The following is a 112646-nucleotide window of genomic DNA, read 5'->3' on the forward strand; positions in this document are numbered from 1 at the left end:
AAGATCTGATATTGAGAACTCATTCTTTTTTTCGTTCCATTCTAGTAAAGTATGTCACCTTTCCACAATTTATCTGTTCTTGTTGGCTTAATAAATAGAAGAAGGCAGGATAGTTCGCAGTCTCACCTTTTATCTTCAAAGCCTGAGTTCTGACTTTGTGTAGTATCTGGTGATGAGCTGCTTCACTTTCCATTTTAACTGAGAACATCTACTGAATTCCCAGTCTGAACTTCGATTGATGTGCCTACACAATCTCTACTTTCACTTTCCATTTGCTAACTGGCTCCTTATCATCCGTTCATTTGATATTTTCACGTTTGACATCTAGCCTGTAACCATTTTCCACCTAGCAATCTCAAGCCAATATATCCTCAAATAAGCTGTAATATAATTATAAAAGAGAATAGTTTTATTAAAAAATTCAAGGGTTGGGTGAAGCAATGTCAGGAAAAATGTTAACTGTAGTATTGAATAATTTATTCAAACGTTTGTCATAGGTGGCTCTTGTGAAATATTTTCTTATATGTTTTTGATATGATATTTATGCATTTTCGATAAATTCAAGCTAATTATAAGTGTATCAAAAGATAAGAAGTGTTTGAGTGGGGAAGGGGTTGGGTTGGATGGGAGAATGCAGAAGTCCCTATGCAGATCAGATCCCAGTACTTCAACTATTAAATTTGACGAAACCAATCCTTTTATATTTGAGAACAATCTTTCATGAATAGAAACATATGTTATGTTTATAACACGTCTACATTTTCCACCAAAAACTGTTTGACAAAATGTCATAATCATCATAGTAGAAACCTTTCAACCAATGGCAAAACTTCTTATTCCATCTCTGTTTCATATTCATGCTCCCCATCTCGAATTAAATGGGTCAAAAGTTCATTTTCTGTTCATCGTTGAAGTTTGAGAAGAAGATTGAATTTGGTTAGTTGCTTCATAAATCAGCCTGTTGACAAGGATATGGATAGTTATAGTCTTAAGTTTAAAAAGGGTAATTTTAAGTATTCATAGATTTAGCTTGGTGGTAAGAGCATAATCTTAAGTTCTACTCACCCAGTTTTCACTAATGGAAAAATTATTAGTTTTCATTTAATATTTTAATTAGTTAAAACATTATTATTAATTAACAAATCTTTAATTGAATTGATTAGTTAGATTAGTTTTTTATTAACTAAAATGATAAATAATAACTTAATATTTAAAAATTATTAATTATTTAAAAACGTAAATATAAATATTAAAGAAAAAATTGAAAACAAAAAGTCGTTTATTTTAGAAAAATAAAATATATATAAGAAAATTGATTTTTTTTGTGTTGAAAATTTACTAAAAAGTCGATTATTACCTTTTTTAAAAAAAAATTTGATGAACTTTTACATAATTTTATTTATTAATTATAAATTTAATAAACTAATTACAAATTTTAATTTTTTATTAATATATCTTCCCTTTAATTAATTTGAAATATGAAATTAACTTTATCAAATAATACTTTTAATTATTTAATGTTTATGTTAAATTTATGTGAAATGGACTTTATTTTCTAAAAGATTTTTAATTTGATAAAAATAATTATTATTTATAAGAATGAATATTTATATTTAGTTTAAAATAATAAAAATAATGAAGTAAATAATGAAGTGAATAATTCAATGTGAATTTATTATTAATTTATTTAAAATAGAAGAATTCAATTGAATTTTATTATTTTAAAATATATTCTAAATAAATGATTTTTTTAATAATAAAAATGAATTGAATTTTATTAATAGAATTTAATTTTTTTTATAAAAATTACATTTTAAATAAAATGAAAAAGAATTTAATTTAATTAAATTTTTTAATTATAAATGAATGGTAAATGAGTAGAAACAAAATCAGCAAGGTCACTGTCTGGAGATGTCGATGGACACGAGACACCCGCATTGTCGTTGAAATGACAACGTGGAGGGTTATGCGGCTGCAATTGCTAGAGATGTCACCCCAACCCTCGCACTTGCATTGGTTTTAGTCGGTGTAGTTACAATAGATGAAAGTTACAATAGATGAAAATTTTAATGGAAAAAAGTTCAAATCAGCACTTCAACTTTTGATTAAAGTTCAAAAACTCCCGACCGCCGCACTTGGTTTGATTTAGGCGGTACAGTCCACAGTCACAATTCATGAAAATTTTAATGTCGATGGCTATCTATAAGGAAGAAAGAAGATGTCATCCCATTTTTAGGGTTTTTTATTTGTAAAAAATAATTTATGTATAAAAATATTTTTTCAAAAAATAATTTTTTTATTTTTTAATTATAATTTAAAATTTTAAATATTAATAAATTTATATATACTAATATTAATAAAATTATTAACATTCAAAAAATAATTAGATAATGTGTTGAAATTTATAAAATAATAATTACAAAATAATAAAGAAAAATTTTAATATATATATCAAAATCAATAAATTTAGTAATATTATTAAATAATCATATAATTAATTTTTTATATAGTTAAAAAAGTTATAAACAAATAGTTTATATCAGTATAAATTATTTTTAATATATTGAATTAAATTTTAAGATAATTAAAATAATTTATTTATTATTATTACTATTTTATGTACATCTCTTTATTTTTAAAATTTTTAATATAATATTTAATTTATAAATATTAATTATTTTCAACATAGTTTCATTTTGTTTATAGATGATGACATTATTAATATAAAAAATAATAATAATCGACACAAATTATTTTTATCGATAATATATAATTTCGACTAAAAAAATAAAACTATTAAATTTTATTATCGGTTCGATTAAATAATTTAAAAATAAATTCAACCAATTAAAAATTAATATTAGCTAATTTTAAATAAATATTATATTTTGTATTTTATATTTATTTCATTATTACAAATTTTATAACAATTTATTTTTTATAAAAAGTGAAATTATTATATTTAAATGGATACATTTAAATATTTATTTGAAAAAAAACAATCATACTGTTTATTTTTAATATTTAAAGAAAGTTTGAATTAATTAAAATTTTATATTATTTTATATTAATACTTATATTTTATTATTATTTATAATAGCAATAATTATTTAAAAATTATTTTATATAAAAATATAAATACATAAAAAAATAATGAATAACTAATACTAATATATATAAATATAATATTAATCTATATAAATATATGAAGGGGAGAGGCAATAATGAGATTTTAATATTTCTTTTTATTTTTATATTAATAAAAAATTATTTAAATTAATTTATTTTAAATTTATTATGTAAATTAATTTTAAAATGATTAAAAATTTTCTCTGTTATGTAAAATAGAAAAAGGAAAAAAAAACTAGAATTTATACTCACGATGTAGATAACAATAAGAATAAAAAAATTATTATTATTTAAAATAAATTTCAAAATTTATTTAAATTTAAAACAAATTAATTCAAATTCATTCCTATTTGATCATGAAATTGTTATTTAAATCAAAACCTTTATTTTTCATCGGTAAAAGATCAAGGCTCAGCAAACAAGGGAAAAATTAATTAAAGAAAGAAGAAGAAGAAGAAGAAGAACTAGAATTTCAACTTATGTGAAAGCAAAGGTGAAAACTAAGAGATGATTAAAGTTGCAGATATAATTCAGAGAAAGCGGAAAAATTAAGCGGAAGCAGACTCCCTCTCCACAGCTTTCTTCAAGAGACTATCTTCTTCCAACACCATCTGAATAGGCAAAAAGCCCATCCCATTAGCCATAGCCAGCATCATCTGCTTCGTCTCTTCCTTAAACTCCTCCAAATCTACTCCACCATTCAAATCATGATCAAACTGCTCAAACAGAGAGCTATAAACTCGAGCCAGTTCTTCTGGGTCTCTCTTCACATCTATTCCAAAGTGGGTCTCGAAAACCCTCAAACTCCGCAGCTCCTTCAACATTTCTGCGTAGGAAAGCAGACCATCTTGGTCGGTATCAAGATGAGCAAAACGATCACGTATTGATACAGTGAATGCTTCTTCGTCCTCCACGAAGTTCACAATGGTGGCACCGTCCAAAACTTCTACGCTCATTTTGATGGTATATGCTTGAGTTGAGATAAAAAAAAAAAGTGGAAGATCAAAGATTTAAAGAGGAAGGATTTGATTGTAATGATGAATCAGAAGCTGGGTTTGTGTTCATATATATAGTTGCAGGGAAGAACATGCCAAAAAAAAAAAATTATGCTGTAGCTTTTGGGTCCATCTTCTTTATTTTTCATCTCTATAATTGCCATTTGACTAGGTGTAAGGCTGGTTTCAAATTCGTCAAATTCTGGGTGACAGGTAAATAACTTTTTTTTTAAAAAAAAAAATAAAATATAAATTTTTATGTAGTTTGAATTATTTTTGTTTTGACAAAAAAAAAACGTTGAGGCGTGTGGTTCCCTTGTGAAAATTTCAATGGGCTAACAATGGCTAAACCATCAATTCTGAACCTTTTCTTTCTAAAACAACGAGACCCACAGACTAACCGAGAGGCGACTTCTTCCTCAGAATAACAATGGCTTCCTGTCTTTTGCTGCGCTTTCGGTGAAAAGTCGTCTCGTAGAATACTCTTGACCATATGAACAATTTGTTTTCTTTCTTATAAGAATTATAGCCCTTTTTATCAATGTGCTTGCAGATCAGCCGAACTAAATGATGTATTCAACGAACTTTACTTATAAAGTAAAGAAAGGAAAAAAAAAAAAATTATCATTCAATACAGTGTCGAACAAAAAAAATAAATCCCATAATAGAGTTGGGTGCATTATTTATAATAATTCAGTTTAATTTATTTTAAATAAATTTAAAAAAAATATTTAAATTTTAAATCTTATAGAGTTACACGGCCTTGTAACTGTAAACAGTGGATAGTGGCAGCAACTATTTAATATTTGAAAAAAAAAATTACAGAAAACTATCAAAAGAAATTCTTGGCTCTATTACTATCAAAACTTTATCTAAAATCAAAACAGTTTTTTTGATAATAAAAATTTATTTTTTCTATTTATTTTTTTGAGCTATTTTTGTTAGGTGTTAGCATTATTTTCTATGCAACTAGACAATATTACAAAAATAGATCTAAAATAGTAATAGTAAATTATTATTTTATATATTTTAATTATACCTAATAAAAATTTAAAAATCAATATATTTATTTACTCGATTAAATATATGACAATAATTTAATTATTTTTTAAAATGTATTTAAAATTATAATTTTATTGAATAAAAAATAAATTTTTATTAATTATTATATATTAATAAAAAAAGTGAATTTTTTTTAACCGATAAAAGGACGTTTGATCATAAAATCTGTGGATATATAAATATTTAAATTCAAATACACTGCAATTTTAAGTAACTCTTAAATTATAAAATATATGTATAGTTCATTAAATATACGTGATTACACATGAATAATCTAATATATGGTAAATTTTGATGTTTTATTTATATATTTTGATTCTGAAAAATTTATAAATTTTTTTATATTGGTATCAAAGTCAGGATCACCTTCGTAAATACTAATGCAATACATCCTAGTATAACGGCCATAATCTTTTATTTCCGTTTTTTTTTTTTAAATTATTAAATGTTTTTTTTATTTAAATTTATTTTCAATAGACATTTTTTTCTTACTTATAACTTACTCTATATTTTTCTGTAAAATGTGAAATTAATATCATCGATAAACTATTGAAATAAGATTTTTAACAATATATTATATATAATTTGTTGATATATATCGGCTGAAATATAAATTATCAAAATTGATACATTTTTAAATATAATCTGTTTGTTTTAAAATACTTTTAGAAACTGTTTCAATCACGGTAGAAGCTAGGTGAACTCCAAACTCTATGATAGATTAGTTTTTGACAAAATCTATCACCATAAAATGATTCGGAGCGCTTGAAAACCCCCTTACCAGAGAAGAAATGAGAAGCTTTAACGGCCTAGAGACCCACGTGCAGCTCTTGTGCATTGAGCGCGAGTCCAGACCTAATAGCCTGGACTCAGCAAGCCACAGGCACACTCACATTGGGCCTTTTAGAGCCCAAGCACGCATGCTGGGCTAGCTGGCTGAGGCATTCGCGCGTAGAGCCTGTAGAGCCCAAGAGCGCTCGTGCTGGGCCTGCGAATCCTAGGAGTATGCGCTGGTGCCCAGGCGTGCGGCCTGAATCTTTAGTAGGACTAGGCTTATTTTTTTTTTTTAAATAAAATGGAACTTCTGATCCAAAATTTATTTAAAAAAATTATTTGATGAGTGATATTTATAAAAAAAAAAAAATTGGATATGTTTTATATAATTATTTTTAAATAATTTTTAATTATTATTAAATAATTTTTTTAGCAAGTTTTTTTAGAAAATATTCAAAGTTTTTCTATTAATGTTGTCATGTCATTTTATTTTTATTTATTTATTTTTTTACCTTAATTTTTTTTTATATGTACAAGTTATTTGTGGTTGAGTAGGAGCGCTTCAACTCAGTGAAAAACTCAGGTAGATAGATGATTAGATAGATTATCTCTAAAATGGATTCTATAAATATTTAAGATGAGATAAACCGTCTGTAATTTATCATACATGTGAATGATAAGGTGCAATTGATTATTTAAAAAAAATATTTTTTACAAGACAGATATGTATTCTTTAATGATTGTATTGTCTAATTTCACTCTAAAAAGTATTTTTTAGATTTTATTTGGAAGAGGGTCACTGACTTTGTAATGGAATTTATTAATGAATATATCAAAGTGGATTGCAAATGGGACGATATCTCATTCGATGTGATTATAAGACTTATTAGTATAAATTAATTTTTTTAAAGTAAAACTACTTAAAGTTAATTGTAATCTGAAACAATTAGAAAATGGTCTATCTAGTTTACTAGAAAATTCGAATCTTGTGAATCATATTGTTTTAAATTGATTGGAGTTTTAAATATTCTAATTTTTTATATTTTTTTTTACGATGAACATTAATATAATATTTAATTTTTTATAATATTAAATAATATATTATTTTATTTTATAAATAGTTATTATTTATTTTTTTATATATATCATAATATTATTTTTGAGTTAGTGTTTCTAGATATCAATCATGAAATATAAAATTAAATAAATTATAAATAATTTAGTGAATTTTTTACTCTAAATCTAATGTAAAATAATTATTAATATAATTAATTATTATTAAGGTTAATATACGTATAAACTACGACATTATTCATGTGCCTAAATATCTCTAAATTAGATTTAGAATAATATCTTCTTCTAAATCTTTTTAGTGGATCTTAATAAGTGAAAAGTTAAATAAGAATAATTATAAAATCTAAAGAAAAGTTAAATAAGAATAATTATAAAATCTAAAGTATGAAAAATCAGTATGTGCTCGAGAAACTAAAAACTCTCGAGTCTTTTAATTTAGTTTTAGAAATATTACAACAGAGCAACACAATCCAATATAGACTAGATTATGAAGCATATGATGTTTGAAAAAAATAAATTTAACTGCTCAGAGCAGTATGCATGATGTTGTTATGCATGAGTTTATAAAATATGATTTAACAACACATATTATCTACACTAAAAGAGAGATTTAAAAAAATCTCACTCGTTAATCTTATAACTTACATTATATAATCAAACACTCATTGAAGAGTTTTCATCATGATATAAAAATACGTTGTAAGATTAATGAGTAATATATTGAATGAGCTAAAAGATACTCTTCATATTTCATTAACAAACAAAATGCCCAAACTATCATATGCTCTTTGTCAAACCACCTAGAATCACATAAAAAATGCTATTTGTCCGTAATATCCATATTAAGTACATGGAAGATATGCGCTTTTTAGAGCCACAGTATGTACGTCTGTGTTTAATTCTAATAAGTATAAAAGTGTACATAACCAACTCTAATTTCAAGAAATAAATAAAAAGTAGTGAAAATATCAAGGTGAAAACTAATAAGAGATGGAAAAAGTTAAGTCCAACAAAAAATAGCAAAAACTACTTTATTTAGCGGAATCAATGCTTAAATGGTCTGGCGGAACCACCTTGTGACCTAACTTGACGAATCTAACCTGACAAAAACTGCATTGTGACTTTATTTAGTGGGACCAATATTCGAATGGTCTGGCAAAACCTAACTTAGCAAAAACTGTCTCGTGATCTTTTATAAAAGATCTATTAATTAATTTTTTTACATAAAAATTATTTTAAATTTCATAACAGTTGAATTAATAAAATAATTAATTAATAAATTTATTAAAATATTAAAAATATTTTAATATATTTTATAATTTAAAAGATCAACCCTTGAATTTTCTTAGTTACATAAGAATTAAATAGTAATTGCTCCAATAATATATATAAAAGGGAAGATTGAGTGTGCTGAAGGAAGACAAAAAGAAGCAACCCAACGTGTGAAACAAAAAGGGGCCTGTTGTTGGCCCACGCTTGAATACAAAATCAACGGGAAACGCTCGTCGTGTTCTTCTTCTTCTTTCTTTCTTCTCGGGAACTCCTTTCTCTCTCCCTTTTTTTCTTCATATTTATTCTTCTCCTCTGTCTCCACTCCTACACATCCCTCCTCTCTCTCTCTCTCTGTCTCTCTCTCTCTTCAATCACTTTCTCACCTCCTGCATTCTCTACAGCAAATGGTAACCAAAAACAAGAAGAAGAAGAAGAGATTAACACCCCGCCTCCACTGCAACAGATATGTACAGTTTCTACAGTTCCTTTCATCATTCTAATGAATCATTCTCAGAGAGTTTCGTCTCCTGTGAGTTCTTCATCGGACCATAATATTTGGTGGCGTACATGGGAAAGCCAGGCATTTCTTACCCTACTTGATTTTGTTCTTATTCTTCCTGTTCTTGATCTCGTTTTCATGTTTCTTTTTCCTTTTTTTTTATGGGTTTTTAATTTAAATATGGAGGGATAAAGAGATATTTAATTACAAGAAATATATGTAAACTGTTTTTGTTAGAAATTGTCAATGCAGATTCATAGCCAATTAATAAGGTTTTGGCTGGTTGGTTTCCCAGGTCTCTCTCCTTGCATGTTATGTTATTTTCTTTTCTTTTCTTTTTCCAGTAATTTATTCAATGTGTCATTTTGTTTTCTCATAATAATAATAATAATAATAATAATAATAACAACAACAACATTTCTAATACAGTTTTGATTTCAGGACTATTTGTTTTGCACCAATCGAAATCTAAACTGAAAATCGATTTAATTTTTTAGATTTAAAATCAAATTTTGATATGATTTCTATATGGTTTTAAACATTTTTCTTCTGATTTAGTTTTATTATCGATTTTTATTTTAATTTTAATTTTAGTACCACTATAAATCTTATAATAAAATTTAAATTTAAACGAAATAATTAAATATTTCTAATATAATATATCAAATTATCGAATTTCACATTTAAATTTTATCAAACATTCATAATATTATATAATATTTTTATTTAAAATATATTAAGACACTGAGGCTTTATTAATTTATTTTATAAAAGATATTTTTTATAACTTTTAACGTTTAAAACACTCAAAAATTTTAATTAATAAAAAATATATATAGTTTATTTAAAATGAACTTTTATCATTCCTCTAAAATATTGTAAATTCTTTTAATTTTTTTATTATTTAGAGTAAAACTATATAATTTTTTCTAAAATTATGTAATATTTAAAATTATATAGTTTACTGGAATAATATATTTTTAAATCATTATAATTATTTTAATTAATTTATTATTAATTTATTAAATTATATTTTATTAATATATATAATTTTATTAACGATTATATATATATAAATAATAATAATAATAATTATAAATATATATAAAATTAATTTTAATAATTTATATTCTATTAATATAAATTTTATTAATATGAAAATAATGCATAATATAATCTATTTAAATAGAATGAAATATAATTAATAAATTAAATTACATTGAATTATACTTTTATAAATTTTTAATAATTAACTAATGTTTAAAACACATAATAATTATATATATATATATATATAAATTAATTTTTCATGCAAATTGAATATAGATTTAGGTCAATTTTAATATGATTCTTAAAAAAAATAAATAAATTTATTTCAATTCGATTTTTACATCATTAATTTTTTTTTATTTCAATTGAATATAATTTTTTAATTTAAAACTAAAAAACCGTAATAATTGTGGACATTGATTCATATTCATCAGCTTTTGACAAGACTAGTTGATTCCTTTTTTATATAAAAAAATAATTTGATGGATAAATTAAATAGAAAAGCTACAGTTTTTTTTTCTTTTTTACAATAAAAACTATATAAACAGTTTTAAAAAATTAATAATATATACATATTTCTTTTAAGTGTATTTATGATATATAAAAAAGATGAACAATAAATTAACAGTAAAAATTAGGTTTAATTGCTGTAGCAGAAACAATGAGATTTTTTTAAAACTTATATTAAAAATCACTATATCATGTAATCTCACAATTTTTTTTATTTCTATATTTATTATTTATTTTGTTTTTGTAGCCAATCATCATATTATAAAATTATTGTGCCTACAATGTTTATATTGTGAAATTTCTCGTGGGTTTAATTTAAAATAATTAACAAATATAGTTGTTAAATAATTATTAAATTCAGTTATTAGTAGATTCAAATATTAATTTTTGGTTTTTATTTTTGTTATTGATGGTTAATACTTAGCACTTGATCATAGCTAGCCTCTGCATAAAATAGATCCAAACAAAAGTGAATTAATTTCCTTAAAAATAATTAGAATATTATTTAATTTTCATAAAAATTTCTTAAGCATATATATCAACTGTGCAATCGGTCGGTTCGGTTTCAAATCGAACCGAATCGAAAAAACTGAAAATCGAATTATAAAAATATTAAAAATCGAAAAAATCAATTATAAAAATATAACCGAATCTAATCGAATCGATAAAAATCAATTCGGTTCGATTCAGTTTGGTTCGATTCAAATCGAAATCTGTAATTTTTTTTAATTTTATGCTTTTAATTTCAGTAGAATAATTTAATAAATATTTTACATAAATTTATCAATAAATATTGTTTGAATACATAATAATAATATTTAAAAAATTCATAAAAATTCATATAAAATTTAAAAATATATATAAAATCAATATTTCTATGCATAAAATTAGTTTTTCAGTTTTTCGGTTATTTAACACATTTAAACCGAACCAAACCGAAAATTGAATAAATTGAAAAATATTAACTGAATCCAACTGAATCTTTCGATTAACCGAACCATTAAACTAAAATTGATCAATTTGATTTAATTTTTCAGTTCAGACCGATTTATGCTTCCCCTATATATCATAATAGATATTGGAAGAGAATGGGGATAGGGTTGGAGAGGCTTCGATTATGTGGAAATAAAAAATTAATAAAATGTATAGTTATTTGGAAAATGTGTCGGAAGCAAATCTCATTTCAAAATTCTGCGCCTCGCATTGCGCCCGAGGCTTACTTGTTGACTTCTCTCATTTTAATTTTTATTATAAATTTCTTAATATATTCTAATTTCATTTTTGTTAAAATATATCACTTTTAAATAATTATTTAATATTTTCTATTTTATTGATTAAAAATATTTTTATTTTTAATTAATTATTAATAATTATAATTTTTCACTAATAAAATGAAGAGTATTGGATGTGGCTTAAAAATTCTAAAATTATATTTTATTGATTTGTAATAATTTTTTATTTAGACAAATTCAATGGTTCATAATTTTTAAATAATTTAAATCAACATTCATTGGTTATTTTTAAATAATAGTAAAAAAAATCTTGAATTATTCTTATTAAATAATAGATATTTCTCAAATTATAAAAAATAATTAATATATTTTAAATTAATTTCTTAAATTATTTATATTCTAAGGTTAAGTTTGATAATTAGAGTTAACGAAAATGCCACATAATCATAGTTGATATTAAAAATTAATATTTTAATATAATTTAAATATATAATTATTAAATGATCTCTAAATTTTATTAATTTTAACAATTATGCTATGCTAATAATACTATTAATAAATCAATAATTACAATTTACACCATCTAAAAATTAATTATTCTTATTATACTTATTTTAATATGATTGAAAATTAATAATGAGTCTAATTAATCGAAAATAATAAAAAAAATTAATTTATAAATATAATAAAATTATCTATTTTAAATTTATTAAAGAGATTATTCACTTTCACTCTAATCAAAGTTAACATAATAAATATAATTAATTTTTTAAGTTAAAAGAATCGCTGATACTTAATTTACTAGAATTAATGTTATTATAATACTTATAACTTATAACAATGTAAAAGGTTGCATTTGTCGATGTTAAAAAAATTAAAAAATAAGTTATCAAGTCTTAAAAATATATCATCCGAATTATAAATAAATTAAATTAAATTTAAGAATCAAATAAAATTAAAATATTGATTTGAGGTATATTTATTAAAAAGAAAGTTTAAGGTATAATGTTGAAATTGATAAAGTTTAAAATTTTTTTAATACGTATCAATTATATTAAAATATTAATTTTGGTACCGATTAAGATGATAATGTGATATTTTTGTTAGATTTAATAGTTAAATTTAATGATAGAATATAAATCAATTTATGCGGGTAATTTAGAGCATATTAGTTAATTTTATAGCTTGAGATATATTTATTAAAATACCAATAGTTTAAAAATTTTTTATCGATAAATCTTTATTTTTAATTAATAACAATATATGAAAAAGTTGAAGTTAGTAATTTAAATAAAAATAATAAGAAACAATGCGTACTTTGTAGCGAATGGGAAATTGAGAGCGATTAGAAAGAAGAAGCCGCAACAATGAATTTGCAGGGTTTTGCTCCTTTATCATCGTCTTTGTGCTTGTTTAAGGCTTTATTTGCATGTTCTTTTCTTTGTTTTCAATCTATCTCTGCCTTTGGGTAAAGGAATAGTTTGTTTATTTTCTTTTGAAAAGCTTTTCAGTGATAGTTCCCTTTTATCGTTAGCACAACTTTTTTTTTTTTTCGTCTTATTTGAATTTTCTTTTTCTATTTAGATGTGAACTTATATATAAAGGGATTCTGCTTGATCTGTTGTTGTATTGTCGAGAGTTCTGATTAGCTGTTGGGAGAATACTGTATCACTAGTCCGGCGATTACTGCTCCCATATATTATGAATGACTGAGCTCTGCCACGTCCTCTCTTCTTATGACCGATTGGATGATTATTTCTATTTTTTCAGTAGCCTTTACAGTTTGATTTTGTTTGCTTATGCTTTTCTCTCTCATACTTTCTTTCATATTTTTTGTGTTTGAATTCAATGTCATCTACGATGGTGAGTTGGTGGAGACAAGAGAGGAGTAGGATTTGATCGGTAGCTACATCAATGCGATGGCCACATTATTGGTCCTAATAAGGTCAGTGAAGCAGTGCCTTCTAAATTTATTATGTTTTTCATTTTAATTTTTAGTTGATTCGATCGAGTACAATTCTATTGAGTGTTTGGTTTAATTTATTCTAATCTTTCTATTAGTTCTTTTTTTTTTTCTATTTTTTCTTTATTTTATTTAAGTTTATGCCTCTTCTATTTTTCTTAAATCATCTTATGCATAGTTTAGTGTATATTAATCAAAATGCAATATACTATGTGATGACTGTTGACATCCAGACCGAGGTCGAACCCTATAGAAAGTGACAGGTCCAAAGCCCACTAGAGCGCATTAAGTAGGTCAATTCGTCAACATTCCGTCCAATCCGGCCTAAAACAAATTAGACTGCCTGAGGGTCCAGACCAGTCAGTCAGAAGGGAGTCTAACTTGTCTGATGTGATAGGAAATAGGAGAGAAAAAAAAAATAAAAGAGGAAAACGTGATCTCCAAACTAAGTTTGTACACTCGAAAATTCTATTTTCTCTGAATTTCAGAATATCACTATATATATATATATATATAATTAATGGCTTGCTTTAAAAAAATATTATAAAAATTCAAAAGATTTTTTTAAAATAAAATCAAATATTTCTTGATTTTTTATGAATAAAATAATGAACTTTAAATTTAAGTTCAAATAAGATCTAATTGAACAAAATATTCTTTTAATTTACATATTAAATTTTTTTTTCAATTAAAGATAGTAACTAATTTTAATATTTCAAATTATATAAAATAGTTAATTTATGCTTTAATTAGACTTTAAAACAAAATTTAAAATTTTATTTGACAAAGAAATTAAACTAAATTTACTTAGACTAAAGCTCATTTTAACTTTTTTGTTAAATAAAGAAAAAATTAATTGAATTGTGATAATATTTGGGTTAATTTTTTTTATATTATCAATAAAGAAAAAAAAATATAGGCACGTGTATGCGCAGTAAGAAAGGGCTCTAATCCATATGGGATTGTAGGGGGCGGGTGTTGAAAGACCAAATCCGCGGTGTAACAATCAAGGACAAATATATTTTAATAAGAGTGATTTATTAAATTTATATTTATATTTATATTTATCCAATAGAGGAAATCTCAAAATCTAAATTTGTGTTTTTTTGACCTAATCTCTCTTCTATGATTTTGGGAAAATGTAATTTAGACTTTGAATCTTCAACGACAACAATGCCTTTGAATTTTCTACTTTTTATTTTTTTATTTTATTTTAAAATTATTTTCTACCTTACATTACATCCCCTTCACACTTCACTCACAGAGAGGGGTGAGCATTCGGTCGGTTCGGTTCAAAATCGAACCGAACCGAATAAATCAAAAATTAAAATTTTAGTGTTTATAAAAATCGAACCGAATCAATTTTGGTCAGAAATTGAATCGAACCGAAACGGTCTGATTCGGTTCGATTTGATCGGTTTCGATTTTTAATAATTTTTTTATTTTTTACACTTTATTTTTAATATTTTAAAATTTAATTAAAATATTTTAATTTTAATATGATTTAATTTCTCTATATTATTGAAAAAAGATATTATTATCACTAATCGGTTCGATTCGATTTTTTCGGTTTTTTTCTGATTAAAACCGAACCGAACCGAAATAATCAAAATTTCTGAAATTAAAAATCGAACCGAACCGAAATATATAAAAAATCGAACCAAATTTTCAAATCAATTCGGTTCGGTCAATTTTTTCAATTTGAACCGAATATTGGTTGCTCCTACACTCACCCATTTAATTTCTCTATGTTATGTGGATTTTTTTTAATAATATATATTATTCCTTTAAAATTTTGTATAAATCTTTTACTATCATTACCTTAAGGATTACTAATTTTAAAAAAATGCAAACATATTATTTGGATTTATTAAGAATTTATTCAGCAATAATTTTTAAATACGTTTAATATATTCTCTCAATTTATGTTTTGTGTTACATTAATTTCTTGGTGTACTTTTGTTGTCCTATTTATTTAGAGATGATAAATGTGTGGGGGAATGGGTATTTATTTTGAATTTTTTTTTTCAATATAATAGAGATAATATTGCATTAAGCCAAAACTTATCTCTAACACCACAGCATCGAAGTTAGTAAAAGAAAAGTAGTACAATAAACATTAATTGATTATTTTTTTTAATTTTAAAAATATAATAAAAAATTTTAAATTTTTTTAAAATTATTTTTCTTTTTATTAAGTAAATAATTAAAATAATTGAAAATATTTTAGATTTTTTTAATTTTAAATAAATAAAAATAATAAAAGAATTTATTAATAAATTTTTTAAAATTTTAAAAATATTTTAATGCATTTTTAAAATATATTAAAACAATATTTTTACTTAATTTTAACACGAAAAATAATGACAATAGAGAGAAACGAGAAAAAAAGTATTTCTTAATTTTAAAAACCCTTATTTAACAAGCACACAGAATAATTTATATTTTATAAATAAGTTAATTATTTATGAAATTTTTTATTACCTCTTTGTTTTGTCCATTGTGAAGAGTAGAAGAAATAGTTACACCTTTATTAAGATCGCTTTAGATGCTAACTCGTAAATTGCCAACCATTTTATACTGCGATTGGTCACTCTGCAATAAAAATAACATGACGCGATTAGTATCTATGACAGTAACTCCGATACTAAAATCAGTAAACTGAAAAAAATGGCGAATATAAAGAATTATTTAAAATTCAATAGTAGTTGTATAAGAATGGATACTTTGACATATGTAATTATTAGCTTTTATACTATAAGAAGATGAAGTTAATTATTGCATCTCTTGAAAATCTTGTTAGTATTGACTAATTGATAAAGGATCCTGTGATTATAGGTGTAATGGGAATCTGCTAAATTACATTCTCTAATGGTAACTTCTCGTGGAGTCTCGCCCCATAGTTGAGAGGCGAATCTTGACGAAAAGCTGAGACCGAAAGTGTCCGGACCGTCTTTTCCCTCAATGGGACCGAGTATCCTCTGATCAGACTCTTGTCACGTGGCCCTATTTTCGAGTGCTAGTACATGGCCTATATTGGGTGATTATTATGCTATATCAGAAGTCCTCCTGCTGGTTTTTTATTGTTTAGATTCGAATGTGATAGTTGTTTTCACAATCTGGGGCACGTCGCCTGTTTAAATTAGCCTTCCATGCCCGCGTAACTTTGCCTGCTTCTGCCCATAAATAATGATTGTCCTATTTTGTAATTTTTATTTTTGATGAGAAATCTTTCTTGCTATATTCTTTATCATTATTTTTGCTAAATGCTTATATTCTCGGTACTCGATCATAACTCTCGTCCGACCATAGTCAAATAATAATTTAAATAATCTCTTTAAAAATTTGTTAAGAGGTTAAAACCCGACAATCACCTTGCAGTCTATGCTTTTTGCCATACACTAACTTTAAACTTTTTTAATGGGACTTACCCTCTGCCTTGTGATTCGCCTGGCAATTACCTGCCTTGTGGTGCTTTTTAGCAAAAACTTGCTTTTGTCTTTTGAGACTAGCACCCCAAGACTCGTCTAGTGGATACTCGCCTTGCGGCTTGGTATAAAAAAGCCTTAGAAACTTTTTTTTTTAAATGGGATTAACACTTGGTCTCAACTTGGTGAATACCTACCTTGTGACCTAGGCATAAGAATGCCTTAGAAGCTTTTTGTGAAACGAGACTAACACTTGATCTCGTCCCCTAGCGAATACCCACCTTATGGCCTGAGCATAAAAATACCTTAGAAACTTTTTGAGAAACGAGACTAGCACCCAGTCTCATAGCTTGGTGAATACTCGCCTTGTGGCTTGGGCATAAAAATGCCTTAGAAGCTTTTTATGAAACGGTACTAACACCCAATCTTATGGCCTGGCGAATACCTGCTTTGTACTCTGGACATAAAATGCCTTGGTTAGCGAGACTAATACCCGGCCATGTGGCCTGGACATGAAATGCCTTGTTTAGCGGGACTAATATCCGGATTATGGTCTGGTGGATACCTGCCTTATGGCTTTGGCATAGAATGCCTTGTTTAGTGGGATTAACACACAGATTATGACCTGGCGGAATCCACCTTGTGTTCTTGGCATAGAATGCCTTATTTAGCGGGACTAACACTTGTGTTATGGCATGACGGAACCCGCCTTATGGCCTTGGCATAGAATGTCTTGTTTAGCGAGACTAACACCCGGATTATAGTTTGGTGGACATCCGCCTTGTGGCATTGGCATAGAATGCCTTGTTTAGCAGGATTAACACCTGGATTATGGTCTGTCGGAACTCACCTTGTGGCCTTGGCATAGAATGCCTTGTTTAACATGACTAACACTCAGATTATGGTCTAGTGAAACTCGTCTTTTGGCTTTGGCATAGAATGTCTTGTTTAGCGGGACTAACACCCGGATTATGGCATGGCGGAATCCGCCTTGTGGCCTTAGCATAAAATGCCTTATTTAGCAAGACTAACACACGAATTATGGCTTCGCGGATACCCATCTTGTGGTCTTTTCTTGTCTCCTTCCTATTCTCGCTTCTCTGGCTTTTGGTTCTGCTTTTGACTCGTCCTTTTGTCTTCTCTCAACGCTCAAACTTCATCATCCAGCCTTATGTACTTCTGGACTTTGCCCACTAGCTGTTAGTATATAGCGGCTAGGCTCTTGATTAGAGGACCCATAAACTTGATGTTGCGCGTTCCTTTTTTCAATGGTTCACATACTATCTTATGATTTAATTCTTCTACCTATATTGCTTTTGTATTGAACCATGAGATAAAACTCCTTAAAGACTCGCCCTCTTCTTGGTGAATCTTTCGCAAGCTAAATGAGAGCTTTTTAGGAGGTATACAAGTAATAAACCTAAATTTAAATAACATAGCAAATTATATAAAGTTTTGAATTGAACCTGAGCTCAGATATTGGTACTATTTCTAAGCCAAACCTGTGAGTGTTGATAGAAATACTCGGCATAATATGAAATCGTTGACATCTTGAAGCTGCATGATTGTCCTAAAGATCGCCAGGTGACATATGCGATCTGTTGTTCCGTCGTATTTATCCAAACTTGAAAGTTTGAACTTAGCGGGAAATATTCCTGCCAATATCTCTTTTGAGAGGGGCGAGGCATCATCCAGCCTATAATCCTTCTTCTGCTCCTTCTGATACCTTTTAGAGCTCGTATTAGCTTCTAGTTGACGTACTTTGGAGCCTTATCTGACAATTCTTCATCCTTCAGCTTGGCCTTCCCTTTGGACTGCGCTTGGATTGCTTCTGTTTGAATTTTTGAAGTATCAATAGAGGCGTCCTCCCTTTCCCTAAGAGCCATAAATGAGGCCTCCTCCCGAGCCTTGTACTACTTAAGAGTGGTTTGCAGCCTTTTTATGTATTGAAGCATATGCTCATTATTTAGTTTGCTCAAATCATTCTCATTGACCATCGATGGGATGTTTGGTCCACTACCAGGAGTGGAGGAAATGATTACGCTCTTATTGATAGCAACTTTAGCAGTAGCTCGTGAATTATCAACAATTTTAGAGAATAGAAAAGGAAATGAAAGACCTATTTTAATCTAAATGAACAAAGAGAATTCAATGGAGTTTCCGGCAATAGAACTAAATAATGTAACTAAAACAAAGTTGTGCCGCAATTGGTCACTCTACAAGAAAGAGAGCATGAGTTGGTTGGCACCTATGACAGCTACTTCGATACTTAAGTCAGTAAACTAAAGAAAAAGGCAAATGTAAGAAATTGATTAGAATTCAAGAGTAGTTGTGCAAGAATATGTATCTTGGTCTTTACAATCATTAGTTTTTATACTATAAAAATATGGAGTTAATTATCGTATTTACTGAAAATCTGGTTGGTACCGACTAATTTTAGGTAATCCCGTGATTATAGGTGTAATGGAGATTTGCTGGATGACATTCTCTAACGGTAATTTCTCGTGGAGTCTCGTCTTATAATTGAGAGGAAAATTCTTGACGAAAAGCTGAGACCGGAAGTATTTAGGTTTTTTTTTTCCTCGGTGGAATTGAGTATCCTCTTACCAGACTTTTACCACGTAACTCTATTTTTTAGTATAGTACATGGTCTATATTGGGCGATTATTATGATATATCAAAGGTATCATTTTATCATAGAGAGGTTTTTCTTCCTAATCAATTTTATTTCTCTCTAAACTCTTAATTCAGAGTATTATTTATTGATTTAAGCGTCAAAATGGTGGTCGATAGATACCAACCACCTCATTTTTTATTAACTTGCAAATTCAATATTCGATTAACAAGTTAACAAAATCTTAGGAAACATCAATATCATACGCTTATTTTGCTTAGCAATGAGAGAAATATGTCCCTTTTTTATATATTAAAATTATTTAATATTTTTATTCTTAAATTTTGTAAAAATCTTTTAACATCTAAATGTGATTTAAAAGGGATTACTTATTTAATACCTGAATTTATGAAATCTATTATGATTAAACATAAATATTGTTATTATTATTATTTTAAATAGAAATTGAAGATTGGCACTCACAGGCTTAGCCTGATGGTAAGTGCATCCGAGTAAATCTGAGAGATCTCAGGTTCAATCCCCCACTCCCCATTTCAAAAAGAAAATAGAAATTGAAGATTGAGATATTAAAATTTGAGAGGTCTTATGTTTATTCAAATGCTATCATCAGATTAAATTTGTGAGTGCAAACACTAATATTATTTTTAAAATTCTCATTTACTATTGATTACATTTTAATCCGCTGGCTATGATTCAAATTTTATAAAACGGTAAAATTAACTTCAATAAAACGAGGGCAATTTGGTTATTTTACAAAAATTTAATTAAAGCCTCTGAAATTTAAAAATATAATTAATAATAAATTAAGTTTTTTATAAAATATTATTAATTTATATTTAATTATTATGATTTAATTTAAAATTTTAGAGGTTTGATCGGTTTTGATTTTTATTTCGAGTATTGAATGAATTAATTCTAAGTGGTATATAAATATGAAAAAATTACTTTTTAGTCCCTAAGGTTTAACGTAATTAACACTTCTGTCCCTCTATTTTGGCGATCCAACACTTAAGTCCCTCACTTTCTCTTCCGTCCAAATTCGCAGTCCTTCCGTCCATTTAAACCGTTTGATCAAAGAGTCAAAGGTGAGAGGTGATAATTTTTTCCAAAAATACCTTTCTCTCAATGTGAAATTCCTATTTTTTTTCTCTTTCATGTTTTCTCCGGTTGCAGAAGAAGAAGAAGAAGAAGAAGAAGAAGAAGAAGATGCATTTGGGTTTGGATTTTGTGATTTTGAAATAGCGGGATTTTTAGTGAGAGTTAATTTTATCAATTCACGTGTCCCAAACGGCTATTTTTAACAGAAGGACTACGAATTTGGACAGAAAAGAAAGTAAGGGACTTAAGTGTTGGGTTGCCAAAATAGAGAGACAGAAGTGTTAATTATGTTAAATCTCAGGGACTAAAAAGTAATTTTCCCTATAAATATATATACTTATTCTTATTATAATAAAATTTAGTAAGATATGTTGAATATTTAGTAACATTCAGCAAATTTTGTATATTTGCCAATAACTTGGCAAAAATTTTGATAATAAATAAAAAATAAAAAATAAAAATCCAACTTTACTTGAATTTTTTTAAAACAAATTTAATATTTTAAAAATTCATACATTAATTATAAGAATTTCCTCACTTGTATAAAGGGGTGCCCTTGTAGGATTGGTGGGCTTTGCCTTTGATTAGAGAAGAAAGAAATGCGTGTGCTTTAAGTTCTAAAGCCCCCTCAATAGGGGCCTAATATTTAAAGTAATAGTCCAGTTGGATTCCACCTCAGATCAGCTGCTCCAATTGAACATTGAAGTTATGTCCCGCACTGTTTTTGGCTACTTGGTTATGCCAATCGTTTGAAATCAATAATTTGAAAAAAAATTCAATTATTTGATTTTTTTTTTTAACAAAATAAATTCTTTTAAATTTATTTAAATTATCTGTTTTTTGAAAATTAATCATCTCAAACTAGAGAAATAGGAGATTTTGGTGGATGAATACGTGAACTTGAGTATTTCTTATAAATGATTTATTCCTGATATTTTAAAATTTAAAAAATAGAGTTTACGGTAATTGTATAAACAGAGGAAAAAAAAGAAATAAAAATAGAGGAACACTCTTTTCTCTTTTTATTCTTTTTTTTTTCCGTCTGTTAGTGACGCTTAGCGGTCTCTTTGCTATAGTGTCATATATTTCTGTCATGCAGGTCCATACGTACGGGAGTGTTAGACGCTCTTTTTATACTAGGCGGCTATTTAATTTCTTTCGGTGCACATACAGACAGAACTGCGAAGTTATTGGGCCTGCTATCCTTCTTCATGTTACGTCACCGGTCTAAATTTTTTTCCGAGAAATCTGGGCTCGTGAGTGATTCGGTCCGCTTAATGGGTCTAAATCTGGATTGAAGATGTTGGATTGGCCCGTCAAAGGAGCTACATATGAGTTTTGGATCAGTATTGTCTTCATAGGTTCAGCCTCATACTAGGACGTGTGAAGTCCCGCGACCAATTATTTAATTATTATCTTATAAATTATTTATTCCAAATTAAGTTATAGTATTTTGGTTTAATTTTGGTTTTGGTGACGTCATCATCAAAGAATCGCATCAGTACGTTCAATAATCGCCGTTAATAGAATGTGTTTTGCTGCATCCTGTCCTTGATGGTTGTTTAGCAATGCTCAATTGTTGGCTTTGGTATTTTCTTAGTGTAGTTTTGTTCTTTCTTTATTGATTTTGTTCTAGTGTCTTTTCCTGGATCTACTTGCTTGATCTGGTACCAAACTTTAGCGATTGACAACTACAGCAATTGATAATTTTTGGTGGCATTTATGCACACTTGCAGATGGATTGAGGTTAGGTGGTTGGATTGATTTTGGTTTAATTTGTTTATTTTCGATTTTGATTGATTATGAGTTTGATTTTTCTTTTTATTATTTTAGTCTTAATTTTTTATAATCCCATTATATAGCACAATGGGTTTTGCATAAAAACCCAGCATTGATAAAAAGCAGCTAAAATGTGTAATTTTTTAAAAAAAGAAAATTATGATATAATTGTAAGAAATATGAAATTAGATTTTTTTTTCAAATACTATCAATCTGATCATTAAGTGAATTGGGTCACATCACTGATTCGGCCCATTTTGATAACAACGGATGAAACAAAGTTCGATTAAGAATTCCTTAAAAAAACTTAATTTTAAAAATAAAAAATAAAAAGTGAGCAGAAGATGGTGGGGTCGTGGGCTCACGTAGCCTCTAAATTATGAACGGGCATCATTGATTTCCTTGCAATAGATGGCTGCCGTGTACACGTCCTCATTTTAATAGCTCACCTCCCTGCAAAGCTAAGTCAAATTTTCTTCTTTTATTATATTATTATAAAATACACCTACTCCTTTCCTACTTTTTTTTTAAAAAAATAATTTAAAATTGCCTTTAATACTCTTCTCAGATTTGATCGTTTCTTGAATGATATAAATTTAAGTAGTTTAATAATTTTTAGATTAAATATTTTATATTAGAAATTGTGAAAAATTAATTTAAATATGTAATAAAAATATTTAATTTAGCAAATCATTGAACTTAATAAAAAAAAGGGAAATAAGGTAATACATGGAGGTGTAATAAGTAGTAGACATAATTTGAATTGAGAGTTTTGGCAAATGGGTCATGCCTCTGTCTTTCTACACAAGTAAAGTAGCCTTTTTTTTTTTTCTTGAACAAGCAAAGTAATTTGATAGCACCTTCTCTAATAATTAGATCAATTTAATTTAAATTAATTTTTATTTAAAATTAATTTAATTTAATTTTTATAAATATTATAATTTTAAATTTCATTTATTTAATTTAATTTAATTTTAAATTAATTGTATGGGATCATTTATCAATAACTATCACTTGAATTGCTAAAGAAATCACTCTCACTAAGTCTCGTAAGCTTTGACTTCATTATATATATATATATATATATATATTTTAAATAAAAATTGTAATACCTTTGTCTTAGGAAACAAAAGAGTTTTTATTGATGGAGAAATAACATAAATAGAAAAGTTTTAGACATCTAATCATATTAATAGAGCATTTAAATTTAGATGTTTAATAAAAAAAATATGCACAGTATTTTATCGACACGTCTTATTTAACCTTTTTTTTAGAAAAATACATGTTGAATTTAATTATTAAAAAAATATATTAAGGCACTATGTTTAATAATTCAATGATATAAAATAAAAGATAAATTATTATTATTATTATTATTATTAGTATAGATTTATGATGTTTTATAAATAGTTACGAAGATAAAGTTAGTTATATTTTAACATATATTTTTAATTCAAAATATGAATTTAAATAATAATATTTTATATTAAAATATTTAAAAGGGAAAATTACTTTATAGTCCCTGAGGTTTAACGTAATTAACACTTCTGTCCCTCTATTTTGGCGACCCAACACTTAAGTCCCTCACTTTCTTTTCTGTCCAACTTCGTAGTCCTTCCGTCCAAAATAGCCGTTTGGGACACGTGAATTGACAAAATTAACCTTCTTCTTCTTCTTCCTCCTTTTTCTGCAACTTCTTCTTCTTCTTCTTCTTCTTTCTTCTTCTTCTTCTTCTTTCTTCTTCCTTCTTCTTCTTCTTCTTTCTTCTTCCTTCTTCTTCTTCTTCTTCTTCTTCTTCTTCTTCCTACTCTTTCTGCAGCAGCTTCTTCTTCTTCTTTCTTCTTCTTCTTCTTCTTCTTCTTCTTCTTCTTCTGCAACTGGAGAGAGAAAGCATGAAAGAGAAAAAAAAAAAGGAATTTCACATTAAGAGAAGGGTATTTCTGGAAAAAATTATCACCTCTCACTTTTGACTCTTTGACCAAACGGTTTAAATGGACGGAAGGACTACGAATTTGGACGGAAGAGAAAGTGAGGGACTTAAGTGTTGGGTCGCCAAAATAGAGGGACAGAAGTGTTAATTACGTTAAACCTCAGGGACTAAAAAGTAAATTTCCCTATTTAAAATGAGAGTGATATAACATAGTCCAAAATAGGCTCTATGTTGGCATTCGAAAATAGGATTACGTGGCAAGAGTCCACTAGATGATACTCAATTCTATTGAGAAAAAAAAAACCGGATACTTCAAGTCTCAACCCTTCGTTAAAACTCGCTCTCTCGACTATAGGGCGAGATACTATGGAAAGTTACTATTAGAAAAAGCAATTCAGCAGATCTCCATTACATCTATAATGGCGGAATCCTATATCCACTATCCGGTACTAGTCAGATTTCTAGAAAATGCGATAACCAACTCCATCTTCTTATAGTATGAATACAGATGAATATAGAGACCAAGTTATACAATTCTTACACAACTACTGTTAAGTTCAAAACATTATATTACACTCGCCCTTAGTTTCAGTTTACTAACTTCAGCATCGGCGAAGGCGCTAACCACCTCACATTCTCCTTCTTGCAGATTGACCAATCGTAGCACAACTCCATTTCAGCCACATAATTTGGTTCCATTACCGAGAAACATCTATTGAATTCTCTCTGTTCATTTGGATTAAAATCGGTCTCTTATTTCCTTTCTCTTAAAAAGAAATCTTTCTTTTCTTCCTTTCTCGAAATAGCTGACAATTCATGAGCTGCTACCAACAAGGGCGCTATCATTTCCTCCACTCCTAGTAGTGGACAAAACATCCTATTAATAGTCAATGAAGCTGATTTGAGCAATCTAGACAATGAGCAGACGCTTCAATATATATAAAGGCTACAAACCACTCTAGATAACTATAAAACTCAGAAGGAGGCCTCCTTCATGGCTACTAGAATAAGGTAGGAAGCTTTAATCGACACTCTAAGGACTCAGACAGAGGTAATTCACACGCAGTCCAAAGGGAATGCAAAGCTGGAGGAAGAGGAGTCGTCGGACAAGACTCCAAAGGATGTCAACTAAAAGCTGGTATGAGTCATGCAAAGGTACCAGAAGGAGCAGGAGGAGGATTATGGGAAGGACGATGTCTCGTCCCTGTCAAAAGAGATCTTGGCAGAGACATTCCCCACCAAGTTCAAACTTTCAAGTTTGGACAAATACGATGAAATAATAGATCTCAAAAGTCACCTGGCGATCTTTAGAATAACAATGCAACTCCAATATGTCAACGATTTTATGTTATGCCCAGTATTTCCGTCAACACTCACAGGTTTGGCTTAGAAATGGTATCAACGTTTGAGCCCAGGTTCAATTTAGAACTTTACATAATTTGTTATGTTTTTTAAATTCAGATTTATTAGTTATATACTTCTTAAAAAGCTCTCCTCTGACTTGCGAAAGATTTTCCAAGAAGAGAGCGAGCCTTTAAAGAGCTTTATCTCATGTTTCAATACAGAAATAATACAGGTGGAAGAATTAAATTATGAGATAGTATGTGAATAGTATGTGAAGCGTTAAAAAAAGGAACGCACAACATTAAGTTTAAGGATTCCCTAATCAAGAACCCAGCCGCTACGTACCAACAACTAATGGACAAAGTCCAGAAGTACATCAGGCTGGATGATGAAGTTCAAACGTTGAGAGAGGACAAAAGGACGAGTCAAAATCAAAACAAAAAGCTAGAGAGGTGAGGATATGTGGAGACAAGAAAAAGACCACAAGGCAGGTATCCGCTAAGCCATAATTCGGGTGTTAGTTCCGTTAAACAAGACATTTTATGCCAAATACAAGGCGGATAATTACCAGGCTATAATCCGGGTGTTAGTCTTGCTAACGCTAAATAAGTTATTTTATGTTAGGCCATAAGGTGGGTATCCACCAAGGCATAATTCGAGTGTTAGTCTTGCTAAACAAAGCATTTTATACCAAGGCCACAAAGCGGGTGTCCGCAAAGCCATAATCTGGATGTCAGTCCCATTAAACAAGACACTTTATGCTAAGGCTACAAGGTGGGTATCCGTCAGGCCATAATTCGCATTTCAGTCTCGCTAAACAAGACATTTTATGCCAAGGCCACAAGGTTGGTATCTGTCAGACTATAATCCGGATATTAGTCCCACTAAACAAGATATTTTATGTCAAGACCACAAGGCGAGTATCCGCCAGGCCCTAATCCTGGTGTTAGTCTTGCTAAACAAGGCATTTTATGTTAGGCCACAAGGTGGGTATCTGCTAGGCCATAATTCAAGTCTTAGTCCTACTAAACAAGGTATTTTATGTCAAGACCACTAGGTGGGTCTCTGCGAAGCCATAATCCGGGTGTTAGTTCCGCTAAACAAGACATTTTATACCAAGAGCACAAGGCGGGTGTCTGCCAGACCATAATCCAGGTGTTAGTCCCGTTAAACAAGGCATTTTATGCTAAAGCCACAAGGCGAGTGTCCACCAGGCCATAATCCAGGTGTCAGTCCTACTAAACAAGATATTTTATACCAAGGCCACAAGGTGGGTATCCACTAGGCTATAATCCGGGTGTTAGTCCAGCTAAACAAGGTATTTTATACCAAGACCACGAGGCGGGTGTCCGCCAGGCTATAATCCGGGTATCAGTCCCGCTAAACAAAACATTTTATACCAAGACTACAAGGCAATTAAACGCCAGGCCAGTCTTCGGGTATTAGTCCCAAAAGACAAAAGTAAGTTTCTGCTAAAAAATGCCACAAGGCAGGTAACTGCCGAGCGAGTATTCGGGTGTTAGTTTCAAAACATAAAATCAAGTTTCTGCCAAAAAGTACCACAAGGTGGGTAACCGCCAGGCTAACGATCGGGTGTTAGTTTCGATTAATAAAATTCTTCAAGTTGTTATCATGATCGAGAGTTAGTCCCATTTTACAAAAAGTTTCTAAGGTATTTTATGTCCGGCCACAAGACAGGTATTCATGATGCTCCATAATCTGGGTATTAGTCTTACTAAATAAGACATTTTATGCTAAGGCTATAAGGCGGGTATCCGCCAGACTCCTAATTCGGGTGTTAGTCCCGCTAACTAATATATTTTATGTCAAGGCCACAAGGCGGGTATCCGCTAAGCCCCATAATTCGGGTGTTAGTCCTACTAAATAAGGCATTTTATGCCAAGAATACAAGGTGAATATCCATCAGACCCATAATCCGAGTGTTAGTCCCACTAAACAGAACATTTTATGCCAAGCCTACAAGGCGGGTATCCGCTAGGCCACGCAACCAGGTGTTAGTTTCGTTTCACAAAAATTTTCTAAGGCATTTTATGCCAAGTTCACGAGACGGGTATCCGTCAAACTATAATCCGGGTGTTAGTCCCGCTAAATAAGACATTTTATGCCAAGGCCATAAGGCGGGTATCCACCAGGCTATAATCTGAGTGTTAATCCTGCTAAATAAGACATTTTATACCAGGCCACAAGGCAGGTATCCGCCATACCCATAATTCGGGTGTTAGTCCCACTAAATAAGATATTTTATGCCATGCCACAAGACGAGTATCTGCTAGGCTCATAATTTGGGTGTTAATTTCGCTAAACAAGACATTTTATACAAGGCCACAAGGTGGGTATTCGTCAGGCTCATAATTTGGGTGTTAGTCCCGCCAAATAAGGCATTTTATGCCTAAGCCACAAGACGGGTATCCGCCAAACCCCTAATCAGGGTGTTAGTCCTGCTAAACAATGCGGGTATCTGTCTGGCCACGCAATCGGGTGTTAGTCTCATTTCACAAAAAGTTTATAAGACAATTTATGCCTAAGTCATAAGACGATTATTAGCCAGGCCACCGTCGCCAAGCCACATATCCAGGTAATAGTCCCATTTTATAATTTATCTGAGACATTTTATGCCCAGCTCTCAAGGCAGGTATCCGTCAAGCCACATGGTCGGGTATTGGTCCCGTTCTTCAAATATCCCAAGTTATTTATTTACAACCACTAGTTAGGTCAGTGACTGGGTGTTATATTTGGTCAACAAGTCTATTTTAGTCATTTTCTGACAAATGCAATGATTATCAAATTCTTTTTTGTCAGGTGTTAACCCCTTAGTAATCTTTTAGAAATTGCTATTTGGCTAATCGGACGAGGGTTATTGTCAAGTACAGAGCATGTAAATACTCGGTGAAAATAATGGCAAGATATGAGTGAAAATATTTTTCATTAAAATAATGGAAGGTCAATCTAAACAGGCTACGTGCCCTAGATCGTGAAAACAAATATCATTTTCGAATCTAAAGAATCGAATACCAGTGGAGGACTTTTCATATAACACAATAATCGTCCAAAGTAGGCCATGTGTTGACACTTGAAAATAGGACCATGTGGTAAGGATTCAGATGATATTCAGTTCCACTAAGGAAAAAGAAGAGCGGGACACTTCAGGTTTCAATCCTTCGTCAAGACTCGCCCTCTCAACTATAGGGCGAGACTTTACGGAAAATTACCGTTAGAGAACACAATCCATAGATCCTCATTGCACCTATAATCGCAGGATCCTATATCCACTAGCCGGTACTAGCCTGATTTTCAGGAGATACAATAACTAACTCCATCTTCTTACAGTATAAAAGCTGACGAATATAGAAATAAAAGTACACACTTTTTATACAACTACAATTAAGTTCAAAATATTATATTATACTCGTTCTTATCTTCATTTTACTGATTTAAGCATCAATATTAGTGTCAACCACCTCATTTTTTTTAAATTAACCAATCGCAACATAATTTTATTTCAAACACATTAAAAAGTTTTATAATAATAAATATATCTTTATATTAATAAATAAAATTGACATATAAATTATAAATATAAAATTATACTAAGTTCAAATAATACATCAATAAAATAAATTATTGACATAATGAGTTATCCATATCATAATTTAATAAAATACATATTTTTTATTTTTAATTATCATCTGTAAATATTTATTAATTATTTTATTTTAATATTTATACACACACGGCGAAGAAGTGTAAAGTATTTATTGCCTGTTAAATGCGCAATGCAATTAGTGATTTGAGTTCTTTGAAAAGCAACTATTAATTTATTTTAAAGTAAATTAATTTAATTTATCAATTACTCGGCCGATTTTGAAAATAAAATGATTTTAAATTTAAATTGAACAGTTTTTAATTCGATTTCTAATTAAATCGGTCTGAGCGACTGGTCTGATTCGATTCTAAAACAATCCAAAAGATTTAAGTTTGATTTTTTGTTATTTCCGTGCAAAATTAACAGCTAACCACCGGCTAATGAAATCCACGCGTGTGAAAGCGATGACACAGGGGAGACACAGTGGCGCCAAGTACTACGGTGTCGTATTTTTTGTCGTGGGGTTTGGACAGGATTCGCACGTGATAGGTTTCCAATTTCGCCCGCTAGAGCACTGGAGTCTAGAGATGCCCATTTCAGGTAATGATTGAGTAGGTTTAGAGTGGGGTCCCACATCACAGGAGGATTTTCAACTAAAACGCGTCGGGAGTTTTCAGTATGACAAAATTGCCCTTGTGGAGAAATATCTTTTGCCTTAAATCACGCATTGACGAAAGGGTGGTTAAGTGATACTAACAATTTTATTTAAATTCAATTTTGTATTTTAATTTTATAATGGCTCAAATTTAAATAAGTTTTTTCCATTGAAGTTAGAAATTACTGCCAACTAAACATTAAAGAATTTTTTGAAATGGAAAACATTAAAGAATTAAACATTAAACAACATAATTTATTTTATTTAATATGGTAAAATAGATCTTTTAAAAAAATGAGAATATAATTTTAAAGTCTAAATTTGAATTTCTTTTTGCTATTTTTTTAAATGGTAAACATGTTATATATATATTTTTTGCTTTATTCATTTTTAATATTTTTGGTAAGAAAAATAATTTTATTATTATTAGATCTTTTATTTTTTACTAAAATAAAAGTAAATAAAATAATAAGGTAAAAATATTCTTCACATTCTTTCATTTATTTCTTTTTGAATAAAATGAAAATCTTAATTTTAAAAATTAAAAATATTATATTTCATTAATAATTAATAAATATGACTTGCGAAATTGAGCTATAAACATTTTTTCGTACTTTTGAAAAGTAGAAAATAAAAAAAAATGTATATCCCCATTTTCTCAAATATATATTTTTTAAAAATAATTTTTACTTTAATTCAAACATAATTTTTTTACTTATCAAAGATATAAAATTTCTATTATTGATATTTTCAAGATATGTAGTCTTAATGAAAAATTTTAAATTTTAAAATTAAACTTTTCATTTTATTTTTAAAAAAATAAATAAAGAATACGGAATATTTTTTCCTTTATTTTTTTTATTAAAAAAAATAAAATACATAGTGATACTACATAACTCAATCATTACCAAAAACGGATGTAACAAATCTCGAGTCTGTTAAATCGGGTGCAAACTAAAAATGACTATTTAGAGTGTTAGAGGTTATTCATTCGGGATTTTATAAGCGGATCAAAATAAATGATCACGTTATTTTTTATTTTTAAAATATTTATAATTTAAATTTTTTTTATTAATAATAATTAATGATATATTTTTTCATATGTTATATTTTTTAGTGAAAAAGAACAATAGAATTGTTTTATTCAAAAAGATAAGGATCATTCATTGTAGATCATAATTCGAACGTTGGACCGTAAAAATAAACAAACTTATAAAAGACCACAAAGCCATTCGAACATGGATCCCGTATAACAAGATATCTCATAACATGTTATAAGACAGTCGCCAAGCCATAATCCGGACGTTGGACCATGAAAACAAATGAATTCATAATAAGCCACAAGGTTATCCGGACATGGGTTTCGCATAATAAGCCATAAGGCCATCCAAAAATGGGTCTTGCATAATCAAGGCAACTCATAAATAAGGTTGTAATTCGAAAATTCATCAGGACAGAAGATGGGGTATTAGTCTCACTAAATATGATCATAAGTTGGGAATATGTCGGGCTAAAAAACTAGGTGTTAGCCCCACTGAAAAAGGCATTTTGATGCTGTGCCACAAGGTGAGTATACGCCAAGCCGATCAATCTGGTGTTAGTCCTGCTTCGCGATAAGTTTCAAAGACATTTGATGCCCAGGTCGTAAGGCGGGTATGAGCCAGGCCACGTAACCAAGAGCATTGGTCTCATTTTACAAAAAGAGAATTACAGGCATGTGTCACTGCTTTTACAATCAATTTCGAAAAATCTAAAATTTTTTGCAAAGGAGGAAGGCTCATTGTGGGCGAATGAGACTTTTTGACGATTGCCAAGTGAGCAAATAAAGTTTGCAATAAACTTGTCAATGCTAGAAAAATACTTGGCTTGTCAGGGTTAGAAAAATGTCCAAAAACTCGATAGAGCCATAAAAGACCAAGGAGCTCACAAAGGCTAGAAAATGCATGGAAACTCGTCAGGGCCGGAAAAATGCCTAAAAGCTCGAGCGAAGTCCGCAATAACTAGAAAATGCTTGGACGTTCGTCAGGGCTGGAAAATGCATGACATTCCGTCAGGGCTAGAAAAGGCCATGGAATTTAACAGGGCTAGAGACTGCATGGAAGCTCGCGTGAAGTCAGCAAGGAGGAAAGTTACTAGAAGTTCGTCAGGGCTGATCGAGGCAAGAAATTCTCAGAAGACAACTACTCCAGATTATGAAAATAACTGTCACCTTTGATTCTAAAAAATTGAAGACCAATGAGGGACCTCTGATGTTACACTATAACTACCCAAAGTAGGCAATGACCTGTCACTATAAGACAAAGTCATGTGAGAAGGATCTGATAAACTAATATGTGGTCCCACTCGTAGAAAAGAAGGTTCAGACAATCATAGTATTCGGAACCGAGAGAAGAAGACTCGAGCGCTTCATGTCGGTCTCAGGTCGGACTTGCCCTCTCAATTACTAGGCGAGGATCCACAAAGAAGTTACTGTTAACTGTTACAATCCAATAGATCCTCTTTACGTCTGCAATCACAAAATTTCTAATCAATTAGCTGATCAAGATTCCTTACAAACGAGTCGGCCATATTATTACTGGATTATCAAGAAATACTATATTTATTCACACCTTCTTACAGTATAAAACGAAACGATTATAGAGGCAAATACATACTTTTCTCTCACACTACTCTTAAATTCTAAATATTATACTACTTGCATTTCTCTTTAACTTACTGATTTGAGTATTTGAGTAAGTGTCCACCTTATGTTCTCTTTTTTACGGGTGTAACTAATTGTAGCACAATTTTATTTTGGACACATCATTATTTTGATTTTAAGTATCACATGATAACTTATTTTTCTTATAAAAAATATTGCAAATATATAAAATAAAAAATTGTACTTATTTACAATTTTAAGAAAAATAGTGACGAAACCGCAAAGTTATATGGTTATGGTTTCATGAACTGGATTGAAACAACTTAATAAGAGGCCAATTATAGATCTCCAATTGGTTGATTTGCTTCAGACTATAATGCTTCCTTTTTTTTTAAAAAAAAATAACTTATACTTAAAAATATTTTTAGTAAAATAAAAAATATTTTTTACGAAAATATTTTAAATAAAATAATTAAAATTTTTAATTAAAAAATATTTTAAAAAAATAGTTTTCATAAAATAAATAAAGTCTAGAATTAAATAAATAATATATTATAAATTAAAATTCTATAAATATGTGTACTTAGAATGTATAAAATGTTAATATCTTTATAAAAAAATAAATTAAAATCAAATTGAAATAGAAACTGAACTAAACTGATTTGAAATAGTAATAAAATCATTTTGAACAAAAAGCGTTTCGAATTATAAAGCTGGAAGAAGCGGCAATTTTAGCCAGACCGCGGTGGAATTGCGCTGTGCAGTGCGAGGAATGGTAACTTTGTTTCAAAGTTGGATAATCTTTCATTTTCAATTAACTATTTTTAGTGTTTTTGCTTATCCGTTATCCTATGAAATAAAAAATTACACTTTGAAAAAGTTTCTTTTTTTATTAATTGTTTATTAAAAAGGGAATTTTAAATATTATTTCTAAAATGATGATAAACAAAGGTTATTGTCCAGCAAAAGTAACATTAAAGGGCAATTTAGGAATAATAAAAGAAATGCAAAAATAGCAAATAGTCTCTCTCTATCTTTACCATTACCAACGTCTCTCATCAATTATGCACTCAAGTCTAATTCTATAACTTTTCAAAATGAATTTGCATTATAGTATTTTAAATTGAAAAAAGAAAATTAAACTTTATTATAAAAAAAGTAAAAAATTATTTATGAGAAGTATGTAAAAGAAAATTATAGATTAGTCCCTCAAAAACAGATAAATTTTTTTCAGTTTCGTCCCTTGAAGTTTACCACTTCATTTGTCCTTCGCCAGAGAAGTACACCTCAGACAGCCTATATTCCCGTCGGGTCCTCCATTTTCTTCAAGCTGTAAGCTCCCCAAAACGTGGGACTTTTCTCCTTATCATCCATTTGTTTGTAAGATCTTTTGTTCTTCTAGATTCACGAATAGCCAAAATTCGATAATCAATTCTCTCTTTTTTCTCTTTGTATATGCATTTCCAGGAATCTCTCTCTTTTTTTTTCTTCTTTTTTTTTTTTTCCTGGATTTTGCTCTTCATTGAGTTTTCCCCTTTAAATAAACTTTTTTCCTTCTCTGGGACTCTCTTGTTGTCTCAATATTCCATTTCTTTGTTCATGGGCCTGTCTGAAAAGGTAAAAGATTTACTGGTGTTGTTAATTTTTCCTTCTATTTTGTGGGTGCTTCTTGTTTAGATTTTTAAGCTTTTGGGAATGGCATAAAGGAAGGATCTTTCATAGCCATTTTCAAATGTATTATATTTACCTTTTTCTTTGATAATTTTTGTTTGGGAGTCTTCTTTTATCAAATACTTAAATACCCATTTGAGGCTAGTTCAATTCCAAGCTGCTAGGCTTCGAAACTTGACCATTTCGCATATTTCCAAGCCAGTAGCCTTTTTTATTTGACAAAAATCCTTTCTTTTTGTTTCCATTTCTCTCTTTATTTTCATCTCTTGATCTATCCCAACACCCCCATAAAAAGAAAATCTAGATATGTACAAAACACATCCCAAAAGAGAAGTTTCTTTCGAATTCCAGTCTCAAATCCCAGTCTTGAGGCCAAGCATTCATGCAAGAAGGGCAAGTATAACAGTCAAATTCCAAGACCTTTATGGATTCACTGTAGAAGGCAATGTGGATGATGTTAATGTATTGAATGAGGTTAGAGAGAAGGTGAGACAACAAGGGAGACTTTGGTGGGCATTAGAGGCTAGCAAAGGTGCTAATTGGTATTTGCAGCCTCAGGTTACTTCAATTGTTGAAGGGATTCCGTTGAAATCCTCTCTTAAATTGTCTAATTTAACTAATGCAATCACTTTGAAGAAGCTTATAAGAAAGGGAATACCTCCTGTACTTAGGCCTAAGGTTTGGTTTTCGCTCTCCGGAGCTGCAAAGAAGAAGTCTACGGTGCCTGAGAGCTATTACAATGATATGACTAAGGCTGTTGAAGGGAAGGTTACACCTGCTACGAGGCAGATTGATCATGTGAGTTTGCTTTTTGGTTTTTTTGCATAATGTTGTGGCGGTGGTTTGGTTTTGTTTAGATTAATGATCTAATTTTGGTGCATTGCCGTGTGCAGTTTTTCTTTTTCTTGCCCTTCTCTTATCTTTTCTTTTCTTTTCTTTTCCCTTAGCTGGTTGTTATTGATGACTTATTGCTTAGATTTGATGGTTTTATGGGTTTGATTGTACATTTAAGTGCATTAGCTTTTGTATTGCAGCGATGATCATGTTCTGAAATTTTTGGTTTATTCTGATTGAGTTTGATGGTTGTAGATTTAGCAGTTACAAGAGCTTTCTGCAGGTTTAAGTTTCTTTTGGAAAGATGGGGATTTGCTCTTCTTTAGATTAGTATCAGTTTACATTCATCCTAGATGAAATTAAAATGAACAACTTTGCATTTACTTAATTAGATTAAATAAGTTTATCTTGCTTTCTCTTTGTAATTAGGTTTAGCAGCAGGTTATTTAAGTTATAAAAGTTGCTTAATGATGATGCTGAATGCTTATGATAGGGCGAATAATCACACAGGATTCACTGGCTATTATCTGGTCGTAGATCCGCCAATCAGGAATGTGTATTTAGCATCTTTTTCATTTCATTTCCTATTTTAGAGGAGTAAATTTTCAACAGATCTCAGTTTTCCTGCTTAAATATGAAGAAATGAGATGGGTTGCTATATGTACTATTTTGATGCCTTTTTCTCTAATCCTAGGCATTACTCCTGGTTCTGAGCTCTATTGATTAGGGAAAGAGGAACTGTTTCCCTAAGAGACTGGAACTGAAGTACAAAGAAAGAAGAGTGTTTACAGGAGAGGAAATCAACAAAATTCGAGATGGGAAAAAACATGATCATAAGTGTTACTGCAATAGGAAAGAATAAAGAATACTAGCCCAAAGACCTGTTAAAAACAGAGAGGCTCTTTTCCTGTTCTTAGAAGACCGTTTTGTTTTTCCCCATCCTAACCAACCAATAAACAGCCCAAGGAAAGATGTCACAATTTTCTTATGCAGTGTGTTTGTTTATGTATGCAATACTGCTATAATTATAAAAGATGAAACATATTAGATTGGTTAACTAATTGTTGCTTTGTTTATTTTGATGCTTTTATGTAATCTAGTCTTCTCAATAAAATACATGCGGGCACGCCCACGCATGCATATATATTTTCCCTTTCCAACTATTTTCTCCTTCAGGTTTGTCTGTGTTGCCATCAGATTGCTTTGGCTTTGTTTGATTCTATCTTCTTCTATTCTTGTAGGATCTGCCAAGAACCTTTCCTGGTCACCCATGGTTGGACACTCCAGAGGGTCATGCTGCACTCCGACGTGTTCTCGTTGCTTATTCTTTCCGTGATTCTGATGTTGGGTATTGCCAGGTGGGTAATTATGGTGTTAAAATTATGTGGTGATGATGTACATTTATGAAATGCTAAGAACTATGAGCATACAACAGATAATAGCATGATCTTGCTGCTTAATTGTTCCACATGGCTTTGGAAAATGGCAACAGATCAAGATGGATCTTGATACAAATTGCATATTTGAAGTTTTAATTTTGATTCAAACTTCATGTCATATATCATGGTTTCATTTCAAAAGACGCCTTTTTCTAATACTTATGTAACAACCAATTCCCACATCAGTGGGAGACTAGAGATTTTATAGGATATATAATAGCTAGCTCAAGACTACCAAATAATTTGGGTTAACCATTTTGAGCTAAATGGAAATGGGTCCAAAATTTATTTAGTCTAACTTTAGATGGACGGTTACAATTGGCATTAGAGCCTCTCTAGTAATCGTGTGGAGCTAGTTTGAAAAATGGGTCCAAAAGTTATTTCGACTAAAATTAGTCGGATTATTACATAGCACTATATGCTAAATGTCTTGAGATTGCAGAATACAAGTTTTGTTCTATTGTCATTATGCTTCCTTAGCTATCCAACATTGGATCCATCTAAATCCATGGCTGATTTTTAAAGCATGGATAGGTTTTTTTACCATTGTAGAATTGATTCCAGAATATTTATCATCTCAAAATTTCTGTACTTGCATATCCTAATCAGAACTATCGCTTCAATTTGTGGCTAATTGTAAGAAAATGTAACACATTTTTTGAATTTAGAAATTTTAAGGGATGCATCATCACCTACTAAGATTCTGTTTCCGATATGTAATTTTGCGTAATTGAATTTGAGGGGAAAAATGGTTCCTACTAGCTACTAATTCCTCCATTGTTTTCTAGGAGCTATCACTCATGACTTACTCTTATCCCGTTGCGATTTTTCTTTAATAAATAAGGAATCTACTTTTATATTGAGTACTGTAATTATCCTTTGTGCAGGGTTTAAATTATGTTGCAGCCCTGCTATTGCTTGTGATGAAAACAGAGGAAGATGTGTTTTGGATGCTTGCTGTCCTTCTGGAAAATGTCTTAGTTAATGATTGCTACACAAATAACTTGTCAGGATGTCATGTTGAACAAAGGGTTTTCAAGGATTTGCTTGTTAAAGAGTGCCCAAGGTATTTTCCGTTCAGCGACTTTTGCTTTTCATTAAATATTTGGACTTTGGAGTTTGTATAAAATTGGAAAAGAAAATTGCAGGATAGCTGCTCATTTGGAAGAACTGGAGTTTAATGTGTCCCTTGTTGCCACCGAATGGTTCTTGTGTCTTTTCTCGAAGAGCTTGCCTTCAGAGGTTAGAAAAGTGCCAATCCCCCTTCCCTCCACACCCAATCCCTTTCCTCTGCATCTTGTTTTGATCGAGTTGAGCTATTCTTCGATAACTAACGTTATCATCTGTGTGTTTTCTGCGCAGACAACTCTGCGAGTGTGGGATGTTCTTTTCTTCGAGGGAGCAAAGGTTCTATTTCATGTAGCTTTGGCTATATTTAAGGTGCAATGCTGCTGTCTTTAAGTTCTTCATATTGCATGAATTTTTGTAATCAAGCTTGTGAGTTCCTTGAATATCTGTAATTACAGAAGTATAAGAAAATAAAAGTTGTAACTTTCAATTGCAGATGAAGGAAGTAGAGCTGCTTCTAACTCATCATGTCGGCGATGTAATTAGCATATTACAGAAAACCACCCATCATCTCTTTGATCCGGACGAATTATTGACGGTAAAGCAACTTACTACTTGATTTTCTTTTCTTTTGATCACATAGATTTGTAGATTGAAACATGTAAAACACAAATCTTGCAGGTGGCATTTGATAAAATAGGTTCAATGACAACGAACGCGATATCGAAGCAAAGAAAAAAGCAGCAACCGGCAGTAATGGCAGAGCTGGATCAAAGATTGAGAAGACTAAACTCATTGAGTATGGATGAGAAATAACTGTTATTATTACAGTTTGATCAAAGTTGTTACAGTTAAAGACATTCCAAATAACTGTTATCCAGTTATGTCTGTGGTAGGAGAAGGGGGACACAGTAAAGAGAGTCTGCTGCTTTCAAGGATGTACTATGTTGTTAAATGTAAATTATGGATTGTTGCAACATATGGAATTAAATTAAATATGTAAGTCAGGGCATCACTGGCTTTTTACTACCTTGCAAATTTGGTTTCTGATGTGAGTTGTTCATCTCCAGAAATTTCTAGGACTTGTTTTATTTGGCAACTTTCTTTCTTTCTTTCTCTAACTTGCTGTATTTTTAGCTATAAGCAGTGCCACCATTAGGGTTGTGCACAGTTTGTGAGAATTTCGATCGAACAAGAACTGGAAGGATCAAATTCTATTGATCTAAATTAATGTTTGCTATTTTATTTGAATTCTTATTTTTACCAAGTATTTTGCCTGAAAAATACCTAAATTATCTTAATTTGTAGTGAAAAGTCTGATTTTACCTAATTTTTTTAAATATATTTTTGTAATTTTAGTAAAATTATATATAGATATTTATAAGTATTAAGATATATATATATAATTTAATTTAATTTTAATTATAAATGTGTATAATTTAATATAAATATAATTTTTTTATTGGAAAGAGGCACAAAAGCCAAGTATGAATTGCATAAAAACTAGCATATTATTTTTATATTTTTCTTAAATTATAATATAAAATTAGCAAGTAAATATTATTTGGAATAAGTATTGAAATATTTTAATAAATAAAAATTAAAAAATAAAAAGTGTTAAAAATTAATAATATGAGATTATAGATAAAAATTAATGAAAATTTAAGTATTTTTTAAATAAAAATTAATTGGTAATTTTTTCTAATTATTATAATATTTTATTTGGTTAAAAATAAATTTTAACACCTTCTAAAATCTTGAAATTTGTTAGCTGAGTTACCTAAATTAAATAATAGCTAAATAATTTTTGAAAAAAATTTGTTTTCAAAAACAGTAGAGAATTCTAAGGTCTCCTTTCGGTTCACCAATCCTACCTACCGAGGAGATAATTGTAGATTTCATTATCATACTGTTTTATCCAAAATATTAACAGGTGCTACATATGATCGTCTGGAGAAAGAAAACAAAGAGAGGATCATTGATCTGGGACCATCCACCATGCCTGAGGCTATCTGAAAGTAATGTATCATGGATTCTTGTCTGGTCTGATAACGTCAAAACAACAGAAAGTGAAGCGATACAGCATCTAAGCAACAGAAATGACAGAAACCAGAAAATGAAATGAAATGATTGGCTTATATACAAGTGAGGAACTGTAACTGTGCTTCTTGGGCGGCAGGAACAAGAATGAAACTGAACTTTGAGGAATCAAATGTCAAGTCTTTGATTTGTAATATGATTCTATTAATTCTGGAGAGAATTGAAAATGTTCTTTCAAAAAATTTCATTTTTAAATTAAAATTCTTCGTGATATAAATATTAGAAAAATTTTATAATTTTTTACGTGAAATATATTATTTTTTCCGTTCTCATGTCTTATTTAAATAAGTTATTATTTCATTAAGAGTGTCATTACTCATTCTCTTTTACAAGCTAGTATTAACCTTATGTATTATTTAATGATCACAAATTTAATGTTTAGTTTCCTTAATTATTAATTTGTTCTTAGCCTTTAAACTTTATTTCAATGATTTGCTAAAAAAAGTTGGATTCTCATTATTAATAAGTCTAACTAACGAGTCTTATCCCTAAACCTGTTGATATACCTTCTATTAAATTTCTCTCGAGTCTTCTAGAAAATGGATCTATCAGGTTATTACAAAACTTAACATAAATAATTGTTATTATTCCATCAGTAATTAGTTGCCTTATATATTCATGTCTTAAGTCTATATGTTTAGATTTATCATTATATATTTTACTATATGCTCTAGATATGGTTGCTTGACTATATATTACGGTGTAAGGAAATAGCTGGCATCGGTTGTGACCACAACTCTATATCCAATAATAAATTTCTCAGCCATTCTGCTTCTTTACCTGTTATACCAATAGCTATGAACTCAGATTCCCTAGTAGAATGTATTATACATGTCTATTTCTTTAATATCCAAGAAACAACACCACCTACTAGAGTAAAAAAACTCATCCACAGGTAGATTTATTCTTATCAATACTAGTCATTCAACTTGCATCAGTATAACCTTCTAAGACAATAGAAAACTTATTATAAAACAATCTGTAATTCATAGTTTTCCTTAAATAACCAAGTACTCTTGCAATTGCTTTTCAATATTCTATACTAGAATTACTAGTATATCTTGACAATTTATATACTGCAAAAGCAATATCAAGTCTAGTACAATGCATAACATATCACACCTAACATGTTAGTACCAATAATTAACATACAATCTACATAAAGATATATAATAACTTTAAAATCATATGTAAATTTAAAATAAAGACATTTATCTGCACTATTATGCTAAAAACCATATTTTAAAATTACATAATTAAACTTTTCATGCCATTGTTTGGGTACTTGTTTTAATCCATACAATAATTTAACTAATTTGTAAACTTTATTTTCATTTTTTGGTAGAACAAAACCTTCAGGTTGTTTTATATAGACTTCCTCATCCAAGTCACCATTCAAGAATGCAGTTTTAATATGCATTTGATGAACATATAAGTTATATATCGATACTAAAGCCAAAAGAATTCTAATGGAAGTGATTCTAGCCACCGGTGCATAGATATCAGAATAATATATTTCTTTCTTTTATTTAATATCTTTTGCTACCGGTCTTACTTTAAAAGTTTAGATTGAACCATTTGTATTATACTTTCTTCTGAAAACTCATTTACGGCCAATTAGTTTAAAACCATGTGGTAAATCTGCTAGAAGCCAAATATTATTATATTTTAATGAATCCATTTAATCATTAATAGTCTCCTTCCAAAAAGAGGCATCCTTTTGACTATATTGCTTCTTAAAACGTTTTAGAATCATCCTCTATATTTAATAAAATAGAAATTTTATTAAATATTTCAATTCTATTACCTTCAACTAGAAAAACAATAGATTGTGAGGATATAAAATCAAAACATTCTTTAAAAATTCTAACACATCGACTTCTCCTAATTTCATTAGGATTATTATTATTATTATTATTTTGAATGGTGCTTAAATTTGGTTTCAAAACAGTTCTTAGTTTAATAAAAGAATTATTATTAAATCATTGATTGAAATCTGAATCATTGCGAAATTTATTTTTAATAAATTCAATATCTCTCGATTCTATAATCACATTAGAACCAAAATTTAATATTCTATAAATTTTAAAATTTTCTGCATACCTAATAAAAACTCCTTTAAAGACTCTAGAACCCAATTTCATTTTTTTTGAATTAAGATAATTTAGATTTGGTTTTCTATTCTTTCATTTTTTATAGGGAGAAATTATAAATTATATAAAATATATATTTATATATATACACACTGGCATTTTTTCTATTTTTTGAGTTGTATATATCACTATTTCACTGTGTCGAATTTATCTAAGATCTTATTTGTAATAAATTTTTTAGTAATTTTTCTTTTGATGTAAATAAGAAAATAATCAAATACAAGCTTTAATAGAGAGTATTGAAATGGAAACTTTTTAAATATCTGAGTGAATGATTAATTGTTAAGTGAATGAAGAGACAACTTAATAGATAGAAAACTTCCAATTGATAAGAAAAATCACTAAAATTATTATGTAATTTTTTCTCTTTTAAGTGGAAAAATTAACAATTATTTAATAAAGTATTCTCTATTTAAAAAGAAAGATGAAATAGTTGATTAAATTATTAAAGAATATAAAATAATTTTGTCAAAATATTTATTAAAACTAAGTTGAAGAAATAGTATATATATATATATATATATATAAAATCCTTTGAAGCTTGGGGGACAGGCCACTGGCCATACCCTTGCTAAGCCCATTGTGATGATGGCGGCCACGGTGACGGTGGTAGCCGGTTACTGTTGGTGATGATGGTGGCTGTAGTTAGGCTGTATTAAAGGTATTAGTTGTTAGACACTGATGGAACAGACAGTGACAACGATTTCTAAATAGTGGTGACTGTAATTGCTAAAAAATAAATAAAATAAATAAAAGTTAAAAGTCATAATTATATAATTTTCATATATAATAATAATAATTTTATTATTAAAATATAATTAATTATATTATATAATAAAAAATTACTATTTAATATTTCCAAACGGATGAAATTTATTAATTAATTTATTAATTTTAAAAAATATATTAAAATATTTTTAAAATATTAAAAAATTTACTGATTAATCATTTTATTAATTTTAACCATTAAATATTAAAAAAACTTAACATGTTAATTTAATTTTTATAAAATTAAAAAATTAACTAATAAATTTTATTTATATTATAAAAACTAAATAATAAGATATTTAATATCTAAAATTATTTTTTTTGTCAATCCAAACATAATGTAAAGGAAATATATTATAGAAAATGGATATAAAAAGTTAAAAGGGTACAAATAAATGAGTATAGTAAGAAAGAGAAAGAAAAATAGAAAATAAAAAATATTTTCTATTTATTATTTTTTAAAAAATAAAAAGAAAATTTATTTATTTTTTGTCTGAAGAGTAAAATAATTATATTTCATAAATTTATTATTATCTCTTTTATATTTTTGTTATTTTATTGTTATATAGGGATAATGTAATGTTGAAATAAAGGATACTTGTAGGACAAATATTTAAGATTTTTGAAGTGATATTATTTTAATTATTATATATATTTTATAATAAATTAATATTTATATTTATTTTATTAATAAAATAAACTATTAGTAATAATTAAAATAATTATAAAATGATTATCAAATATATTCTGTAGTTAAACTAAAAGGTGCTAAATAGAACATGACTAGTATCTATCCCTACTTCCCATTTTCATGGTAAAACAATTACGGAAAGAAAATCTTCCTTCAATTTTTATATATAAACACATAATTTTCAAAATGATATCCGAAAGGAAAATCTGGGTTCAAAGCTCCCAGCTTTGGAACCTGAAAACTAAACCCCTTCAACAAAAATGGTGATTGCTTTAAAATCTGTATTATAAACTTCCCATAAGAAGAAAATCTTTACCCAGAAATGTCCCCAACACCACAACGCCCTTCTGGATGGACCCTCGACGCAGACCTCGACGAAATCGACCTTGACCCCTCCGATTTCACCTCCTCTCTCCCGCTCAAGAAAGTTCCAAACGGCGATGTTTTCGAGGCCTCTCGTGCCGGCGACGTCGACCGCCTTAGCTACTTGCTGGAATCAGGCGTCAATGTCAACGCCCGTGACCAGTGGGACTCCGTCGCGTTATACTATGCTTGCTTGGCCGGCCACCTTGACGCCGCGCGGATGTTGCTCGAAAGTGGAGCTATATGCTCCGAGCATACTTTTGATGGGGATAGATGTCACTATGCTGCCTTGAATTTGAAGGTTAGGAAGCTTTTGAAAGCTTTTGAGGCCAGACCGCCCCCTTTGGGGCCGTTGCAGGCAGCTCTAAGAGAGACTTTCTTGGGTTGTGCTGCCAATAAGGCCTATTTGGAGCAGGCTGCGCTGGGTGGTTTTCATGTTTCAGGTCGGTGCCTTTTTTCCCCTTCCAATTTTTTGGGTTGTCACTTGCAGTAGCTGAAAGAAAGTTGCATTCTTTAATTGGCTATTGCTGGTGCTTTTATATTAATTTTTTTTGGTGATCCAATCACTAATGGATTGCTGTATCGATACCTATTGGTAATCGTGAACTGAATCAAGTGTCTGGATAGTGTACTTATCAGGGGTTGAAGTGTTCAATTGGAAGAATGCTATTGTTTTGGAATTCTGTTGTAATCATCTGAACCATATTGGTGAAAAATGGCTGTTCTTTATTCTTGTATTTTGACTTTTGAACTATAAATGGTCTGGATTAAAGAATCATTGGGTGTAAGCTAGTGCCATTTATATGAAAGTGTGATAATCATATTGAAATTAAGGACTTTCTTTCTTTCTCTATAGTTTTTCTTTCCAGTTAATTACTTTGTTTTTTGTTTTTTGGGTTTTGCAGCAAGTGGGTTCAATATAACATCATGGATTTTTAGATTTATTGGGTCTGTTCTAGTCACAGGAACGTCTGGAGTTAAAAGTGGTTTGAATTTTTGTGGGGTGATTCTGGAATGAATATTTGGGACTAGTGATCTGATGCATAAAATCTAAACCGAAAAAGAGTTTTGGTATGAGTATAGGATGGGGAACGCAATCTACTTCATAAAATTTGTAGGAGATATGAGGTTGGATTGTTGGTTTGCTAACTTTGTGATTGAATTGACTTAAGTGGAAAAGGCTTAGACAAACTATAACAATGGCATTTTTGTGTGATATGGATTGCCCTTTTTCACTGATAGGGATGAATCCATGTGATATTATAGCAAGAATTTATGCAATATTTTTTCTTCTCTTTTATTTTTTCTTTTGTGAAGTAGAGATGACATTTTTTTTGGCAAGTAGCGACGATGGCAATCTTCAGATTTTGCCAAAATGCTGTTGCCATTTTCAAACCTCTGTGAAAGTTTCTTATGCATATTATCGCAAAATAATGAATACTTATAAACTCTATTTTTGCTGGAATAATCTAGAATGTTATGGTTGATGCGTTGTGTGTTTTCAATGGCCAGACAGCTTCTTGTGGTTGTGCATTTCTTTTCTTCGTAGGACAATATGGATGGTGACATTTGATGTGTTACATTATTGAGTAGGTGTTTCATCCAGTGAGATGTCCAATTCCAACTGCTTGAGTCCAGATGTTGTATTTTTTGTTCAAGCTAGGCCTATTGAAGCTCACAGAGTCATATTAAGTGCTCGGTCACCATTTTTTAAGAGAAAGTTTGAAACTGATTGGAGAGATCGATCCGAAGTGAGATTTGCAAGGGAAAAATTGTCTTATGCTGCACTTTACAGCCTTATTCACTTCTTCTATTCTGACAGACTAGACATTGCAGTTGACGACATGGAAGATCTTGTAAGAATATGCAAAGTGTGCAAATGTGAATCCTTACAAAGAATTCTTGAGAAAGAACTGATTCATCAAAAATATGCCGAGTACAAAGCATTGAGAGATGTGGATAATTCACAGAAACGGTTTATCTTACAGGGCTCATCACTTCCTGAGGAAGACCGACTTCCCACTGCATTGCATCATATCCTTCATACTTCCCTAGCAAAATCCACTTTGGAGTGGAATCTGGATGGCAGTGTTGATAGTTTAATATATTCCACTGGTGCAATACAGATGAGTGATTCTGATGACCTTGCTGATGTTTGTATAAGAGTGGATAAGAAAATTTTTCGCTGCCATCAAGTGCTTTTAGCATCGAGGTCAGAGTACTTTAGAGCAAGGTTGTCCCGGATGAAGGATTTTCATGAAGGGAAGGATGAATTGCTTGTCGATTCTCTTCCATGTCTTGAAGAACATGATTTAAACGTGGAGACATTGGAGAAAATGCTGGAATATATGTAAGTTTTTTCTGTTTTGCAAAGATTTCTAGCGAACTAAAATAAGGTTTGGGATATTATTTAGTTATTCTCAAGTATAATCTTCTGGTTGTAGCATTATCATCCCTCATTTCAGTGTTTCTTCGACCTACAAATTCTGTTGATGTGTTTTTTTTTTGGGTCAAAGATTCTGTTGATGTGTTGACGAGAAATGTTGACTAATCAGTTCTCCTAAGATGTGAATGTGATGCATATCAATCATCTCTGACTTCAGTTGTTCTGTAAACCTTTGATTTCAGTGATCAGATATGTTGCTTAATCAACATTCTCCTAAGTCCTAATACGCAATGTATAATCAACCATCTTTTGAATCATTAACAGTTATATGCAATTCAATTGGTAATTATCAAAACTATACTTAATTATTTGAGGACTTATTTTGAACCTTGGTTGGTTCAGGTATACTGATAGTTTGAAGGATATAGACCCAGATCAGGTATCTTATACTTCAATTAAAATGACTTGTCACGTGAGTTAAATATGTGTACAATACCCACTGTATTGTTTGCGCAGGCGGAGGAAATGTTTGATGCTGCTTCGAGATATCTTTTATTTCCTCTTAAGCGTGCTGTAGCTGATGTACTTTTGCCACATCTGGAGACGGTTTCACCTGCAGAACTGTGTCATTGGCTTATATTGTCAGACATGTGAGTTGCTTCTGTCGACCTTGATATCTCTTAAATATTTTGGTTAACTTCTTTACCTGAAAGTATTTGAGATTGATTCGAGTGAATATTATTCAAGTTAGCATCTGACATGTTATTTGCATGTATCCAGAGATGCTTCTTGTTGTTGAGACATTCATAACAAGTTTAGGACTCATAAACGATGCTCCTTGTCATGGTTGATTGCCATAGAGACCCCTGAAAATGTTATAATTTTTGAACGTCTGCCATTAGTTAGGCCATCATCTAGGGCTAATCTGAGCTTCTACTTTTTGTTATAAGGAAATGCAAAGAAACAAATTTTTTTGGTAGATGGTTAAAAGATAGCCCTGTTGATTGAACTATAGAATACCTTCTGATTGCTCAACTAGTTTATGTGTATGAAGTTGTTGATGGTGAATTGACGATATCGTGCAGGTATGGCGTCCTGAAAATCCGGGAATACTGTCTGGATACGGTGGCTTGTAACTTTGAGACTTTTGCTGATACTCGGGAGTTCCGAGCAATTCTTCTGACACTCCCTCCACCGTCTGGTGATTCTTCGCTTCGCACCACAGTTCCAAGTGCTCCAGGAGCAATTCTAAATACAGACCAAGGAAATCTTCTGGATGATTTGCGAGAGAAATGGCTTGAAGCTGAAGCTGCTGAGCTTGATAAAAGAGATGAGAGTGCATTACTTTTTGACAAGCGCCTTGAGATGCTGATGCTTGTGGCTGAGAAAGAGAAATCTAATGAATCAACTGATGCTATTGAAGACTGTTCTGGATGATTTTTGTATCTCGTTTTCGTTACCATTACACAAACTTAGATGGGAATGACAAAAGAAGAAGAAGAAGAAGAAGAAAGGAGGTGTTCAGACATTTCTTTTTAGATGGATACATAAATAAATGTTGTACGAGTTATAGAAGTTCTGTATTTATAGATGTAGACAGACCAGAAAAAGGCCAAGTGAGTTGAGGGTTTGCAGTTCTTGCTGCTCAAACACCTGTGTCTTTGGATTTTTTTTTTTTTTTTTCTCTTTATAGTGAAAAATGAATTCTGTAACTAACAAAAAGCCTGGGAGTTTCTTCATTCAATTGTTTTCTGGTGCTTCTATCAATGAATTTCTTGCTTTGCCAAAGGAAATGAAATAAAGATACCAATTTCCTTTTATTTGTTTATTTAATTTTGTTTTTCAAGATGAACTACATTAATCAACCGAAAAATACCACTCTCATTGTATAATGAAAGTGTGTTTCTAATTGCATGTGACGCCCAATACTTCATCATCAATTGTTTGTGAATTGGTATGCCAATGCTTGGTTTTTATCTAATAAGCTAAATGACTACAATGTGGTCTTGCTTGGATGAAAAATGAAAATACATCAATGGTTGAACTGATTACAGAAATGCCTTTATTGATCCAATCAGCAAGACAAGTATTGAAGCAAACGCATCATCCTGCCATGGCAGCCAAGTTTTTGTCTGACATCTATCAACACCTTCCTTTCATCAACAAAGAATGAACATAAAAAGCTCTAACAAAGAATGAACATAAAAAGCTCTCCCCATCAAATTATTCAGCACAATGAATGCAATTTTCTGTCAAAAAATAAGCCAAAGAGCATCAAGTTCTGCTTATAAAATGATAATATACATTACTTTTTTTCTTCTGTGGTTTTATGGGCACGTTATAGATAAAGCTTCTTTCTGGGTAATTATCTGTTAACTTCAACCAGATTCTACTTATATGAGTACTAAACTGCTGCATTGCGAACCTAAGAATCGGAACCAGCGTCGGAAGCAGCATCATCCATAGTAACATCCCCTTCTATAGATGATGTCTCTATGATGTCTTCAGCAACAACAGATGATTCTGATTCTACAGTTTGATGCTGCAGGCTCCAATACATTATGCTTGCAGTCAAAACAAGTATCATCTTCTGGTTTACCTGTCAAGGTCATGCAAGTAGTTTATGGTTAGAAGTGCCGAACCAACAAAGAATTTGAAAAAAAAGGGTCACTTAAAATGCAAAATAGTCATCAATCTGTGGGTGTCAACTCAACAATATCTGTCAACTATGTCTAGTCAAAGTTTAGCAATTATAATTTGTTAATTTATTTAGTTGGTATTACAATTTATGTGGTATTCATGGGTCAAAATTTGGACATTGCATTACCCCTCTGGTCCATACACTAGAATTAGAGGATTCATAAGAAAGGAAAATACCTCCCATTCCAGCATAAATATGATATTTCTTCATACAAGCAAGGGCAATTACAAGTGTAAATATCTTAATTTTAGAATAAAAAACTACCTCCATGATATCCTCAGGTAGTAAGAAAATGGAGCATCCAAGTTTCCGAGCAACACTAATTATATAAGTAGCATTCATCTTTTTATCCTCATCTGCAAAAGTCATTTAGAAAAAAAAAAATGAGGCTTTCAATTAAAGCTTCATGTAGGCTGCATCAAATAATCATATATATATGTTCAAATTAATGCTCCTCCGAAAGCCAAATAGCCGAAGCTCAGAATATTCCATTTTTTATTTGCAAGCTTTTGAATAAATAAAGATCCTAAAAAATGAAAAATAATAATGACACACCATTTTCTCCCTTTGTAACAACTGTCCAATTAACTACCCTTGGCTCCACAGCACTAAGAAGATCAAGAAAGAAAATTCCATTTGAAAGGCTCTTGTCCTAAAAGCAAAAAGTCAAAAATCAAACACCTAACCATATGCTAAAATCTAACTAACTGTAAACAGTTACTTTTTTCATTAATTACCTTGAAGTTCTCCATTTGAGATGTTTTACCTACTTTCTTCACTTTGTTGTTCGCCCAGTTTAAAATGTCATTATCTGTGATTTCTTCAGAGTGAGAGGAGTGAGATCTCAAGTTTTGGAGAAGCTGAAGCATGGTAAACCTCATTAATTGCCATAAAAATGCTGTGGATGAGAAAAAAGGTCAAAAGTCAAATACTTCCAATATTGAATCAAAAGCAGCAAATTTTAAACAAAAATATCATTAAATTATAGAGAAAGAGAAACAAAAATTGATGGAGATTATTCTTAGAGCAATTCAAAAATACATCCACAAATGTGCTTATTGAAGTGCATCAGTTACTATTGAACTGAATACTAATTAGTAAAACTAACAGATAGAGCATTAATCTAGACATAAACGAGGCATCCAAAATGAAAGAGCCTTATAACTATTTTATTTTCATAGAAACATAGGCAAATACAACATCCTAGCATTGATGTAGATTTGATTCAAATTAGAAGCAACACCAAGAAAAATTGCAAAAGTTTTGATGGAGCATATGAATTCAAACCACAAATGCTCAAATAGCATAGGCTGCAAAAGATATCCAATAACTTAAAGACAGAAACATTAATCAATGAAAGTGGCTACAAATTGATAATATCGAACAATCATACTTTTAAATGATATATAAAATTAAAGCAAGCTAACCTAATATAAGCTTCTTATTTCCTTGAACAATGTCATTCCCAGCAACATTCACTAGGGAGAAAAGCAATTCTTTCCCTATTTGTACTGCTTGGTTGCAATTTTCAACTTTTCTAAATGGCATCTTTATAGGAGGCTTAGTTGTCTGCTTCCAGTTAACTGAGCCAGGTGAAACTTTGTCCAGCACTTCTAAAAGAACCCATCTGCAATTGCAAGTGATAAATGTGAATTAAGAGTTGAAAAGCTTTATAATGCTTGCGAGAAACATGAAAAAACTCACCCATTTCTGACATCCTCAAAAACGTTATTAACATAAGTAACAATTCCAAGACTATTAATCCAAAGTCGGAAGCATCTCTCCTCTCGAGATGTTTGAGTATCATCCTCCATCATCTCAGCAAATGACTTCTTTTTAGCGTCAGCTGTCAATCCATTCCTGCAATGCAAGACAAATCACTAGTACAAATAAGAAATAATTTACTCATGCATGGCATGCACCGCAAAAACCAAAATTTTCATTTTTCAATTCACCAAAATTAGAAATATGAGCAATGCAAATGAAAGAGAAATACTATATAGACTCAGTTTACAATGTGACTGATTTTTTACATCAACCACAATTCAATAATTATAAATAAATTGCGTATTTATCCATGATTATACTAATATTTAATGATTTTAATTTATATACTTAATCAATAACACAGACGAGATAGACTAAGTTCATCTTGGAATTTCTCATTTGAGGGCAGAAGCTGGCATTTCATATGTTATAGTTAGGCCATGTATTTAAGACTCCAAAAAAACAACTAAAAGAAGTTCTCATCATTTATGGTAATTTTTCTTTCAAGTAATTTACAATGTAATTCATGAGATTTGACAAAATCTACAACTTAATCTATAAGAAACACTTTAATTCTGAATTTTCATTTCGTTAACAAATAGTCCTTTTGTCAAATTCACCTTTAGTCAATTATAATTAAAGAAGCCAAACTAAAATGAAGATCAGAATTTTTACAAATATTAAAACTATAGGGACTAAATTGTTATAAATATTAAAACTATAAGGATTAAACTGTTATAAAAATTAAAGTTGAAGGAATTGTTATAGTACAATAGTAAATTTTAATAGGTTTATTTTGTTAACAAAATGAAATCTCAAGACTTAATTGTTTCTCAATAAAAAAGCAGGAACAAAATTATAGATTCTATTAAATCTCAAAGACTATTGTAAATTACTTTATACTTGCACTAACAGGGCAGTAAGTGCATTTAGTTTGTTCAACAACCCAATCTCCTATCCCTTTATGTTCGGGCCAAAAAAAAAAGAACTACACTTAAAAAAGTTCTTCTCCTTTTACCAAGCCATAAAATAGATGTATTAGTTAGGAGATACGCTTAAAGTTGAACTCCATAACAGCATTGTTCATGCTCACATATGCTTGTAGTTGTACACACAAATGATTCACATTTGACACCATCCCTTGACCCTTGCCTACGCTTTTGTTGAGCAAAAGGTTCGGTGCTCCTATTATAATTCTAACAACCACAGAATCATCATATAAAATTAAAGTAAATATGGATAAAGGTAAATAATTGTTCACTGAAGAAGCTCGCCAGTATTATAGCACCCAACAAATGATTGCATCTTACAAATGTAGAAAATCTGCCCTGCAATATGCTTGTATTAAGAAACAGATGATCATATTACAGATTATATAATAGATATTTAATAATAAATTAATTATATATTACTCAAAAACATATTTAACATACATATTGGACTCCTGAAGTGTTGATGGCAGATATTTGCAAATGAAGACTCAAAAGGAGAAGAAAAAAAAAAAAAAGAAAAGATAGAATAAATGCAAGGAAAACCACATAAAATGTATTCTTCTTCTCTCACCTGTGCTGAAATATATGAGCCACAAATGCAAGATTAAGATTTGGGGAGCCCTCAACAATATCGTTAGCAGTAAGATATCTTTTACAATCAAGTTTCTCTGCTTGCTCAAGCACTATGTTTGCTCTCTGCTTGGGATCACTAGAAGCCACGTCATCAGAGGTATTGAGTTCTGGTGCTAGAGTTTTAAGCAGGTAAACATAGGCCTCTCCATCCTGAAAATGTTCAAAGTCACAATCACAAAAGAGGAAAAGATTCAACTAAAAAATGTAAAAGCATGGTAGAAAATGCAGTTGTAGGTACCATTAATATATGTTAATGATACTAAACTTAAAGCTATTATATGCCATATACTTCTTGAAGAAAACAAAAAAGTGAACATATTTAAAAAAAAAAAAATCTAAAAATCCACTCAAACATGCTGGTTCATTTATTAAGTTATGTCGGCTTAAAGCCACCATGTCAATAACACTATAAATCTAGACATTCAGAATTTTTACATTAATTAATCAGAAAACATTCTTACCTTCACATCAGAAGAGAAGTTTGTAACCTGTTTACCATAACCAGCTTTCTTCAGATGAAAATTCATCCATTTCAGCAACAATTTTTCAGGTGCTAAACCCATGAGCTCCTCTACCTCCTGCAATTTATTATATAGTAAGCAAACACAAGGTATAGCATATGTAGACCTTGTAAACCACCTCCATGTTGTCAAAGCAAATAAAGAAAGCAAAACTAAACCTTGCTGTTATCCACCAATCCCACAAGTTCAGGTGTTTTCTTTAAATCAAGATCTGCTAACAGTTGAATCTGAAGTTGTCACCATATAGAAATACACAGGATATAAAGGTAAGCAGAAATATTCAAACTCTTCAGATCTTGTAACTTAAACTGAGACTATGACCATCACAAAATATTCAATATCATACTCAGTAATATGCAATTACAAGGAGAAATAAATTAGAGTTGAATACCTTAATGATTTGGGAAATCAGTCCAAGTACCAAATGAGGCTGCAAAACAAAAAATAGTCAGTTCAAAGGTTATAAAAGCAAATAGACCAATACTTACCCTCAATCACATCTTCCCCTCGTGGTCAGTGATGGATGCACCATTTATATTTAGGTGGCACCAAAGTATACACTTAACAATTAAAATCAAGCTTTTAATTTTATATATAAAATCTAGGGAAAAATAAACTCATACTCGATCTACTTACGGTTCCAAATTAAAATTTCAGGGGGCGGCAGCCTCTGCTAGTCCCCCTTAGGTTCGTCACTACTCGTGGTCCATTTGATTGCATTTACAAATAGTAACCTTCAATAAATTGCAAAAAACAACAACAACAAAAGATATCTGAACTAATAGTAATAGTTGGAAGAAAGCAACTTACTCTGGCTTCAACAAGGTCTTGCGTTCCAATATTAACAACAGTGCATCCAATAGCCTTTGAAGAATTAAGGCAGAGGGTGTGATTCTCATTTCTTTCCCATGGGTTAAGGACTTTTTTTTTGTTAATAGCTCGCTCATCTATGGTCCCAGGAACAGCCACATTGATAAGCTTGCTGCATACAGCATCAATAAACACATAATACATCTTCCAAAAAGTAAAGCAAAACTACAGAATTCCCAAATGAACATGGGATATGTACCAAAGAAGAACTCCATCTTTCACAAGATCAAATAAAGCATTTGTAGCCGCATCTACTGGAAGATATTTACTTAAGAATGGATCTTCTCCCAAATAGTTATTAATGTGTGTAACATAAGAAGCCTTCTCAGATTCATTAATGTTATGGTGAAAAGTTGTTGTTGATGCTTTGAGAAATGAACAAGAAGATTTCAGTTTTCTTCCACCTGCTTTTGCAGGTACTCGTGCTTGCACATTCAAATACGCCTGTCAATTAACAAATCCATATATATACATATACACACGATGTTAACAATAATTAAAATTCTCTTTCAACTTTAGCAGTGCTTTGATTTAACCACAAAATAATCCCAATTGGGAAATAGAATGAAAGCCATACAAAGACTTACTCGGAGGAAGGTTTCAAAATCAAGTTCTTCGTTTGGGTTTGAATAAGACTCCCCCAATATAGTCTTAATCTCATCCGCATTAAAAACCTCTGAGAAACCCTTCAATTTTACAAAAACAGGAGGCAGCTCCCCAACTGTGACATGACCTGTTTGAGTCCCTATAGCTACATACTAAAACCAAGCAAAATCCATTTAGACATTGCTAATTAATGAAGAACTTAAATGAAATTTTAACCACAACCCAAATAAAAAAAAAAAAAAAAAAGAAGTGATGTTTACATTGGATTTAAGGGTACGTAGCTCGACTTGGGTGAATTGGCTTTGAAGCCATGGATCAGATACAAGTACTCCCACAAAAGTAGACATCTTTGTCTTCTTTCGAGCAAATTACCTTGGGTCACCAAAACCAAAACAGGTGGCCCATCATTTTATATACACATCAAATGCGTAAGCAAATTAGAATTTGAACATGTAAGATTCATATTGAACAAAGAAGCAGTACCAAAATTCAAAAAATTGGATCTATTAAAGCAAAATTAAGAGAAAAAAAAAAGCCCCAATTGAAAGACAGTAGTGTGCATATATGTGACTTAATGATTTGTTTGAAACTATTTATTTAAAAAGAAAATAATTTATAGAAATTCTCAAAGAATTATGAATGGTTTATTTTTGTAAATAACTTTGTAAATAAAAAATTAAAGTTTTTTATTCTAAATAAGAAAATCCATTGAGAAAAAAACAATCAAATGGAATTTTTTCGAAAATGAAGAGAACTCGAATGCATGCTCACATAATCCTACATTAGTGAGAAATGAAATAGTAATATAAAATGATAATAGTGACAAATCAAAATAGCAATGCAAAATGAGAGGAGAATCAACGAAAAGAAATGCAAGCCATAAGAGAAAGCAAATTGTGGAATAACAAATCAAGAAATAAGAGGGATCAAACGAACCTCAATAGAAATTCAGAAATTGTTCATAATTTGGATTCGTTTTCGAGAGAAAGAAAGAAAGAGAGAAGAGAAAGTGAAAATCTGGAGATATAAAATGGAGGAATGGATTGAATGACAAGGAGTGAAAAGCGTGTTGCCTCTAAGACCCGCGAACGCAGGAAGTATACGTAAATGAAACATAAGGAAAATTTGTTAAATTATTTTAATATTTTAATATTTTATATTTTTTGAGTAAAAAAATATTTTATGTTTTTCTAGTTATCAAATTATAAATAATTAAATATTTTGTCTAGATGAAAATTATGAGTTCTACAAAATTTAAGTAAAAAATATAAAAATATATGATCTGCATTCCTTTTTTCATTTTAGGATAAATAATATTTTTATTATCGTGTTATTAATAAATAACAATAATAAAATAAGTAATATATAATTATTAATTAATAAATAAATAAATAAAATAGCATGTAATTTCAATTATTTTTATTTTGAATATATGCTTTAACTTATAATATATAATTACTAATTAAAAAAATAAACAAAATAGTATATAATTTCAGTCATTTTTATTTTGAATATGTAGTTGAACTTATATTGAATTAATATATCGTTATATGATTATATTAATATTTATGATAATATTTAAAAATTATAATTATTTATTAACGATATGATAGTATTTCTTAATATAAATTAAAATATAAATTTTAAAATAAAAAATCTATAAAATCACATTCTACTTTCCTTAAAACTTAATTTATTAAAAAATATGGAAAAAATTATAAAAAATTATCTAGTTTAATAGATTTTATCTTCAAAACTTATAATTTAATTTGCTTGAAAATAATAAGATATTATCTTATTAACAAATGATTCTAATTTTTATGTCACAAAATGCTGACGATTCAAAATTAAATCACAAATTTAAAATTAAAAATGAATACAAATGCATGATATTTTTAAAATTTATCTCATAAAAATATTAATTAATAATTATATCTTCCATGATATGTTTAAGTCGAAGTATAAATGAATTAAATCGTTCGTGAACTATTCGAAATTTAATTTGATAAAAACTCGATTGAATTCGACTTGATTTCTAAACGAGTTAAGTTCAAACTTATTTTTTAAGCTGTTTAGTAAACGAATCAAACTTGAATTCTATAATATTTGGTTTTTCGTGAGTTCGATTCATTTCTGAGTTCATAAATAGATTCGTGAATAGACTCGTGAACAGTCTCATTAAATAAGTTGAGATTATTATCATAAGAGAAATAAACTCAAACCCTACATATATTTTTATGAGTCAAATCTAAATTTTTTAAAATTCAGTTCTATATAGTTTAGTTATATTCTTAAACTTGCATATGTTTGCATCATTAAGATTTAAAAACTCATCTTTATAAGTTTACGAGCCAATTTATAGATATATTTATTTAACTAAAATTATTTTAATTTTAAATTTATTAATTTTAAACTAAAACTCATTATACATATAAATAAATTGAATTACTAGACTTGTCTAAGTTTGATATACATGTAACCGATTCAACTCGTGAACTATTTAAGATTAAATTCGATAAAAATTCGACTTGTCTAAATTTATTTGCTAAACAAGTTAAGTTTGAATTTTTTAATACTCGGTTCGAATTCAAAATGAGTAAAACTCGAGTTTGAAAAAATTTTAACGAACCAAGTTGAACTCTTCAGAACTCTGCTCGACTCGGTTGATTTACATCTCTTTTTTAAGTACTATTTTGATATAAATAAAGTTAAATAATTTTAAAATTTATTTTTGATTTAATTTAAAATAATAATATAATAATTTTAAATTATTATAAATTAAAATAGCAATATAAAAAGAAAAAGTCATGTCTACTCACTAAATTTACAGTTGATGAAAAATAAAATTATTTAGACATTTTATATCTAATATTTTTATAAAAAAAAAACGTAAAATACTTTCCATATGTGAATGGATATAATAAGTTAACGGAAAAGAATGACCAAATATAAATATTTAATTAATTTGAAAAATAAATAGCTTTATTAAAAAAATTAATTAATTATGTCAATTAAAACAATCTGAATTCCCAACGACCTGTACATAATTTGCTTAGCAATTAAGGTTGACAGTTTTCTTTCTTTTATTTTTTTTTTCAATTCACAATTTTCTTAGCAATTAAGATTGAAAATTTATTAGTCAAAACAAAAAATTTGAAAATTTATTTATTTATAAATTTATTTTCATATATTTTTTTTAAAAAAAAGAGTTATGTTCAACTTTTAATTTCTGCAATGTGGGGTAATTTGCCATTTCTAGTTAAGCTCTGAAAAATTGTTTTTGAAAATCATATTTTTATATTTTTTAATATTTAAACATTCAGAAAATTTAATTAATAAAAAATATTTTAGTGGTTAAAAAAATAATCTACGAAATTAATACAGTAATCAATAAAAAATATGAATAATTTTTATTTTTAAATTAAAATTAATTTTGAATTTCTTTTAATTTTGTTGTAATAATAATAATGTACTGCCTCTCTGTAAACAGCTCTATAATTTTTTAATAAAATTTTGAATTTTAATGAAAATTTTAAATAATTTTCACCTTTTAAATATTTTCCTTTTCTTATTTTATTAGTGTTATTAAGATAACTACAAAAAAAAAAATCAATGAATTCTGACACTATAAATAAAAAATTATTAATTAAAAAAATTGAAATTATTTTTATCTATATTATTAATGCAATCAAAGTGAATAATTATAAAAGACGAAGATTCAATGAATTCAATAATTATTTAAAAGTATTTTGAAATTTTTTTTCCAACATTTCAATTTAAATTATATGATGGAAAAATAAATTTAACGATATTTTTACTTCTTAATTATTTTTATTATTATCACTTAAAATTGTGTAATTTTTATATTGTTATGCGGAAATATTATATTAGTTAATGATGAAATAATAAGAATTAATCGTAAAAAAATTTTATATTTTATAATTTTTTATAATCTTATCATGTACTTTTAAAATTAATTAATTTAACTAATTTAAATTTAAATTTTTAATTTTTTAAAAATTGCATCTAACCATTAAAATTTCTATTACCCTAATAATAGAAATACCACATTATTATCACATTACCATCACATCATCACAATATAATATAAAATAATTATTTTATAATTATTTATAATTTTATTCTATGCTTTAAAAATAGTTAATTTAATTTTTTATTTTTAAAATTTTCATTAATTACACTGAACCATCAGAAAAATTATTAATATTTTATTATATCATTAATAAAAATACCATATAATCATGTTAAATACTATAAAATTAACTAAAAGGTGAAATTTAATTTCAAATAATATAACAGTATTAAAATATTAAATTTTATCTTTTAATTTAAATTTAACTATTATTAAAAAATTAAATAAGACCGTCGCTCATCTATTTTTTTTTTATCTTTGGATTATTTAATCTTATTTGATATTTTAATAATAATTTATAAACAAATTTGAATTAAAAAATAAAATTTAATAAAACTTTTATTAATTTTAATAATTATTTTATAAACATAAATACTATATACATATAAATATCTTACATTATATTATAATTATGGAGTAATAATATGAAAATATAACAATAACATGACATTTTCAAATTAAATAAAATGTAATATTTCTATTAAAATGTAATATTTCTGGATTAATAGTTATTTTAATAATTTAGTATAATTAATGAAAATTTGAAAAATATAAAATTAAATTAATTATTTTTAAAATATAAAATAAAATTATAAAAAATTAAAAAGTATATAATTTTTTTAATAATTATTTTATGCTATATTAGGACAATGTAGCGGCCACGGCGGATTTTAATATGTCAATAATGTGATATTTATGTTAATGAATTAATACAAAATTTAAATTAAAAATATAAGATTAAATTAATTATTTTAAAATATAAGGTAAAATTATAAAAAAAATATAAAGTATAGAATTTTTTAAATTAATTTAAATAATAATAATATTAAAGGTGATTTATTATTTTTCTTTATGTAATTATATTATATTTTGATATATATTTTTATTTATTTATTGTTTCATTTTATTGCTATTTATTTAATATTATTTAATTATTCTTTAACATTTTTATTATTTATTAATTATTACAAATAATTGCTGAATCATTATATATATAAATAAAGTTATTTGAAAAGTTATTTTTATTAATATTGTTCGATTGACTTCTATTTTTTTTTCAATCACATTTACCGATATATTCACTTTTCTATTTGTTTTTATAATTTTTCTTAAGATCATTAACAAAAAATAAAAACTTTTTTTAATATATATATAATTAAAATTATTTTAAAAAAATTTATAAATAGATTCCAGACGTATAAACGTGAATTTTATTTAATATTTTCATAAAAAGACTCGCTGAGTTGTATTTTGAATCTATGATGAATTGCACGATCTGATGGATGCCACAACATGAATCGCCACTTCATGCTGACCACTCGAATAGGCAGAAGCGAAGGTAGCAAAGAAGCTTCTCCTGCAACAACATCCATTGTTGGCCATAAAAAGCTTATGAAGAGCAAAGGAAATGTAACCAAAAGTTTTCAAGGCAACACAATTGAAGAAGAACCGATGCTTGAGGCTAAGAAACATGTGCAACCACTAAACCAGAGTTGAAATGAAGAAGGAGTGACATTATCTTCAGCCACATCAAGCAACCGACACTCAGGTTAAGAGAGGCTTCAACAAATTGCAAAGATGCTAGCTAATGTGGAGTAAGTGTGCTCTTCAATAACTCGCACCTTCTGAAATTATGCTTCGCAAGCTACTATTAATAACCTTAAACAAAAGGGTATACATTTGAGAGGAACTCTAACATGTCATAGAAACATAACCAATGGCAGCCTTTAAATCTGGCCTAAATAATAATCACAATTGCAAAAACTAACTATTTCTGCCCGACCCAAAAACGAGGAGAGTAAATCCATAGCTAAGTTAGGGAAGACCTGCCCCAACTTGAAGTGATAGGATAAGACCAACTAAGGCAGAGAGAAGGTCTAAAGCCTAAAAAATGAAAAGGTCAAAAGAGAGTTTTCTTCTTGTAAGAAATCAATCGTTTATCCGTACGGCAAAGAGAAGGTCTAAAGCCTAAAAAATAAGAGGTCAAAAGAGAGTTTTCTCTTTGTAAGAAATCAATCGTATACAATCGTTTGTCCGTATGTTACGTTACGTGCATATTAAAATTTTTTATATTATTATTGTATTATATTTTTTATAAAATAATATATATATATTTTTTAATAAATTTACTCATCATCTTAAAAGACGTAAAATATTTGTTTTAAAATTTTAAATTGAAAGCACGTACACATTTAGTCTAGTGATAAGTACATATGAGTAAATACGAGAGATTTCATATTCTACTCATCCAATCTCTAAATTTTCATTTTAAAAAAAATTTTAAATTCAAAATAATAATAAGCATAAATTCATGCACCAATAAACAATAAAAAAAAATAAAGATTTTAACATTTATTGAGAAATGGAGAGTAGAACATAAGACTCTGAGATTTATTTAGATGCACTTTACCACCAGACTAAACCCGTGAGTTCATTTAAAATTAGTTTTATCACATCATTATAAATAGAGTTACATATTAAAAAAGTGGCTCATTGAATAAAATAAACTAAATTTTTTTACAAAATTACATTTATATATATTAACATTTCAATTTTAGACAATAAATTATAACTTTAACATTAATCATGATTTTAGTCACAAATTAAAATTAATTTTGACCAAAATTCAATTTGACTACTTCTCATCCTACATGGCCATATATATATATATAAATTATATATTTTTATTTATTTGACACAACAATTCAAACCTTTTAGCGAAATTATATTTATATCCCAACCTTTATATTTCAATATTTAAATTTTGAATAGTGTAAGTATCATTGTTAAGACACTTAAAAGATCAGCAGTTGCATATTTGACCGAGGGACTGATATACGAGAAAAAGCTAACTTGATTAGTGCTTTCTTTGCAAGTGCAAGGGAATGATAAAACCTAAATGAATAGAGTGGCAACAGTGAGAAATAATGGGTGAGAGAAATTAGTTCGAAGAATAAGTTAATTAGGAAAAGATAGAATATGACATAATAGAGTTTATCTGGAGCCAATCATGATTTTTTCAAGTAATCAAGTGGATTTCAAATGATTTTGATGTTTGATTGCTAAGAAAGTGAAGGAAAATCAAATTTTGATAAATTATGAGTTTCAATTCATTTAAAGATTTTAAGATAAAGTATTTTGGAGGTTTTAAATAATGTTTAACTATGATTTAATCATAATCAATATCAAAGTTGTAGTGTAATTGTCCAAAATTTAAAGGTTAGGATATAAATATGAGTTTGCAAAAGAGTTTGAATTATTTTGTTCAATAAGTTTAAAATATAATTAATTAAAAAATAAGAAAAAAAAAGCCAAGTGGGATAAATTATGTGGCAAATTTGAGTTTTGATAAAAAATAATTTGAGTTCATGATTAAAATTGTGATCAATATCAAAATTAGGATTTAATTATCCAAAATTAAAAGGTTAAAAAATAAATATAAATTTGTTGAAAATATTTAGATTATTTTATTCAATAGCCTAAAAAATTCAATGCATAAAATTTTCTACAAAGTGAAAATTTTTAGTTAATATGCATTATAATTGATACTAATATAGGAATCACTAAAGACACAGAAGTCTGAATGAATCCCTTTGCGATCCAGTTTAGGCTAAAAAAGACCCTCAAAGCCCATTCCAGTTCTACTGGGACTCGGGTTTCCTTATCCTATTGGGACTTAATCATAGAATTCAAATCCTACCGGATATTTCTACCGATAAGCTGTTTAAAAGAGCAACCTCTTGGTAAGTGATCGATCTAATTTTTTCTCTAAATTGGCCTTGGGTCCTTTATTGACTTAGATGAGAGGTTTTGCCTACCAAGTCACCCGGTATCTCTTGTTATTTTGCAAATCCATCATCCGAAGAAAGAATCAAAGCAGCATCATTGGCGTAGTAAACAAAAAGTTTCTCATAGAAATACAAATTTCATGATTGTTTGTCTCATGTTTTTTCTTTTTTTAGTCAATTCTTGACATCTTCACCCTTAATCCTAACAATAGATAACAGTAGTACCACCAAAGTAGTCAACAATGGAAACCTTGCCAATATAGATTTATGTCCTGGAGATGAGTTCTTAACACGGGAACAACTTCTGGAGAAATTGAAGATGTTGACAGAACTTCTGAAAAAAGAGATGGGGATGCTATCCCACAAGGATCCCATGGCATTCATATTAGGAAAAATAAAGAGGATGCATGGGAGAGGACATCGGAGAGTCGGGAAACCATCGAAATGAAGTCTAAAACCCAAAAAAAGTGGACATTTGGATGTAAGATCGACGGATGTGGTAATAAGATTTCAAAAGGAGCAGCTGAAAGATAACTTCAAAATTGGAGATATTTCTCCCTTCTCTGTTGAGATTTTAGCAGAATCTTTTCCAAATAATTTTAAGCTACACTCCTTGGACAAGTATGATGGGAAGACTGACCCACCTAGCCATCTGGCAAACTTCCGCACAACCATGTTTCTACAGAATATCAATGACATAGTTCTTTGCAGGGTCTTTCCATCTACTCTCATTAGACTAGCTCAAAAGTGGTACTAACGCCTCCCAGCTAATTCCACTCATAATTTTAAGGACCTAGTTTACGCCTTTAAACAACAATTCATCACATGTATTCCCTTCAAAAAGTTATCATCTAGCCTTCAAAAGATAAGACAGGGAGAGGAGGAGTCCCTTAGAAGCCAAGTAGATAGATTCAATATGGAGACCATCCAAGTAGATAACCTGAACCATGAAACAGCCAATGAAGCCATAAAAAAAGGGATGTCGTAACACAAGATTTATGGAGTCTTTGATCAAGAATCCAGCAACAGATTACCACTAGATGATGGAAAGAGCCCAAAAGTACATACGTTTAGATGATGAGAAGCAAGCCCAGAAAGCATAAAGGAAAGAGGAGACGAAGTTCGGGGATAGAAAGGGGACATCTGGAGATAGGGGAAGGGGGGTACCCAATGATAGGGGAAGAAAAAGGTTTTGAAGTTACACCCCCTTGACTGAAAGTAGGTCTCGCGTCCTCATTTGGATTTAGAAGAATGATGAGCATATCAAGTACCTTCGGAGAATGAACCCTAATACTTCAAATGGAAGAGACAAAAGTAAGTTCTGTCAATTCCATGACGGCTATAGCCATACAACAGATGAATGTTGAAACCTAAAAGATGAAATCAAAAAGCTCGTAAAGAAGGGAGCTTTGAATAAGTTCACCCATCAAAGCAAAGATGGAAGGGCAAGTTATGAAAGAAGAAGAGTCAAGAAAGCTCCCAAAGAAAAAGACAGAAATGAGGAAGATGACCTTGAGACCCTGGGGATAATTAATATGATTCTTGGTGGTCCTGAGTTACAAAGAGATGAACGAAAGAGGGGAAGACAAAAAGAAGCAAACATTATGGCAATAAAAGCATTATCCCGACATTCAATAAACTTCGAGTCAGAGGCAAACAATAAAGTCTCATCCCCTCACTCTAACCCCTTAGTAATTTCAGCTAGGATGGATATGTTCGTAGTAAAACGAATTTTGATTGATATAGGGTTTAGACAAGAACATGATAATGTTAGAAGTGTTCAATAAGCATGGTTTAGACAAGAAGAAGGACCTGTCACGGGTTCCCTATCCTTTGATGGGATTGGGAAATAAATAAATTCTAGTATTGGGAATCATGAACCTAACCATATTCCTTGGGAACAAGTAGTTCAAATGGGAGATCAATGCAGGATTTGCAGTAGTTGACATCCCTCTATCATACAAAATGATACTAGGATGACCCATCTTGAACAACCATTGAGTAATCATTTATATGGAGTATTTGTGCCTAAAACTTCCTACCATTGGAGGTATAGCAGTTGTAAATGGGAATTGGAAATCGACCCAAGAATGTTACAAGCAATCCACTAAGATGATTTGCTAGACTTCTCTACCTATAGATCTTCTGGAGAAACCTAAGCAGACTTTTTCTCTAGAACCAGTGGATGAGGTGACTACGAAGGAGTTAGAAGAATATAAACTAATCAGATTAGGCTCTGCATTGGAAGGGGAGAATCGTGCCAAAGTCCTAGAAGTTCTAAAAAGTCGCATATCAACTTTTGTTTGGAAACTAGAAGATGTAACAAGGATAGATCCCATAATCATTACTCACAAGCTCAATGAAGACCCATCTGCCAAACCAGTAAATCAAAAGAAACATAATTTTGCCCCTGAAAGGTAGATAATAATCATTGAAGAGTTGTGAAAACCGAAAGAAGCTAACCTGATCCAAGAAATCCAATACCCAACCTGGGGTAGCAAACGTAGTACTGGTCAAAAAAGCAAACAGAAAATGGAGGATGTGCGTCGACTTCATAAATTTAAATAGGACATGTCCAAAGGACCTTTATCCTCTCCCCTTCATTAACAAACTAGTCGATGCAACTGCTAGACATGCTGTTTGTTCCCTAGTTGATGCAATTTTAGGATATCATCAAATTATGATGGAAGGGTTAGATGCCGAAAAGATAGCCTTTATTACTGACGAAGGAGTCTATTGTTACAAAGTCATGCCTTTCGGTCTCAAAAATGCAGGGGCCACGTACCAGCGTCTGGTGAACGGATATTGAAAGAGCATATAGGAAAAACAGTGGAAGTATATATCGACAATATGTTATCAAAAGCAGGAAGGTGGAGGATCATGTAGGAGATATCATGGTAGCATTTGACATCCTAGATCGAGCAAGAATGAAGCTCAATCTCGAGAAGTATACTTTTGGAGTCAAAGCTAGAAAGTTTCTGGATTTTATGATATTTGAAAAAAGAATTGAAGCTAACTCGGAGAAAATCAAAGCCATCCTAGATATGCAATCTCCAAAAACAATTAAGAAAGTACAAATGTTAAATGGGAGAATAACAGCATTGAGTAGATTCATGTCTTACTCTGCAAGAAGATGCCTCCATTTGTATTGAGCCTTGAAAGTCAGGAAGCAATTTCGATGGGAAGAAGATTGCCAAAAGGCTTTCGAGAAGCTAAAAACTTTACTTTCCTCACCAGCACTTCTTGATACACCTAGGGAAGAAGAAATACTGTACTTATACATTTCAGTAACATCGAAAACTATAAGTTCAGTCTTCGTACAAGAGCAGAAGGGGGAACAGTTTTCGATATACTATGCCAACTACGTATTAAAAGGAGCCGAAAATAATTATCCAGTTTTGGAGAAGCTAGCTTATGCCGTATTAGTGGCATCCAAGGAATTGTGACCTTAGTTTAAGCCCACACAATCGAAGTAAAAAGCAATTATCCTCTAAAGCTAGCTTATGCCGTATTAGGGGCATCCAAGAAGTTGTGACCTTAGTTTGAAGCCCATACAATTGAAGTAAAAAGCAATTATCCCTTAAGGAAACTACTCCACAGGCTTAATTTAGCTGGACGATTAACAAAATGTGTAGTCTAATTGAGCGCATATAATATCAAGTATGCACCTAGGATAGCTTTAAAGGCACAAGCATTGGCAAACTTCATAGCCGAACTTACTCCCACAGTACCCTTAGAGAAAGAAAAGAAAGAAAAATGGAAGATGTGGGTTGATAGTGCTTCAAGATTCATCAGTTCAGGAATAGGCATACTATGGTTTAAATTCACCATCACAAATAATGTTGCTGAATACGAGGCCTTACTGATGACTCTAAGAATCATAAAATAGTTGAAAACAACCAAGATTGAGATATTTTGTGACTCATAACTGGTGTTAAATCAGTGTTAGGTAGAGGTGACTAATAAACATCCAATGTTAAAAGTATTTATTCTCTAAAAAAACTTGGGTGTTTTCAATTTATTAGCTCTGCACACTAATAGACATATCCAATTGACAAAAGAACATATGATTCACTATAATTTTAGGAGAAAATATATAAAAGAAAAATATTTTATTTTTTTCATTTTCATTTCAAAAGTTTGAGGTTGAATTTGTATTAAAATAATATATCATAATATTATATTGTTAATAAATAATAATAATTTTTAAACATTATAAATATACTAATATAATAAACAAAATATACTTATAAATTAATATTTTTAAGAAAAAATATAAAAAAAATAGTCTGTAAATATTTTCATTTTAAATTTGTGATTTAATTTATATTAAAATTATATTGTTATAATTTTTATATTAGTATTTTTCTAACCGCAGCATCTGGAAATTATACTGTTCCAAGCAAGGCAACTTGCAGCTAAAGGTAGAAGATAAACCGTCAATAAAGTGTTAACAAGCATGTAGAGTCTTAAATGTTTTTGAAGTTTGCTTGGCAGTGACCTTTCCTCATCCCTTTTGTTTTAGTGCTCTCCGATAATCCGTTGCGAAACTCGTGAAATTATTTGTGGTGATATAATGAATGGTCATGATTTTCCCCTCAAATTTGTGCATTATCTCAACAAGATAAGACACCACCTTTAATGTTATATGCTCTTTCCTCTTCACGTTTAATAGAACAAATCTAAGAGAAAGAGAGGAAAAAAAATCACTATTTCATATACTACAGTCATCAGCTGTGGTTGGTTTCGCTTCAAAATTTTTATCGCCGGATTGAGAATTGATTTGATTCAACACTTTTGGATTCAATTTATAAGCTATTGTCGATAAGTACTTTTTCTCAAAAAAAAAAAAAAAAAATCAAATGCATCCCAAGTTTGATTATGTATACTTGAAGAAGAGAAGATATTAATTAAGAGTTACTAGTCACTAACGGCAAAAATTTGTGCAATTTCCAAGGATTAATCATATTACTAACATAATCAAAATTGAGGTACATAATTTTTTCAGTAGAGGGTTCAGTTGTAGTTTTTGGCAAACCTCATGGGCCAAGCTGTAATTTTCCATTTTAAATGTGCCTTGGATTGCTGGTTAAGTAACAATCTTGTTAATAATTTGAGGGCAACTCATTAAAGAAAATACCAATAAATTATTGAATTGTAAAGATTTCAGTCTCTCATGAACTTTTCTAGCAATCATTGTTAGAGACATCCACAGGCCATTGTGTGTTGTAAAGTGCCAAACTTTGCTGTAAGCAATTTCTTCTCCTGGAATGCTCAGAAAAGTCATGGCAATGTCTTAAGACTCTATTTTATTTTATTTTGAGAAAATAATTTATCTTTTTTACTTCTGTTACAACATAAAAAAAAGAATTAATAAAAAAATAGTTTGAGTAGAAATTCATATTATTTTAACAGTACTCACATTCACTTACATATAATTCAGTAACAAATATAATAAAAAAATAGTTTGAAATCAAAGCAGATGAAAGAAATATGGCTAGATATATCATCTCAACATAACTTACACTCTCAACAATGAAATTTCCATTTACAAGAACAACACAAGCACTCCTGAAACTGCAAAAATCAGCTGAATCCATACACCAGAGTTGATGATTCTATGTCCAGAGCTTGGTGGAGCAATTCCAGGAGAATGTCCTGCAGTTGATTCAGATGATGGAGAGTCAGCAGCAGGGCTAATCTCAGAAGCTGGAGCTGGTGCTGGTGCAGAACTTGGAGGTATATCAGTGCCAAAAATGGCCTCAGGCAGAAGCACCTTATCAACTTGGTAGATTGCGACAGGATCAGTTGAATGTACACTGCTGCTAACTTTAGTTTTAGACCATCCTGAATCAAGATGCACAGTTCCAGATTCATCTGTAAAGTTTAAAGCAAATTGACCAGAACCAGCAAATGTGCTAACTGGGCTTGATTCGCTAAGGTTCTTGAAATCTGCGAGCGAATAATAACGTGGCAAGGCGTGGAAGAGAATGAGTTGCTTGAGCTGGTCTTGAGTGAGATTTGATAAGGAAGGCTTCTTAAGAGATGAAAAGGCAGTGTCTTTGGGGACAAAGATGGTGATGCCTTGTTCTGTGTTGTTGGCTTGGTTTTGAAAGGTGTCAATTACTTTGGTGGATTCAAGGTAATTGAGGAATGTATGGAATGGGCCTGCCACAGAGAGTAAATCTGTGAGATTCACATAAGGAGATATTGGGGCTGGTGCTGGCGCTGGAGATGGAGTTGGTGGCAGGATTGGTGCTGGAGGACTAGTGGCTTGAGCATTTGCTGATGAATTGACTAGAAACAATAGTGTGCTGCTAAACATAAAAATCATGGAGAACTTCATGGTTTTCAGCAAGTTTATGTAATGATTTGTAGAACACTCTCCAAATTCCTGCAAGACTCAAATGCCATTAGTGATTATATATATATCTCAGGTTATCAACAAAGCTAATAGAGGCAAAACCCATTAATGGAGGAAAATAAAAATCCCTAATTTGAGCAGAAATTTTTCATTTTGCAAACAAAGATAGCATTTTCTAATCTGTACAAGTACCATGGAAATCCAGAACACAATGACCCTAACTATTAAGCAAAAACCAGAACTTGATAAGCTATCACCAGCAAAAATGGGGTCAAAAAATAAAGAATGCTTTCTTTTTTGTTTTGCAAGGCTCATATAATTCTAAATTTGTTTAATATAGAAAGCTTGAAAGAGGATCTAAGAGCAATGTCGCAATGGAAGATTACAGTTCAATATGAAGGCCATGAATCTAAACAGAGATCAAAATCTCATTTCTATGTCATTGCAAACCTCTCTTTTTCCTCACTAGAGGCAAGACAAAACAACTTTATTATTGCCCCCAAAAACAATAATAAAATAAAAATAATAAAAAACCACAGCCACACAAATGGATTGTATCAAAACAAAGCAAGAAAGCAGATCTAGACCAGCTCATCCAAAAGCAACAGCTCTTGTGAAACAACATGACAACCAAATATCTTAACCAGTAAATAGAAATGGGGAACACCCATTAGCATCAAAAAGCATCCCCACAAGAAAAAAATGAGAGCAAAAGTTGAAGTACACTGACCTGACCAAGAGGAATTCAGAGAGAAATGGGAGAAGGTGGTGGGGGATGCCAAAATTGCAAATGCAAAGTAATGCAATGGAGGATGAGAAGAAGATGGTGAGGGAGGCTATATAAAGATAGATGATTTATTAGCACTAAAAGATGACAATAGAGTGAGAGTGTGGGGATGGTGAACCAGCTGGAAATGGCCAAATGGGTATTAGAAATTACTAAAAATACAATGATAATACAAATAAATTAGGATGGGAGTGGTTGTTTTCACTTCCAATATCTTTCTTAGAGGGCAAAACAACATATGCTTTGTTGGAAATTCTCCAAAAGCCAAAAGGAGGTCCCATGTTGGTTGATCTTTCTTTATCAATTTTCAACTTATTAATTCTTTTTTAATCCTTCCACCACTCCCACCCTTGCACTCTACCCCATCATTTGCCATATCCATCCTGAATTCTCATCAAAGCTTCTCATATACTGAGAATTTTGCCTTTGAAGTTTTTTTTTTTCTATAACATCAGTTATCTCTAATTCAATAGATTAAAATTAAATTTTATTGGCAAAAATACTCTCATCAAATATTTATTTTATTTATAAAAATTAAATTTTCGATGACATTGAAAATTAAGTGTTTCACCTTACCTATTTCTTGCTAAAAGATATTAAAATAATAATTTTTCAATTTTCAATAATATTATTTATCTTTTATTTTTAAAGTTTATTTATTATTATAATTAAATAAGAAAAATACAAATAAAATTTTTTATAACATTAAAATATAAAATTAATATTTTATTATTAAAAATTGAAAATTGTTATTTGAATATTTTTTGGCCAAACATGATAAATTAGTTAAAAAAAACTTAATTTTGAATAAAATTAACATCACTCTAAAATTCAGGCAAAAATGAAATTTATTCTTATTTATATTTGTGCGCTGATTTGTATAGAAATTTATTAATTATTTAATGTAAAGTTAAAATTAAATAATATTGCTGATGTAAATTAAAATTTAGTAACCAGAGAAATTATAAATCAAATTAAGTTTTTAGGAAAAAAATTTTATTAGACGGAAAACTAATAATTTTACAAGAATTTAATTTAATTTATTTTTTATTAAATTTTTATTTAAAATAAAATAAAATAATTTTTTAATTTAAAATTTTTTATTTGAAAATAAATAGAAATTATACATAATTGTATAAGAATTAATTTAAATTCTTTTCATATAAATTGTAACAAACAAAATTATTAAGTTTTTGGTGTTAGAAATTTGACTAATGAAACATCTCAACGATAATTTTTAAAGATATTTAAAATATAAAATTAAAAATAAAATTACATTGCCTATTAAAATCAAAATAAAAAAATAATAAAAAAAAAAATATTACATGAGCCCTAAAAACTTATGATAAACATGGGAAGAAAAGTAAGGAGTATTCAAAATCTCGCATTAAATAACTAGTGTAGAATTACTATAAGATCCCTAAATTTTAATAAATTCATTAGTTCATCCTTCTTTCAAAACCATTTAATTAAAATATTCCTAAAAAACTATTAATCCGTCTATTACAGAAACCATTAATTAATCTGTTTTAATCTTGATTAGAAGAATTAAATAGTTTAAATATTTAAAATTATAAAAATTAAATAATATATAAAATTAAAATTATAAAAAATAAATAGTATAAACAATAAGGGGGCTAACACTTTTTTTAATAAAATGATTTAAAAATGAAATTTTATAAAATATAAAAATATTTTAATTAAGTGATTTTAAAATAAAAATGAATTATTAAATTTTTTAAAATTTAAGAACTTAGTAATAATTTATACTAATAAATTTTATATTTGAAAAGCAATTTTTAAAGATAAAAGTATATTTTTAAAATATTAGAAACCTTTAAAATTTTTATTTTTTTACAATTAAATTAATAAATTCTTTAATCTTGTTTTATAAATTTTTAATTGTAAATTTTCCGCAATACCCTTAACACTAGTTAATGAGAAATGATAATCCTCGGTGATATTTATAGTGTAAAATTTTAGTGACATGAAATATTAATAAGGGTAAAATAGTAAGAAAATTTACTTGTTCCTACAATTTTTTTAAAAAATTCAGGTTGATTGGAATAAAATTATTTCTAAATATAGTTTATTTTATAAAAAAATAAATAAATTCTAATAAAATCATGCTTGATTTTATTTTTTTTAATAATAAAAATTTTATGAATTAAAAAGAAATGTATTCTTCTTGGTTCAAACAGAAATTTGGTAGAAAATAATTACATTGAATTTGGGCTATGGATTAAAAATTTTAAATTTATAAATTTTTATTCTAAACTTTTAATTTTAAATAAAAAACTCTAATTTTTAAATTTATTATAATTGTAGTAATTTTTTAAATTTATTTTAACTATATTTAAATTAACTCAACACACACAGCTATATAAATAATTTGAATTAAACTTTTGTTAAAATTTTAAATTTTTAATTATCTAAAATTCTCGATTAAAAATTTTATTTAAGTATAAAAAATTAAATATTTTAATTATATAATTTAAAAATTTTATATAATTAAGAGTTTAAAATTTTAATTAAATTTAATTTTAATTAATTAAATTACTTATATGTAAATTAACTTAAATCTGATTAAAATTATTTTAAAAAATTACTAGATAAATTTTAAAATTAAAATTTTTTAATCAAAATTAAAAATTTAGACTGTAAACATAAAAATTTACAAAATTGTTATTTATTTAATAAATAGATCATTAATTTTTATAAAATTTTCTATTTCAAATAAAAAAAAATGTTTCAATGAGTTGAATGTGATAGTTGTACATATATGAATGTTTATACAAATTTTTTTAATATTTTATTTGGTATGACTCATTTTAATAAAAAATAATTTAAATGAATTTTTATAAAATTATATATAATTTTAATTTAATGAAAATATTCTTTTATTTTAAATAAGAATATGATTAAAAAATATTATAATAAAAAAATTAATTAAATTAAATTAATTTTTTATAAAATTATGGAAATCAAACAGACGAGTAGGAGTAGAGGTGAGAAAAAAGGAAAGGAAGATGAAGAAATTCAACAAGGGTCAAACGAGTGATGGGGCCCACCATGTATTTGGGCCAACCAGAATTCGGCTGTACTGTCTGGTTGGTGCCACCCGTATCCCAACCCAAACATCCCCTACCCCTGGCCCCACAACCGCACATGCTACCGATCTCTCGCTTTTTGAGCTTTTGTATCTAATACGACACCGTTTTACTTTTCCTTCTCTCCGACACTTCCTGTAATCCATCATATAATATAAATTATTAATATTTAATACAGAATACAACATATATACACACACTAATAATGAGATTTTAATGTTTTCCATTCAAATTTAATTTTGTATAAAAATAATGAGACAAGAACTAAATGGATAACAATTAGTATATTATTTTATTATGTGTAATCTTCTTCATACAAAAATTTTTACACGCGTGTAAATATATATATATACACAAATTTTAATATTTATAAAAATTGAATCGAATTAAATATAAATAGAAATTTAATTAAATTAAATTGATTCAATTCAATTTGATTTGATCAGTAAAGTTTATTAATATATTTTTTATTTTTTATATTTTATTTTTAATTTTATAAAATTTAATTGAAATATTTCAATAGTAATTATGGTATAATCTCTTTGTATTATAAAAAATAATATACTATTATTACTAATCAATTCGATTCAATTTTTTAATATTTTATAATTAAAATCAAATCGAATTAAAATAATTAAAATTTTAAAATTAAAAATTAAATTTAAATATATAAAAATTCAAACTAAATTAATTCGATTTGATATTTTTTTTAATTTAAATCGAATACTATAAAACAAGAGGCTAAGAAAAATAGTCATTATTATTGTAGTTAAAGCTAAATTAGTAGTTAGGATATTGATCTGTTTTGTCACATGACTCTTGTTTTAATCAAAACTAATAATGTATGTCATTATCAACACGATTAGCTTGCTTTTTGCTTAAACTTCTCTAATAATAATGTATGTTTACATATTTTAATAGATAATAATTTTATTATTGATATTTTAAATGTTTAGTGATTATTTTTTTAATAATTTGATTATTAATTTCGTTGCTATTTTTTTTTATTTTTTCAATGATTAGACAATTTCAATGGCTGAGCAAAAGTGGCTCACAATACTATATCACAAGCTTGTATTAGTCATAAACTAACAAGATGATTAAGAAATTAATCAAAACCCTAATGCAGTGCTTAAACGCATTATACCTCACTTGGTAGATTCAGTTTCAAATTCTCCTCGTCCTATCCGTTACTCAAAGAAAAAGGAAAAAAAGAGGTTACGTGCCAACAGCTGTAGAAGTTTCTGTCTATGCAAGAAAGGGCAATGGGGATTGGATCCTTGTTAAAATGTGAAGAGAGAGGTGAAGATTATTCTATGGATGAATGTGAAACACAGCAGGAGACAGATGGATGGTGATGAAGAAGAAGAAGAAGGAAGATGGAAGGTTAACGTCAAGCTTGCGTGACAGATAATATTATTGCAATTTCAAGTTGATGCGTTCCATGTTTTACTCATTATTTGGTGTAATTCTTTCCTTCCATTGCTGTCTCTTGACTTCTCCTTCCCTGTACTGTAGTATATTCACCGACAATGCTTTCTGATTTCTTTTTCAATAATTTTTATGTTTAGAATGAAAAAATTCAATTATTTTTAATTTGAAAAACTTTCATTTTAAAGGAAATAGAAATTTTATATAATTTTGTAAGAATTCATTTGAAGTTTTTTATTACAAAATAAATTATACCAAACGAGGGATAACTAGTCGTACTGACAGAAGAGGAAAAAGACAAACGCTATAGAACAAGAAACAAGCGTTCAAGGAGAAACAACAAAAAGAATTTAAGAATAGGTTGGCTAAGAGTATGTCTGAACTAACTTCAGCATTTAACATCATCAAAAGAATTGAAACAAACAAGGAATTAAAATATAATCAAACCCGTTACCTACATTGCTTTCTAAAATCTTCAATAAGTCCTAATATGCCATTGATTTGCTACCAACTAAATAAATGGAGCCTAGCCTGCTCATCAACAATCCAGATGACTCCACTCCTGCTCAGGATTTGGACATGCTGAATTTGATGACTTGGAAACACAGGCTAAGCTCTCCATTTATTAAAAGCATTACCAATTGAATTTCTCCTTCTCCATTGTAGTGGTTAAAATTAACTCTGGAAATGATAATTAAGCAAACTCACGAACGCGGAGAGTTGCTGAGAGATTTCAGATTGCTGCAGAGTTTTTCAAGTAGCAGCCCATTCTTTTCGGATGTCGAAGGTGTAGTTGATCTCCAGGTAGCACTTGTTATCATCATCAAGAAACTGAGGAAAGCCAAGTAAAAAATATGGTTAATCCAAAATGGTGATACACTTTGGAAAGCGAGCAATTATAGGTCTACATCAAGAAATAAGAACACAGTTCAGCAGGGACCAATACCTCGGCAAAATATGGTAGATGATTGAACAGCAGCATGAACAGTTTATTGAATGATAGACCACATATGTACTATAAAGAATGATGTTATTTGTCTACTAAACAAGATAACATCTGATTCCTTGATGTTACAACTTAAGATGGAAAACATGTTAATGTTAGAGACCAGGGAAATATGAGTTTAGAAACAACAAAAGTCTCATGTTGCCTTTACCACTCTGCATAACTTAGTCTAAACTATTACATTGAGATAACATCAGATTGATTGATTCAAAAATAGATCTGTAAGAGTGAGCTGGATCTTATTAACCAACTACAGGCTAAAATTTCTTGGGTTTGATCGGGGAAACTGACCTTTGATCTTGCAGAATATGATCCTCTGGCAAACATTCCTGATGGAGTGGTCTCTTCTGGCATCATATGAGTGTAGGACTCTGGCTGAGGACTGAAGGTCCCAAGCATCTCTTTTGAGCTATCCACTGAATTAAAATCCCATTATAAGGAAGATAAACAGAGTATCTGAAACATAAACTCTAGCATGAAATAGAATTCAGACAGCTTACCCTTGACACCAGTTTTCCAGACAGTGTTGATGTATTTGAGGCCAGAAACTATGTTGTTGTGAACTTGGAAAGAGAACATCAGGTTGTAATGGCTACCTTCTTTCAGAGTAAACCATATTCCCTCAGGTTTTCCATCCTCAGGAACAGACAGGACAATGTCAGGTCTGCCTGGGCTGATGATTGACAGACTAAGAATTTTCACATCTGGTTCAAGAGTTTCTGCAATAAATCATTGGGAAAACCAAATTTAGAAGATTTATAAGGAGAAGAAACAGCACCCTCCATTTTGAGATTTTCTCCAGCACAAATGTCCCAAATCCTTTTAGTGCATGAATAAGTTAAAGTCAAACAAAAACAATCAACCACAGATCACAGTCTTAGGAGTTGTATTCCTAATCTTAATTAACTCTTTTATTATTTACTATATTTTTGCAACTGTTGTTAAAAAGAAGTTGCACAGTGACAAACCATCTCTGTTATGCTATGAACATGATAGCCTGAACACGCGACTGGGGTTTATATCTGTGCTTATGGTCCTGTAAATACTTGATTCTGCACATACCAGTTAAGCAATTGCCTGTGGCAAATTGAACCAACTTCAGAAAATCTTCAGCCATACAATCTTAGCCATTGTGACAAGCAAAAAGGTGAAGCTTGCTGCTCGGTTTCAGATAAAGGAAACTGGCAATTTGTACACATTCTTGCTTCCAATATTGAGAGATTATAGATATCAAAACTACATTGCTTCTAATTTGGAATTCCCTTCTCAGTAAACCAATACTATTTAGCTTCTAGAATTTGCAAGTACCTTGAGTAATGGCTTAAATTAGGTCGCCGACCTAATTAAACATCATTAATTTCAATGTCAAACAGAGGAGAAGAACAATATAATTCTGTCATTTGTGAAGGCCCTTATCAAAGTTGTATAAAAATTGGAAATATATAGAAAGTGAAATTGCATAAGAATTGAAAGAATTTAACCCATTAAAAAAAAATTGCAGTCAGCAATAAATAGGAACTTTGCATACACAAGAGAGAAGAGGTTTAGGAAATATAGGGTGAATTTGAAGACCTTTCAAAAACCCAATTCAAATAGAACAATGAAATTTTGATAAGGGAGAAAAAAAATTGCTGCAGATACCTCCAATATTTTCAAAATCAACAGTTCCTAGAAGCTGTTCCTTCCATTTCCTGAGGCTCTCATCATCCTGAGCATTTAGAATTCATTAGCATATTAATATTGTATGGAATTAAATCAAAATGTGTAACGCAGCAAGAGAATACAAACCTTGTCCTTCTCAAGTTGTTCTTTGAGGGTGCACTGAGGACCAAGCTGAATCTTGTTGCCTTCTTCATCATCTTCATCGTCATGATCAGTTGCATCCATGGAACTCTCACTCATCTGCCTCTTATATTTGTGTGATGAATCATCACCACCTTCTTGATGGGATGTTTCAGTTTCCAAATTCCCAGTTTTCTCCGCAGAACCCTCATTTTCGTTTCCATCAAGCCCCATGTTGGTACTCGAACTAGCCACAGCTCCAGCAGCCAAAGACATCAAATCATCAACATTAACGAAAACTGACCCAAATCACACCCACAAACATACACACAAAAGGGTTTGTTATCTGCAGAGAAAAAGATTAAAGAAGAAAGATACCCATTGTAAAGGAAGAAAAGGGAATACAGAATCTGTCTTGAAAAGAAAGATAAGAAAAGAAAAGGTGACAAATTATCCTTTTTGTCGACAGATTAGATAAAAGACCCACAAGCAAAAGAAGACAAAACAAAAGAGAAGCTGGGTTCGTCTTTCGTAGAAGCTCTTAGTGATGGGTTGTTGAAGGAAGTTGAAATCTTTGGAGAGAGTATGAGATCATGAGCAGTTATGGAGGAGTGGTGATCCGAAATATACACATTGAAGAAGCAGAGTCGCTGCCGAAGATTGTGGGGGTGGCCTTTGACCCCTTTTTTTATAGAAATTTTAAGGATCATATTGAGATTGGTAGAGAGAAAAGAAGCTTGAAGAATGGATGAAACTGGTGGTTTCATAATCACAAGTGGTCCTTTTTGTTTATGATCATAGTCAATTCAATGATGCCAAATTGCCCATGAATGAAGTTGTGGTCCATTTCTCCTAACTTTTGTGGCAATTTTTCAAAAAATTTATTTCTTTTGTATTGCATGGGAGTGGATTTGCCTATTTGGTTTCTTTAAGGTTTCATTCGATATTCAATCACTAAGTTTCAAATTTAAATAATATAGAGTTGGAAGATTAAATATGACAAATTATATAATATATTTCATGTGTTAAAAAATTTAAATAATTTGACTTTATAGTCTTTCTTTTGTAAGATCTAATCTTAGTGTTCTTCCTTTGAAAAATTTAACATCGGTGATGATATACTCTTTTAGAATGTCTGACCTTATTGATCTTCCTTTTAAAAGGTCTGACTTTAGTGGTTTTTCTTTTAAAATGTCTGACCTTAGTAGTTTTTCTTTTAAAAGATATGACCTTACTGTTTTTTTTTTAAGTCTGATCTTGCTGGTCTACCCTTTTGGCTTTGCCTTTTCGACCTGATCTTAGTGGTCTACCCTTCCGACTTGACCTTAGTGGTCTGCCATTCCGACCTGACTTTAGTAGTTTGCCCTTTCAAGTCTAGCCCTTCCGACCTGACCTTAGTGGTCTACCCTTCCGAGTCTTGCGCTTCTGACTTGATCTTAGTGGTCTACCCCTTGGTGGTTTTTCTTTTGAAATGTCTAATTTCAATTGTCTTCCTTTTAAAATGTCTGACTTTGGCATTATGCTCTTTTAGAATATCTAACATTGGTGGTCTTCCTTTTGAAATGTCTAATTTTAATGTTTTTCCTTTGAAATGTGTGATTTTGGTAGTATGCTCTTTTAGATGGCCTAACCTTAGTAGTCTTCCTTTTGGAAGGTCTAACTTTAGTATTCTTCCTTTGTAAAGTTTGACCTTAGTGGTATGCTCTTTTGGAAGGTCAGATCTTGGTGATCTTCTTTTTAAAATGTCTGACCTTGGTAGTCTTCCTTTTGAAAGAGTCTGATTTTGTTGGTCTTCCTTTTGGAAGGTCTGTCTTGGTGGTCTACACTTCTGGCCTTACCCTTCCGATCTGACCTTAATAGTCTGCTCTTCTAGGTTTTGAGCTTCCGATCTGACCTTAGTGGTCTGCCCTTCTAAGTCTGACCTTAATGATTTGTCCTTTCGTTTAGACTTTAGTGGTCTGCCTTTTAAGATTTTGCCCTTCTGATTTGACCTTAGTGGTCTGCCCTTCTGGGTCTGACCTTAATGATTTGTCCTTTCGATTAGACTTTAGTGGTCTGCCTTTTAAGGTTTTGCCCTTCCAATCTGACATTAATGGTCTGCCCTTCCGATCTGACATTAATGGTCTGCCCTTCTAGGTATTACTTTAGTAAGACCTTCCTTTTTAAGGTCTTTCTGTTTTAGGAAAATCTTTCCTTTTAGGGTCTTCCTTTTTTAGAAAGGAACCAACAGTACCGCAATATGGCATTGTAATATCTCATAAGAAAGTGATGTCATTTTGTGAGGATGGGAGTACGCTGGCAAGTACAGTGGCACGCAGATAAGAAGTCAATAACTGCAAGTATTGAAAAGAGGAGAAAATCATGCAAAAAAAATGAGATCACACAGAACAATATAGATGCAATTTCATAGCAAAAAGCAATAAATATAGCTAGATAAAAAAATAATAAAGAAATAATATGTTTTGAAAAGAAAAAAAATTATGCATATACTATTTATATATATATATATATAGTTGAGTCATTGCTACAAACACGAAAATAGAAAAGCGTTAAAGCCATGTATGATCTTTAGGATCTCATATCAAATAACTTTATTTAATTTTTATTGATTCGTATAGAAAATAAGAAAAAAATTTGCTATAAAATCGAATTATACGGATTGAAATTAATATTCTACTATTTCGATTTGGTTATCATTCTTTATTAAGAATTAAATAAAAAACCATTAAATCAAGCCAAATTGAAAGTTGGTTTTATATTTATATTTTATCTTTGAGTTGTATAATATATTTTCAACAAAATTGGATATATGTGTATTGTTAAAATTATATATACTAATTTTTTTTATTAACGTGCAATGCACGTTATTATACTCTTTTTTATTAAGGTTTAAAAAGAAAATAAATATAATTAATAATATATTTTTTACTTTAAATAAGTATAATAAATCATAATTATCAAAATAAAATATATGTAATTTCTATTTAAATAAGTATAAAAATTAATAGTATGTATTCAATTATATACTTATATAGATAGCTTTTATATTATCTATTATGGTATATTAATTATTAACTTTATTTTAATATAATAAAAGTTAAATTTTAAATTTTTTATTTTATATAAAATATTTAATTTTTTTTTAAATAAAAATTGGGATTGAAAAAATAAAATTTAAGATCTCTCAAATTTATTTAGATATACTTACTACTAGATTAAGTTTGTGAGTATAAAATATTTAATTTTAAATTTAGTTATTTATAATTTGAAATATATATCTAATTTTTTTATTATCAATTATTTTATTTATAATTATTTTTAACTATAACAAAAGATTGTTATTTGTAAAGTTTTATTCATTTTAAAAATAGTAATACCGGTTGAATTTGATATTCCTTTTTAATATTATTATAATTTTAATTATTATAAATAAAATTAATATATTAAAATTATTTTAAAATAATAAAATAATAATATTAAAAAAATTATATATATATATATATTTAATTTATCAAATAAAATATTAATCACTAAAAATTATTAGAGAACAAAAAAATTATAGTTAAAAGTGTTTCAAGATTCGACCGCCGAACTTTCAAGATTCAGCCGCCGAAGGTGGTTCCTCCAGTCGCCTATAAGAGGTCTTCAACCCAAAAATGAGAGCTTTCTCTCCATTTTCGGGTAGAGGTAGGTCTATGCCCTTCCTTTGATGATTTTACTGAGATTTCTTCAAATTTCACCAAGAATTCATGAGCTTCCTCTTGTTTTTGAAGATTTGAGTTCAAATCTAGAGTTTTAAATCTTGGAGACCTCCGGAGATCGTTTTCCCTCATCTCCAAGTTGGGTTGTTGTCACCTTTGTGTCTCCAAGAGATAAGTTTAAATATTTGCTTTTTTTTATGTTTTCTATAAGTTTTCAGCAAGTTTTAAAAGGGGTTAAGGGCTGTTAATGTATGAAATTGTTAAACCTAAAGTTTTAAGGTTTGGGTTAGGATTGATGATGATTGTTCCTCTTCTGTTGTATGATGGGGATTATGCTATTTTTTATATCCCTTATGCATGTTGAGTGAGTATGAATGTTTATGAGTTGTTGGGTGTGAGGATCGGAGTGTTTGGTGGCTGTGTACATAGGGCAGAATCGGGTTTTGCCTTGCTGGAGAACCCAAGTTCGGCCGCCGAACCTGCTTGTGGAGGCAGCCTTTTGGCCGCCTAACCCGCCTCCGAAGGTTCCAACCTTCGGATCTGTGTGGGGTTTAGGCCACTGAACCTGCCCCCGAAAGTCATTGACTTTCGAATCTGTGTGGAGTTTAGGCCGCCGAACCTGCCCCCGAAAGTTGCTGATTTTCGGATCTGTGAGGGACTTTCGGCTGCCGAACTTGCCACCGAAAGTGCCCTGCCCAGCCTTCTTCTGCTTGTTTTGTATGCATGTTTTGGTATGTTTTAGGAGGTTTTTTGGGGAGTTGTTTAGAGTCTTGTAAAGGTTATGTTTGGTCTCTCATTTGAGTCCATCTGTGTAGGATCGGATTTGGGAGATCATAGAAGCGTGCAGTGAGATAGCTGCATCGGTCTTAGACGAGCGTCAGCCAGAGGTGAGTAGAACTGAACTAATCTATTATTTTAAAAGTAATCAATCTTTTTAAGCATGCTCATGCATCACGAATGCTATGTATATGTATTAGGATGCTTGCATTAGAATTCATGAATATGATGCATTGCATAATTTACTGTTGTTGTGGATGGATGTTGGATGACCCACTAGCTCTCGAGTATGATATGTTATGATGTATATGGAAGTCCAGGTCGAGACTCATTCTACGCCCCTGTGAATATGTAAGTATGTAAGAGAAAGTCCAGGTTGAGACCCATTCTATGCCCCTGACACTATGGGTTTATTATGTTATGTTATGTTATGTTTAAGAGGAAGTTCTGAGGAGCACCTGTCGCGGGCCGGGTACTATTGGAATTTGTAGAGGGTTACTGGCGACAAATCCATCTTGATGTGAATTGTTTGTGTTGTGACGCATTTCATTTGATCATATGTTTATTAAACTGTTTTTATGTTCTGCTCACTAGGCTCTTGTAGCTTATCCCTTTCCCCTAACTCCAGGTTTGCAGGATCAGAGTTAGCTCGGAAAAGTCGCTGAGTTGCTGGTATAGTCCTTTGTAATAATATAGATGTAGACATGTATTATTTTATGGTTTTAGAAGTGTGCTTTGCCTTAGTCTTTGTCCTTGTAATCCCTGTTTACATAATCCTTATGTAAAAGTTTTAGTTTCGAGTTATGTTTGAACTAAGCTTGAGGCATGTGATGTTTACCATGCTAGAGCATTTGATGAGAGCTCTAGTATGAGTTTATGTTTTCAATTTGATACATGCACAGGTCGAGTCTTGGTTCATGGAATGTTTATGTTTTTGTCATATCGTGTGATTATGTATAGGATTTTGTCAGGTACACAGGATGTATAGTAGGCTTGCTACGGGCTCCGACGACCTTAAGTCGATCTGAACCCTAGTGCTGGTAGCGGTTCGGTTCCCGGGTCGTTACATAATTTTATTTTAAGTTTCCTTCTGTGGTCCCTTTGTGGCTCGATACTCTCGCCCTTTCCTCTTCCTTAAACCTAACTTCTTCTTTCTCCTTCCCCATGGAAGAAGATATGCGTCAATTGACTATCGATGAAAAAGAAGATGTTATTGTCCCTATTAAGAGTTTCAGAGATATTCCGATCGTCACTTATGATTTCTGTATGGTGGGGATATTTCTCACATACAATCCAATCAATTTTCAGAATATGCAGACCTCTTTGGCAGATTTATGGCATCCTTTAGAGGGGTATCTAGTATGAAATTAGAGATAAAAAGATATCTGTTTCGGTTACAGGTTGTTACAGGTTTTTCTTCCTCTCAACAGGATGCCTCTAACAACACCCCTACGAATGTTAATTTGACAGGCAACAGTGAAGCGATTCATCCCTTCAAAGGTCGGGATAGCCGAAAGCAATAATCGTCCTGTGTTGGAACTGCCGAGGACTCGGCAATCCTCGGACAATTAATGCATTGAAGTATTTGGTTACTAATTACAAGTCGGATATTTTATTTTTGATGGAAATAAAAACTCTTAGTTTTCGTATGAAATTTTTTCGTAATTTTTTCGTAATTTTTTATATTTTGATGGTTGCTTCTCAGTCAATAAACAAATATTGGGAGGAGGTTTTTTGTTAATGTGGAAGAGTCATGTGTCTGTTTCTGTGGTTGACTTTTCTTTAAATTTTATTGATTCTGTTGTTTATGAAGATAATGTTCAATGGAGATTTACTAGTTATTATGGATTTCCGAAATCGCAACGACGACATTAGTCTAGGAACCTTATTCGAGATTTATCTCGTAAAAGCTCTCTTCCGTGGCTTTGTTCGGGTGACTTTAGTGATTCATGCTCGAGAGATGAGAAAGAAGGAGGAGCATTTTTGCCAAATTTTCTTATGCAGGGGTTTGATTTTGAATGATTATAAATCTTTGTTAGACCCTATAACTGATATTTTTGTTAGATGAATTTGTCGTAATACTACTCTAACTGCTCATACTTTGGTTGAAGAATCTATTAGATATAATTGTCTTTTTATTTGTGATGATATCTCTCTTTATTTGATGAAATTTTATTAATGCTATCAGTGGTTTTGCTTTCAAAAAATATATATACATAATGTTTTAATTTAATTAATTTTTTAACATTATTTTAGGTTATAATAAATTTTTTTAATAGAATTAAATGTTGATATAAATTGTTAATAGTTTTCTTTAAATATTAACATACATTTTTAGTTTAAATAAAATACTAATATAATTATTTAATTAAATTAAAGATTTTAAATAAAAATAAAAACTTATAAGAGTATTGTTAATAATGTCAATATTTCGCACCCCCTTCTCACAGTTATATATATATATAAACCTAATCGATCCTTAGTTATAAGTGTATTTATATTAACTAGTTTGCATACATGTAATTTTAGTTTTTAAATAATATTTTTAATTCAATTATACAATAGACGAATCTATAAAAATTTACAAAAATAAAAATTTTATTGAATAAAATTTTAAATTATCATCATCAAATGCCAACATAACATTTTCTCTATTCATTAAGTAAAATTTTAGAAATTTCATTATTATTGTAATTTGAATCTCTCTATAAAACTAACAGTATTTTATTTAATTAATCTATATTAAAAAATAAAAAATAATAGTATATATTTAATAAAAATAATCTAAATGTTGTATTTATTTTGTATCTGTAATTATGATATATTATTTTGTACTTTTATTATATATATATATATATATTAATTTCATACAAATAATTACAAATAAAATATCTTTAAATTGAAAATATTAATATCAAAATTCAATTATCAGAAATTAATTCAAAATAAAATAAAATATAAAAAATTTAAACTATACATACCTATTATTTTATTACTTATTATTTAGCATATTTATCTATTTGAACAGTGTAAAATTAATTATAATATAAAATTTTCATGATATAATAATTTACGATAATATATTGTGTTTATTAATTTAAATTTTTCATAAACATTAATATATTTAATATTAAATAATTTTACTACATCATAGATTTTTTTAAAAAATATATATAAATTTCTTAACTGCAATAACAAACATTACTGGTAATATTTTTATTTTTGAAAATAAAATATATATCAATAATCTTTTTAAAATGGAAAAAAATACTTTTATATTATAAAGGATTATAATCTTTCAATAATCTACTATACTTTCATTTACATATTGCATAATTAAGAAAAGATAATGCCATATATTTATTATTAATAATTTTTTAAAAATTTTATGAATATTTTAATATATTTTTTAAAATTAAAATATTAATTAAATTTTTTTTTCATAATATAAAGTTTATATAGTAAAATTTTCAATTTAAAAACATTAAATTTCCACTCTTTCATTCTTTATTTATATATACAGAAAAAAATTCTCTCCCATCACCATCCTTCCAAGTCCATGATAAAGCAACGCTTGACCCACCTCATTTTAGGCATCCAGGAGTCCAATAATGACATGGAAACAGCAGAGTCTGACGTGGTCGGTGATCTGCATGACACATGTCATAGCTCCATTGGAGAAATAGGACTGTGGGATCCACGGGTGTGGGCCAACTCCACCGCCCAAGAGAAAACCTAAAATGGAGAAATTTGTCAAAGCTTTTTCAACTTTACAGACTAGGCATAGGTCCTGGGGCAAACAGAACAGAGCTCAGGACGCTGCCTCCCTGCTTGCCCACCTGGAATCATTGTTCTCCGCTTCCTGCTTATGTCATATTCTCCGATGATTTTTTATTTTTTAATTTTGCGTTTCTCTTTCTTTGCAGGTAAAATAAGCCCATCTCAAATTCAGATTTGGGTAATCATGCGATTTGAGAAACATTATAGAAAAAAGGTGATCAACTCCAATTGTGTGATAATTTTGTAGATGTGGCAATTAAGGTCGGTTTGGCTTTTATAAGAAATTAGAATTAACCAATTTCATAATTATATCATTCATGACTATTGATTATAATATCTGACAAATCCTGTAATGATTTTTAACCCATTTCAGTATGATTTACTCATCCCATTCTTTATGGCTGCTTCAATATACAGAGTTCATGACATGTGAATCTGAATTTAAATATTAATTTCTCTGTTTAATTAATAATTAATAATCCATTTCATATAATTTTTTTAAATTAATTAATTAATTAAAGAAGAAAATAAGAAGCTGGGAACATGATAATAATAAAGGTCACCTACATTACCGACTGCACAAAGCACATAAGCACAAAAAACCAAAAGAAAGATGATGGCTTAGCTGAAAATGGCCCTCCATTATTTACCCTTTTCGATCAAAAACAAATATCTAGGGTAATTTAAAAAGATAAACTACAGCTTATTTGAAAAAAAAAAAATTAATTCACTATTCTTAAAATGTTGATCTATTCCTATTGATTTTGATTTCAGAGAGATGTGAGGTCAAATCCCAAGATTCCTCTTCCTTAGGTAGAGTTCCCACCTCTCTCCCTCTCACATGAAGCTTACTGGCCTCTACTCCTCTCTCTATATAAGCCACTCTCAGTTACCCTCTCTCTGCACCAAATACACTCTAAGCTCTCTCTTCACTTCCTCTTTGCTTCTCGCCATTTACTTTTAGTTTCTATTTCATTTTCTCTTGCTTTCTATGGCTACTGTTGAGGTCACCCATCATTCTTTTCTTCTTAATTTTTCATTCAGATTCTTGATTTTCAGTATTATTCTAATTGCTGATCATTTAATATATTTTTCAGGTGGTATCAGCACAGACTGCACTTCCAGAGGAGAAAGCTGAGGAAGTCAAGGTTCCAGAGGCAGCACCAGTTGCTGATGAAAAACCAGAAGAAGAGCCAAAGGAAGCAGAGGCGGTTGATCAGGTATCTGAAGAACCAGTAGCACCAGAGTCTGATGCTCCGGCGGAAGCAGTGGTGGAAACTAAAGAGGTGGTAGAGGTTGAAGAAGCAAAGGATGTGAAAGAAGAGCCAGAAGTAGAGAAAACTGCGGAAGAGGAGACTCCCGAGGAAGAAACATCTCAGGAGGAACCAGCACCAGAGACCGTTGTTGAGGAGGCTCCCAAAGAGACAACTGAGCCTGCAACTGATGCAGAAGCACCGGCACCGGAAGCTCCGGTTGAAGCTCCGAAGGAGGAAGAAGGCGGTGAGAAGAAGAAGCCTGAAGCAGAAGAAGCTGCAGTTGAGAAGCCTGAGTAAAGAGTCGAAGGGTACGGTGGTTTTCTTGAAAGCTTGTTTAGTGGGTAAGCTAGGGTTGGTCATTGCATGCCATTCTGTAATATTCCTCTTCTAGCTTGTGGTTTAATAAGAGTACTAGTTTCTTTTTAGGGTAATGGGTCTCGGTATTGGGATGTCCCACTTGGGTTGAACCCAATGAGAAGTCGCCACATGGCAGACATGCATTTGCTACAGTGTAGGATATGTTTTGGGTAGTCTATTGCATCTGTGACAGATCAGCATGTATGCTTGTTTGGTTCCATGCAGTATTGAGTTTTTTAATATATATTATGGTCTTTGATGTTTGCAATAATAAAAATTTTAGGGTTTGATCTTTGTTTAATAATTTGCATTTTGCAGTATAATTATTAGCTTTTAAAATTTTCGACTATAATTCGCTTGGCTTCACTTCAATTTTAGCAATTTCTGAAATTTAAATAAATTAAACTATTTTTAAATTATTCAAGACTCAATTTATAAAATTTTGATACGACTATTTTCTAACCAAGATAAGCTCAATTTTAGGGTTGCACCCCTAAAAGCTTAAAGATCAAAGCTGAATGATGATCCATCATTGATACGGTAATAAATGGAACATCCTCTTGATACAGTGTATAAATATTAAAAAGAAATTGCATGGTTTATAAATAGAAAAGAGGTAGTGATGATCATGTGGGTTGCACATGGCTACACCCTGTGATCTAACATCAAGATAAGGTCAATGTGAGTAGGATCGAGTTGGTGAATTATAATTCTCCACTGATATGGCCCATATGGCTACTCATAAAGATCATGCCCAAATGAGGTGATGAATTACCCTTGCTATGATTTTATGATAATTAATTAATTAATGAAGGACAAAAGTATTTTTTATATCTCAAAATAAATATGAGAGCAACAAAGTCATTTTCCTATGATTTTATGATAATTTCTTTTAAAAATGGATGAAATGACGATGTTGTTATACGGATTTATTATATAAAAATTTAGTATTCAATTTTAAAAATTGGAGATCAATCAGTTAATTTTGTTAAAATCCAAAAATGAAAGTGTAATTTATCTTATGATTTATAAATTTTCATACAAAAATAAATAATAAAATATTTTTTAAAAATATGATGTTAGTAATAAAATAAGAATATAAATAATTTTATAAATAGTTGCATATAAAAATGAATAAATTATTTTTATAAAATATCGATATTATAATAAGAAACAATATTACTATTTTTATTTTTATAAAATATAAATATTATAATAAAAAATAATATTACTATTTGATTCCTATAACATAGAAAAATTCATTAGTTAGTTTATTAATTTTAAAAAATATATTAAAATGTCCTTAGGATTTTAAAAAATTTACTAATTAATTTCTCTGTTAATTTTAACTGCTTAGTGTTATAAAAGTAGAAAATTACTTTTTAATTTCTATCGTATAGAAAAATTCACTAATTAGTGTATTGATTTTGAAAAATACATTAAAATATTTCAGATATTTTAGAAAATCTATTAATTAATTCTTCCATTGATTTTAATTATTAAGTATTGTAAAAAAATTTTAAATGCCCCTCAATACAAAGAGATTAATTAGTAAATATTTTCACAAAATTAAAGGATTAACTAATAAATTTTCTCATACCATATGAACTAAATAATAAATACTTAAATGCTAGAATTAATATAAGGACTAATTAGCTTATTTTTATTTTTAATACATTAAAGATGTTTTAGTGTATTTTTTAAAATTGAGGGACCTAAATTTTTTCAAATCATAGAGATTCAATAATAAAGTTTTCTGATAAAAAAATTTAATATTCCTCAAGATGGACTAATTAGTGAACATTTCATTAAAATTGAGGATCAATTAATGAGTTTTTTCGGAGCGACTCTCATTTTGACCCCTAAATTATTAAAGAATATTTAATTTTTTTAAAAATTAAGTTTTGGACTCAATTTGCCCGAACCTTTTAGATTAGGATCAAATTTTCTTTGTTTTGGACAAAATATATTAAAATAATAATTTTTTAATTTATAATAATAATATTTTTAAGCATAGTTTACCTTATCATTCTGTTTCTCCTTGATTGAAATATCAATTAAGCACCATTGAGAAGTATGTACTCTTATAGAGATTCGAGTTCTTTATAGCCTTATTGCTGTGAGTATGTGAGTTACTCTTTGAATTACGTTGTTGGATTTCTTATGAGATTTAAACTTTTAACTTGAAATTTTATTAATTATAGGACTGATATATAATATTTGTTAATAATGGTGAAATTTGGATTTTGTGGTTAAATTTATTCTGAGATTTATCATGAAATTTTAACATTTGATTTTCAAAGTGTGCGAACTGATGAATTGATTTTGATTTGGTTTAATTCATTTTTAACTTTGATTCAGTTTGATTAACCAACAAATTGTACACCAATAAATTATTAGTTATTATTTTTAAATTATAATAATAAATATAAAATTAATGTGTTATTATTAAGAATTTTAAAAACTATTATTTTAATATATTTTGACCAAAAATAGGCAAATTTGATTCTAATTTAAAAGGCTGAGGTAAATTGAGTCCAAAACTTAATTTTGGACAAAATTGAACATTGCCCCATAGTTTAGAGGCAAAAATAAGAAAAAAAATAAGATTTCTTCTAAATATTTAATAATTAAAACTAATAAAATGACTAATTAATAAATTTTTTAAAATTTTATGATTGTTTTAATGTATTTTTTAAAATTGAATAATCATTATAGTAAATTTTTTTATAATAACAAAATAAAAATATATTTCAAAAATTAATTGAATGCAAATATATTTTAAAAATATTAATTGATAAAGATGAAAAATTAAATTATGATAATATGATAAAATTTATAAAGAAAAATAATGATTTAATAAAATCTGTAGAAAGTTTTAGTTTTTTATTTTAAAAGTATTTTTATTGAATAGTAAAAATAAAAATATATAAACAAAATTTGTTATTATTTATTTATTTTTATCAAATAAAAAACAAAAAAGTAAAAAACTATAACGAAAACGAACATCCCTTAGTTGCCTTGTTTTAACCTTGAGGACTTGGAAGTTTGGAACCTTAGTGAGGTCATAGAGCTGACTCTGTGGAAGACACTATTTCTTATGGGTCCAGTTACAAGACCCAAGGCTATCATAAAGCTGGATGTATATTGTGAAGAGAAGTGAAAAGGATAGGCCTCTGTTGGATATTTGGGGCCTTCATCCCAAGTTGAGCTTTGGTAAGAAGCCCAAGAGATGTGTTGACACAAGCAACCCCAATTGTAAGTTTATGAAGACGTTTTCAACCCCAATTATAAATTATCCTTCATACAAGATGTGTAGCTGCTCTTCATGAAATTTCAGTGTTGTTTTATTCCCTGCCTGATGCGTGCTTGTGTTGGAAGTCATCTATTGATTCATAATACTTAACGATGTGGATTTTGGTGGAGCTGGAAGTAGAAGCTGATGACCGAGCTAAGGTCGAGTCATAGAGAAGGAAACAGATCCAAAACCCATTAGAGCTCACCAATCAGATCGATCCATCAACACACCATTCAATTCGCGACTGTGCAGATCGGACTGACCGATAGTTCTATCTCGACGTTTGATGTGACGGGGAGTAGAAGGTTAGGCCTAGTTATACTACGACTCTATTAGCACGCGCGCTTGCCACGACCCTATCAGCATGGGGCACTAAAGGAGTATTAAATGGTCACCTGACAAGAATGAACAGGTTTGTGTAATAGAGACAGACAAAAACAAGTGACACTATAGTAGAGTGGCAGTTATGCGTCATTAGAAAATAAAGAAAAAAGAATAAAAGAGGGGATGTGACATCTTAAATTAAACTTTTCTATACACTCAACTAAATCATATTTTTTCTAAATATGATATTCTCTTCTAAAATTATATTTTTTCTAAATTTCAGAACATTCACGCGCTAACTCAAAATGACAATTCCAAGAAAAAGCCTCAAACAAAGTTGAAGCTCTTATCTATATAACTACAAGACAAATAGATGCTGATGGAAACTATTGGAAATCTCAATCCTTTGTTCCCTATAAGCTAAGCTTGAGCTTCCTTTTCTTGCTTCCTTTACTTGTAGGTAAGAACCTCTGAATGAGGATTGACATTAACATTGTACTTCGCTATTGAACATCTTTCATATAATACTTAATTTTACCTTAGCAGTTGGTGGGGTGTTTAATTTAATCAATTAATTTTTTGTCCAAAGATCTAAAAATCAAGAAATTAAGTTTCTTAATTTTTAGGCTGAATCAAGAAAGTAAGAAATTTAACCAAGAAATTCAGACTAATTTTTAGGTTAAAACTGAATTTAAATTCAAACTTTTTGAGATTAATTTAAAAAAAAATAAAAATGAACTAAATTAAACTTTGTAGACAGTGCAATTAAATATTTAACTGATGTATGCTAGATTGAAAGCAAAGTGCAAGTAAAGGAGATCCGAGTGTTGCTCAAAGCTGGTGGAATGACGAACAAAGCAATAGCTGGTCCGGCGGGATTGCAGATCTTCGATTAAGCGGCCGACGAGATGGTGTGCCGTTGCTCAAAGCTGATATTCAAGGTGTTGCTTGGCCAAGGCTTGTAAAAGAGATGCGAGTGTTGACCAAAACTCCTCCAAGCTTTTGTATATGAGAGGGGGACTGATCATCAACGAAGGATTTTTAACGTGCAGTGGTGGATTTTCCATTTTCACACAGCAAATAAGCTTATTTGCTAGTTTCTTAAGTTTCATTAAAAAAATAAAATTAAAAAAAAAGAAAAGAAATCATCTTTATATCTATATAGCTCTAATGTGAAAGGTTGGAACTAGAAAAGAAAAAAGATTATGCTACTCGAATGAATGGTGGAAGAAAAGGAAAAAAAAAGTTGAGGGTATTTTTTTTAAAGGTATTTCTTAATGTAGTTTCTTTTGTTATTATTAGTATACAAATGTTATATTCTGCTGGTGGGTTGGTGTCTTGTGTAGAAAAAGAATTAGCTAAGTGCTTGTAGCCCTTTTGATTAGGTGGCTGATGTGAGCTTAATCTTTATCTAATGGTCCATGAATCAAATACCCATAATTATTATTATTATTATTATTTTTAATGACAAAAAGATGAACTGAAAAGGGTGTTTGGCTAAGATCCAACTTTGATAAAACAAGATTATTTGGTTCATCAACTTTGAAACTTAGTTTGGTTTTCACTTTCAGACCCATGTGATGTGGTCTATATTTTTTAATGTTAGGGCAATTTGCTTGCGGCCTTTTGACTTTTTTGCTCTTTCTTATCTTCTTCTTACTTTTTTTTTTTCCCCTTAATTTAATAGAAAAAAAATTAAAATATTTGCAAACTTTTAGATTTCAAATGAAGGGTTCACAAAAAATCTTAGAAAAGATATGTCAAGGGAGAGAAAAGATTTTGTAAATTCAATAGAGAATGAGTTTATTTCTGGTAATGGATTGAATTTCATCTATACAAACAAGGAATTAATTGACATGATAACACTACACTAATGAACACAAAACATGAATCTTTGTGTTTTTCGTTGTAAAGATCAAAGAAGTTTTAAAACTCACAGGCCAAGAAATCATCATCAACTTCTATGTATCAATGGGAGTATTAATCCAACTGAGGCTGCCTGCATGAACAACAGCTTGAAACCATTTAGGGATCCCTTGTAATGAAAGCTCTTTAAACTTTCCATGATTTGGGTCATAAGTAACAAGAACTCTGCTTTTGTACTCCAACAAAACCTCACCATTTTGCAGAAGGCCTAACACTCTAACAACTCTTCCATTCAAAGAATTCTTCCAAATCTTTGAAGGCCTATCAAGATTTTGCTTCAATCCCTTTGGCATGTAAGTTCCAATACTGTATTCTTTTACCCAAGTCTCCTTCACATTATACTCTTTCATCACCCAAATCTCCAATCTTCCATAGCTGCAATACACAGCAGCAGCAAGACACCCCCTCAGCACCACAAGGTGGTAGTTGCATCTACTCAGGCCGCCGCAGTCTGGCTTTGGGACTTCCCTGAATTGCTCATCAGCTAAGTCAAATGAGACTAGCCGCCGAGCAGGGTTATATCTCCGGGGTCGACTAACCCAATGAAGTCTTCCATTAACTAAGGCCTCAGACGGGCGGCGAACGAGCTGGTATGATATCTTGCCTAGACTTCGCCACTTGGGGCTGCCTAGAGTTAGAATTTGAACTTCAGATTGTGGATACACGAGCCTACGGGCTCGAGGGTAAGTACTATGACCATTCCTATAGTAAACAATCTTTACTACCTTGTATTCCTGAGTTTTTGGATGGAATCCGAACCCAAAAACAACTTCTTGGTCAGGATATTTCAGCGATTTTGGGAGCTCTACATGGTTCCTAGTGAAAGGGTTGTAAATATAAACAGCATCATTGTAAAGCGAGTCAGCTAAACAAAGCAAACCATTACAGGAACCTACCACATCGAATTCTGGCATCATAGGCCAAAAGGGTACATTGATTCTTTTTACCTTGTCTTTTCCTTGGTCTGGAGCAGCAGCAAAATCCACGAAGTAAATCTGGTTCCTGATGGGAAAATCGCAGTGAAGAATCAGACAAGGATCGTTGTTGGTTGTGGTAGAGAGATAGAATCTCACAAGGTGAGGATCTTTAGCTAAGGCTCTCCAAGCTTTACAAACACACTTGAATTGCACCAAAGAAGATATGGGTAATCTTGAAAGAATATCATGGATGATCTCATGTGGTAGATGTTCCATTGCAGTTGATGGTGGATCATCTTGATCAGGGTTGATTTTCATCTTCCTCCTCCTCTTGCCATGGTTTTCAACATACAACAACTCCATGACTCGGAGGGAGGAAATTTCTGCAGAAGAAGAGAAAAATAAGGATCAAAAGACTAGGAGATAGAGATAAACATGGTGGACTTTAATAAGATGAAGTAAATGTTAAAGAAGCAGACGGGAACTACAAGGAAAATTGGTGGTGATGTATGGGATCCACCATCAATGAAAAATTCTCCAAGAAAAAAAAAAAATAAAAAGATGGTTTTCTCTTTCACATTGGGGGAAAGTAAATTGATGGATCTAACAATCACCACCGTTCAAATCCAGCATAAAAGTTACATATGATATGCAGAAAATGCAAAATTTATGAATCCTATTCTTTGTCAATGGATACATGTCCCCACTGATAAGGACCCTGTAACATTTTGTCTTCAATAACAAGAAGAAATCTGACAAAAGATAATATATATATACATTTCTTTCTTTCTTTCTTTCTTTACTGCTATTGTATGTGACAATACAGAGAGTTTTGTATAAGCAGATGCCAGGAATCATCCCTGTGAAAGAAAAGAAAAATATTATAGAAAAAAGGACCCACAAAATTAAAAAATGTTAAAAAATCATGGAGAGCATAGTTGATGTGCAAAGTACAAAATGCATAAAAGGAAGTAGCCAAACCAAACCCTACAAATATTTACCTCAGGAAGACATTTCACAATCATCAATCTGCATGTAGTCTTTATCATAAACCTCCAAAAACATGACAGTAATTAATAATAATAATAATAATAAAGAAAGGCCATGTGATTATGTTTACAAGAAATTTCTAGGAAGAGTGGTTATTTAACCTGTATTGTTTGTCCATTAGCAATTCATAAAAATTTGGTGATTGCAAGTTTTCTCTTGCAAGGGAAGTTAATTCCTAAGGGCTTGGGAAAATTTTATAGTAGGAGATTTAGATTTCTACTGAGATTGTGGAAATTTCTTGAATAGATTAATTTTATCCAGGTAGACCTTATCATTTGATTTCAATGCAATAGCTTAATTTTAATTTACATCCACTATATTATTTATTTTATATTTTATTTTCTTAAAAAGAGAAGACAACTTTTGTCTATTTTCTTTATTTAATTAGATATTTTCTTTCATCATTTATTCTTTTAATTTTTTTTATTTTCTGCTATTCTCATTTTCCTTTAATTTTTTTATTCTTTTCTCTTTTTTTTTCTTAATTTTTATCTTTTCTCTTATTAATTTTATCATTTCTCTTTTTTCTCATTTTATTTTCTTTTCTGTTATTTCTTTTCCTTAATTATCTTCCATTTTCTCGCTTTGTCACTTCTCTTTTTACATTGTTTTTTTTTTCATTTTTATTTTCTATCATTTTCTTTCCTTTTCTCCCATTTTCTTTTATTTTTTTATAAATTTATTCACTTTCACTTTTTTAAATGCAAATCAATTTGTTAATATATTTTTCTGTTATTTAATTTGATTAATTTTACTTTTGTAATAATTAATTTTTTTTAAATAAATACATATTTAAAAATAATAAAATAACTATAAATTTCAAAATTTAAATACTAATGTAATACTAAAATTTATTACTTTAATAATTTTATTTTTTTAAATTTACTAAGATTTCAAATTATTTAGTAAGTGCACTAAGATATTTAATATTCCACCTACATATTATATAATTTGTTAATTCAAAATCCCTTAGTCATTTGTTGATGAATTATCAATGAACTTACAAATCAATTAGTAAAAAGTTACTGATAACCGTTGGGTTACTGAAATTCACAGTGGAGTCAAGTCGGATTCAAAACTTACTAGAATCTATTATGCAGGTTGACCCATTAGTACATAATCCGGTTCACAGTTGAAGCAGGTCGGACTGATCGGAGCCCAAACTGATCAGAGAAGATTCCAGCTCATCTGATATGATGGGGAGTAGGGGAGCAAGTTCAGCTATAACACGACCCTATAAGTACGAGCATTAGAAAAAAATTAAATGGTCACTTGACAATGGTAGGTAGACACGTATACCCATACGTACGGCTCTGTATGATAGCAATATGTGATATTGTATAAAGTGGCGATTATACGTCACTAGAGAATAAAAAAAAAATAAAAGAGGGAGACGTGACCTATTAAAACTAAATTTATTCATTCATACTAAAATTCTACCTCTTTCTAAATCTCAGATCATCACTGAAATTTACAATAATAAACAAATATCTATTAATAATTCATGAAAAACGTATTTTACTATTAAATTTTTAATTATAAATAGAAATTTTATAGTGAAAATTTATCATAACAACTTATTATTCTATTTTTTTTAAAGGAAGAAAATATTAAAATAATTATTACGTAGATAATAAAATTTAGTGTCATATCAAAAAACAAAAATTACATAAAAATTTATATTTTCCACTTTGTATCCATAATTATGATATATATGAAGGAAAATATAACTTATATTTCTTTATTTGTTTTTTAAAGAATAGATAATATATATTTCAATTAAAAATTTATAATAGCAACTTTAATATATATTCTTCCTTTTTACGTTCCTTTTTAATATACGAAAAAATGTATATCCTCTTTTTTAAGATATTTTTTAAAAAATAAAAACTTTTTTATTTTAATTCAAATATAAGTTTTTATTTATATTGGTTAATGAAATATAATAAATTGAAATTTATAAACAAAAATTTCCTTTTATTTAAAAAGTAAAATAAATGTGGAATGCAAATAATTTTTGCTTTTCATCGTTTGCTTTTCATTAATAAATAATAATAATTTCTATAAAATATTATTTTCACTTAAATTAAATTATAAATTTTAAAATAAAAATAATATAGTCGACGTTTTTCTTAAAAAATATTAAATTAAATATTAATTAATAATTATATTCTATTTATTATATTAATATTTTTTATAATATTTAAAAATTATATTTATTTATTACCGATATAATATTTAAAAAAATATTATTTTAATATAAATTAAACTATAAACTTTTGAAAAAATAAAATGCTTGAATTAAAATTTAATCAGAAATTTCTTACTTATATCAGTGACGCCCTACGTACTTTGTTCACAAATCTGTTGGGAACATTTAAATTTTTTCGGTAAAATATAAGGTTTTTTTTTTATTTTTTATCCTTTCTCTTAGAATTGTAAATTAATTATAATTTTTACTCTCTTTATTTTTAATTTTTAAAATAACTATATCTTCATATTTATTTAAATATATAAAAATTAAAATAGAATTGTAAATAATAATTTAATCAACTAAAATAGGATTGGTACAAATTAAATTAGAATTAAAATTAATGATTTATTTCAAATAAAAAAATTAATTAAAGCCACTTTATAAACACATTAATTAAAAAAAAAAGATGTAATCAGAATAAATATCGAAATGTAACATAAGAAAGCGATATAAATAAAAAAATTTGAATGAAAAAAAAAAAGAAAAAACTATTAAATTAAACTGAAATTTCAATTAAATCTAAATGAAAATCATTTCGAAGTAAAATTAAATTGAAAAATTAATAAATTGATGTTTAAATTTAAAATAATATTTTTTTTTTGAAATGGGAATGGAAAATTAGGGAGTAAAATATGAAAATTTTCAAATTTATTTAGATGCACTTACCAGTACAAATTTACAGTATCATATATATTCTGAAATTGTTAACCGTTAACTGTAGAATTTAAATATTATAACGGTAATGTAACCGTTATCTTGTCTTAGATTGATTTCATAATAATGACCCAAATTAAAAATATAGCAACAGATTTGATATTCCATGAAATTTCCAATAGTACATGCAAGTGAAGGTGACATTGAAAAGGATACAAAGCTGTGCTTTCACCTTATCACAGTACTAGTCCATATTTTTGTGAGAGATTCAGTGAATGAAATTTAAATATACCAAAGCAAAAGAGAAGAGGACAAAAGTGAAGGTTTGATATGTTGTTGCATAGGACTTTTTGTTTCTCTTTCACCACTGTCTCAATAAAAACAATCTATACTTTGTTTCTGCTTCATTATCCCTTTTACTTTCACCATTCTGTGAAACTTCTAATGCACCTCAAAACCCATTTCTGTCCTTTGCTTCAGAATTCAAGCACATTTCTTAGACAAACTGTTTACTTCTTGCTAGACATTATGGTTAGAAACCAACTCTCCGTTAGCTCACAACTAGCAAAAGCAGTATTTTACTCTTACAATATTTTCAATAAATTATTACTAGCAAAAGCAAAACCAACTCTCCATCACTCTTTTGTGGTAGACAAGTGCTCGCTATTTATGAATAGCGACCAAATTTTGCATATAACCACTAAAATTTTAGTTGCTGTTTCACAAATTTTTTTTTTTAGCGTATCTCTTGCATTATGCACCAAGAAAATAAAGAAGAAATCCTCACATTGCAGAGGTGATTTATTTAAGTCCTAGAAAAGTGTTACTTTAATCACCGGTCTGTAATCTGTATTGCATTCATTGAATAGATGTATTTTTTTATAAGGTCGATTGCTTTCATGTGGGTTGGCATGTTTCCTAGACCGTGTATATGTGTAATTAAGGGGGTGAACTTGACCAAAAAGAACAAAGTAAAGAAAAAGATTAAAATTGGATTTAGAAATCCTAAGGAGATTTGATAGAGAGAGTTTCTAGCTATGCAGATTTCATCATATCTAGTTTTACAATACTTTAATACATACCCAAACTAAATTTATGTTTAGTCATAAATACGCCAACCAAGCAGATTCTGAACTATGCAGCAAGGCACATACTGCATTGCTGTAGCAAGCCTTGTTGCACTGCTGCTGCAACAAGGCACTCGCTGCAGCAATTCTTGCTGCCCACACAATGCATTGCAGCAATGCACTTGCTCACTTGCTGCACTACACTGGCTGCAAGTGCAGCAAGCCTTGATGCACACACAATGCAGCAAGTGCAGGTTGCGGTCTCATTTCTCTTTTGTATTTTTTCTACAATTTTGCATTTTTGGCTTCTCATGCAAGTGCAGCAAGTCATTTGCAGCACTGTTGCAGTAAGCCTTGATGCACACACAGTGCAGCAAGTGTAGGTTGCGGTCTTATTTCTATTTTATATTTCTTTCTATAATTTTGTATTTTTGGACTCTCAAATTAGTTCATTCTTGCCTATTTGTGTGTATTTGTTGTGTGTCACTTGAAATTTAGTTGCCACAAACTACCATTGTGTATATACCTTTGCCACATGGTTGTCCTTGTATAGTAAATTATGACATTTGTATAACACTTGTATTTTTTAGTTACTGATTAAGTTAACAGCCAAATTAGTTGCTACACTACGAAAATATTTAGAAATACTTTTATTTCTTATAAAATATCCCACATCATTTCTTTCTTAGGCTGCAAAGACTTTTTTCAGAGTGGTGAATTTAAAAGCCAACTTGAGATTTTCTACAAATACACTCGAATATCAGATATGATTCATATTGTGTATAATTAAAATGAATTTATCTTTAATATTTAGATGGTTGCAAAAGCTGCTTTGATTGAATCGAACAATTTGTTTATGCATGTTGTATGGCTGACAATTAGTTCTTTTTTTTTTTAAAAAAAAAAGAGGAACAACTCTATCTGTTTTCTAATAGAGTACCCAAATATTATTAAACATAGATGTCCGTTTATTGTCCTACTCACACTTCACATGAGAGGGCTTTGAATTGTCTTTATAGACAATTCAGAATTGCATACTTTACTAGTCATCAGACGTTTAAAATATTTTTTCATATATTTGTATAAGTTCTACCGATAGTTCCTCTTTGTTCTCTGGGTGCACATCCTATTTTGTGCACTTTGAAAACTAAGGGGAGATGCTGCCTGAATTTGATCAAATATATGAAAAAATATCAATCGGGTTATATGGTGGAGATGATGCATTTTTTAATAGATTAGGTCCATACCTATTTAATGGCCTATTTACATATTGATATTTACATATTATACTAAAAATATAACATAAGTACTACTAGAATATCGATGTACGCTAGATTGTAATAAAATAGCCTATTGAATCCTGATTTCCTAGCCAGATTGGATACATTTATAGAGTTTGCGTGTAGTAATCCAGAATTTATATATAGAAGTAAAATTCGATGTCCATGTAGAAAATGCAATAATCGAAAGTACATGCCTATTAATGATGTCAAATTACATCTTATTAAGTGGAAATTTAAACCGGATTATTATGAATGGAATAGACATGGGAGTCGTATAGGCTTCAATAAATAAAACAATGTTCACAAATCAAACTCTAGAATTTGGTCCCAATTATAATCATTCTTATAGAAATATGGTTTTAGATATTATTGGTTCCCATTTTCAAGGCATGAATTCAAGTGTTCATCCTCTCAAAAATATGTCTAAGAATATAAATGAAATTTCTAATCTAGATTCTCAAAAGTTTTTTGACATCCTAGATGTTGGTGAAGAGAAATTGTGGACTGGTTGTGAAAAACATTCTCAATTATTAGCTGATGCTCGAATGTCGAATATTAAGTCTGAGCACTATTTTTCTGATAGATCCTACAATACAATTATTAATTCATCGGTGAAATCTTATCTTATGATAATAAGTTTGTGGATAGTTTCTATAATACGAAAAATCTTATGTGTAGGTTAGGTCTACAAGTTGAAAAAATTAATTGCTGCAAGGTAGTTTGGCTGCATGATTTATTAGGGAGAATTTTAAATTTTATGGTCAGGCTATATATAAGACTAAGAGTGGGTCAAGAAAGGAAAATATACCAGTTAAAATGATATACTATTTTTTTTGACATTAAGACTTCAAAGACTTTATACTTCAAAAGCAACAACTACAGTAAGCGATGGCATATTGAGCATAATATAGAAAATGATATTATACGTCATCCATCCGATTCTAAAATTTGGAAGTATTTTAATCGTACCCATCCAACATTTATAGTAAAAAGTCGAATTGTTCGCTTGGATTGTATACTGATAGATTTCAATCATTTGGACAGTTAGGACAATGATATTTATGTTGGTCGGTAATAATCACACCCTATAATTTGCCAACTTTTTCACCTCCTCCACCACATAGTTAATTGTATTTTATTTTATAATTAGTCTAATAGATTTTAGCACATTAAAATTAAGTTAGATTTTAATTGAATTGTTTTTGTTAAATATTTAGAGTTATAATAAAATTAAATTTCATAATTATTTTTTTAGAATATTTATTTAATTTTTATTGAATATTTATTGATACGGATTGAATATGTATAAATTTTATAATTGAATTTTTTAGATTATAATAATTTTAATGACGAAATAAGTTTTAGGTAAAATATTTTGGTCCTTGCATTTTTTTTAATAATCAATATTTTACCAACATTAAAATATTATCTCTAATATTATATTTATTAAAAATAATATAAATTATTATCAATAAAATATTTATCGTTAATTAATATAATATATTATATTATCGACTTTAATAGCTGTTGGTAAAATTAATAACGTGGTTATTTTGTCAATTTTAAATTATAAAAATAAAGAATTACATACAAACTAATAAGTAATTAGCAATGTAAATTAGTGTGTGTAATTTTACTAAATGATATTAATCGTGTAAAATTTATTTTAACCATATTGAAAAGAAATTAGCAATGCAATTTGACTTCAGTAAAATATTATTGACGCTAGATTTATTACCGATAAAGTTTAGTAACGAGTAAAATATTAATGATCTGTATGTCATCGCTAATTCCTCAATAATCAATAATTTTATATACTGATAAAATTTAATTTTTAAGGATGAAAATTTTCATTGGTTAATTTTATTTTCTTATAATGTATTAAAATTAACTATTTAATTTTTATTATTTGTAGTATCAAATTAAAATATTTTTAAATTTTATAAATTTAAATTTTTTAATCTTTTTTATAAAAAAGGTTAATTAATTTATTTTCTCTCAGTAATTTCAATCATATATCTATCTTAGTTATTTAAATGCCAACCATATAGTCCTTATTATGAATTCTATATATAAATTTGTTAATAATTTTTATTTTTTAAATTAAAATTAAATAATAAAAAATAAATAATCTCATTGAAAAATATTTTTCATAAAAAATATTTTTCAAATAACTTAAACGGAGTCTTAATATTTATTTAATTTTTTTTTCTCTTCACATAATAACTAAGAGTCCACACAAAATAATTGTTTTATTTCCTAATTTTTGTTAATTAGAGGTTTAGAAAATAATTTGCATATAGACCAAAAATATTTCATGAATTTATAATCTTAAAAAAAAAACTTATTTTTTATTATTTAGTTGTAGTCTTAAAAAAGCTTAATAAATTTATATATCTAGTGGTGTTAATAAAATTTTTAAAATATAAAAAATATTTTTTAAAAAAATAAAAAGTCACCTTCTTTACAAATTACTTAATTTCCTCTTTTAAAAAATATTTTTCATTTATTAATTATTTTAAATGCTTCAAATGTTAAATATATATATATATATATATATATATATATATATATATATATATATATATATATATATATTACGAAATAAGCTTTTAAACATTAAGATCATAGTGAAATTTGTCAAAAGCTGGAAAACGGATACTTTTTTATTATTTTAGATTTTTTAAAAAAAAAAAATTATTACTGTTTTTAATATGGTGAAAATCACTAGTTAGTTTTTTAATTTTAAAAAATATATTAAAATATTTTTAATATTTTAAAAAATTTATTAATTAATTATTTTATTAATTTTAATCATTAAATATTATAGAAAAATCTATAGAAATTAATTAATAAATATTTTAAAAATATAAAAAATTAACTAATAAATTTTTTAAAATTATAAAATTAAATAATAAAATATGTAATAATAGAATTAATAAAAAAAAATATCTAGTCAATTTTTTTAAAACGTTAAAAATATTTTAATATATTTTTAAAATCAATAGCCTAATTAATAAATTTTTTATACTATAAAAATTAAATAATAATTTTTACTTATTATTATTAAAAAACACGGATGAAATCTGGAATTTTACTCGGTTAGGTCGAGTTTGATTACTTTTTAAATATTGGACTATTTCAACTTTTATATATATATATATATATTAGGGCTCAAATTTGACTTTATTAGATTAAATTTAATGCGTTAACCGTTGAACTATACAATTGGGGCATTGAGGCATCACTCTAAAAGTCAATTATAGGTTTATAACATGGATTTAAAAATAATAAAAAATTCTTCTTTAAATATTAAATACTTTATTCATTTCATAATTTTTATTTATTTTATTTTTAGTATATATTAAAAAATATAATATTTTAAAATTTTTTAATTATACTCATATTAAATACATTAAATTTTATTACTCTTTTTTTTCTAATCTATAATTTATAATTCATCTTTTTTTAGATATCTTAAAATTATTATTCATTTGTTTTACACAATAATAATATACAAATCGACTATTATAGTTTTATTTTATTTTACTTTATTGCAAAGAACTTTTTAAAATATTTTTTAATATTTAATAAAATTTAATATTTTTAAAATAAATATAATTAAAAAGTTAATAAAAATTATTTTTTTAATATGTGTAAAAAAGGAAATGAATAATAATTCCACTCCGCCAAGCATGTTTATTAACATTTTAATTGAAAAAAAAAAACAAATCAACTTAATTAATTTTTTATAATTTTAAAAATAAAAAAATATTTTTTTAGTTTAAAAAATAAAATTATAAATAATTTAGTAATAATCCATTTAAATTTATTTTTTATAAAACGAATTATGCCAACCGGAGTAAATGTCTTTCTTTAAACTGACATATACATATACATATATATATATATATATATATATATATATATTTAACACTGTAAGTCTATTAATTTTTATTAATTATTCACAGAAAATATTTTTTTATTAAAAAAATTAAATTATTTTTTAAAAATAATTTTTTTTTTAAAAAAGAATGTGATTTTTTATATTTTCAAAATGATTTTAATATATAAATTTATGAATATATTTTAATTTTAAATTAAAAAATAAAAAATAAGTTATTTTATTAAAAAAATATAGTAGAAAATATTTTTCAGTAACGAGCTTACTTTTGTTAAATTTTCCTATTTTTATATTAATTAGTAAATTTTGCTTTCCCAAAAGAATATTTTATTGGATTTTTACAATATCAACTAAATTAAGTTATGCAATTCAATATTCGCCTTAAAAAAAAATAATTAAAATAAAATATAAAAAAAACAAATTTTTAGATTTACATTTACAGATTTAATTAGTTTGTTGATAAACCTAAAGATTTAGGCAGTTAGTAAATATATTTAAATAAATTTAAAAAATTTTAAATTTTATTTTAAAAAAAAATTCCTAGGCCCAGTTAGTACTTATGTTATGACAAGCGTAGTCAGTACTTATGTTATGACAAGTGTTTGCAACGGTAAACCTCACAGTGTTTGCAAATAAAGAACTGAAGAATGATCGGACGAGTCATTAATAATGGAGACACTGAGGTATGAATAAGATTGTTTTAGTAGATTTTTAAAAATATAAGAAATAAATTATTAATAATAAAAATATTTAAGGATTTAATAATACATGTTTCCACAAATAAAGAGAAAAATAAACTCCAAGGAAAAAAAAAGAAAAAGCCCTTTCGTTTATAGGCCAGTAAGCAGCCTGTCAATGCCATTAAGATTACCACCATGAGCAACTGCTTCAAACATATTTGGCATTCCTGGAATTTTAATATTCGTAAACGTCCCATGCCTTGGATCATAAGCAACCAATGTCCTACACTTGTATTGCAGCAAAATTTCACCATTTTTCATGCTACAAACAACTCGAGTAAAAGACCTCCTATACAATCTCGAAATTTTAAAGGAAGGATCAACTTCTTCTTCCAATTCTCTTGGAATCTCACTACTTATATTGAACTCTTTTCTCCAAGACTGCCTCACTCCATATTCCTTCATTACCCAAATCTCAAACGATCCATAATTGATATTAGAAACTACAGAGAGACATCCTCCTCTGTTGACCAGCATGAGCCTGTGGTAACCGTGGCCTTCAAAGCCAGCTGCTGAGTTTGGACATGGCACCAATCGAAATTTCTCTTCTGATAAGTCAAAAGAGATGAGCCTATGATTGTGATGATGTCTTAATGGCCAATTGACCCAATGAAGTCTCCCATTAACCATAACCTGTGATGCAGACTGAACTGGATCATAATTTATCTGTCCTAAGCTTCTCCAAGTTAGGCTACCCAATGTCAAGATCTCAGCATTTGGTGGTGGACCGTAACCACAAATCCTATGGCCTCTAACATTCCCTGAAACACGGGAAAGCTTCAGAATTTTATACTCCTTTGTCTCTGCCTGGAACCCAAATCCAAGTACTGTGCAGAAATCAGAACTCTGATCATGAGCAGACTTCGGCAGCTCCATGAAGTCACTATTGAAAGGATTGTACAAATGGAATGTGTTCTTCGAAGAATTAGATAAGCATAGCCAGCCATTGCAAGAAGCTGCGACGTTGAAATCAGGCACTGGAGGTGAAGAAATGCTTTTCACTAGCCCAACGTTGTTGTTGTGAGGATACAAGTATAGAGCATAGAGCTGGTTTTGAATGGGATAGTCACCATGTAAGATGAGACATGGATTGGTATTATTTGAAGCCATATGGGTGAAATGGAGATCAATAAGAATTGGGTCTTCAGCTAAGTTCTTCCATGATCGGCTTACAAGCTTAGCATTGAGTAAGGATGGTGTGGGTAGTTTAGAAAGTATGTTGAGCATGATCTCACGTGGAAGACTCTCCATGGCGATCATCATCTGCCTTGTTAATTTGATTGTGGTCTGCGTTAATTTATAGTATATGAGGTTGGTGGGCTTTACAAGACACAACATATACAATTGGAGATGAAAACAAAGGTAGCTGCAATCAAACATGTTAGGCTTCCATAAGAACCAACGCCTCGCCTCTGTCGGGCACATTGCCGGCCTACTAATTAATTTGTTAACTCCGGAATACTAGTTATTGTAATACCCTTTTAACTATTTTAGCAGTGAATGTCCATAAAAGGATGAGTTGATACTACACAATTAAAGATGCAAAGAGACAGATGCATTGAAAGTTTCAAAGCTTGTCTGCTGATGATAAACCCAAAATTCAGAAGCTCCAAAACGTTACATCCTTTTTCCCTGTTCCTTGCAAACTATGATTAGAATACATTTTTCTACAAATGTTAATCTCAAGTACATTAGTATATGATTACTAACAATTTCAGTTGTCCACGGATTTTTTGCCAATTTAGGTTGAGGTCAAAATTTTTTATTAATTTAAGGTCAGAAAACAAATATTTATGGGTTTGTGGTTTTTTTCAATTGTGGCCTAATAATAATAATAATAATATATATATTAATAATATTATTTATATTATATTTTTTATAATAATAAATAGTGTTTTATACTTTTTAATATACAATATGTAATATATTTTATTATTAATATTTAAATAAAAATTACGTAGTATTATATAATTTTAATGTTATAAAATTAATATTATATTACAATTATATGTATAAAAATAATCTAATTCAGGATAAAAATTTTTTAATTATTTTTTATAATATATTTTATTATTTTTAATATATTAATATAATAATACTGTGATTAAATAGTATTAATAATTTGATATACATTTAATCATGTTTTAAATTTAAAATTAATTATTAATTTAATTACTACTAATTATAAAAGTATTATTTTTAATATATTATTATAATAATATTATAATTAAATAGTATCAGTTATAAATTTATTCATACGTAGTTATTATTTTTTTTATAAATTTTATTATTTTTAATATATAAGAGTATTGTAAAAAGTTAATAGCCTGATGGTAAGTGCATCCGGTTAAACCTGATAGATCTCAGGTTCGAATCCCCCATCCCCCATTTCAAAAAAAAAAAAATAATAATAATAATAAAAGAATTACATTCAAAAATATTTAGAATTATGATATTATTTATTAAATTATTTATAATTTATTAAAAAAATTAATATAAATACATAATAAATTAATTAATTAATTTATTTATTTTTCTCGAATTATAATAATACAATAATTTTGTACAATATGTAATCACAATATAATTTTATCTTATAACTCTAAATATATTAACATTTAAATATATTTTATATCACATCATTATTAATATTGATGTTCTGAGATCCAGAAAATACGGTTTATAATAATTGTGTAAACTTGGATTGAATTAGCTTAACTTAGCCTGGTCAGGAGACCCACCTGCTTGTGATGTATAATTGCCTCTTTGCTATAGTATCACCCGTCCCTATCACTCAGATATGTACGTACGGAGGTGTCAGTGCCCCACTCCATGCTAGGCGGCCATTTAATTCCCCCAGCGCGCATGCGGTCAGGGCTGCGAAGTGACTGGACCAGCTATTCTCCTTCACGTCACGTCACCGGACTGGATTACTTCCTATCAGACCCGGGCTTATGATAGGCCTGGCCTGTTCGTGTGTCTGGATCAGGACTTGCGATACTGGATTGGTCTACCTAAGGAAAGCCTGATGTGTTATGGGCATGCCTTCTTCTTTAGGGTCTGGCCTTGTCCCCAGGTGTAAAAAGTTCGGCGGTCATCAAATGCCCCTTTATCTCCTCAGCAGTTATTACATGAGTGATGAGGGGGTAAATCTTTAGGACCCATTATGACCGCGCGGCCCGAGAATGGCTCCTGTCAAAATGCCATTTCCTTGCATTTACTCTTTTCAAATGTAAAATCCCAATTTTCTCCAGAATCTTCTTCTCACTTAACTTAATCATAAAAGTCGTAAGCCGAATGCTTACTTAGCAAAGTCCAACTTAATTATCTTTACTTAATTAATGGACTAGGCTGTCTCTTCTGGGACTTTGCTAAACGACCAGGCCCGGGCTAAGAGCTTGATGTCTTGCTAAACTTCTGACTCGTGAGTTTTTCTTATTTTCATGAGGGCTTTTTCGTCATTTGCTCGCAACCTCCTCAGTGTTGCGAGCTCGGATACGTAATGCTCAGAGCGATCATCTTTGCATGAGTTTTTTCGTATGAGATGGTTTCTTGGGCTTGTCCGAGCTACAAGCTCGGAGGCATTATCCTCGAGTTCCTCCTTTACTTGATGTAATATTTAACTAAAATTGTAAATTAAATATTTTGAGCTATAGGTTTGCTTGAGCTGCCAGGGATTCGTCTGATCTGCGAGCTCGGTTGTTTTTACACCTTTATGACTTGTGGGCTCGCTCGGATGGAGAGCCCAGCTTTTGACTATTTTTCCATACTTAACTTGTTTAGTTAAGCATTTGTTCGTCGTGAGCTGATCTGAGCTGGGAGCGCGGTTCTTTATTTTTTGCTTAGGCTTTTATGCCTATAGCCTGTGATGTTGCCTGTATTGCGAGCTCGGGAGTTTGGGATTTCGCTTTTTGCACTTTGGTGTCCTGAGCTCTTTTGTGAAGTCGGACTTATATGGGCTATGATTCAGTCTGACTGCTTATTTGTTCGGCTTTAACTTTTCTTTTATAGACTTATAGTCTTGCCGATGTAGACATAAAGCCCCTCCAAGCTTCTGGGGAGATCGACCCTGGATTGAAGAGGTTGGACTATCTGTTTTGGACTTGACCATACTGCGGTTCGATTCTTTTGTATCCTAATGAGTTAGGGCTTTCTACTGCCCCATTCGGTCATTCATAATGGTTTATTCGGCCTTTTATGTTGCTCCTGTCTCCTTGATTCTTTATCTGAGCATTTGGTTCTTGGGTATGTCTCGATTAGTTGGGTTTTTTACCCCCGAGTGTTTTTTGGACTGTTTTCTCTCAAGCGTTTTGTGGGCTCTTTGCTGCTTAGACCTTTCTCTAGGCTAACCGAGCTGGTTTAGTGCCAGCGATCAATTTTCGAGGTCAGTGTCTCTTATGATTGCCTCTGGTCTTTCATTTGATTCTCTATCTCGATATGCCTTTTGCTTAGGATTCGCTTCGCCTTAATTTTGCCTGCCTATTGGCTTTACTGGTGCCGAGCACATTTTCTTGAGATCGGCATGGCGCTTTGGCACTTTGACATTTTGGTTCCGTGAGCCTTGAATTGGCTTTTAGTAGGCCGTATGGCTATATGAAACGGGCTTTGGGGTGCCTTAGTTTACTTTCTTTATATGCTGGCTGCTTGGCGAGATAGAGGTCTTATTATCCCGTGATCCGAGCTCTTTTGAGAGGTCGGATCCAGATTTTTTATTTTTATTCTAGCACCCTCTTACGAGTCAGCATGACGCTTTAATGCTTTTGGCTGTTGTGTGAGATCAAAGTCTCTTTACCTTGTGACCCGAGCTCCTTCGGGGGGTCGAATTTTAACTTTTCATTTATGGTCCAGTGCCCCAATCTTTTTATATAAGGTTGGAACTGTGTTCTTACGTGTAGTTTTTGTCCTATCCGAACTCTTTTTTGTGAGGTCGGAGCTAGGCCTTTGCCTTTCCTCTTGGAGGCTTGTAGCCTTTATTGATGTTGTTTTTCTATGTTGGCATTCGCTCCCCAACTGGTTTTGTGGTGCTGACAGTCATGTTCTAAGACTGGTCACCTACCTCATTGGGGTCTGTTAGTGTATTTGTCCTAGGCCATTATCTTGGACCTTTTTATATGTCGTTTTGGTTATTAATATTAGAAGTTTTTATCATCATTATTATTTGTTTGCATACTACATAATAATGATTATCATCCCTGGTTACTTATTATTATGTTGATAATAATAAAATATAGCTAGTATGATTATTGATTGATAATCATGAGATGATTATGTATATGTTGATATAATTCAATAATCATAGATACTTGTTAGAGAATAAAGTATTGGATGGACCCGCATTAAGATGACTACATGGGTTATTGTCATAAGTGAATCTCAAAATAGTTATGTCTTAATCCTTTGACTTGAGATTGTCATAGTTTCCAACATAAGGACTATTATGTTTTGACATAACCAAACATTGTCTTTAATCGGACAATCATAAAGGTTATGATTGAGCATAATAGAAATTATGTAGAGGATATTGAACAATCAAGGTAGGATTTGTCCCTCTCTTTGAGAGAGATATCTTCTGGACCCCTCGATAAGTGAGACTGAGAAATGCATGGCCGTACTCAAATGAATTGATAGTGTGATTAATATCATTTGAATTTATCAATCTACTTAGAGATCGAGAAATCATAAGTTTGAACATTATAAGTTTGACATTGACCATGACTTATGTTCAAACTAGATATCGTGTGACAAAGATATTAATACATGTTCTATTTATTAGGCTTTATCGGACAATTGATCCTCATATTAATTGGGTAGTCATAATGTCTTGCTAGAGGCCACTTATGACTTATGGGCCTTGTGGGACTGGACCTATTGCCAATTAATGTGAGTCTATTGGGTCACACACAAAAGAACGTTGTTGATGTGCTATGACGTATTAATGGGCTAAAAGCCTAAAACCCATTAATATAATTAATAATAATAAAGTGTTATTATTATTAATCATTAATCAATAATAATAAAATGTTATTATTATTAATATTAATTAATAATAATAAAGTGTTATTATTATTAATTATTTATTATTATAAGATAATAATATTTAAAAGATCTGCAGTCTATTTGTAACTGTTACAGATAAAGGACTCTATCATATAAGATATTTGAGTATCTGCGAGATTGTGATAGTGGGTTCTGAACACAACTCTTTTGGGAAAAGAGTTGTGGGAAAACAAAAAGACTAAAACATATAAATACTCCTTCTACGAATTGTGGAGTGACGATTTTTAGAAAATTCAGTCTAACAGTTACAGATTGTGGAGCACATAATCTATCCATCATTGATAGAGCTAGCACTCTAGAAGGATAGAAGACGTTCGTGTGGATACCATTGAGGGTGTTCGTTTGAAAAGGCAGCACCATCAGTCCAGCATTGTATCTTCTCGACGAGATTAACAGGTTAGTCTCATATCCTTCCTTTGAAATAAACGAAGCACTAGGATTCTGGGTAAGGAAATCAGAGATTTTTATTTTTCCGCTGCGCAATTTGGGTTGCAATAAGCTCGGAATTTCCCAACAGGGTCTTCTTCCTCTCAGCCGGTTTTGTGGTGCCAGTGGTCATTTTCGGAGACCAGTCACCTACCTCACTGAGGGCTTCCTCCTCTCAACCGATTTTGTGGTGCCGGCGGTCATTTTTTGAGACCGGTCACCTACCGGCGGTCATTTTCCGAGACCGGTCACCTATCTCACTGAGGGCTTCCTCCTCTCAGCCGGTTTTGTGGTGCCGGCGGTCATTTTTCGAGACCGATCACCTACCTCACTGAGGGCTTCCTCCTCTCAGCCGATTTTGTGGTGCCGGAGGTTATTTTCTGAGACTGATCACCTACCTCACTGAGGGCTTCCTCCTCTCAGCCAGTTTTATGGTGCCGGCGGTCATTTTCCAAGACCGCTCACCTACCTCACTGAGGGCTTCCTCCTCTTTTTCTAATATTTTTCTGCAAAGTAAAAGTTTGCATATAGTATATTACAAGTGAATATAATATTAATTTTGACCAACCCTATCTTTTTATGTGATGTAAATGATTCATTAAATAATAACTCTCATGCTTGACTCATTTTACAGTTTTTTTCTCAACAACACGTCTTTAAACTACTTCAACATATTACCAGATTCAGTCTCATACACATAGAGTTTTCGTCTACAATCTCAAATTTATAACTAATCATGATAATGAGAATATTTTGGGTTAAAGAAGTGACCGTGTAACTTAGTTATGACGCCTTTCTTCCACGATTTGTGAATCACCCCGGCATTGCCCTTCTTCTTCATATCGACATATTCCTCTGTTCGACTTTCGTCGTGTGGCTTTTGATATATGTGGTGATTCCCAGGTCTATCCTGTCTTGTGACACTACGGAGTTAGAGAATAATAACTGCGGTCTTTCCCGAATAGAGCTCAGATCGTTTGGGATGGCTCCGGTGTAATTTTCGCCGTGATTGGCCATGTGGATCTCAGTGGGTGTTATGAAAATGGAAACTCCGGTAATGGAAAGATCTCCTTCGTTTTCCCACAGACGGCGCCAATTGATGTTCTGAGATCTAGATAATAGGGTTTACAATGGTTGTGTAAGCTTGAATTGAATTAACTTAGCTTAGCCTAGTCAGGAGACCCCCTACTTGTGATGTATAACTGTAATACCCGGCTAGACCCCGGTATCGGAATTCCTACGTTCCGGCGGATTTTCCGTTGGAAGTCGGGATTCGAGGATGTCGGAGTTTGCCCTAAGGGTATAAGAAAGGTTTTTAAGATGTTTTTAAAGTTGGTTTTTTATCATATTTGCATGTTTTTGAGTTAAGCAAATTGAGTTTTGAAATGAAAAGGCAAGGGGACAAAAGCCAGGTTCGGCCGCCGAAGGTGAAGTTCGCCGCCGAAGTTGCATGGTTTCGCATGAACGGCTAGGCCAGCCGAAGGAAGCGTCGGTTGGCCACTACAAAAGACCCTTTCCCCTTTGCCCGAGACTTGAGTGTTAAACACTCTGTTTTTGGGTCAAAGGTAGGTTCAAGCTCTCCTTGGTGTGATTTTCATGTTTTCCTCAAATCTTGCATGTTTTAACTTGATTTGAGCTTTGTTTTAGAGTTTTGAGCAAAAGGAAGCAAAGTTGAGTACTTGGAGATTTTGAGTGAGTTTTCCCCATCTCCAAGCTTGGATCATCAATCCTCTAGTTCTTCAAGAGGTAAGCATGGATCCTCACCTCCCCTTATGTTTAAAGCAAGTTTTAGAAGTTTTAAGAGAGTTTTATGGCATGTTTTGGGGTATAAGCATGAGTTTGAGCATATGTTGATCATATGCGTTTTGTTGTTGTTTTTGAGGCTTGAGCTAGTTTTTAGGCCCCTATATGCATGAGATATGTTGTGTGTTAGTTGAGAAGTGTTGGTATGCATGTTCTGGGTGTTTGATAGGATTTTGGAGGCTGAGAGCATAAGTGGTGCTCGGATTCTGCCTTTCTGGAGAATCCAGGTTCGGCCGCCGAAGCAGGTTCGGCCGCCGAACCCCTTGTGGAGGCAGTTTCGGCTGCCAACCTTGCCCCCGAAAGCTAGGCTTTTGGGTGAGAAAGAGACTTTCGGCCGCCGAAAGAGGGAGTTCGGCCGCCGAAAGTGCATGAGTTTTCGTCTCTGGACGAGGCTTCCGGCCGCCGAAGGTGCCG

General features: G+C 29.8%; 9 protein-coding genes across 12 annotated transcripts; 3 read left to right on the forward strand and 6 right to left on the reverse strand.

Moving 5' to 3' along the window:
• Positions 1–3540: 3540 nt before the first annotated feature.
• LOC110628433 lies at positions 3541–4248 on the reverse strand. Its single transcript, XM_021775081.2, has one exon. It carries the CDS (start codon positions 4083–4085, stop codon positions 3678–3680), a length of 408 nt encoding a protein of 135 aa, XP_021630773.2. The 5' UTR covers positions 4086–4248; the 3' UTR covers positions 3541–3677.
• A 29691-nt stretch (positions 4249–33939) lies between these two features.
• On the forward strand, positions 33940–38953 carry LOC110627294 (TBC1 domain family member 2A). The gene is made up of 7 exons (XM_043949114.1): positions 33940–35143; positions 36421–36537; positions 37506–37684; positions 37767–37860; positions 37981–38058; positions 38183–38284; positions 38368–38953. Exons 1-7 carry the CDS (start codon positions 34652–34654, stop codon positions 38500–38502), a joined length of 1197 nt encoding a protein of 398 aa, XP_043805049.1. The 5' UTR covers positions 33940–34651; the 3' UTR covers positions 38503–38953.
• A 4569-nt stretch (positions 38954–43522) lies between these two features.
• LOC110628154 (BTB/POZ domain-containing protein At2g04740) lies at positions 43523–47864 on the forward strand. The gene is made up of 5 exons (XM_021774674.2): positions 43523–44204; positions 45355–46111; positions 46550–46586; positions 46664–46797; positions 47233–47864. Exons 1-5 carry the CDS (start codon positions 43721–43723, stop codon positions 47582–47584), a joined length of 1764 nt encoding a protein of 587 aa, XP_021630366.2. The 5' UTR covers positions 43523–43720; the 3' UTR covers positions 47585–47864.
• A 223-nt stretch (positions 47865–48087) lies between these two features.
• Positions 48088–55323, reverse strand: LOC110628153 (fimbrin-5). Of its 2 annotated transcripts, XM_021774673.2 has the most exons (15): positions 55174–55323; positions 54498–54609; positions 54219–54389; positions 53831–54075; positions 53572–53743; positions 53153–53191; positions 52920–52988; positions 52702–52818; positions 52179–52390; positions 50553–50708; positions 50276–50475; positions 49586–49746; positions 49404–49500; positions 49113–49204; positions 48162–48746 (listed from the first exon to the last, which is right to left on the reverse strand). In XM_021774673.2, the coding sequence occupies exons 2-15, from the start codon at positions 54582–54584 to the stop codon at positions 48573–48575; spliced, it is 1992 nt and encodes a 663-aa protein (XP_021630365.2). In that variant the 5' UTR covers positions 54585–54609; positions 55174–55323; the 3' UTR covers positions 48162–48572. The 2 variants fall into 2 exon arrangements, 1 of the variants encoding a protein (XP_021630365.2); XR_006347984.1 differs by lacking the exon at positions 49404–49500 and having other exon boundaries at positions 48088–48746.
• A 12231-nt stretch (positions 55324–67554) lies between these two features.
• LOC110628442 (fasciclin-like arabinogalactan protein 7) lies at positions 67555–69633 on the reverse strand. 3 transcript variants are annotated; one of them, XM_043962247.1, is made up of 2 exons: positions 69273–69633; positions 67555–68572 (listed from the first exon to the last, which is right to left on the reverse strand). In XM_043962247.1, the coding sequence occupies exon 2, from the start codon at positions 68522–68524 to the stop codon at positions 67727–67729; it is 798 nt and encodes a 265-aa protein (XP_043818182.1). In that variant the 5' UTR covers positions 68525–68572; positions 69273–69633; the 3' UTR covers positions 67555–67726. The 3 variants fall into 3 exon arrangements, with proteins under 3 accessions (XP_043818182.1, XP_043818183.1, XP_043818181.1); XM_043962248.1 differs by lacking the exon at positions 69273–69633 and adding an exon at positions 68929–69230; XM_043962246.1 differs by lacking the exon at positions 69273–69633 and adding an exon at positions 68735–68922.
• A 4562-nt stretch (positions 69634–74195) lies between these two features.
• LOC110627358 (rho GDP-dissociation inhibitor 1) lies at positions 74196–77404 on the reverse strand. The gene is made up of 5 exons (XM_043962258.1): positions 76665–77404; positions 76518–76584; positions 75377–75595; positions 75168–75292; positions 74196–74701 (listed from the first exon to the last, which is right to left on the reverse strand). Exons 1-5 carry the CDS (start codon positions 76932–76934, stop codon positions 74624–74626), a joined length of 759 nt encoding a protein of 252 aa, XP_043818193.1. The 5' UTR covers positions 76935–77404; the 3' UTR covers positions 74196–74623.
• Positions 77405–85761: 8357 nt separating this feature from the next.
• LOC122721377 (fruit protein pKIWI501-like) lies at positions 85762–86833 on the forward strand. The gene is made up of 2 exons (XM_043948989.1): positions 85762–85922; positions 86014–86833. The coding sequence occupies exons 1-2, from the start codon at positions 85908–85910 to the stop codon at positions 86467–86469; spliced, it is 471 nt and encodes a 156-aa protein (XP_043804924.1). The 5' UTR covers positions 85762–85907; the 3' UTR covers positions 86470–86833.
• Positions 86834–91928: 5095 nt separating this feature from the next.
• On the reverse strand, positions 91929–93719 carry LOC110628795 (F-box protein At3g07870). The gene is made up of 2 exons (XM_043948988.1): positions 93483–93719; positions 91929–93377 (listed from the first exon to the last, which is right to left on the reverse strand). The coding sequence occupies exon 2, from the start codon at positions 93355–93357 to the stop codon at positions 92113–92115; it is 1245 nt and encodes a 414-aa protein (XP_043804923.1). The 5' UTR covers positions 93358–93377; positions 93483–93719; the 3' UTR covers positions 91929–92112.
• Positions 93720–104036: 10317 nt separating this feature from the next.
• On the reverse strand, positions 104037–105197 carry LOC110628447 (F-box protein At3g07870). Its single transcript, XM_021775100.2, has one exon. The coding sequence runs from the start codon at positions 105195–105197 to the stop codon at positions 104037–104039; it is 1161 nt and encodes a 386-aa protein (XP_021630792.2).
• Between the last annotated feature and the right edge of the window lie 7449 nt (positions 105198–112646).

Source organism: Manihot esculenta, chromosome 12 (assembly GCF_001659605.2).
Source record: "Manihot esculenta cultivar AM560-2 chromosome 12, M.esculenta_v8, whole genome shotgun sequence".
NCBI classification, from domain to species: Eukaryota; Viridiplantae; Streptophyta; class Magnoliopsida; order Malpighiales; family Euphorbiaceae; genus Manihot; species Manihot esculenta.

Bases quoted from the DNA above. Each gene is read 5' to 3' on its own strand.
- LOC110628433 (XM_021775081.2), bottom strand. From the start codon at position 4,085: ATGAGCGTAGAAGTTTTGGACGGTGCCACCATTGTGAACTTCGTGGAG.
- LOC110627294 (XM_043949114.1), top strand. From the start codon at position 34,652: ATGTACAAAACACATCCCAAAAGAGAAGTTTCTTTCGAATTCCAGTCT. The intron at 35,144-36,420 runs GTGAGTTTGCTT...CTATTCTTGTAG, and splicing joins CTACGAGGCAGATTGATCAT to GATCTGCCAAGAACCTTTCC. The intron at 36,538-37,505 runs GTGGGTAATTAT...TCCTTTGTGCAG, and splicing joins CTGATGTTGGGTATTGCCAG to GGTTTAAATTATGTTGCAGC.
- LOC110628154 (XM_021774674.2), top strand. From the start codon at position 43,721: ATGTCCCCAACACCACAACGCCCTTCTGGATGGACCCTCGACGCAGAC. The intron at 46,112-46,549 runs GTAAGTTTTTTC...TGGTTGGTTCAG, and splicing joins GAGAAAATGCTGGAATATAT to GTATACTGATAGTTTGAAGG. The intron at 46,798-47,232 runs GTGAGTTGCTTC...GATATCGTGCAG, and splicing joins TGGCTTATATTGTCAGACAT to GTATGGCGTCCTGAAAATCC.
- LOC110628153 (XM_021774673.2), bottom strand. From the start codon at position 54,584: ATGTCTACTTTTGTGGGAGTACTTGTATCTGATCCATGGCTTCAAAGC. The intron at 52,391-52,701 runs GTAAGAATGTTT...GAACATTTTCAG, and splicing joins ACTTCTCTTCTGATGTGAAG to GATGGAGAGGCCTATGTTTA. The intron at 48,747-49,112 runs GTAGTTTTTTAT...TGACCTTGACAG, and splicing joins TACCTGAGGATATCATGGAG to GTAAACCAGAAGATGATACT.
- LOC110628442 (XM_043962246.1), bottom strand. From the start codon at position 68,857: ATGAGCCTTGCAAAACAAAAAAGAAAGCATTCTTTATTTTTTGACCCC. The intron at 68,573-68,734 runs GTACTTGTACAG...TGAGTCTTGCAG, and splicing joins TTGTGTTCTGGATTTCCATG to GAATTTGGAGAGTGTTCTAC.
- LOC110627358 (XM_043962258.1), bottom strand. From the start codon at position 76,934: ATGTCTTTGGCTGCTGGAGCTGTGGCTAGTTCGAGTACCAACATGGGG. The intron at 75,596-76,517 runs GTATCTGCAGCA...GATTTATTGCAG, and splicing joins TGATTTTGAAAATATTGGAG to AAACTCTTGAACCAGATGTG. The intron at 74,702-75,167 runs GTCAGTTTCCCC...GGCTTTCCTCAG, and splicing joins CATATTCTGCAAGATCAAAG to TTTCTTGATGATGATAACAA.
- LOC110628795 (XM_043948988.1), bottom strand. From the start codon at position 93,357: ATGGAGTTGTTGTATGTTGAAAACCATGGCAAGAGGAGGAGGAAGATG.
- LOC110628447 (XM_021775100.2), bottom strand. From the start codon at position 105,197: ATGGAGAGTCTTCCACGTGAGATCATGCTCAACATACTTTCTAAACTA.